This window comes from Molossus molossus, unplaced genomic scaffold (genome assembly GCF_014108415.1).
Source record: "Molossus molossus isolate mMolMol1 unplaced genomic scaffold, mMolMol1.p scaffold_m16_p_6, whole genome shotgun sequence".
In the NCBI taxonomy this organism is placed as follows: Eukaryota; Metazoa; Chordata; class Mammalia; order Chiroptera; family Molossidae; genus Molossus; species Molossus molossus.
This window is the reverse complement of record NW_023425399.1, coordinates 102,425,062-102,546,957: the sequence shown is the minus strand read 5'-3', so window position 1 is coordinate 102,546,957 and position 121,896 is coordinate 102,425,062. Positions and strand designations below refer to the sequence as shown.

At 41.9% G+C, this 121,896-nt stretch overlaps 1 protein-coding gene and 1 pseudogene across 1 annotated transcript; one reads left to right on the top strand and one right to left on the bottom strand.

The window, feature by feature from the left end:
* The first annotated feature begins 4,461 nt into the window (after positions 1 to 4,461).
* Positions 4,462 to 71,729, top strand: MBD2 (methyl-CpG binding domain protein 2). The gene is made up of 7 exons (XM_036244309.1): positions 4,462 to 5,218; positions 22,709 to 22,868; positions 36,651 to 36,788; positions 64,029 to 64,119; positions 65,368 to 65,545; positions 69,873 to 70,009; positions 71,262 to 71,729. Exons 1-6 carry the CDS (start codon positions 4,683 to 4,685, stop codon positions 69,997 to 69,999), a joined length of 1,230 nt encoding a protein of 409 aa, XP_036100202.1. The 5' UTR covers positions 4,462 to 4,682; the 3' UTR covers positions 70,000 to 70,009; positions 71,262 to 71,729.
* On the bottom strand, positions 18,924 to 19,144 carry LOC118618385 (annotated as a pseudogene).
* Positions 71,730 to 121,896: the final 50,167 nt, after the last annotated feature.

Here is a 121,896-nt window from a genome sequence, read left to right as displayed (position 1 = left end):
ACCCAGGTCTCTCTAGACTGCGAGCCGATGCTCTAACCGCTGAGCCAATCCGGCCAGGGCGAGAGTACACAATTTTTACAAAATGAATTAATTCTACTTATTCATCAGACACCTAATAACCCCTCCCATGTTCCAGGCAAGCCCAGTAATAGGCATTGGGGGTGCAATGGTGAACCTGAAGAATAGCCTTCTAGGCTGGCAGGGGAGGAAAGACGATTAAACGAGTAATTGCAATGAAGTACAGTAAGTCAGTGAGGGAAATGCCTAATGATAGTGTGGTGCAGAGCACACAGCAAGAGTGGAGGGCATGGGAGAGGTCAAGTAAGGATCCTTGGAAAAAGTGATGTGTAAAGGGAGACCCAAGGAGTAAGTGGGAATTAGCCAAAGAAAGGTGCTGGGGTGGGGGTGGAGGTGGGAACAAAGGAGCTTTTTTCCACTTAGGAAGCAGCAAATTCACCAGTGAATAAACCAGAGACAGGTAAGCAGACAAGCTCTAAACTGAGATGTGTATGAGACATTGGGAAAGCCAATTACAGCTCAAGGCATCCTGGCAAGATCATTTTCTGATTTACTCAGTTACCACTCCTCTTCCTCTTGTGGACATCAGTCATAGTCAGTCCTTATTTCTCATGGATCGTGTGTCCTAGAATCCTGGTCTTTTGCAGACAGAATTAAGGTTAAAACCCACTGTTTAGCCTGTTAAATGGTATCAAAGGGCCTTGAAACCTAAGGATCATTTTCTTTCTACTGGTAGTACTGTGTTTCGTATTTTAGGAAGTTAAATCAAATAAGCATCTCCCCATCTCTTATTCCTAAACACTTAATAGTACTAGCCACTTGCCTATGGCTAATGTAACAACTAGCAGAAAATTCAAAAAATATCAGACACTATCTTCTGAAATAATTTCCTTTGGTTCAAAATTTACCTCTCGTTTTTTCTTGCCTTTCTAGTAATTAACTCTTCTCTTCTTAGTTTGAACCATACATTGTAAGATTCTCTGTAGTCATTCCAAGTGAAAGGTAATTTTAAAATATCTTTACTTATACTGTACGTACTTGAAATCATTTGGCCTCCTGACATGCCACACTAGCAGGATTTCGTTTTAGTTGGGAATTAGGTGAACAGTAGTTGGGCCAACTCAGTAAATCATAAAACCTGCTAATTGGAGTTGGAAATGGTTTTTGGCTATGCCCTCATTCTTATGTAATGTCTTGATAAATTCTGCCCACACTGTTTTAAAAAAGTAAGTTTTTCCAATATTTAAATCCTTCTTTTATTTAGTATTATCACGCTCAAAAACTCAAATGCAGGTTATATATTTGTCAAAATATACAGATCTCAAAACCATCCCTTATCTCCCAACAGTTCTTGAGTTTGTTCTGTTTTTGTCAATAAAAATCCAAACTAACACTTATTTTTCTTGAAAACTACTCTTTCTTTAAGGGCTTGTCCTCAGCTTTACTTGGTAAACAATAAAAAGAAAAATATTTTTAAAAATAATAGTCTTCCAGGGGTGACAGTTGGTGCTTCAGTTGCTGCTTTTACACCTTGGAGGCAGGGCTCAGAGGTGGTTAATCCTCTATTGTTCGTTTAATGGACCAGATTTCAAACATAATTCTCTCTTGTTGTCTTTCACTTTTTCCCTAAGGTGAGGCCAGCAAGATTTTTTCCATTGTAAGAGAGATAAAACTGAAAAATTTCATCACAACTTGACTGAGAAAAACAAAGTTGCTATTCTTTGAGGAGTGATACAAAATACAGTTCTTCAGAATCACAAAAGTGTATTATTTGTCCAGTATTTTCAGGGAAATAAAGGGATCTATCTCCTGTATTTAGCATCTGCTCTCACTCAGTAGACCTTTTTTCTACCAAGGGCCATTTGGATATTTAAAACATCATTTTCGGGCAATACAAAATAATCAACTAAATTAGCCTGCTATATTTGGTTAAACGTTTAATTAACTCGCCCCTAACGTGATGGCTGAAACTGCTTCTCCTTGGTGAGGTGTGTGATGTTGGCTGGTATTGATTTTGCGGGCTTTATGCACCCCCCATGGGCCGGAAGTTCCCCACCCCATTTAATGTTTTCTTCTTTTAGTGGGAGAATAAATGTTTTCTTTTTCTTTTGGTACTTTGCTTTATGGTATCACAGCAGAAAAACCTAAGTGTGACCAAAAAAAATCTTTAGAAATGTCTAAATGAGATTTTTCTTAACAGAGGGAACATTGAACTAGTTCTACTGGGAATTTAGCAAATGGAATCTGGTAGTAGGAGTCAAAGTAGTTACCCTAAATTGATAGATTTATTTATTTAAACATGTTTTCATATCCGCTACATCATTTGATGTATAGCTTTGGTTGACATAGCATGGAAACGGGAACATTTCCAAAAGTATGTCTTTTTCCCATGTATTGTCTCAACTAGGATTTCTACTGAGATTTTTGCTCATGTTAACCCTTTAGTTTTATTTATTTATTTATTTATTTTTGATTAATCCTCACCCAAGGATATTTTTCCATTGATTATTTTCCTTTTTTAGATAGAGTGGATGGGAGGGAGGGAGAGAGAAACATTGACGTGAGAGAGACACATTGATTGTGTCCCAGACACATTGACTGTGACCCAGACTGAGGCCTCGAATCAAACCCACAACCCAGATCAAGCCCCAAACCCAGGCATATGCCCTTGACGGGGAATCAAATCCAAAACCCTTCAGTATGTAGACTGACACTCTAACCGCGGAGCCAAACCATCCAGGGCTACCCTTTAGTTTTTCATTTTCTAAAAAAAATGTTTTTCTTTATGATTTTAAAGAGAAAGGAAGGGAGAGGGAGAGAGAGCTAGAAACACCGATGAGAGAGAACATCGATTGGCTGCCTCCTGCATCCCCCCCAATGGGGATTGGGCCCACAACCTGGGCATGTGCCCTGACTGGGGATGAAACCAGCGACCTCTTGGTGCATGAATCAACACTCAGCCACTGAGCCACACGGGCCAGGTGCTACCCTTTAGCTTTAATCAGGTGTGACAATCAAAGCCCTTTCTCTCACAGAGTGTTTGTCATCCAAACTTTGATCTCATATTTATCTGACTTTTGCTCCTTCACTTGAGCCTTAAATGTAGGTGTTCCTTAAGATTCAGTTTTTGGTTTCTCTTCTTCTTTTTGGTTCCCTTCAATTGTCACTTTCACAAGGTGACTTTTAAATGCACATCTCCACAACTGACCTCTCTCCTGAGAATAACTTGACTATTCAGCTCTTTGCTGGACACATTTATAGATAGATAGATTTCCTGAAGTGTATTTCACATTACACACATCAAAAGAAGCATAAGGTCAGGCTCAGAGACAGTCAAGTTTGTGTGAATGAATTGGTGTTTGCACATATTACAAAGGCAGATCAAATACATTTTTTCATTATTTTATATTAATCAATGTTTTCTATACATTAAACTTGGACCCTCAACTTTTAGGTCCTAAATGTACAAAAGCTGAAGATAACTTATCGCCTATCTGATAAAATTTACATGTTTCAGCCTTCCAAACACTTCATAATATATCACCTTGGACTTCCATAGCACATTTCTATAAATGCTAAACTACAAATAGAAAATGTGCTTCTCTAAAATTTGAATCAGTTTTCTTAATCAACTTGCATTATTCTTTAAAATCACTTCTGAGTGAACGGGCAGGTGCATATATAATTCCACATACTCCTGGCCCTGGCCGGTTTGGCTCAGCGATTGGAGCGTTGGTCTGAGGACTAGAGAGTCCTGGGTTCGGTTCCAGCTAGGGCCACATACCAAAAAAAAAAAAAAAAAAAATCCACATAGACTCCTAAAAGTTTGTGACAATGGGTTAAGTTAGTCTTTCAACATAAAGGCATGTTTACCAAGTCTAAGGCTGCTGATATTTGCCAAAGGTCATTAGTTGAGGACATCCAAATTAAGAGAGGATCCTGAAATTTGATAAAGTCTAAATGAATTCAGGGATTCTGGTCTTTGTAAGAATTTAGAGATAAACCTTGTAGAACTGGAGAGAATGTTCTAAGTTATGATTTCCCTTCCTGAAGCCTTGCAAAGTTCTAGGACACAGTCCAGGCTCCTAAGGCTGGCAGCCAGACTTTGGAGGACAGTGATAGTAATCTAAAGGGACACTGCCTCCTTCAACCAAAGCACCCTGGCAAGCTTCCAGAGGGACAAGAAAGGGGTATCTATTATTCCGTTAAATGAATAATCAAGTTAGTGAATATAATATTTTGTTTGTTGTTTACTAATTGGGAAACAAACGCAGGTAAAAGCACACAGAGGGAGGTTAGTCCTTCGAAGCACACAGCATCCGCGTCACCTCTGCCATTCCTCCACAAGTGACTGTGACCCGGCCCGCCTTCCGGGACCTGCGCGCCGGGTCGGGACAGGGCCGGAAGGGCGCGGCTGGGGGCGGAGCCGGTGGGGTCGGGGGCGTGTCCTTTCGGAGGCGGAGACAAGATGGCCGCCCAGAGCGCTTGGAGGACCTAAGAGGCGGTGGCCGGGGCCACGCCCCGGGCGGGAGGGCCGCTCTGCGCGCCCGCTCTATGATGCTTGCGCGCGTCCCCCGCGCGCCGCGCTGCGGGCGGGGCGGGTCTCCGGGATTCCAAGGGCTCGGTTACGGAAGAAGCGCAGCGCCGGCTGGGGAGGGGGCTGGATGCGCGCGCACCCGGGGGGAGGCCGCTGCTGCCCGGAGCAGGAGGAGGGGGAGAGCGCGGCGGGCGGCAGCGGCGCTGGCGGCGACTCCGCCATAGAGCAGGGGGGCCAGGGCAGCGCGCTCGCCCCGTCCCCGGTGAGCGGCGTGCGCAGGGAAGGCGCTCGGGGCGGCGGCCGTGGCCGGGGGCGGTGGAAGCAGGCGGGCCGGGGCGGCGGCGTCTGTGGCCGTGGCCGTGGCCGGGGCCGTGGCCGGGGACGGGGCCGGGGACGGGGACGGGGCCGCGGCCGTCCCCCGAGTGGCGGCAGCGGCCTTGGCGGCGACGGCGTCTGCGGCGGCGGCAGCGGTGGCGGCGGCGCCCCCCGGCGGGAGCCGGTCCCTTTCCCGTCGGGGAGCGCGGGACCGGGGCCCAGGGGACCCCGGGCCACAGAGAGCGGGAAGAGGATGGACTGCCCGGCCCTCCCCCCCGGATGGAAGAAGGAGGAAGTGATCCGAAAATCTGGGCTCAGTGCCGGCAAGAGCGATGTCTACTACTTCAGGTACCGCCCTGGGAGGGGGAGGGGGGAACGGGGTCAGGTCAGGGTCAAGGGTCAAGCGCTGACCTGGGCAGAGGTAGTCTAGATGAGAGCAGGGGTGACCAAGGGAAGTGGCACAGACAGGCTAGCCTGGCAGTAGAAGGTGTCTGAGCCCTTGGGTAAGAGTTGACCCCCAGTGCAGTGACAGGAACAGTGTCTTAGTGGTGAGAGCCCAGAGCTGGGCATCTTAGGTTGAAGATGTTGGAGACAGTCGTTTGTGAAGAAAGGGTCACTCTGGCAGCGATGATTAGTCCACGGAAGGGTTAAAAGAAGGTGTAATTCATCGAAACTGTAAAACCCAGTCACTGTTGGCTCCTTTCCCAGCCTGTCCCAGACTCATCATCACAAGAGTGTTTAATCATGCACATGTGCAAGAATTAGCTACCTACAGGAACAAGGTTTCATTTACTTTGTGCATCCAGGAAAGTTTCATATAAAGTAGCCATTTGAAATGCCTGAAGTTTCTTGGAGCACTTTTGGTGTTACAGAACTTACATTCTTTTGAAAACTAAACACTGTAATGAGTTAGACTCCTAGACTAAAATTAGTCTCCCAGGGGACATTTGGCAATGTCTGGGGACATTTTTTTGTTTTTCACACCTTGGACGGGTCAGCTACTGGCATCTAATGGGTAGAGGCCAGGGATGCTGCTAAATATTCTATAATACACAGGACTGCCCCCACAAGAAAAAATTATCTGGCCCAAAATGTCACCAATGCCAAAGTTGAGAAATCTTTGTCTATGTGATTGAAGTTTTTCAGCTTAGTCTTGCAATCCTGTGGTCATGTTGTCCATGTCATTAGTTTGGGTGACCCAGTAAGATCAGGAAAGGGCCTGTAGCTGTTGATACCAGTGGAATTTTCTTACCAACATATTTACTGACATTTCTTATAAATCATCGCATTTACAGAAGAATATATAAACACATTATATTCCGTGGCTTGCAGGCTGATTGGATCATTTTTCAGGGAATATATTTGGGTGTTACAACCTAATATATTCAATCAAATATATTCAGCCATTTGACCACTGGAATAATATGAAGTATTTTCGTTCTCACCTCGAGTTGGTTAATACATTTATCCTTGGGAAAATATATATATGTGTATGTATATATGAATTGCAAAAACTCTTCAATAGATTTTAAAGGTTAAAAGTACACTGCGTATGTGAATATACATACATACATACACACACAGGAAAGTGATCATTACTGGTATAACAGGTAAATATGAATACGGCATATTCCTAATAGTTACTCAGGTATATGGATCAATAGTTTTAAAAAAAGTCTTTTTATGAGACAGCACAACATAGTATGCTTTTTACTTATTCATGCAAAATCAAAGGACATTTTGAACAGATTTGTGTCACATATGTTTAGTTCAGGACCGGAAGGAGTGTCGTCTGTTAACTACCTCCAAAGTGTTAGTTACTGTGCAGGATTGTAACACCCAGTCTTAATTTCCTTCTGAGATGTTGCATTCTGAGGCAGGAGGACACATGTAGCATGTGATATTTGTGATACTGACTTCCACTTTCAGTGATGAATGATGGAGGTCACCTTCTCATAGTAAAGGTGAACATATTATTTTTCAATCCTCAGTGTAACCATTTTGCATATTAGCATCACCATATACATCTGACCCGTTAAAAACCAGTAACTCAAAACACCCACTATATCTGTTAATAGGTGGTTTAAGCGTTAACTCTCCTGTTGGTAATGTGAACACCTGCACCAAGCTGTTCACGCTGATTCTAATAATGCTAACTCCTGAATTAGCCTGCCCCTGGGGAGACTGATTTAAAGAAATCTGTGTCTGTTAACACAGGGTATGTCCTAACACTTCCTAATTGGACTTAAGCTCATCAAGAAAGCTTTACATTTTGGTAGAATAGTGTTTTGGTTGTTTACTGAGACTGCCAAGTTCTAATGGGAAGGCGTGCCTCTGGTTGCCAGTTAAGCAGTATAATTATGCCTTCTGTCAGAACTACTGATAGTATAGTGGCAGTTCATATATTATCATCCAAAGTTTGTTTTTAAAAAGGGTGTGGTTTGATAAAGTGTTGGATCCACTAGTATAGTTTCTGAAAAAGTTTGTTGCCATTATATGAACCCATTACTTGAACAGTCATTTTCTAACTGGTCTATTTGACTGCCATTTCTAGTTTTTGGTTTCCTGCACTTGCAGATTTATGTCTTTGAAATATTATTTTCCTCTACGTAGGAACCTTCAGTAGCTATCTCATGCCTTTATTATTACTATTTTTTTAAATTAATTTATTTTTGTTACAGGTATTTCTCCTTTTCCCCCCATTGACACCCTCTCATGCCTTTTTAATTAAAAAAAAATTTTTTTTTTCTTTATTGATTTTTTAGAGACAGAGGAACGGAGAGGGAGTGAGAGACAGAAACATTGATGAGAGAGAACATTGATTGGTCGCCTCTAGCATGTGCCCCAACCGGGGATTTGGCTCACAACCTGGGCATATGCCCTGACCTGGAATTGAACCAGTGACCTCTTGGTGCATGGGTCAAGTGTCAACCACTTAGCCACACCAGCCGGGCCCTCACGCCTTTTAAAATTTGTTTATTTATTTATTGTTTTAGCAAGTCTAAAGTTGTTGGGTTCTAGACTCTTGCTTATAAACGGGGTTAAAGACCTGGGAGTCATGGTCAACTGTTATAGCTGCTGCCATAATATATCATCTGGTTGGATATTGGAAACATAATTATAAACATTTTTAACTCTCATCAAAATTATGATGCATTCGTACCTGATCATTTATTTATCTCAAAAGAAAAGACAGTGGAACTAGAGAACAATTAAAATAATCATAGGGAGCCAGGTGCATGAAGGGAGACTAAAGATTTCACGTTGATCTGGAAAGTAGAGGACTTGGACACAATATAATTGAGGTCTGTAGGATCATGAGATATATAATAAAAGTAGGCGTCTGTAGGGAAGGCAGTAGAGCACAGGAGTTAGAGGTCTGAGTTGGTCTCTAAACTCTGCACTTATCGTGGTGCAACCTTGAGCATGTCACTTACACTTCCCAGTGCTGTAGTTTGTGTCTGCCTTTGTAAAGAGGGTATGATTGTACCTGTACCTCAGTATAGGGATTCAGTTCCAGAACTAAAACCAATATGCAGAGCTCTTAAAGCTTTAAAGATACTTAAGAACCAATTAAGGAAAACAATTCAGTAACTCAAGTTTAATGGGCTCAAAATATGTAAATAGATTTAAAAATATATATAGTATATTGCCCGGCTGTGAGCATCAACCCATGCCCCAAGAGGTTGCTGGTTTGATTCCCAGTCAGGGCACATGCCCAGGTCGTGGGCCCAATCCCCAGTGGGGGGCATGCAGGAGGCAGCCATTCAGTGTTCTCTCTCATTGATGTTTCCATCTCTTTCTCCCTCTCCCTTCCTCTCATTCTAAAATTAATAAAGAAAAAAAAATTAAAGAAAAAAAGTATAGTATTGCCCTGACCAGTTTGGTTCAGTGGTTAGAGCGTCGGCCAGCAGACCAAAGAGTCAAGGGTTCGATTCAGGTCAAGGGCATGTACCTCGGTTGTGGTTTGGGCTCTGGCCCTGGGCAGAGTCGTGCGGGAGGCAACCAGTCAATGTCTCTCTCACATCGATGTTTCTCTCTCTCTCTCTCTCTCTCTCCCCCCTCCTCCCCCTCCTACTCTACCTGAAGGTAAATGGAAAAATATCCTCGGGTGAAGATTAAATAAAAGTATAGTATTGCCCTGGCTGGGTACTCAGTTAGTTAGAGCATCACCTTGATATGTCAAGGTTGCAGATTCTATCTCTGGTAAGGGCACATACAAAAAGCAACCAATAAATTAATAAATAAATGGAACAACTAATTGATGTCTCTCTCTCCCCCCCTTCCTCTCTCTCTCTCTTCCTCTCTCTCTCAAGTCAATTTAAAAAAGTAAAAACATATATAGTAAAAACATTTATTGTAAAAACAAATGTGCCCTTTGTTACTGAAGGCTAGTATGGTGCTTTAAGGCCATGAATTCTGAATTGTTGAGGATTTCAGAGTTCAACACCCTTTTTTTTGGTCTGAAAAAAATAGACTCATATAGTCTTTGTTGGAAAAAACTAGTTGAATAAACCAGGGGAGAGACCCATTGTCACAGTTATTAAATGTTAAAATCTCTGACTTTCAATAAATTGACCTTCCCATAATATTTTCTTTGGGTCATCCCTGTGTAGTTAAACCTGGTGTCCCCTGTATTACTCTCATGTTCATTTCCGCAGAATCTGTGGCTTTCTCACAGACCTGTCTTTTACCCCCTGTGCATTATGCTGACCACACAGATGCTAAATAAATGTTTACCAGTTGATATGACAGTTTAAATTTTGTAAAAGTCTTAAATGGCTTCTTAGCTGTTGCTTTATGTTACCTGTGGTGGTGTGCTAGGATGGGATAGATTGAGATATTTTACTAAGTCCATACATTTTCAGGTTTCTAATTTTTATCATTAATGTTGAGAGTATTACATAGAAGGACAGAAAGCTTTTCTCTTTTTTAATATTAGAGATACAGCTTTAAAAAAAATATTAGAGATTTAGTCTTTCACAGCAAATAAGATGCTTATCAGAGGTATAGTGAAAATGGTAGATAAGATGCTTATAGGGCACAGACACAGTAAGAAATCAACTTTCAAGTTTTACTGACTATATAGTATAGGATATAGTATAGGGTGTTGTGTACCTTAATTTTATGTGTATTCCATGTCCCAGCTTTCATAATTTTGGCAGCTGTTACTGTTATTTTGCTAAATGCTTTTTATGTGTTGTTTTATCAGATTCTTATAACCCTGTGAAGCATAGGTACAGTTATCTCCATTTTACATATGGGGAGTTAGGATAGGGAAGTTAAGGAATGTGCTCGAGGTTGTACTGCTGATTAATGCAGTTAGAATCCTGATGCAGGTGGTGTGACACCAGAACTCTTAACCACCCTGGTCCGTAGCCTCCAATGGAGACCCCCTACTTGTATTCTCAAATATTGCAACATCTCATGCCTGATCCACTTTGTAGAGTTTGGTGTGCTACTGAAATGTAATTATTTACTATTATACTTGCATTTTTGAAGTTGACAAAGGGTAAATTTTAAATCCTAATTGTCAGTGAAGCCATTGTACCAAAAGATCTAGTTCTGTAATATTGGAGGAAAAGTTATGGTAAATTACTATTAATTAAGGCAGTTTTGTTCTGGGTAACAGAAGTGATCATTTTGTTTAGAAATGTTTCCCTCCTCTCCCTCCATCTTTTTCAGATATGTTTAGCCTAGGTTAACCCTGTTATTTTTCAGATATTCAGATAGGCAACACATTCACTAAGGAATAAGCTATAGATCTTCATTTTAAAAGCATTTGCTGAAATTAGAAGAAATCATTTGTAACTTGCAGTCTATATATAGCTTGTTGAGATAGGTTTATATGGTTCCTGCAAAAAGCTCATGTGCTTCTTTCAGAATTGAGATACAGTTGAAATGTACTGTATAGACCATTTAAAAGAAAATTCCACCCTGGCCAGTTTTGCTCAGTGGTTAGAGCATCAGCCTGTGTTCCAGAGAGACTGGGTTTGGTTCCCGCTAAGGGCACGTACCTTGGTTGCAGTTTGTCCCCGGCCCTGGTTGGTCGTGCGGGTGGCAGCCACTCAATGTGTCCCTTTCACATCAATGTCTCTCTCTCTCCTTCTCTCTCCCTCCCACCCTATCTGAACAAAAAATGTAAAAATGTCCTCGGGTGAGGATAAAAAAAAATCTCTTTAGTTGGAGAAAGGAAAGAAATGCAGTATTTATTAAGCATTTATTGCATAATTGAACGATTGACTTGCTTTTTAGTCTTTTTTTCTTGATATTGCCTGATTGAAGCCTGGATCCATAAATAAAAGACAGGTCTGGCTGGTGTGGCTCAGTGGTTGAGCATCGACCCATGCACCAAGAGGTCGCTGGTTCAATTCCTGGTCAGGGCACATGCCCAGGTTGTGGGCCCAGTCCCCAGTGGGAGGCACGCTGGAGGCGGCTAGTCGATGTTCTTTCTCATTGATGTTTCTATCTCTCTCTCCCTGTCTCTCTAAAACCAATAAAGGAAGAAAAAAAAGGCAGATATGGTAGAAATATTTCTCTGATTATTCTCTGTCAGCAGTACCATTACATCTTTTTTGTGATGTGCTGGAGGAATTTTTGTTAGGGTGCAACATTGTTGTCTGTCCTACATCTTATGTGTAGAATCTGACATACTAATTCTTACCTGCCAGAACACCCACCCACAATACCTGCAGCAGAGGGAATAATAGCTCAAAAGGAACAGGTACACATACACTCAAAAAATAATCTCCAACAAAGTTGATAGATGATATTTTCAAATTGCTTTAAAAATTCTATTTGTGAGACATAGAGTCATAATTTGGTTTTAATGAATGGAACAGAGGAAGTGATATATAATTTTTAGAGTGTATAGTCAGATTAATAGAAAATTCATAACCTTTTATCCCATGTTTGAGATCTCAGACTTGTGTGATGAATTAGAAATAAGTCATCAACTCTTATTTCATGGATTTACTGTTTGGGTAGGAATATTAATAAGCTTTTCAGCTCTTGTTTATTGATCTTTTATTGCTGTTTGCCATTTCCACTAAGAAATGGCTAGGCAGATTGTAAATGAAGTTTTACTTAATTTCATCAGAACTTCAAAAAACTAAAACTTCCTAAGGAAGGAAAATAAAAGTATGGAATAGAATGAAATTTGAATAGTATCTGTGGATCTTATGATTTTGCCTTGTCTTATAGTTTAAATTCAAACTGATTTGTTTGGGAACTTGATTACATAGCTATGTATGAATATAAAAGTAGTAAATGAAATTTAAAATTAGATTTTAAAATTGAGCACTTAGCATTTGTTAGGAACAATTGTGAGTGATTTATAAATGTGAAGAAGAACATCATTCTCTCTTAAAGATTTTTGAATAATGTGTCTTGATACTTTTTCCCTTGTTCATTTTACACTGGAAGAATCCATAGATTAAGGCAAGGAAGACGGTCCTTAAAATTATTTTTAACATGTGTGCAGTGATGTATACATCGCTGTAAAAAGGCCTATCTTGGAGGCCCCTGGCCTTTTTAAGAAAAAAAAATACAATCTGTTTTGGGGGTATATTAAGCTACCTATTTATTTTTTATTATGGTAAAGTTCAGACATATGCAGAAACAAAAGTAGATAGGAAAGTGTAATGAATCCCCCATGTACTCATCAACCAGTTTTAACAATTAACAACTCCCAGCTAATACTTCCGCCAATATACATTACCCCTCCCATTTATTTTGAAATAATTCCCACACATATTTAACTTCTGACTTTTCCACAACAGTGTCCGGTTTCCAATTTAACAACAACAAAAAAAACCAATGTTTTTCCTTTTTATTGTTCATAAAGAGAATGCCTTTAAGGCAGTGATCAAGATAGGTAGAATTCTACATATTCATTCATTTTTTAAAACTTTAGTGGATCATCCTGGCTTTTTTTTTTTAACCATGACATAGAGATAATAGAACTTGCTACCAGTAATACACTGTTTGTGTGTAGTTTTTGTTACATAAATGCTAATTTATGGAATGAAAATAATTGGTACAATTTGAATTATACTTAAGGACTTTTGTACTGTTTAAAATTGTGTGGTGATTCCTTAAACATTTGCAGTCGGCTCTCGTTTATCGCGGTTAATCAGTTTCAGGCTCTACCGCGATAAATGAATTTCCACGAAGTAGGATTCTTTATTTATACAGTTGTCCCTTGCCACTTTGCGCTTCGACTGTCGCGTGTTGTGGCTTCACTTTATTTGAAAAAACCGGAAAGAGTGAAGCCGCAGCAGTGGGGGTGCAAAATGGAGAGGGACGATTGTAGGTTGAATTGAAGGAAAAGGTGGAATACTGTTACATTTTATTAGTAGCCAAATTGCAAAAAAAAATTTTTTATTGATACTTTTAAAAATAGTTCTCCCCCTTACCCCTACCCCACCTGCTAAAGAAATTCATTAAAAAAAAAAATTATTGATTTTAGAAGAAGGGAGAGAGAGAGAAATAGACATAGACTTGTTGTTCCACCCATCCATGCACTTATTGATTGATTCTTGCATGTATCCTGACCAGGACCGAGCCCACAACCTTGGCATGTGGGAACAACATGCCAACCAATCGAGCTAACTGGCCAGGGCTAAAGAAATTCTTTAATGCTCAAATTGCCCAAACTTTTCATATTTTTAAAAATAATTCTTCAGTTTTCAGAGTAAATATTCAGCTTACATACTTTAATGTTTATAATTTAAACATCACCGGAAATTTCAAACATATATACAAAAGAAGAGGGAATCATAAAAAACTACCAAGTACCCAGTTCAGCAGTACAACAGTTGTCCATCTTATTTCATCCATACCTCAGTCCATTACCCCTGACTCAGTCTTCTTTCTTTCTTTCTTTCTTTCTTTCTTTCTTTCTTTCTTTCTTTCTTTCTTTCTTTCTTTTTCTGTTAATCTTCACCTGAGGATATTTTGCCACTGATTTTTAGAGAGAGTGAAAGGGAAGGAGGGAAGAAGGGAGAGAGAGAGAGAGCAAGAAACATCCATGTGAGAGAGACACATAGATTGGTTGCCTCCCACACGACCCTGACCTGGGCTAGTCTTCATTATTTTGAAGAAAATTTGACATTATATCATTTTATTCATAAATAACAACGTTAGTATACTATTTGTGAAGATAAGATTTAAACTCGTGGAAGATTTATGACCATACAGAACTCAGTATTTCAAAACTAGGATATAAGAGATGCCAACAGACAATTTATGATTATTTGCCTGATATAGGTAGCAAGCTATATGGTTTTGTTAAGGGTTGTGGAAGAGGTACAAGGTGGATTGATATTTCTGGTCTTTTAAATTTTTTTTCTCTCTCTCTTTTTTTTTTATCCTCACCCGAGGATATTTTTCCATTTTTTGTACAGATAGAGTGGGAGGGAGAGAGAGGAAGTCGAGAGAAAGAGAGAAACATCGACGTGAAGGAACACATCGAGTGGCTGCCACCCACACGGCCATCCAGGGCCGGGGACAAACTGCAACCGAAGTACGTGCCCTTAGCGGGAACCGAACCCAGGTCTCTCCGGACCACAGGCCGACGCTCTAACCGCTGAGCCAAACTGGCCAGGGCTTTTTCTCTTTTTTGATTTCAGAGAGAGAGGAAGTGAGAGGGAGAGAGAGAGAGAAACATCGATGAGAGAGAACATCGATTGGCTGCCTCCTGCATGCCCCCCACTGGGGATTGGGCCCACAACCTGGGCATGTGTCCTAACCAGGAATCGAACCCACGATCTCTTGGTGCATGGGTTGACGCTCAACCACTGAGTCACACTGGCTGGATGGTATTTCTGGTCTTTTTGGGGTTTGGAGTGAAGTCATGCATATGGACTAGGTCAGAGACATGATTTACAAAGGGCTGAAGAGGAAAGCATTGAGCCTGTTCAAAATAGAGTGAATAAACCAATATGGTTGGAGCAAAGGTCACTGGATAAGAGGAGTGGAAAGTAGGGTTGAAAGGTGAAGAGGAAGTTAAATGGAAAAGGATCTCAAATGCAGGGCTAAGATATTTGACTCCCTTTTGTTAATGAGTTAAAGTTCATTGTGGGCTTTAATCTGATCTATGGTCATAGTGGTGTCTTAGGAACAGCAGTGTGGAGAGTTTAGAATGGAAAGAGCCTAGCAAAGAGAAAAATCAGTTAGCCTATCATGGTGATTTAGACTATGATAAAAAATGATTTAGGCAGTGGCAATTTAAAGGAAGGATGTATTCAAAGGTGATTATGAAGGATTTAGTAACTGATTAAAGGTGGAAGATGTAAGGTAAGAATAGATAAAATCTACCAGGAACAAACCATAAAGGAGGGCTCAGAATGGTTCATTTTTGGAAAGGTCTGTATTTAAATGTTGGGAAGAAAGGAGTTAAAAAGTGGGAGTGCATGTCTGTCGTGTGGTTTTGAATCAGTGGTGTATATTCTTTGAATTATTTGGTTTGGCAGTTTTCTGATTATGTGCTTTGTACCTGGAAAGCATTCCCAGACCTAATTCTTAAATACATGTGGCAGATTCCCCACACCAACAAGCAAGTCTCAGACTCCAGCAGGGTATTTGAGAATTCAACTCAGTTCTGACACTCTGTACTTGGAGATCGATTCCACAGGTTAGGGCCAGTCCCACAAGACTGCCCTGCACTTCAGGTGCCAGGCACGAGCCAGGTGGGTACCTGAGCTTCTGACCATCTATAAATCAGAGGTCCCCACAACCCCTCCTTGGATTCTGTTAATTTGCAAGAACAGTTCATAGAACTTAGACAAAACCGTTCACTCACTAGATCTCTGGTTTATTATAAAGGGTATTAAAGGGTACAAATCAATAGCTAGACGAAAAGATACATGGGGCCAAGTCCTGAAGAGCTTCTGCCCTGGAGCCTGGGGCATGTGGAAGCATTCTGATTCCCAACGTGGAAACTCGCCCAAAAAGGACCACGAATCTGTCCTTTTGGATTTATCTGAAGGCTCATTACATAACCATAATTGCATAATTGACTAAGTCATTAGCTGTTGGCAGTTGATTCAACCTCAAGCCCCTCTCCCCTCCTGGAAATCCAGGGATGGGACTGAAAATTCCTGTTCTTGAACCACATGGTTGGCTCCTGTTGGCAACCAGGCCAGTACCCTTGAGTGTAATCCAAATGTCACCTCATTAACAAAGCAAGAGGCACCATTGTTGCATTTGTCACTTAGGAAATTCAAGGGGTTTGGGAGCTGTGAGCCAGGAAAGGATGAAGACCACATGTATATGAGATGACCATTGTATGTCTTATAAATTGTAGCATCATAGTACCTAAGTCGAAAAGATAACTTTAATTACAGATTTTTAGTCTCAGCCAAAATTTGCTTTCTGAAGACAATTGCTACTTAATGTTAGAGAAGTCTTTTTCTTTCAGTACTTATTCTTGTACGTAACAGGAATGCTTTAACATTTAAGGTGGTAGAAAAAGGAAGTTGATGTTTCCTTATTCTCAAACTTTTCCAGTGCTGTAGCTTACAGTATTTTCAGCGTGGAGATTGTTATTTCTCACAAAGTGCTCTCTGATATTGTTGGAGAGTGGTACACCTCTGAACATGCCCCACCTCGCCTTGTAGTTAACCACCTGCCATCCACAATGCTCTTGACACTCATTGGCCAGTTCATAATCTTACTCCATTTCAGTTACCGCACCCCCCGCCCCCTGTTCATCCTGTTATAAGCTCGTTTGAAGAAATACTTGTGTTTGTTCAGACTCTGATGGCCTGACTAAACATGATTATCCATACCCAAGTAACATGAAGAAATACGTTCTATTCTGTTAGAGGAGTGCAGTTTCACATGCAAACAGCAGGTCTTTGTAAGAGTTAATTTGTATATCGTAGGCTGGCACAGCGTGTTCAAGTGGTCTAGCTCAGATAATTGTGATTATTGGTGAATTTATAGTGATGAAATGTGAATACCATTAAATTAAGGTGACCATAATTTAAGTATTACTGGTATCTCAGGGCATTTCTTTTACTTAAAAGCCATTTGCTGAATAAATTTTTTTTCTGATAACCTATAGCTAGAAACCTTTAAGGTAGAGTTTGGTCTAAGAAAGGCCTTAAAGAGTTTAATCAAAATGAAAGCAAGTAAAGACATGGTTCAGGTGATGAAATGTTCTTATATGAACTGGAAAAACAACTCATTTTAAAATTTTCACTCAATTATTACTTTTCTTCAGGTTACTGAGCGGGTAGAAGTTAAAGGTGAGATCACAAGTTGGTTCAGGATTGGCATATCTAGGGGGAAGTTGGTAGGGAATGTTTTTTGTGGTTGAAAGTGAAATACTAGTATTTCATTACTGGGATTAGAAGTAGTCACCCTGGACAGAGAAAATTGAAAATGACTAATATTGTTCACTAGTCAACTAGAATTTTTTTTTTTTTTTTTTAAGTAATTTCCCTAAGTTACACTTTGAAGCTTTTAGTCACTTTAAGTCCTGGTTTGTCTGAGACTGGGACCTATAGCAGCCATCTTAGAGTGCAGACACATGATAATTTTGTCAGTCTGGGTAAGACCAGAACTTAATGACACACCTTTTGTTTTTGTTCATCTCGCATTTACTGTCTCAGTCACTTCCAGGGTCATGTTGTCACTGTGCAGATGGTCTGTGTGTAATGGGCAGAATTCCTCTTACCTGTTTCCTTAGGGCCTGGTCTTTTCTATATGATTGCCTCATCTTCTGCAGATGAAGGTCCCTGCTCTTAAAATCCATTGGGGCAGCCAAGCTAGCTTTCCTTAAAGCGCCAAGCACAGCTATAACAGTTACAGAGGAGCAAATGCCTCATACCACTGTTTTGAAAGCAACAGTGTGTGTGGCCAGTACCTGTAACTATTCAATATAGATGCTTTCTTAGAAGTCCATCTTTGTGAGTGGAGGTAGGGATTTGGTATGGATTAGATCTGACTGAATACTAGTTGGTATTTCAATTTTATTTTGATATGCTAATAGTTACAACTTGATTTCCACCATTGTCCTTCATTGCTCATTTAGTTTCTCAGTAGAGTATGCCAGGCCTTTCTTATAATACATACTTTTATCTGATTTTTAAAATCACTAAACATATATCTGGTCGATTTGGCTCAGTGGTTAGAGTGTTGGCCTGCAGACCAAAGAGTTGAAGGTTTGATTCCTGATCAAGGGCACGTACCTCAGTTTTGGATTCCATCATCCCCAGTCAGGGTTGTGACGGAGGCAACCAATGAATGTCTCTCTCATATCGATGTGTCTCTCTCTCTCCTTCTCTCCATCCTTCTCTAACTAAAAAAATCAGTAGAAAAATAGTCTAGGGTGAGAATTAGAAAAATAATAATAAAATAAAATACCTTTAATTATTTAAATAAATAAAATCACTAAACATAGAAATTTTTTTATTTTTAATTTTAATTTTATTTTATTGTTGAAAGTATCATAGATGTCATCCTTTTTTCCCCATTGACCCCCTTCTTCCCCCCCCCTTCCCCAGCCTAATGTCCCTATCGATTGATTGTGCATATATGCATAGAAGTCCTTTGGTTTATCTCTTCCCACCCCTCCCACCCCCACCCTCTGAGGTTTGTTAGTCTGTTCCCTGCTTCCATGACTCTGGATCTCTTTTGGTCAACAGCTTATTTTGTTCATTAAGTTCCACAAATAAGTGAGATCATGTGGTACTTGTCTTTCTCTGGTTTATTTCTCTTAGCATAATATTCTTCAGGTCCCTCCATGTCATCTCAAAGGGTAAGAGATCTCTCTTGCTTACAGCTGCATAGTGTTCCATTGTGTAAATGTACCATCATAGGAGGTATTTTAAGCCCTTCCAAATTGCTCATCTAGAACATAAACTGTGCCATCACTTTTCATGAGTATAGCTTAAGTTTTTTTAATGCCATTCATCATTCATAGGATTTCTTGTCACTTGCCAGCAGCTAGCAGGGGTGGAAAATACACAGCCAAGCCTCCCCACAGGGAGCGGTGGGACACCCAGTAGTATTTACAGTGCTTCGCAGAGGGTAGGTCTTCATCTCATTGGCAGTAGCTGCACTTCTGAGCCTGAGCCTCCCCTCTCTGCCTTTGCACACACAGTCCTTGGTGAATTTCTTGCACTTTGCAGGACAGCAGGAGCAGCAGCTTGTCTTGCAGGTGGTTCATTTGCATTTCTCACCCTTGCAGGAGCTAGTGCAGGTGCAGGAACCACCAGTAGGTCAGGGGCAGATTTCAGGGTCCGTGTCCAGCAGAGATGACATTGGAGAGGGTGAACTGCCTTCTCCCAGCAACTGGACACTTAATTGAGTTCTTAAGTACTTAGATTTCCTTAATTTGGGGGAGTGGTATCTAAAACTGATTGATCTCTGATGAGTTTTGTTCTGTAGAGTAATGTTATAGTGAGACTCTAGTATGTAGCTACTGGAGTTCTCTAGTATGCAGTAGGTAACTGGCATTTCACATATTATCTAAGGAACTATTCATTGCAAGATTAATTTGTGAAATTCAGTCAATTGATTCTTTAAGAAATGATATTCAAATGGTCTCTAAGGTATATCCTAAGAATAATAGTGTTTATCTTTTTGGTAGAAATTGCTACCTTGATATTTTCATATTTTGGAACATTAGTCTGTGAAAACAAAGTCCACTCTGGAACTCAGCTTTTTATTACACTAATGAGATATTAGAGAGAGATCTGATTGAGAATTTTCATTTTATTTTTTTCATTTCTGAGGTATACTAAATAATTTGTCAGAATCTTTTTACCAGTAACTGGGATATCTAATTATAAGGACTATATGGCTATTTTAACTTAATTAGAATCAATTGTAGTTATATAAGTGACATAGTAGCAGAGACTACCAATTTTTCAAATTAATTTGGTCTTTCAGTAATATTTTATTTCTTAGATAGTATAATAGATTAATCATGAAACTATTTTGCAGTTAATTTTTAAAATTCCATGCTATATAACTTTTAAATAAGCATAGAATTGGGCATTTCAGTGTGTCTTCTTATGAAAACCATATTCTTTACAACTGATGGAAGTTTTTTGCATGCAGAAAGTTACTTTGTTATGTGCTACTTTATATAAATCATGTTTGAGGGTTTAAAGATTGTTTATTCAATTTGAAAGAGGAAGAGAGAGAGAGAGAGAAACATTGATGTGATGCCTCCTGCATGCCCCTTACATTGATCTGATGCCTCCTGCATGCCCCTTACCAGGGATCTAGCCTGCAACCCAGTCATGTGCCCTGACCAGGAATCGATCCAGGAACCTTTCTATGCATAGGACAACACCCAAAGAACTAAGCCACATCAACCAGAGCTGTTTGAGGGTTTTAAAAAGTGGCATTGTAATTTCTGGTTGTTTGATTCATCAAGAGAATGTATAGGAATTTTTGTAAAGAAGTAAAATGGCAGAATAGAATTATTTCTAATTAGCATTGGAGAATCACAGACAACTTTATGGAGGAGATGACATTTTAGCTGAGGATTTAATAGTTTTATGATAAGCAGGATTGCTTATGCTTGTCCTTCCATCCAATAAAGAAGACATGGCTAGAAGTCAAAGATACATGGCATATTTTGGTTACTTTGAATTTAGAATGCAGGGTACCCAAGGCTGGTAGGAAAAGGGTGTAGAAAAAAATCCAAACAGATTGAAGGGTTTTGATGTGTTATTAAGGAGGTGAAGCTGTTTTATCGACATTAAGGAGTCTGAACATTTAGAACTTGGTGCTGGATGTGTGGCTGAGGGTTGGCATTGTGCTGTACCTTCTAGTTTGAGGATTAAGTAGGTGATAGGTGGACAGTAATGCTGCAACAGAGGGCAATACAAGAAGATCAGGTTTGAGGGTGGAAGTTTGTGGTGGGCAGAAATGATTCCAGTTTTGGACAATATTGAGAGCTAAAGGCTATTTTACTTTACGATACTGAGCATATTTTGAAATCAGGATTAGAATGGGAGTTGAGGTTTGCTTATAGATAATCTTATGTCCTTCCTTCTGCTGTATTTTTGTTGTCTGCTTTGTTCTATTCTGTTGCATCTGGTTGTTATCTTCATCTGTAGGCTGAATTCTGCACTTTGAATTGTGTTTCAGGAATGCTTACGTCATGTGATTGTGGAAAAAGAATGTTGATCTGATCTGATCTTCCGTTGTCTTGAAGTTGGTGGTGGCAGAATACCAGAGTTTGTGACAAAGAGGGGGGTGTTGGTTTGGACTTGACCAGAGTGAAGTTTTGCTGTTCCAGAGGAATATTTTATTGCTTATTTTCCCAGCCTTTTCTCTTTTGTTATCCTGTTGAATTATTTTTCTTTTATAGTAGTCAGTTGGTACAAGGCTAAGTTCTAAATATAACATGTTAGCTTCTTTGAGAGGTAGTCTAGAATTCTCACAATTCCCTTCTGGATATATATCCTACTGATTTTAACAGTTAGTTTATTCTAGCATATTTGGCTCAGAAATTTAGATAAGACTTTGGGGTATTGCCACACAGGAAAAACAATTTTTTAGAACACACCAGTTTAACCTTCTGTATAATTCTAGCTCTTCTGTAATTTTCCAGCTTTGACACTATTTGTTATAGGAAGTAAATTTTTTTTATCCTCACCCGAGGACATTTTTCCATTTATCCTTAGACAGATTAGGAGGGAGGGAGGAAGGGAGGGGGAGAGAGAGAGAAAGAGAGAGAGAGAGAGAGAGAGAGAGAGAGAGAGAGAGAGAGAGAGAGAGAAACATCGATGCGAGAGAGACACATCGACTGGTTGCCTCCTGCGCGACCCGACCAGGACCAGGACAAACTGCAGCTGAGGTACGTACCCTTGGCTGGAATTGAACCCAGGTCTCAGTGGTCCATGGGCCGACACTGTAACTGCTGAGCCAAACTGGTCAGGGCTAAATTGTTCTTTTTTAAAAAAATATGTTTTTATTGATTCTTTAGAGAGAGAGAGAGAGAGAGAAACATCAATGTGAGGGAGAAGCATTGATTGGCTGCCTCCTGCACACTCCCTTCTGGGATTCGAGCCTGCAACCTGGGCATGTGCCCTGACTGGGACCGAACCAGACCTCTCAGTCCGTGTGATAACACTCAGTCCATTGAGCTACACCAGCCAGATGTAGGTAAATTGTTCTTGATATGCTTCTCCAAGGTAGGACTTTGGCTATAACAAAACTAATGTCAGCATTGTATTAACATGTTTGCATGTGTTTGCCTTAGTTTTCTTCTTTCAGTAGTTACTTTAGGGAGCATTTAAATGTTCTCGAAATTCAAAAAAAAACTTTCCCTATTGTAAATGAGTTCAAATTGGTAGCCCAGAGATACATGAATTCCAAGGGTGTGTGTGTGTGTGTGTGTGTGTGTGTGTAACAAGAGTGTTGAATTCAGAATTTGTTCTGAAGTTCTTTTTGATTACTGCTGACATATGTCTATATAATATTTATAGAAAAAAATAGCCTTTCAAAAGTCAGTTTGGAAAAAGTTGGGAAGATTGAAGACATTGGCAGGGTGTGTGTTGTGCTGTGCGTGTGGTTTGTGTTGGGATTCTGTCAGTGGTTGTTGAGTGACCAGTGGGATAAAATGTAGTAGCACCTGCTGTGTGCTCCAGTGGTGGACAGAGTGAAGTGTGACATTAGGCGGTACCTGATGTCATTTTATAATGAAGTTACCAAGTTCCTTTAAAACTTTAACATTTCTTTGAAAAAATAAACATAAAATTGTGATGTAACAATTGGGACCAGGAAGGACAGTGTGAAAAAAGGTTTATATAGAGTCTAGGGTAAATTTTGCTCTGTGTTGTACAATTAACATTATCTTTCTTCTAGTCCAAGTGGTAAGAAGTTCAGAAGCAAACCTCAGTTGGCAAGGTACCTGGGAAATACTGTTGACCTCAGCAGTTTTGACTTCAGAACTGGAAAGATGATGCCTAGTAAATTACAGAAGAACAAACAGAGACTGCGGAATGATCCTCTAAATCAGAATAAGGTTGGTTAATTTACTTATAACATCTCTGCTATTTCAAGAGCTCTCCAAAAAAATCTCACATTTTAAATATAACATTGGAATTTTGATTGTCTGAATGTCCAGTTTTGTTTTTGTTTTTCCTCTCCCTGCTAAGCATTGTGACTTATAAATCTGATTAATCTTCTGGTAGTTGGCAGTACTTCTACAAGGGGAGCCTAAGTAAATTGTGTACAGTTGAAAACAACATTTCAGTATTTTATCTCTCTAGATCAACATACATCACACTTTTGGCCCATTGGGACTATTTACAGAAGATTTCTTTGTGAATGTTAATAGTCTCTTTTTTTCCCCCTTAGAATAGTTCCTGTTGCCCAAAAAGAGGCAGCATTTCAATGTGGCATGTATTCTTACCACGTAGTTTATAGTCACCTATTCATTTTCAGGATTAGGATTTGAAAGAGGGAGAAGTTTTTATTTTGACTTGTGATCATGTTGAGGATAATGACTTTCAGGAATAATACTCTCATCCTAACACTGTGATTGTTCCATTAGCTCTTATTTTTATTGAGCTGCTTAGTTGATGGTTTGTTTTATAGGAATTTATTTTTTTTTTTTTATTATTTTTTTTTTTTTTATCCTCACCCAAGGACATTTTTCCATTTTTTGCACAGATAGAGTGGGAGGAAGAGAGAGAGAGAGGGAAACATCGATGTGAAAGGGACACGTCGAGTGGCTGCCACCCGCACGACCAACCAGGGCCGGGGACAAACTGCAACCGAGGTACATGCCCTTAGCGGGAACCGAACCTGGGTCTCTCCAGACCGCAGGCGGATGTTCTAACCGCTGAGCCAAACCGGCCAGGGCTGTTTTATAGGAATTTAAACAAGTATCATTTGAATTATAATGCTAATTTAATTGTATTAATGCACCCAGTATCTTTATAAAGACACCTTTAACTCCACCCCTCCCAAGGGCAACTAATCTTATAACCTTTTTTTTTATTCAATTTTTCTTCCTCTAAATTTCATAGATATAGGGTGTCCCCCCAAAAATGTATACACATTTGGAATAATTACAAAGGCAGTGTTCATTAAAATGCGTTTCGTTTTCAAAATGTAATAGAATTTACAATTGTGTGTTTATACGGTTTTTCGGGACACCCTGTAGATTTGCCTGTGTTGCCACCACCATTGACTCCCACTGACTGGAAATGGTGAAGGGAAAAGTAAGGGCTTTCTTTTCGGGATATGCCTGAGGGAACCTGCATACCCTCGGGAATGTGTGTTTAGTTTAGGAACCTGAGGCCGGTAATAGAGGGAAGGGCTTCGGGTCCAGGTGGGCTGGTTTGCTACCCTGGCTCTGCCGCTGACGAGCTCACACAGTCACTGCTCACAGTCACGGGCACTTCCTTAGCCTCTGCTGGCCTCAGATTTCTCTTTAAAGTGATAAAATCTTTTCCTAGCGTTGTGAGGAATACATAGGAATTTGTACAAGAACATCTAGCCAAGCACTTGACCCACGTTAGTTCCTTTTCTTTCCCCAGTGCACCTTCCTGAGCACTGAGCTCCTTAGAGAGCAGTGTTGCCTGGTGGCCAGTGTAGGAAACTTTCCGCCCCAAGCTGTTTTCCTCCTCATCTCTTTATGTTTCCTGAGAGGGATGGGGTCTCTGCTTCATCTCTCTCTTTATTCAGAAAGCTTCCTAGTTTGTTTACAATAGTTTAAGTCCAAAAATTGTTATGGAGGTTAGAATGCACTGTTTCCTCATTTATAGCATTGCTTACCTAGCAAGGGTTTCCACGGGACATTGGCAGGTAGCGTCTAGAGAGGCAGGGGGAAAGGAAGGCTGAACTTGCCTCTGTAATGCTTAACTAGAGTGTTACTTTGGATTGATAGCTAAGGTGTTAAGCAACAAGATAGTGATAGAAGTATAGGGAGCTCATGTTAGCAAAAGTTGGGACCTTGAGTGTGTATGTGCAAAGCTTGTGATTTCAGCTTAAGGAGACCTTTATTCCAGGTTTATTTTGCTTCTTAAGTATACAGAGGAAAATTAGGACTTTTACTAAAACTGCCCTTTAAAAACTCTAACCACAGTGCTGGGTATCTGTTGAAGGGGCTCAAATATTTATGAAATGATTGGAATGCTTTCAGACTACCCTGATGTTACCAGAGTCACAGTTAAGCTACACTAAGTTCATTGTGAAGATAAACTTCTTAATAGTTATGATTCACTAAAAACCGAAACCTAATTCGTCTCTCTAGTTTGTGTGCACCTTTCCGCTCTAGCCGCGCTGGCCTGCTCGTCATCCCGCACCTGGCACCTGGCACGTGCCTTCAGGATCCCGCTTGCTCTGTGCTGTGTCCTCTGCTCGGAATGCGCTTCCCCTCCCCCTCCACCTGGCGGCTTCCTTCTCATCCGGCACCGCTCCATTGTCTCCATCTCTGTGAAGCCTGCCCTGCACTCTCCAGGCCGAACAGTCCTTTCCTCCCCGGTGCTTTGCTGTTGTTTGTGGTGGTTTGTCAGCTTCGGTAGACTGTGAGCTCCACGAGGGCAGGGACCATGTCTTCTTTTCGTTGTCTTTGTGTACTACATCGTCCAAAGCCTAGCACACGGTAGGTACTTAGTACACGGTTGTTTCATGTTTATTTGATTAAATATCCATTTCATTCCAGAAGTTTATAGTGATCATTAAGGTTTATTGAATAAATTAATGTACTGTACATTTTTTGGGGGGGAGAAATGCCTCATTGTTTTCTGAAGTTTTCCATGTGTGTTTTTTGGGGCATGGTCTTATTTTGCAACTGATTTTATTTTAGTTAAGTAGTCAGAAAATGGAGTTTAGTATTTTTAAAAATAAGCTCTCTTGAAGTAACAGCAGCATGAAAAATCTCTATAAAGCAGAAAATGAGTTTGTGAATAATTAATAATAACTGTATTGTGTCTTTTAAAAAAGTACAATCAAGAGAAAGCTGAGAGATTTAAACATAACAGGAATGCAAGGTCGTGTTTTTGCTACATGGTTGTAAACTGGCTAAAGTGCTTTATTAATTGTGTTGTTTTGAGGTTTTAAAAAACTCTGTCTTCAAGGAATTAGAACTGTAACAAACAAAATAAACTTTGAAACAGGCTATTGTAGTTTATACTGACTGATTAAAAACTGATTTTAAGATATCTTCCATATCAAAGGTGAGTTTACTAGGTGAACAGTACATTCAGGTATGGTTGGAAAGCTGTCTGTTGAATATCTTTGCTACGTGGCTTTTATTTATTTTAGGATGAGTGGGTACAGCGGAGTGGAAGGTGTTGTTTGATTAATATTTACTAAGGTTTTTGCAGTGCCTCTTCTCGCTTGTCTCAGTCACAGTCTCAACCTCACTCTGCAAATGTATTCCATTCTTGTAGACATTGTACCTTATTGCTTTTCTTGCCATGATTATTTCCAGTCAGAACCTGAAGCTACCCTGTTAGGTTAATGGAAAAAAACCGAGAAGAGAGACTTGGAAGTCATCAAGCGGCTTTCTCAGAGCTTACTGGAAGGGGGAAGTTATAGAGCAATGCTGTCCAATAGTATGACCGTGTCCTAGGTATTCACCCAAATGGTCTAGCAGGTGTTTGTTTTAATTATCTTCAACAAAAGACTAAAAATAAATTCTTGTAGAGAATATATCACAGCTACAATATTTGTAGTTTGAGAAACAAGTGAGCTGCTACGATGGTGGCAGTCTGGGTGGGTATTGGATTCTATAGAAGGGATGCAGTATGGTGAATGGATTGGGAAAAGGTGAAACTGGAAGTAGAGAGAGCAGTTTGGATTGATGTAGTCTAGGGAAGTAATGATATCTTGAATTAATGCTAGAGCAGGAGTCATGGAAAGGCGTGAGACTCAATCGGGAATTACTACATATGAATACCTGATGAGTGTAGAGAAAGACTGGTGCCTGCTATCATTCTGGCTTGAGTCATTTAGGGCAGGGGTAGATAGAGAGTAGGGGAAGATGAGCAAGTTTGGGGATGGGGTGAGGAAGATTGAGTTAAAATAGTTGCATTTCTTGGACCTCTGAAAAGATCTTATGGATCCCAGGGATTCTCAGGTCACATTTTGAAAACTCCTGTCATACTGGTTTGCCATAATGACATAGCCCAACATAGAGGCAAACAGAAGAAAAGTATCTTGTCATATTGTAAACAATGAATATATGAATAAATTAGTCTTATGGAAAGGAAAAAGGAACTTCCAGAAAGGTAGTAGGGAAATCAAGAGAGTGTGATGATATAAAAGCCTAGGAAAGCCCTGGCTGGTTGCTCAGTGGTTAGAGCATCGGCCCACGGACCAGATCATCCCTGGTTCGGTTCCCGCTAAGGGCATGTACCTCGGTTGCAGTTTGTCCCCGGCCCCGGTTGGCAACCAGTCGATGTGTCTCTCGCATCGATGTCTCTCTCTCTCTCTCTCTCTCCCCCTCCCACTCTATCTGAAAATAAATGCAAAAAAAAAAAAAGCCTAGGAAAGAAGATTTTTGTTAAATGCCATAGGGAGATCAGGAAGGATAAGGACTTTGTAGTATCCATTTGATTTCCAACATAGAAGGCTAGAAAATTAAGTACATTTACAGTGATGTAAACGTATGTAAATGATGGTAGTGGACCATGGGTCTATACTGAGTAGGAACGAATGTGAAAGGACTTAAAGGAACAGTGAGAAAATCAGACAGTGGATATTGGTGGGGCTAAAAAGCTCAGAGGGCAGTGCTAAGAGCTACAAGGGTAGGGAGTGGAAATTGGAGCATTGGGTGCTCGATTGAGATATTGGAGGTGGTGTAGTTACTAGTTTGACAAGCCTGTGACTGTAAAGTTAGGTGGATGAGGAGTAGAATAGGTCAGAGGACTCAAGATGTTGGGTGAGTTATCCACATGGGTATTGAGGTCTCTAAGAAAAAACGGGAGTTGGAATGGAGGAAAGGTGAACAGAAACTCAACTCTTTGCTGAATGAAGGAGAAAGTAGAGAGGAAGGATAGAAAGTATAGTCAGATTCTGAGAGCTTCAAAGGACCTGGAGTTTTTGAAGAAGCAACAATGGAGAAATGATTTGAGAAAAAATAGGGAGAAAGGAGGAAACCTATACTCTTAGATAGGTAGTGCTAAGAGAGAGAGAGGAAGAGGAAAAGACTATAATTGTCAGTAACTTTGCCAAAAACACCATCTGTGTAGACTGAGCATTATTTCCCCTGGGATGGTTGTGTAGGGCCGGTGGTATGACTTTGAGGAAGATGCTAGTCATGTACCTGTAAGCATGACTTCATATTAAATAGTAATAGATGGGGCAAGTCTAGGGATTATTTCTCTTACATTTATAATCTTGAGGCAGATAGTGGAGATGACTCTATACATAATAATTTTGAGATGGATAGTACAGGTAGCACATGTAAGTTTAAGACAGAAAATGAGACTATTCAAGAGTAAGGGCTACATAAACACAAGACCTAATATGTAATAGACATTTTATGCATCATTTGTTTCATATCACTGAGTTTTTTTTTTTTTAAAGCACATTCTATGTGCTCAAGTGTTATTCCAGATTCTGGGGTTACAGTAGAGGAAGTTTCTGTGTTCATGGAATTATATTCTAGTGGTATGACAAACTAATAACAATTTAAGTATTAAATGCTACACAGTGAATTAAGTAAGAATTATTGAGGTTGACTGGGTAGCTATTTTAGGCCGAGTGATTGGGAAAGTCTTTGGGGGGTGATTTTTAGGCTGAAATCTGAATGACAAGGAGTCAGCTATTCAAAAACCAGAGGGGAAAGCATTTCTTGTGGAGAGAGTAGCCAGCACAGTCCCTAATGCAGCGTACATTTAGTATGTGAAGGCAGAAAGTAGGCCCTGGTGGCTGGGGTTTAGTGAGGAGTGGGTAGCAGGTGAGGTCAAGGAAGTAGACAAACCTAATTACAGGACTTGGCAAGGCAGCTTAAGGAGTGGTATGTAATGCTATTGTGGACTTTGTGTAGGGAGCAGTATGAGCACTTTGGCTCCTGTGTGCACAGTGTGTTGCAGAAGTGCAGAAGTGGAAGCCTGGAAGCCGGGGATCAGTTAAAGAGGCTGTTTGTCTAGACAGGGATGATGGTGACTTGGACAGTGCTTGTTTACTGAATGAAGAAAGGAAGAAAGGGTAAGATGTAGCAAAGGACACTAGAACTATTTAGTAGTCTCTTGTCCAAAACAAAATCTAATTTTCTCATAAGTAGAAATAGCCTTAATAAATTAAAGATGTTTATCCTTAGTAAATAAAGATAACAAGTTATTATCAGCTAACACCACTGTTCCTTTTTATTTTTGTTTATTCGAGCCAGGTATTTGGGTATTGATTGGCTAACAATTGCTAGGAAGCAAAAAATGCCAGAAGAACTTTAGCCATGTTAGCAAGTAGGCTTGCTGATGAGAATATTCTGTTCAGTATTATCGTAGGGTTATTATGTTAGTGCTTCAGTGTTTCTAAGTGTGATGGATAGATCTTTCGAGATGGTCTGGGCTTGGCATTCACGCTAATGATGATAGATTGAGGGAGGTAGTTCCCATGGCATGACTTTGTCAAGATTTATTTTGGATGCCTGCGTTTTTGTTTCACTAACTTTTACAGGTCCTGAAGAGTTACCTGACTTTGTCGACTCTAGTTCAGCAAATAATTAAACCCTACAGAAAACAGTTTGTGTGACAATTTCCACAATTCTAAAGATACGTAGTCAGCTAAGGACCAACCCAGATGTGAAGGAGATAATAAATTTCAGACAATAGATTCCTTAATTTGAGTACAGCTGCCCTAGGTATCTGGTGGAAACTCATTAGCATCCTTTGCTAACAGTCCTTTAATGACCTCATATTAACTAGATCTCCAAGAAGTTATTTTTCAAGTAGAACTCTTCAAAATGTGTTTTCAGTGATGAATTTCAGTCTTCCACCTCATTTTTTTTTTTTTTTTTTTGGTTAATCCTAACCCGAGGATATTTTTCAAATGATTTTTTTTTTTTTTTTTTTTTTAGATAGAATGGAAGGGGGAGAGAGAGAGAAAAAAATTGATGTGAGGGAGACACATCGATTGGTTGCCTCCCACATAACACTAACCAGGGCCAGGGATCAAACCCTCAACCCAGGTACATGCCCTTAACTGGGAATTGAACCCGAGACCCTTTGGTCCGAGGGCTGATGCTCTAAGCACTGAGCCAAACCAGCCAGGGCAGTCCTCCTCCGCTTCGTTAACTACAAGTATAAGTCCTTTTTAAAATGAGTTCAAATGATTGTCCACTCATTCTATTATGTTTAAAAGAAGATCCATCGATTTCCTTAAAAAATAGTTTTTAGGATATTAAGTTGATTTTCAGTACAAGATCATAGATCCCATATATATATATTTCTCTACTTTTTGCAAAAACCTATGAAGATTGTACAAACTTGTGAATATACTAAAAAGCACTTAATTGCACACTTTAAATGGTGAATTTTATGATCTGTGAATTCTGTCTCAATGGGAAACACCTGAAGAATCGTAAAAGCACTTTGCATTGTTGGTTTTGATTTTGTGGGAAGGCATTAGTAATTGGCTACTGTACATATTCTGGAGCAAAAATTACATATTTAGGATAATCCTGATTTGACCCAAAGATGCCACTCAGGCTGCCTTTATGTGAACCAGGGGAGGGTTTTTCTTTAGGGAAAGTGTGGTAGGTTAAGTTCTTAAATTTCAGTAGTATGTTCAATAACATGTTAATGCTCATCATAGAAATAGCTGCTCTTTATTCAGAATTTATGTGCCAATATGGCTATAAATTGTAAACCTTCTTTGTTAATTGTTGTCTTCCTTCTACAACCCCGGGATGTAAGTTTAGAGGCAGGGATTTTGGTGTTTTGTTAATGACTGTACACCCAGCATGCAGTGAGGACCTGACAGATAGTTGACACTCAGAATTTGCTCAGTGACTGACTAAATGAAAGCTGCATTATCATCATCAGCATTATACATGTGTTATCGCGTTGGATCTGTATAAGAATCTTATGAATTGTTATTGTTATTCTTTTTTTTTTTATCTTCACCCGAGGACATTTTTTGTTCAGATAGAGTGGGAGGGAGAGAGAGGAACAGAGAGAGAGAGAGAGAGAGAGAAACATCGATGTGAAAGGAACACATCGAGTGGCTGCCACCCGCACGACCTACCAGGGCTGGGGACAAACTGCAACCGAGGTACGCGCCCTTAGCGGGAACCGAACCCGGGTCTCTCAGGACCGCAGGCCGACGCTCTAACCGCTGAGCCAAACTGGCCAGGGCTATTGTTATTCTTATTTACAAATAGAGAAAGTGACTTTACTGCCTGGCCAGTATAGGTCAGCGGTAAGAGCGTTGCCTGCGGAACAATGAGTCCCGGGTTCGATTTCAGCCAAGGGCACGTTTCTCGGTTGTGGTTAATCCCAGGCCCTGGTTGGGGTTGTGCAGGTGGCAACCAGTCGATGTGTCTCTCTCACATCTATGTTTCTCTCTCTCTCTCTCCTGCCCTCTCTCCCTCCAGCTCTATCTGAAAATTAATGTAAAAAATATCCTTGGATGAGGATTTAAAAAAAAAAAAAAGTGACCTTAGAAAAATAAAGTCTTTGTTTCTCAAATTGGGGCATGAATATCTCTTGGGGATATGTGGCATATGCAGAGCCAGAGAATTAAAAGGATACTTGGAAGTGTCAGTTTATTAGTAGATAGAGTATGTACAATTCTGAACTGTCAGACAGTAGCTTTATTTCAAAGCCAGGCTGAGAAATGTGGTATTTTGAATATGTACTTTAAGTCCTTCCTGTTCAAACTATGCTATGCAAAGGCGTTACATGGTATAGCCATCACATGGATGGGTTTACAGGAGTTCTTTCTGTACCCTTCACTTTCATGTATATATATATTTCCATTGATCTGAGACTGTCCCTAAGGGAGGTATAGGTTCTTTTTTGCCCAGTTCCCCTTTTATAGCCAATCTTAAGTTTTACAGAAGAGCACACTTGTCCACAAGATTACCATGATACAAAACATTTCTCTCCAGTAAAGGGACAGTTTGAAATATTGGTGTTGATATGGAGAAATGAATGATTTGGTAACAGTGAAGTCTTTCTGCTCATACAATTCTTGGCTTGCAGCATTTACAGAGGACTTAGTGTACGTAGATGTCGATTAGTAAAATGTTTGATGGTGTACATTTTGTCCTGTAATTCAAAAGAAGTTCAAAAGAATTGAGTGACAGAATAAAAGTCATTCTATTTACTCATTTATGTGAACAGGCTTTCTTGGTGTTACATTAAAAAGAGAAGAAGAAGACTATAAATAGAATTGACACTAAATCGTGACTCATTCTAGCAACTAATAATACTCATGCAAGGACATGAAGTTATTTTTAAATAAAAAATTCTTTCAATAGTCTATTTATCTAACTTTTATCTCTTATGTTTAATGATTATTTGTTAAAATGTAATTTCCATTTTTGGTCAGTTATATACTAATAATTCTAATAAACTGGAACAGATTTAATTCTTTTTCTTTTTTAATCCTTACCTGAGGACATTTTTTTCATTTTTTGTTCAGATAGAATGGGAGGGAGGGAGAGGAAGAGAGAGAAACATCGATGTGAAAGGGACACATCGAGCAGCTGCCACCCACATGACCCAATCAAGGCCAGGGACAAACTGCAACTGAGATACGTGTCCTTAGCGGGAACTGAACCCGGGTCTCTCTGGACCACAGGCCGATGCTCTAACCACTTAGCAACCCGGCCAGGGCCAGATTTAATTATTTTTAACCATTAAGAACTCTGTGGTCACAAAGTTTAAAAAACAATTTCATGAGATAAATGACCAATTAAAGGTTTTCAAGTTTGTAGTAAGAAATAACTCTGGGAATGGAATTATTTGAAGAGAAAAAGGGGGGAACTAAAATATATGACTTGAATTTGTTCATGTATAAAGGCTTGGTAGTGGGTATATTTAGATTATGTTAGATATATTTTAAAGTGATGTAATAGTTTATTAAAGTGTCAGTATTTAAAATACTCTAGTAAGTGGATCCTCTGAAACTATGTACATTGAAATATAAAATATTCTTGATGTCAACTTCAAAATGTTGGTATATATATATATTTTCAAAAAAATTTTAGAGGTTAGGAATGCAAAAAATGTTTGAATACCACTGGCTTACGTGCTCTTCATCCACCTCTTGGTTCCCTTCTTTTCTGGCCTTCATCACGTTAGATCGCTGCGAGGCTGCGGCCATAGACACACTGGTTCAGGCCCTTTCAGGATCACCTGCACTGAGTTGTGATGCGAAGTGACTTCAATTTTTTTCTAGTTTTAATATTAGGACAGCTTTTGTTTTCTTCATTAATTGACATGCTTCCTCTTTTCTGACCATGATATCTGTATAATTTCATCTCTTTTCACCAGACCCCTAGAAAGTGCACAGCCATATCTGATGCTCAGTTCTAGTGTTAATCACTACTAACCTTTTCTCCTTGTCCTTGATTTTCTGTTTTTAAAAATAATTTTTACCTATTTTTTCTTTCTGAGTGTAAAAGAGCCATCTCAGATATTTATTGGAAAGAGATGAAGAAAAAGTTGAAGAAATTTTTTTTATTCTTCTCAGTACTTGGGGGGATAGAATAGACCCTCAACATTATTTGCGTTATTTGAATACTTTCAGCCTAGGATACACATTATTGTAAAATACATTCAACTTTGATTCGAGGGCTAGCCAGTATACTGCGAAAATATTATAGGTTGGAAAATTTGAGTTCTGATATTAAAAAGGTGTGTGTTTGCCAGTTTAATTTTATAATATAAGGAACTTCATCACTTTTTCTTATATTTTTAAAGGGAAAATTTCAAATATATGTGTGAATAGCTTTAATCTTGTCCCATTAAAAAAGTGTTTTATTGCTCCTAAATTTATGGCAGATTGGTAGTTCTCAAAATTCAGACAGACAACTGGGCATGAATTAACAGTGACTCTTTGGCAGTCCTGAGGAAAGAGTCGTCATAAATTTACTGTTTTTGTGACTGTTTCTGGGAAAACCAGTTAGTCCGGTTTTTCAGATTACTCTACATGATACTGTTTTGGAATACAAAATTAATTAGTAAAAAATTCTTTGTCTTCAGAGCTTTCAAGGCCAATGAAAAGGAGAAAAAAATAATAAGAAAAAAACGGACAAGAGAAAAGTAACAGCACACTCTTGAATAATCTTATTTCATGCCACTGGGGAATAATAGTCTGTCTCATTGTCAGGCAATGGAAGTTAATTGTATATTTTGAATATTTTTAGCCAGTTTTTCTAATTTTTATTTATTGAACCAAAAACATAAGTTAATGAGAAAAATATCAATCTTACCATTGTAGCACCAGTAGTTTCACGTCACGTCTCATGCTTCCTTCCAGTCTTTGTGGATTCAGAATTCATAGTTTAGAAGAGTCTGCTGCCTCCAGTCATCCTTTGTAACAATGAGAACCTTACAGGCTTGGCTATGTTTGCTCATAGGAACAGTTGCCTTAGCAGTTGCCTTAGCCTTTTTTGTCTACTGCTGCAGTCTTTGTTCCAATACTAGCAGAGTATATTGTTTTTCTATGAAAGAACAAAAACAGAGGTATTGTTTAGTGATACCTACTAATTATAAGTGATTAGTGACAGGAAAAGTTCTCCATAAGCATTTATGTGTTAAGCTTATTTAGGATTGAATATTGAGTATTTTCTTGGTTGGGTGGCTTCACTTAGGGCCTCAGAATGCTCTAGATGTCATAAATCAGTGGTATCCAAACCTGTGGTATCACAGAATTACCAGGACAGCTTTTAAAAATACATATTTCTGGGCTTCATACTTTTTAGAAATGGCATACCAAGTGGTTACTTTGCAGTCTGTTGGCCAAGTTTGTACACTTCTAAATCTAAGTTGTTTTTTTTTTTAATCCGTAAGGATAAGAAAGCTAAATACCTGAGAAATAACACTGTTAGAGTTATTTAAGATGAATATGTCTTTCAAGGTAAGCACATACACTGGCAAAAAATTTAGTGAGATAAAGGAATGACAAGCATGCCTGGTGCATACAGAGAAGAGGAATGTGTGTTTGGGGTGGGGGCAAGGGAGTGGAGACTCACATTTAATAGTGAATCGAAATAATACTGTAAAAATGTCAGATTAATTTATCGTGATGCTTGTTTTTCTAGACGTCACTAATATTCTTTAAGCGAGGTCACAAACTCAACCCCCACAGGGCTCAGACAGGTAACATAAATGTGAGTTGTTGAGAAATTCTACAAGAGGAGAACCCTCCACAGCCATCACTAGTTAATTGTGGCCTGTTGTGGCCAAATCAAATTCTGGATTGCTAGATCTTTTGAGCTTTTAAGAAACTATAGAATTCTGGATTTTATGTGGTCTCCAGATTTGTAGCTGCCGGCTTAATTTATTAAAAACTGAGCAGAACAAACACGTCTGTGGGTTAGACTTGGTTCGCCTGCCACCAATTTGCAATCTTTCAGAACCTTGTTCTCCAAATGTGGTGCCTGGAGCAGCAGCAGCACCTGAGACCTTAATAGAAATGTAGATTCCCAGGCCCCACCCCAGACATGCTGAATCGGAATCTCTGGGAGCAAGGCCCAGGGAGCTGTGTTTCAGTAAGCCCCCTGGGTGATTCTGATGAAGGCTCAAGTTTGAGAACCACTGTTTTTGAGTCTGGAAGTTGATATTACAGTTTTTTCTGGAGCTAGTTGTAAAGATAAAAGTTCACTGACTATATAGATTTATCAGGTATATTTCTATATAAAAATATCAGATGTGTATTGTTTTTGGATATATATGGCCTTTTATATTTTTTGCCATAATCACATTTTGTTCTTTTTTTTCCCTCACCTGCCCTGGCCATGCCCCACCCCTTGTTAAAGTATTTCAAATGAACTTAATAGCAATTCTGTGCCACATTTTGACTTCATTAGAACATGTCTTATATTTTACTACTGGTTCATTAAAAGTAGATAAGTTGCTTGGCTTTCTGAAACTCAATTTTAATTCTCTTCTTTAAAAGTATTAAATGTCTCATAAAAATAAGAAATATTTCCTTATTTTATTACATTTTTTGCAGTTGCGTTCTGTTTGCTAGAATTAGAACTTCCATTTCCAGTTATCTTTCTGTAAAAGGGGAAGGTTAATTTATGGGTTTTTTTGTGAGCCTGGCTTCCTAACAGCTTGCTGACCAGATTGTTTGGATTTTCATGGCCAAGTATGCCATTATTTTTCTCCATTCTTAGAAGGTAGAAATAACCGCTGCCCTGATTGTTGTCCTGAAAGCTCTCCTTCCTTTTGTGTAACCCAACTTTAAACATATTTGTTTATTTGAAAGTTCTTAGTATCTTACTAGTCAAATTCATTACGAATTTAATATAGAAAATTTTCTTGCATTTAAAAGTATATAAAAAACTTTTTGTTATGAAAAACACTTTATGTACAGGGTGGAGCAAACATAGGTTTACAATTGTGAATACATAAAACACAGAGTTTATTCTTATATTATTATTTATTAATTGTATTATTTTTTGTACCAACAACCATACACCTATGTTTGCCTTGCCCTGTATGTCTTGCATAATAAAGTATTTAAAATGTCCTTTAGAGTACTTCAGATATTGATACCGAGAAGTTTGGAATAATCTAATTTAAAGTAGTGGATATTGGGTTAATAAAAAGAATACATCTAATTACACTTATGTATACGTTTATTAATAAAAACATGCTTATATCCACAGGGTAAACCAGACCTAAATACAACATTGCCAATTAGACAAACAGCATCAATTTTCAAACAACCAGTAACCAAAGTCACAAATCATCCCAATAATAAAGTGAAATCAGACCCACAACGAATGAATGAACAGCCACGTCAGGTAAGGATCTAATTGGTTCTCCAGTCTTATTTTTCAGAAAATTCTGGTATTTCTTATTAGATATAGTTCAAGTAAACTCTGGTTAAGATGAAATATATTTGGAAAGAAAATTGTTTTATGTCCTAGGTGATTACATGAGTGCTGGAGAAGAACTAATAATTCAATATTTAGGTAAAATGTTTTAAGAAAAAAAATTAGATGTTAATAAAAAGTGAATCTAAATTAATATTATAGACTACATTTTTTTTATGCTTTTGTGTGGTAATGTACATCAGACTCGATTCTGCTAATCTTAGTTTTTTAAAGATTATCTTTCTAGGGATAGTATTTCCTAAGGGGATGAAGGATGCAGTTTGTGTTGTTTAGTTTAAAAATATTTTATTTTGAAACTATTTGTTCTGATTTCTTACTACATGAAAGCTATCCCTCCCCTTTTGAAAAACAGAATTAAATAAACTTTGTAAATATAGTATATTGTCCTGTGACTTCCATTTTTGTATAAATTGGATAAATTATTCTCTTTCTTTATTGTCTCAAGCTGTATTCCACCAGAATCTTTTCTTAGGAAAAAAGTGTTATCTGAAAGGCCTCCCTGCTGCTTAATAATGCCACATAGCCAGGGGAGGGAGACTTGACAGAACGCTTAAGCTTTCCAAGTAATCTTGCTTATTCACTCCCTAACTGTGATAAAAAAAAGTTCAGGTACTTTGTGAATTTTTAGTAGCAGTTGGGGTGAGGAAGTGGAGGGAGAAACTTCTGTGCATTTTTTTTCTCTCCTTTCTCTGCCTCCTCCCACTTACAATGAGAATCACTGACGATGACCTTGTGCTCTGGTACCCCCTTAGATGTCTCACTCCACCTTTTCATGAATTTTGTTTTTCGCTAGTCCCTCATCTCCAGACTTGATAAAGGATTTGGCCAAAACTTTCAGACAGTTGTTCTAGAAGAAGCTACATAAAGAAATTCAGTTCCCACATCCTGTGTAGTGTTTTTTCCTCTTCAGGTGAGCCAGGAAAACTGAAGATATTTGGAGCCACATTGGATCAGCATCTTGCTATAGATGTCTCAAGATTTGAAGTTCTAAACTTGCTTTACTGTTGGTCCCCAAGAGATTCAACAGGGGCCATGTAAGTGTATCACATCCAATATAAAAGATGCGTACCTGCATGTGCCTTTAGGCTCTTGTCACCGCTTAGGTTTTCTTTGAGCCATTCAGCTTTTTGTGCCAGGCTTTCCCCTTCTGTTTTACTACTGTACCCAGAGGTAGGCACCAGACCGCGCTGGTAGGTTTAGTGTGTTCATGACAACAGGGAAGGAATTCTGGCATTCTGACCTTTGCCCACCTTGATAAAGCCATTCCCTGATTGTATTCTTTTCTTACATACTCTCTAACGTCTTGAACATCTTGTCCTTTGGCTTTTTTTGTGATTTTAAAATCGTTTTCTTGTAAAGATTTTTGTTGAAAAATTTGCAAGTATGAAATTGGCTAAGACAGTTTGCGTCAAAAAGCCCAAAAGATAAAGTGGAATAACTAAAATAGTAGTTTCATGTTAGAAATCTGCATTGTCTTATTGAGGTCAGATCGCATTTAGTAGGTTTTATTCTCATCTTTTCTTTGCCAAATCATTCTCAATATAGTCTACAAACTCCAACATTTTGTTTAAAGACCATTTGAGTAGCAAATTACAGTCATTTTAACAGTAATTTGTTTTAGGCACCTAAGTTCAGTCACAGATTTTGAAAACTGCTGTAATTATGTTTACTGAGTGTTTATCTGGCCATAGAAATATTGGTATCCTAGATTTTTGAAGCTGAAGTAACCATATCAGTTGCTCTTTATTCTTTGGCATGTTGAGTAGTTTCAAGTTTTTCTTCTTTTATTACGGTTTATGAGATTATGCTCAAATGAAAAGAATGTTAAAAAGCCACATCCCTCCACCCAATCCCCTTCCTCCCAAAGAAGCATGTCATTTTAACCCAGATCTTTTGAGGGTTTTATCTGCCTTGTAGCTTGCATAGACAGGAAGTGTTAAAATTATTTAAGAGGTTACTTTTCCAAAAGTTTGGAGTGTTTTTTACTTTATCCTCATGTCACCTGACAATTTTTGCTGGATGTTTTTGATTATACTAAGACATTAGTTGTCTTTTCCCTTTTTTATCTTCAACGTAAGAATTGAGGTAATATTTGACTGCTGTTTCACTAATGGGATTTAAATTTTCAGTTTGGGCATTGGGCAAATATAGGAAAATAGGAAAGAGACAACTTTTGTATTAATGTTTTTAAAATTATGGTTTGTAATTCTAGCTCAAGTTTTTTAGTAGAGGAAAGAAGTTGATTTTAATTATATTTTGACATATACATGGTAGTGACTGCTAATCAACTATTGTTGAGGAGATAGCAAAAAATACGGAGGTCAAATAGTTCTTCCAAGTTTACTACCTTTTGCATAGCTTCATTGAACTAGATTGGTAATATAAATTGCCAAATATTCCATTTGGAGAAGTTATTTTGATCATAGAGTAAATAAATTAGACAACGAAGTTTCTTTTTTTGAGGTTTCTGTAGATATAAATGTTTTTATTCTTTAACTATATCACATTCTTTTTTTTTTTTAATCCTCACCCGAGGACATTTTTCCATTTTTTTTGTACAGATAGAGTGGGAGGGAGGGAGAGGAAGAGAGAGAGAGAGAGAGAGAGAGAAACATCGACATGAAAGGGACACATCGAGTGGCTGCCACCCGCACAACCAACCAGGGCCGGGGACAAACTGCAACCGAGGTACGCGCCCTTAGCGGGAACCGAACCCGGGTCTCTCAGGACCGCAGGCCGATGCTCTAACCGCTGAGCCAAACCGGCCAGGGCTATATCACATTCTTTTAATAAGATATTTAAGCTAGTGGTATTTTAATTTCTTTTAAAGTGTTGAATTGGCAGATCTAGAACTAGGATTAGATTTTTGATTCTAATTGAGACTTTACCTTGAGTAGGTTTGATGTGCTTAATTTAGATATGAAACAATTAATAGATATTAATAATTCTGTCTTATATAACAGATATCCTACTCCTAGGTGGTTATATGGCAGTCTAATTTGAATTCTGTAAAATATATAAATTATGAATTTCTAATGTATTTAATCCTTGAAAATGCTTTAGCTTTAAAAGTACAAATTAGAATATGTAAGTAAAAGTGCATCAAAGAGAATTCAGTAGTAATTTCTGCCTGTAGTTAAAAATATAAGGTAGAGATGGAATTTGTAAAACCTGGTTATAGTAGGATAAGTAGCCAGATGTTTCTATATATACTGTCATCGTATTTAATGAGTACCTGTCTTTTCATTAGTTTAAAAAGAAATACGAAGTGTGGTGGAGGGAACTCTTATCAGCTATAACACTATTATGCCAAACAGTAGGGTGATTGAGATCTCCTATTTGACCTGATATGTAAAATGAGGCAAATTCTTTTAAATCCAGCTGAATTGTGATTTTGCTGTTAAAGGTGCCTTTCCTAGTTTTCTTCTTTCAGTATCTGAAGAACTCACATTTCTGTTTCTTCTTTATTTCTTTGATGTTGTCATCTTTGACACTTTCTGGTCACTTACTGTTACTCTCTATTATCCTCAAATCACAGAAATTTCATCTTTGACCCATTACTTCTTCCTTTTACTTATTCGACTATAGGGTGCTGATAGGCTTTAGGTATTTTTGATAGTGTTTGAATATTAATTACATTTCTTACAGAATATTCACTCTTTTTTTTTTTTTTACCAAAAAGTAAATATTTATACCGGTAAAGTGGATTTAAATCTTCCATTTGATCCTAGATTTTTTTTCTTTTATTTTGTTTGCTAATTCTTCTTTCAGAGAATATGAAACTTTTCTTTACTCCCTTTCAGAAATCCATCTTTTTTAGGATGATTTTTTTCCCCAGCTTTATTGAGATATATTTGCCGTATAACATTGTATAAATTTAAGGTGTACAACATGATGATTTGATACACGTATCCATTGCAAAATGATTACTATAATAACTTTAGTTAACACATTCATCACCTCACATAATTATCTTTTTTTGTTGTGGTGGTGGTGGTGGTAATAGTGGTGAGACAATTGAAGATTTGTGTCAGCAACTTTCAAGTATATGATACAGTATTGATAACTATAGTCACCATGATGTACATTAGGTACCCAGAACATACTCATCTTGTAACTGAAAGTTGATACCCTTTAACCAACATCTCCCCAATTCCCCTGACAGTCACCAGTATGCTCTGTTTCTATGAGTTTGACTATTTTAGATTACACATATAAGTGAAATCATACAGTATTTGTCTTTTTCTGTTTGACTTATTTCATTTAGCTTAATGCCCTCAAGGTTCATTCATGTTGTCACAAATGGTGGGATTTCCTTCTTTTTAATGGCTGATAACAGTCCAGTATGTGTGTGTGTGTGTGTGTGCCTCTCTTTATAGCTCACATTTTCCATATCTATTTATTTGTTAATGGACATGTAGGTTCCATTTCTTGGGTTTGGTGAATAATGTTGCAGTGAGCATGAGGGTGCAGAGGAAACAGATGACTAGTTCTGTACTACTTAAAAGCATTATTCTGGGCAATGTTGGGAAGATGTCTTGTACAAAGGGTCAAATAAATAGTACAGACAAGGGCTATAGATGTTCAAGAAGGGTGAGGTTACTATGGCTAGGCGGTTTGGGGAAATCTTTAGAAAAGATGTGAGAATATGCTGAACTGTGTAGGTTGAGTGGGATTTAGAAAAGCAAATGGGAGGGAGAGGACACTCCACTTAGGGAAAGTCGTATTCAGAAAGCTGTTACGTGAGAATGGGAAGGCATGAGGAGACAAGTTGGTTGGAGATAAGTGTTTTCATGGAAAGTAGTGGGAGCTGAGAATGTTGTCAAGGGTTTCCTTAAATATCAATCTTTACGAGTTCTAAAAATGTTATTTGTTTTACTTACAAGAGAAAGAAATTTGGGATAGACAAATAAAAGAAATACTCATAATTTCTTTTTTATAATTACAGTAGCATTTTAGCATTTTTATATTTCCAATATTTTAATGCATCTTTTGAAAACATCATAATATATATGCATACTTTAAAAATTTCACCTAATATTACATTATATACATTTTATCAATGTTTTACATAATTTGCATGCATTGTTTCAACAGCTGTATATTATGCTAACATATGATTTACTTAACCATTTCCACATTGTTCTTTCCAATTTTTCATTAATATACGTAGTACTCCATTGAGTATCCTTATAAGTTCCTTCCTATGTTTTACAATGTTTTCTTGGCTAGATTCCCAGAAATATAATTAATTGACTATTTGTGATTTTTGAAACATTCTGGAAAATTGATTTCCAGTAGGTTCTATCAAATTAAAAGTTTATTGGAAAGTCATGTGCATTCCATTTTCAGGTTATTTTCTGTAGCATTGAGTATTATCAATACTTTTTCTTTTTGATAATTTAATACCATATATAAAAACATTTTATTTTAAATTTGCATGTATTTGAATACTTGTGAAGTTGAACAGACTAAAGCATTTGTACTTAGTTTTGCAAATCAGAAATGTTTAGAGGATTTTAAACAAGGGAGAAGCTTTTATATTACCCCTCTGAGCTTGAACGTATCTCCTTATTGCCTTTAGGAATTTCTTTTCCGTTTACAGTCAAACTTCTTAGAGTCAGATTTATTTACCATCTACCTACCTTACCCCTTCATTTTTATATCTCTGAAATATAGCTTTTATTCCCATTATGCCACTTGAACTGTTCTCATTAAGATTGCTGATGATCATTATTAATTAAACAAATATCAGTACTTAAACTACTTGACCTGCTTCAACATTAGGCACCATGACTACCTCTGCCTTCTGAAATACTCTCTCTTATTCTGTGACATTGTGCACACTTGGCTTACCTCCTTCCTTGTTTTTTCTTAATCCCCTTCTTAGGTTCTTTTTTCTGGGGTTTCCTAAGGAATACTGTGCTTTCTTTTCTGTATGTAAACCCTGCATGGATGATTCCAGTCATTTTCATGGCTTCCGTTATCTATAGGTTCATATTTCCAGTATAAATCTTCATTCTGAGCTTCAGTTGTCTGTAGCAGTCCGTCTCTTGGAAGCCTCAGCAGCACCTCTCATTTATTTTATTAAACTTCATCATCATTCTATCAAACCCGGCCCTTTCTTCTATGTGCTTCAAGTACTATTGTCCACCTGGCTGCCTAAGCCAGGAACCTGAGCATCATTCTTGACTCTTCCCATCCTTTAACCCAAAGATCTAATTAGCCAACAAGTCCTGCTGGCTCTCCCTCCTAAGTATCACTATTCCATCTCTGTACCAGGTAGCTAGCATTTCAGTTCATCTCTCTGCTTCTTGTCTTATTCTCTTCAATTTATTCTTCATATTTTATCCAGAAGCTCCATTTGGCATGAAGGTCTAATGATGTTACTGAAAACCTTTGGATGCTTCCTGTTAGTTTTTAGGTCAAAAAACCTATATGTGACTTATAAAGTCAAAACATCTAGCCCTGACCAGTTTGGCTCAGAGGTTAGAGCATCGACCGGAGGACTGAAGGGTCTTGGGTTCAATTCCTGGTCAAGGGCACATACCTGAGTTACAAGTTCTACCTCCTGCCCCTGTCAGGGTCATGTTGCGGGCAGCCAATCAATGTGTCTTCCTCACATCAGTGTTTCTCTCTTTTCCCCTCCCTCCCTCCCTCCTTCCCTCCCTCCCTCCCACTCTTAAAAAAAAATCAATGGAAAAATACCCTCACAAAAAACAAAATAAACAAACCTAATATTACTTACGAAGTCCTTCGTGATTCCGTTTCTATTTACCTCTCCAGCTTCACTTCCTTCTCTGGTTCTATACGTGAATCACACCTTTTACACATTTTTGTATGTGCTGTTCATCTCCCTCCTGCACCCTGCCCTTGCATTCCCTGGGCACATTTCAGACTGTTGTCTTTCCCACCTAAATTAGTTCTTCTTACTCATCCCTCAAGTCTGATTTTAGTTATCACTTTATTTGTTCAAAAAAACGTGATTCTTCTAGTCTGAACTTAGTGTTTATCCTTTTTCCCTTTTCTGATCATACCTATATTAGTTATTCATTGCGTTATCTACAGTGTTTCTATTATGTCAGTACTTAATATGTATTTGTTGAATCAATGAATTACTGAATGTTTTTGAATTCAAAAATTATTAATTGGGGCCTGAATTTGTGCCAGGCACTTTTCTAAGTATTGGGGATACCGCAGAGAACAAAATATAGTCCCTGCTCTCATGGACCTTACCTGCTGGTATTGTAGGGAGAGAGACAGACAAGTAAATACAAAAGTATGGGGAGAACATTCTAGACAGAGGTTTTACTCTGGCTATTGCATGTAGTATGAGGACTGACTTAAGACTAGGAAACCATTGAAAAACTATAGGAAGTTAGGGCATAAATAAGCTTTTTTTCATGTTGGTTATAAAACAATTGACAAAATTTATTGACTGATCAGCTATGCCTGTGAGAAGAGTCTTAGAATTTAGGTAACTAGGAGAATAATGCCATTAACAGGAATATGGGAATACTGAGGGGTAGCTCAGTATATTTTTTAAATAATAAAACATAAATACAAGTATTAGGAAATGTATGCTCTTTTTTTTCAAATCCTGGCCTGAGGATATTTTTCCATTTATCTTCAGCTAGCGTGGGGGTGGGGGGAGACATTGATTGGCCACCTCCCTCACACCCCGACCAGGATCGGAGACTGAACCACAACCAAGGTACGTGACCCTGACCAGAATCGAACCCTCGACCCTTTGGTCTGCAGGCCGACGCTGCATCTGCTGAGCCAAACTGACCAGGGTGAAGTTTATACTCTTAAAGTAATTGTGGGACAGCCAGGTAGTAAAAGATGGTGGGTTGAACCCTGGACAGAAAAATAGTTTAGAGATTTGTCAGTCTTAATGGAGTTAAGAGTTGCATTTGAAAGATAATGTGTGTTAAAAAAAAACATCATTTATTCATAGTAACTTTTAATCATCATGTATTATTCTAATCCATTTAAAATATTTCATCTATCATATGAAGAGATCTATGACATTGTTTGAAATTTAAAAATTGTGTAAGTAACATAGAACAATAGAAAAAAAGAAGACTAAAAACTTATGTTTCAAAACATCAATTTCCTACTTTTATGTCTTCCAGTCCTGTTTCCAGTAGCATTTGTTCTTGATTCTGGTTATTTCCCTTTATAATTACCTCTATATTTCTGAATAATATACTTATTATGCTATTTCTTTGTTCATTTTAGACATTATTTCTTGACTTTCCATGATGGTAGATGAGCAAGTTCTCTCCCTTGCTGTTATGCTTCCAATACAATTGTATTGCTATTTTAGTTAAAGAGGTTAAAGAGTCAAGGCTTATATTATTATGACTGCAAATATTCATGAGTAGGGCAATTAATGTCCTATTATCATTACCAGAATTGCTTTCATAATTCTTTGTTGTTGTTAATCTTAAGAATTGGATGCTAGGCCCAGCCAGTGTGTCTCAGTGGTTGAGCATCCACTCATGCACCATGAGGTCGCCAGTTTGATTCTCTATCAGGGCACATGCCCAGGTTGTGGGCTCAATCCCCAGTGGGGGGCATGCAGGAGGAGGCCAATAGATGTTCTCTCTTATCAGTGTTTCTGTCTCTCTCTCTCCCTCTCCCTTCCACTCTTTCTCCAAAATCAGTAAAGAAAAAAAAAATAATTGAATGCTAGGCTTTCTGTATAGTTTTAGTTAATGTTTTCTATGCTTTAATATTTCTGCCACATGCCCATCAATAATATTTTCCTTATGCTGAAATCCCTTAGAATTTTCCTATTACTACTTTTGTATTTTCATCTGAATAGTGTTTTTGTTTTAATTTCTGGGATATTTTCTTGATTTTAACATGTAGTCTTTTATTAAATTTTTTATTTTAGGATCATATTATTTTTAATTTCCAGCAGCTCTTCCTTGGCTTTTATATATAAAATTTTGCTGTTTTTTTGTTTTACTGATACAACCTTACTTTTACCTCTTGGAATACATTAATTATAGCGGTATTTTTTATTTGTTTGATGTTTGGTTTTTCTCTGTTTTCTGCATTTACTGTTTTGGTTTTGTTTATTTTAGGTGTTGTCTCCTTGGCTATTATGAATCTTGCTTTATTGAATATTCTAGTGCATGTTTTTAGTTTTGAGTTAATACTTAGGTGTAGAGTTGCTGGGTCATAGAGTATGCGTAGTTCAGGTTTATTCGATAATACCAAATAGTTTTCAAAGTGGTTATACAGAGATACACTTCTACCGGCCACGTACAGTGCCTTCAAATCCTGGCAACACTTGGTATTGTCAGTCTTTAAAATTTTAAACATTTCATTATGTTTTTAAGAGAATTTCATTATAATTTTAACTTGTATTTCCTTGGTAACTAGTGACATGGAGCACTGTGTATATGTTTATTGGCCATATAGATATTCTTTCTTTTGAAGTGCCTATTCAAGTCATTTATGTATTGCTCTATTAGATTGTTGGTCTTTTTTTTCTCTCCATTAAATTGTGGGAGTTCTTTATGTATTTTGAGTATGAGTCCTTTGTTGGTTATATCTCTCAAATATCTTCTCCCGGTTGATGGCTAACCTTTTTTACACTCTTAATGTCTTTTGATCAATATAAGTTCATAATTTAAAGAGTTGGGAGGTGGGATAGAGACTGGGACGGTACATGGGTGGGGGCTTCTGGGGTACTAGTAATATTCTATTTCTTTATCTGGGTAGTGGTTACACTAGTATGTTTGTTTTGTGAAACTTCAGTGAGCTATATGTTTTTGTTTTGTTTTTTTAAATAGGCTTTTGTGTATGTAATACTTCAATACTTCAACTTACAAAAAGTAAAGAAATATAATTTATCAGTGTCTTCCTTTGTGTTATTGTGACAAGTTTAAGACATTTTTTTCTGTCCATCTATGTCTTTTGCATTTATTTCCTTTTGACCTCAGCTTAGGCATGGCTGAGCACTTTCCTGCCTGGATGAGGAAATATATTCAATTATAGTCACAATTCTTGAACTGTAAGAAAGTAGGAGGTATGTTTGTTTGTTTAATTACTAACTTTGTAATCATTTATTTACATGGCTTGAGAACAGGTCATATCTGATTCAGTTGTGAGCAATAGCTCAACATCCTCTTCCTTATGTTCTACTATCTTAAAACATTAAGGATTCTCTTATATTTTTCTTCATTGCTCCAGGGCCTTGTACAAATTAAACACTCTGTAAATAAGTATAAACAGCAGATAGCTATTGTATGAGATCATAGTGTCCTTTGTCCCTCTCTGTTTGGAACTGCCGAGTTACTTTGTGCCAATAAACTTTAGTTCATCAGCATTTAAAAAAAAATTTGTTCTTATTCTAAGGTTATCATTCTTTTAAAAGCTTTGTTTTACTTTTGCATTTAGGTCTACTGTCCATCAGGAATTGACTTTGATATACGATGTAAGGTGGATTTATTTTTTCCCATGTGCATATCCATTTGACCTAGCACCATTTACTGAGAAGACCATTCTTTTCCCATTCCTCTACCTTGTCACCTCCTTCATATGTGAAATGTCAGATATCAAAGGAGAAAGTGTACCAGTCCTGTGAAAGTCAGCTTTTTCACTCTGTTCTATTCCTTTGGTTTATTTACATGTGAATTTATTTCTACCCTCTGTTCTGTTTCATCAGTCTATTTGTCTTTTTTCCCCATACCAGTCTTAATTACTATAGTTTTTTTTTTCTTTTCTTTTTTAATCCTCACCTGAGGATATATTCTCATTGATTTTCAGATAGAGTGGGAGGGAGGGAGGGAGAGAGAAAGAGACATCGATGTGAGACACATTGATTGGTTGCTTCCCGCATGACCCCAACCAGGGCCAGGGATTGAACCGCAACCAAGGTACATGTTCTTGACCAGAATTGAACCTGCAACTCTTTGGTCCTCAGGTTGATTCTCTAATCGCTGAGCAAAACGGGCCAGGGCAATTACTCCAGTTTTATAAAAAATCTTGATATCTGGTAGTTTAAGTTTTCCAGCTTTGTTTTTCTTCAAGATTATCTTGTTCAGTCTTGGTTGTTTCAATTTCCATATAAATGTTAGACTCAGCTTGTCCAGTCTTCTCCCAAACTGGCTAGGATTTATATCTATAGATCAGTTTTGGACAGTTTTAACAATATTAAGTCTTATAATTCTTTTTTTTTTTTATTCTCACCCAAGGACATTTTTCCATTTTTTGTTCAGATAAGAGTGGGAGGGAGAGAGAGGAAGAAAGAGAGAGAGAAACATCGACGTGAAAGGGACACATCGAGTGGTTACCTCCTGCACACCCCAACCAAGGCGGGAACAAACTGCAACCGAGGTACGTGCCCTTAGTGGGAACCAAACCCAGGTCTCTCTCGACTGCAGGCCAACGCCCTAACTGCTGAGCCAAACCGGACAGGGCAAGTTTTAGAATTCTTAAATTGTCTATATTTCTCCATTAATATTTTGTAATTTTCACTCTAGAGCCCTTACACATCTTTAATTTATAGATATTTGATGAGTTTTGATGTTACTCTTAAGTGATTACATTAAACATTAAAATTTTTTTTGTTTGTGTATATACAAATAAGGTGATTTTGTATAGTGAATTCAGTTATCTTCCTAATTCACTAGTTAAATAATCATTGAGTCTCTTGTCTTTATACATAAACAAACCTGTCATCTGCAAATGAATTTATTTCTTCCCTGCTGGTCCTTAAACCTTTTTATTTCTTTGACTTATTTCGCTGGTTAGGACTTTCAATACAATCTTGAATAGTTGTACTTAATGTCATTCATGATACCAGGGAATGGTTTTAGTGTTTCTTCATTAAATATAGTGGGTGCTGTAGGTTTATTTTTATAAATACTCTTTGTCGGGTAAAGGAAATTCACTTTTAAAAAATATATTTTTCTTTATTGATTTTAGAGAGAGAGGAAGGAAGAGGGAGAGAGAGAAACATTGATGAGAGAGAATATCCATTGGCCGCCTCCTGCATGGCTCCCCCTACTGGAGATTTGGCCCACAACCTGGGCATGTGCCCTGACCGGGGATCTAACTGTTGACCTCTTCGTGCATGGGTCAGCGCTCATCCACTGAGCCACACCAGCCGGGCCAGGAAATTCATTTTTATTCATAGTTTTTTACTAAGAATATTTTTCATGAATGGGTATTGAATTATATCAAATTCTTTTTCTCTACCTTGTTAAATGATAATACAGTTTTTATTCTTTGTGCTGTTAATATATAGTGCATTACAGTGATTGTTTTATGTGGTGACTTGCACAACTTAGTTTTTTGTTTGTTTTTAATGGGAAACAAACCTTGAATTCCTGGATCCAACCCATTGTGGTCATGGTGTATTATCATTGTTATCACTGTTTAGATTTGCTGTGATTTTGTTTTGGATTTTTTGCATGTATAGTTATGAGAGAGATGGACTTGGGTTTTTCTTTTCTCATAATCTTCTTCTCGAGCTTTAGTATTGCGGTTTTGCTGGCCTTGTAAAATAAACTTGGAAGTTATCTCTCTTTTAATAATCTCTAGAAGAGTTTGTGGCAGATTAGTACTTTTTTTACCTGTTTGAAAGAATTAGTTGTGAAGCCATCTCACCCTAAGTATTTTTTAAATGGGAAAGTTTGAAATTACAGATTCAATTTAGTAGGTACACAGATTAATAGTCATATTTTCTATTTTTTTCTATACCAATTTTGGGAACATCTTTTTCTAGGAATATGTGTGTTTCATAGTTTTTGAACTTGGTATAAGGTTGTTTATAATATTTGTTAGTAATATTTTTAATGTTTGTAGTCTTTGTTGTGATACTACCTTTTCTCTGGTTTTGGTAGTATCCAGATGAAAGGTGGAATGAAGTAGTGGGGAGAGATTTCTTTTTTCTTTTTCTTTGTGTTAATCCTCACCTGAGGATATTTTTTCCATTGTTTTTTTTTTTTCTTAAAAGAGAGTAGGGAAGGGAGGGAGGGAGGGTGAGAGAGAGAAGAGAGAGGGAATGAGAAACATCGATGTGATACATTGATTGGTTGCCTCCCACATGTGATCCGACCAAGGTCAGGAGCAAACCTGCAACCCTGGTACGTGTCCTTGACTGGCAATTGAACCTGTGACCCATCAGTGCATGGGCCAGTGCTACAACCACTGAGCCACACCAGCCAGGGCAGGGAGAGCTTTCTTAACAAGCTGTGAACTCAGTTTATGTATTCACTTTTCCCCATGGAAATCCAGACTCAGTTTATCTTTAAATTTGTTAAGGTAACATTTATTGTATAGAAGTTAGTTAATTATAATGGGTCATGCTTTGCCTTATTTAACACTTACCGTCTTGAGGTCTTCTTATAGTAATATTGGGACCTTTTTCTTTTTTTTTTTTTTTTTTTATCCTCACCCGAGGACTTTTTTCCATTTTTTGTACAGACAGAGTGGGAGGGAGAGAGAGGAAGAGAGAGAGAGAGAGAGAGAGAAACATCGATGTGAAAGGGACACATCGAGTGGCTGCCACCCGCACGACCAACCAGGGCTGGGGACAAACTGCAACCGAGGTACGTGCTCTTAGCGGGAACCGAACCCGGGTCTCTCGGGACCGCAGGCCGACGCTCTAACCGCTGAGCCAAACCGGCCAGGGCGGGACCTTTTTCTTAACGTTTACATTTGCTTGTTATTTCTTTTTTGGTTTTTTTTCCAGCTTTATGAGCCCCTTTATTTTTGCTTGTTTATTTATTTATTTATCCTCACCTGAGGACATTTTTCCATATTTTGTTCCAATAGAATGGGAGGGGGAGAGAGTAAGAGGGAGAGAGAGAGAGAAACATCGATGTGAAAGGGACATATCGAGTGGCTGCCACCCGCACGACCCAACCAGGGCCGGGGACAAACTGCAACCGAGGTACGCGCCCTTAGCGGGAACCGAACCCGGTCTCTCTGGACCGCAGGCTGACGCTCTAATCTCTGAGCCAAACGGCCAGGGTTGTTTGTTTATTTTTTTATCCTCACCCGAGGACATTTTTGCATTTATCTTCAGATAGAGCAGGAGGGAGAGCGGGAGAGAGAAACATCGACATGAGAGAGGCACATCGAGTGGTTGCCATCCACACGACCCCAACCGGGGCCGGTGACAGACTGCAACTGAGGTTCGTGCCTTTAGCAGGAACCAAACCTTGGACTCTGGTCGGTGGGCCGACACTCTAACCACTTAGCAAGCCGGCCAGGGTTATTTTTAATTTTTTTAATTAATTTATTTTTGTAAATTATGTTTTTTGTAAACAGATGTTTCTCCTTTTTATCCCATTGCCACCCTCCTCCCAGTCCCCACCCCCGCCCACCCCCGTCCCCAGCATTGTCGTCTATGTCCATTGGTTACGCATACATGCATATAAGTTCTGTGGTTTATCTCTTCCCGCCCCCATTCCTGACCCCCTCTTTCTGAGTTAGTCTGTACCCTACTTCTATGTCTCTGGGTCTATTTTGTTAATTAGTTTGTTTTGTTCATTATATTCCACAAATAAGTGAATCATGTGGTGTTTGTCTTTCTCCGATTGGCTTGTTTTGCTTAGGATAATACTCTCCAGGTATTATCTTAGGATAATACTCTTAGGATAATACTCTCCAGGTCCCTCTATGTCATCTCAAAGGATAAGAGGTCTGTCTTTCTTACAGCTGCATAGTACTTCCTTGTGTATATGTACCACAGCTTTTTTATCCACTCATCTACTGATGGACACTTGGGTTGTTTCCAGAGCTTAGCTATTATAAATAGTGCTGCTATGAACGTAGGGGTGCATATATTCTTAGTGATTAGCATATATTCCTAGAAGTGGAATCACTGGGTCAAATGGAAGTTCAATTTTTAATTCTTTGAGGAAACACCATATTGTTTTCCATCGTGGCTGCACCAGTCTGCATTCCCACCAGCAGTGCACTAAATGTGAATGTCATATTTTAAATAGTACATATATACTTCTATTTCTTGATTTATCAATATTAAAAGTGAAATAGTATCTATTGATGTCCTACTATTAAAAAATGAGGAATTAACTTGCATTATTGAAATTAGCTTCAAGAAAGCTTTTTTGAAGGGCATCTCTCCTGATAAACAATAATGATAATGAAAGCTATTACAGATCAAAGTTCCTGCCACTGAGTGGGTTTTGAAATCATTAATTTATTTATTCAGCAGAATATATTACAGGTGCTGTGTGAACACAAATGTTAGACATGCACCCTGTTCTCATAAAACTTTCAATATAATAAGGGGAAAAAACCCTGAACAAATAATTCCAAGTGTGTGGAAATGTGACAAACAAGTGAAATGAAGGACCAGACCTAAGTCCCTCTGTGGGCTTACTATGTTTTAATACAGAAATTGTTATTAAAATGTTCCCTTTGAGAGTAGCACATGAGAAACTTATAGGCATCATGAAGGAGAACTCTTACTCCATGGTCATCTTAGGATGATGGCACTTTGGAGGCATTTGACGAGGCTTATGTGCCCACTCGGCGTTTGTTAGCACATAGGAATTTAGACAGGCAGCCAGAGCAGATGGCGGCCCTTCCCCACCCTCCTCAACCCCTTGTGCCTTTGCTCCACTCTTCTGTCCTCCTTAGCCCCGAATGTTATCTTTTGACTTAACAGGACATCTTACTGTAGTTCACACAGCCACGTGAATCAAGTTTTTCCTTGATTTACATAATAATTTTGTCATTGTCTAGCCCCTTCTTCCCAGGCCACACTCACAAAATAAGGGGCTATTTTTCACCTCTGATGTTTGCGGGCCATGGTATTTAAGTTACGTTGGTTTCTTCTGACCAAAATTAGGCAACTCAAATATAATATGGGGTTGATTTGAAGAAGAGCAGTGTACAGACTAGACAGCAAATTCCTTCTGGTTAGGGAGCTTCATCCCTCTGTGCGGCACTTTTAGCTGTTCATGAATCAGTGCATGTGAAATGCACATCTTCTGGGTTTTGTTTTAGTCTACAAATACATGACAAGATCTTTTGGTCTTTGATTAGATTTAGCAAAAGCCTTAGGAAAGTGAATAAAATGTTCATTGAATTTGTGAAATCTTAACATTAGAAAGTATCTTGATCAATTCAATAAAATATTTATATTTTCCAAGAATTTTCTCATTTTTTTTGTTGCTGTTTTGAGAACCTTCTGAAATAGATAAGGCAGTTACTAGTATTTCTGTTTTGCTGGTGAAAATACAGAGATCAAAGAATTTACCTGAGACAGCACATCTATTTAGTGGTTGAGTCAGGAATAAAGCTCACAAACTAGTGTTCTTTCTGTTACCCTGTACCCCCTCTGCTTAGCCATAATTCATCATGCCAGCATTTGAGTGCCAACTGTGTGTCTAGTATCATGCTCTTGACAGAGATGAAGACTGTGCCGATTAAAACTCTGAAGAGTTAAAAAAATTTTAATCTCTTGAGATTTTAAAGGTGACTTTGGTCCTTCTGTTTTACAAAGTATTAACACTTTAGATACTTTAATTAACACTTCACATACTTTAATCCTCACCCAAGGATATTTTTCTATTTATCTTCAGATAGAGTGGGAGAGTAGGAGAGAGGGGGAGAGAGAGAGACATCAATGTGAGAGAGACATACCGACTGGTTGCCTCCTTCATGACCCTTACCAGGGCCGGGGACGAACCGCAACTGAGGTACGTGCCCTTGACTGGAGTCATTGGTCCATGGGCTGATACTCTACCCACTGAGCTAAACTGGCCAGGGCTGTCTTCACATACTTTAAAAGGTATTTCACATCTTAGGCATTTTAGGTATTTGTTTTCATTAGGAAAAAATGCTCATAGTCTTATTTCTTTGACCAATACTAGAAGTTTTAATTTTCAGTGTTAGAAAACGTATTTTTCTAACATAATTTTCAGTGTTAGTGAAATGTATGGCGAAGCATCATAAAAGGCAGACTTGCATGAGTCCTCTGACAGCCATGATTGAAGTACTTAAGTGGGCCAAAGTGGGCCTGAATCGGGAGTGGGATTTGGTAATTACAAGGCTCCTGTGATCTTGGGCAGTCAATGTTAATACAATAGTAGGAGAAGAGTCCAGGTTAGAAGGAAAAACAAGAATGGAATGTGAAGAATAAGATAGTTTCTCTCCTAGTGGAGGGGAAGGTAGAGGTGGTTTGAGGGAGAAGTAGTGTGAATAAGGATAGTTTTTAGGTTATCAGTGTTTGAATGTATCTGTTCCTTCAAGGGATGAAGCCCCAGGAGAGGAGGGGAGAACGGGGACATGTGAGAGGAAATGGGTGAATGGATGAGACCGGATCAGGAGGGGGCAGGAGAATGTGTACAAGAGCCGCGTGTACAGAGGGCCTTAGAAAGGTAGCAGAAGTCTCACTCCCTGGAGCCGGGAGGGAAGTGAGGAAGTTACAGTGCAGTGGTTCAGGGGGTCAGGCAGGAGGGTACGTGAAGAAGGTCAGGGCTTTGGGCCTAAGCTTCTGGTTTTATAGTCTGCTTTGGAGTCTAAAGCAGATTATTACAGGCTTCTTGACTTAGGAGCTAATATTCAGCTTATGGTATTTAAAATAAACAATAAGAGATGGGAGTTCAGATATATAGGAAGTTTAGATGAACTTTACCTAGTTTCATTATTGAAATTTCAATGTTTCTTTATTATTCATTTTTTAACAGAGATTATAATTTCAGAAGACAAGGAAAGATGTGTTTTAACACAATAAATGAGGACTGAAATAAGTGTTAGGTTTTTGTGTGGCTCAGTTTGTTGAGATGCTTTTACTCAGAAATTTTAGTTTAGAATTGGCCAGGCCCTACTGATACCTACATACGAAGCATTTACAGAAATGAACATGTTCAAGATCAACCCGTCGGTTCTATTTTGTTGCTGTGCCTATACTTGAACACCTAAAGTCATTCCGAATGGGGCTCTGCCTTTCTCAATATCAGTCACAGATTTGCATGTGCTTGTGTTCTCAGAAAGCTCATTCTAAAATCTGTACATATGGGTGCTTTCTGGTGTATGGAGTGGAATATAAAATGTCACATTTCAGTTGTTCGGAACTATATAACTTCCAACAGAAATGGTATATATAAATATATTTTTTAATCCTCACCTGAGGACTTTTTTTTGCATTTATCTCCAGACAGAGCAAGAGGGGGAGGGAGAGAGGGAGGAACAGAGGGAAACATCGACGTGAGAGAGACACATTGACTGGTTGCCACCCACACAACCCCAACTGGTGCCAGGGACAGACTGCACCCGAGGTTTGTGCCCTTAGCGGGAACCGAACCCAGGTCTCTCTGGTCCGCAGGCCGACACTCGAACTACTGAGCCAAACTGGCCAGGGCCAGAAATGATATTTTATTTTATTTATTTTTTATTCTCATCTGAGGACATTTTTGCATTTATCTTCAGATAGAGCAGGAGGGAGAGAGGGAAGAAGAGAGAGAGAAACATCAATGTGAAAGGGACACATCGACTGGTTGCCTCCTGCACAACCCCAACCTGACCAGGGACAAACTGCAACCAAGGTACATGCCCTTAGCGGGAACCGAACCAGGGACTCTCTGGTGCGTGGGACAATGCTCTAACTGCTGAACCAAACTGGCCAGGGCCAGAAATGATATTTTAAATGGTTCTAGCAAAGACTATACTTTCAGGGATCATTTCTATAGTTTGTTAAATGGTTCTAGCATCCCAGATCAGCCCACAAAAGACCACTGAATCTAAAGTGTGTCTGAATTATTAAAAATAATTACTTTGTATAGCCATGTTCCTATCAGGAAGTCATTAAATTTCAAATCGTGAGGTAAGAGATGTTTCTCCCACTTCTGCATTATCTTCCCTCTCCTTCCCCCATATGTCTTGCAGTGACAAAGAGGCGAGGCACCCAGCTCCAAGCCACTTAGGGTGGTTCCTTTAAGGCCCAGGAAGGGGAGCTGGGTCAGGGACTCTTGAAAGTGGACAGAGGACGGGTTGCAGCGATGGCATGTCCAGGGGAGGGATCTCCCTTGCATTTCAGCTGTGAGATCTGGGCCCCACCACTGGAAACCTCTGTCCTCCTCCTCTGGACCAGGGGTTCTCAGCCAGACCTGATTTTGTCCCCCACTCTCCCTCGCTCCCCCATATACTAGGGAAACTTGGCCATGTCTCGAGATAGTTTGGTTGTCACAAATGGGGTGGTGCTACTGGTACCTAGTGGGTGTAGGCCAGGAATGCTACTGAACATCCACAACAAAGACTTAGCAACCCCACATGTCAGCAGTGCTAAGATTAGAAACTCTGCTCCAGGCCATTGCTGTGGTTCAAGCCTTTTCTCCTCCTCTTGCTTCACTGTGAAACAGAAATGTAGTTTGTATTCCCTGATTCTCTTCTACCTTCTATTCTTGAAATACACTCAAAGCCCTTTTGAGGTTTTTCTAAAGGCTTTACTATCATCACAACATGGAAATAGATGGGGTAAAAATAAGAAAATTACAGTTTCAGCAAATCTTAATTAAAAGCTATCCATGTTATCCACTGGAATTTAAATATAACAAAATTCTGGTTCTTTTCTGGGCTTCATTCCACTCTTCCCCATTATGGTTTCTTCATTCCCAGGGCTCCCCTCCTTCCCTACCTGCACTGCTCACCTGGAGAGAACCTGGGCTGTGATCCTTCTCCCGATGAGGAAAGACAGGAGGGATGAAACATCCTTGGGTTGTTCTAATGAAGAGTGAAGTTTTCTTTTTCTTTCTCTCATCGAGTTTCCTTTGTATTGCATAGATCCAGCCAGAACTATATTTTGTTGCCTTCCTTCTTTGAGAAATTCACAGGATGAGCGCATATCCCAGCGCTTCCCTAAGCACTGCTGCAGCGGCACAGGGTCTCCTCCTTGCTCTGCTGTGCTGTCCTTACCTGCCGCACGCTGCCTGGGCACGCCGCTCGGTTGCCCGGAGCCCTGTGCTTCGAAGGGCTCCCTGCCTGGTCGAAGGTTCTGCTGCTGCCAACGAGAAGTTAATGCTTTCTGAACAAGGGGTCTCACATTTTCCTTTTGGACTGGGCCCTGCAAATTATGTAGCTGGTCATGCTTATCAAATTTCTTCCAACCTTGGGTCCTAGCTGAGAGGCTGTCTGGCTTGGATGAGAAGAGGGAGAAGGTGAGTTTTAAGATTCTTGTAGTAGCAAGAAAACCCAGATGAGAACCTGGGAGGGAAGGGCAGATTTATATGTATGTGATCAGTCTTCATATGTGAATGCTCACCTTTCCGAGTTGATTATTTTTTGCTTTGTTTGTATTTAATGATTTTAATCAGATGACCAAATTTTCATTACGTGCTATTGTAGGATCACATGTGTGCTAGAAGCCAGGGGTGAAGCTGCGTAGTAGCATGACACTTGCTCCCCACTGGACATGTTGAACTGAAGGAGCTTATAAAACCTGCTCGTTTCGTTTCCGTAACCCTTTGAGATGGTCTTTATTTTTCCATTACATAGGATAGGAAACTGATACCACGGCAGGTTGAGTTAGTTGTCCAACTTCATGAAGCTGATAAGTGACAATAAGGATGCAAACACGGGTCGGTCTGACTCTGAAGCCCAGTTTCATTCACTCTGCTACTCAGAAGTTAAATCTTCCCACCCGCTGAATTGACTCTCAAGTTGAGGTCATGAGTATACATACGTAGAAGGTCACTTTTTTTTCATCAGGGAACTTTTTAAAACATACACAGACACATCAATGCTTTTCAAATTAAATATAATGATGGAGGAAAATAATCCTAGCAATATTTGATCTAGATGCTTTTTCAGTGTGTTCGTGAGAAATAGATGTTAGCATATTGACCTAAAGCAGTAATCTCATAAATTTCAAAGGTCTTCAGTTATATATTCTTAGTCAGTCACTCCTTGTCTCCTGTGTTAGGAAATATCTGCTATCACTCCGTTGTTAGTGTGATGCATCTGGAAGGGTTTTCTTGGAGTAGAGGTCTCATTCTTGGATATTGACCCACCAAATAAAAATTGTGTATTCAATGTGGTTGATATTTGCAATTAATTCTAAGAAAGCAAATTTGTAGAGAATATATATATTACACCAATTCTTTAGTTTTTATTATGTGAGCTATGCCAAATTATGGTTTGATATCATCTTAAATCTCTGACAGCTTTAGTATAAATATATGACAAGCCTGGGTCTGATAATGTCGCACAAGGAGGAGGCAGGAATCAACTCCAACTGCCTACAGTTGCTGACTCGAACAGTATTACTTAGTAGGTGAACAGATTAACTTGATAGTTTTCTTGGCATTTATTGATCTTTCATCAGTCTTTGGTTTTTGTGGATAGAAAAGTCTTAAACCTGTTAATAGATGATCTGACACTGAGCCAAAAATGCACAGGCTCTTCTGGAGCTTTTCTTGTTAAGATCAGGCCTGTAGAATCGTACTGACCTGAGTCTTCATTCCAGCTGCACCACTGACTAATGGGTAAGTTACTGTAAATGGGGCATGGCACCTTCTTCAGCATGCTGCAGGACCGGTGAACTGAGTTGCTGTACATAAAGTACTTGGCACAATGCCAGGCGCAGGGGAGGGGCTCAGTGGGTAAATGGTAGCTGTTCTCATCTCCCTCCTCTTACTCCACCAAGAGAATGGGACTGGGCAGAAAGAGAACTTTGGGTAAGCTCCAATTTCTATTTACCCTGCACAGATTGGTGTGCTTTTGAATATACTTTAACCCAAGTCCTCCTGCAATGAAAAATAGAAAGGCAAAAGATCTTCCTCTAGTCCTCTGCAAGGAGAAGATAGCGTAATATGTATCTTTTTATCTTCTGTTATAATCAGGAATAAAACTCCAAGATCTCGGTGGTCAACTTAGACCAGCTCTGTGTGTGCACTACTGTTCTCTCAACTCAAACCAGCTAGTCTTTCTTCACCTGGATCCTTGGGGCTGCACCAGATTCACCTAAGACGCTGATCAAAAACCAAACAAAATAAAACTAGCCTTCTAACGTTAGACCAGAACTACTGAGGGAAGCTCTGGGGCTGAGGCCTTGTGATGTACAGTTTCAAAACTCTGATGGTTCTTCTGCGTAAAATACCAGCTTGTCCTCGCTGTCTCACCTCCTTGCCTTCGCTCAAGCTATTTTCTTGGCTTGGAGTAGTGGTTCCTCCTCTGTTGGATTCTTACACATTTTTTAAGAACTATCTCTTCCTAAAAGTCTTCCCAAATTCTCCCAAGTTGAAATTAATTTCATATCTTTATTATTTCACTTATTACAGTCTTCCTTATAGAGTTTTACTAGTTTTCCACCAAACATTAAACTCCTAAAGGGCAGCAATTACCAATTACCTTCGTAACTGGCAGAATACTTTGCGATGGGCACCAGAGGAATATTTGTTGAATTTGGATCGACCCTCTAAACTGCCCTATCTTAGTTTTCCACTAAACGGTCCTATCTGACCTCCCCAAATGAGTGCAAATCCCTTCAGAGCATGTATGATTAGGCTCAGGGCGATAGAGGACAAAACTGATAACCACGACCAGCCTGAGTTCTTGGTGCGTTAGGCTGGGATGTGTGTTTGTGTGTGGTTGTGAGGGTTGTTTGTGATCCCTCTTGTTTCCTCATCCTCTTCTTGGATATCTTCTGTCAGGCAAGTTGAACAAACCCCTTAAAGTCCCAGTTGAATCCACAGCAACGAAGGAAAGCCTACAGTTGTAGTCTGGGTAGGTTTTACTTTCAGGAAACAGATTTGATCATTCATCTCGCTAAAGAAGCACCTTTTATTTCACACCATCATTTTTGTCCTCTTGGACCCAAGACAGAGTACAGCTGTGCATCCACTGATGTCCTAGTGGTACTTATTACATCTGCACGAGAAGCAAAAGTCTAGAGATGAATTCCAGTTTCTAGTAGATGGTTTCTCCCAAGCTGTCCTGCCTCGGTCACTGATGATTTGAGCATGTTTGTGGTTTGGGATGACTTTTAATCCCATCCTGTGGTTCTCCATCAGCAGACTGGATAGGACGTTGCCTAGACCACTGGCAGTACAAAGTAATACACAGATGGGAGCTACCAACTTTTCTCATGTGTTAGAGGGTAACAAGAGAACAAGATGCTAGAGGCTACAGGACGGTCTGATTAGTGAGGGGATTAGAAAGGGGCGTAATAATTGAGAGTGTTAGCACATTTGGGGAGTCTCTCCAAAATATTAAATCCTTGCCCCTTAAAAGTATTACACTGGTCTGGCTGGTGTGGCTCAGTGGTTGAGCATCGACCCATGCACCAAGAGGTTGCCATTTGATTCCCGGTCAGGGCACATGTCCAGGTTGTGCCCAATCCCCAGTGGGGAGCATGCAGGAGGCGGCCAGTTGATGTTTTCTCTCATTGATGTTTCTATCTCTCCCCCTCTCTTCCTCTCTCTCTAAAAACCAATAAAGGAAAAAAAAAAAAAGTGTTACATGATTACTTGGCCTCACACCAGGCAGCAGGGTTAAGCTGAGGAAATCATTGGATTTGGCAAGCAAGATCAGCTTTTCAGGGGTAGGCTAAGATTTATGGCAGCAGCAGTGTTTATGGAAGTGTGGTGGAAGAGACTAGACAGCTATTGCAGAGGGGGACGCCTTACATATTTAGGGAGACCCATCTTTTCAATATTTTTGTCTTTAGGTTGATAGTGGTGCCCTGGCTGCTATGGCTGAGTTGATTGGACATTGTCCTGTGCGCTGAAAGGCTGCTGGTTTGATCCCCGGTCAGGGCACATGCCTGGGTTTCGGGCTCAGTCCCTGGTAGGGGTGTGTAGGAGGCAGCCAGTCGATGTTTCTGACATCGATGTGTCTCTCCCTTTAAAAGAATGAATAAAAATATGTTTTTAGAAAAGATTTCTAATGGTTGGGGAAGTAATGTAATAGGAACTTCATATGCCTACAATCAATCCCCTCGTAAAATACGGGACTCATAAATGAGCAGATCAGGAAATGTTACATTTAGGCAGAGAAAGAGCTCTTCCCTGCTCTGCACCCCTCCAAAGTAGTCAGGGTTATAAAATGGCCAAAGATAATGAGAAGAGGTCACTGAATTTGGTGAGAGTCAATGTAGTGAGAAGTCCTGGACAGGATGGTCTGAGGAATGGAGATAGTGCATGTTGATCATTCCTTTAGTAATTGGCTTGGGGATTGGGAGGGGAGCAGAGGGTGTTTGTATCAGCAGCTGGATAAAATTTGTGTTCATCAAAATAACAGTACAATTCCAGCACCCCAAAGAATTTCCTGTGCTGACCCTATGTGGTCAGACCCTCACTCCACCCCTAACCCCAGGCAGCCATCCCTGCAGTTGATTCTTTTTCAGAATGTCATACAAATTGAATCATATAGTATGTAAAAGACTGGCTTCTTTCACTTAGCATAATGCCTGCTTATGTAAATATTTTTACTTTTTATTTTATTTTTTGTAAGCCTACTTTTGGCACACCCTGTATGGAGGAGTAAACACGAAGGTATAAACATTATCTCAGGAAGAATATTAGGTGAGCTTATTAGCTTTGAATGGGTGGTGGAAAGGATGGAGAAGAGGGTTGTGGTGACCTTCACCAGTTAATTGTTGTCTTTTAAAACTAGCCTCCTTTCCTTCTCTGCCATTTTCCTCTTCCTTCACCTCCTTTGGGGGGTTGTGGTTGGCAAAATGCATTTACACACACATACATACATACATAAATACATATATCTGCATTTTCATGGTAGAAGCATTTCAGTTATAAAGAGTCATTCATGCATATCAGATTCAACTTCCGCTTTAGTTGAGGGCTCTCTGATGAGTGGCAATACCAGGAGTTGTAATCTAGAGCTCTGTGTTCATTTCTCAGTCCAAGGTTTATTTTGCAAAATTTTCTTTCCTCAATTTTATCATTTTCCTTTGAATTAATAGGAATTAAAAAATTATAGAAAGTAAAAAATTTAACATTTGACATTTTAGAATTGGAATTTTTAGATGTTAAATATTAATCATATCTGTACATAATTTTTGTACTTTGGTAATGTTGACTTATTTTTTACAAATTAAATTATGTATATATAAACTTTATTATAAAAATACTTGCTGATTCCTCTTAATATGTTTTCATTAGAAATTAACTGGTTTTTGTTTTCCTTGTCTTTTTCTGTGGTTGTGATATTCAAAGCTTAGATGATCTTATTCCCCTAAAGAGAAAACAAAAGTAGATAGGGTTTCTTGGGATATTTATCACATTCATCAGTTGTAGCCTTCATCTGTTTTTCACCCGTGATGATTAGTGTATTCATGTCCTCATATATGTTGACCATATACTCAGCTGATGATGTAATTTGTAGGGCGATATAAGGTCTTACTCTATACCAGCAATCTTCCAAGGAAAGTGAGACATTCTGTTGCAGGTTATTCTTGGTGCTAGCATTGAGGTTATTGTAAGTCCAACATATTGCTATCCTGCTTATAAACACAATTATTTACTGTATTTTCACATTTATCTGGGGGGGGGGCAGTGGTGGTGGTAGTTATCTGATACTTCTTGTATATCTGGAAGTCAGAATCAGAAGCCCCAAAAGTAAATTAACAAACCTGATGTTTGCTCTGTGACAGGTGCTATACATGTACTGCCTTGTTTAACCCCCACAATAGTCTTACGTGATAGTCATTGCTGCCAGAGCTTACAGAAGAGGAAGTTGAAGCTTCTGGGGCTATAGAACTTGTCCAGGTCATACATCTAGAGCTGGGGTTCAACTTGGGTTTGTGTGTCTCTCAAGATCTTCATTTTGAGTCCAATTACTCCCATATTTAGTCATTCACACAAACAATTTTTCATTACCGACTATGTGACAGGCCTCGTGGATCCAAGATTAAAGACAGATTTACAGAATCCTAAGGAATTCCTTTATCTGTTTTTGGGGGCTTCAGTAGATATGAAACAGACTAGAAGAAGATGAAGACTTGAGGACAAGACAGTTACTTTCTGTTGCGTCCATAGGGCAAGCACAGAACATAGTGGGAGCTCAGTAAATGTATGCTGAGTGGATCGGTGACGGTAGTGAGAAGCCGCAGCTAACTAGGAGAGAAAGAAGTATAGAGCAGATATCAAATCAAACAGCAGAACTGTCTTGGACCATTTAGAATTTGGATAAGCAATTGTATACTCAGTAATCTCATAGGGTATGGAGAGCCTCCACTGTGCTCACGGAGGTCCAAAGTGACGACCTGCGGCCACTGAGTGGCTAAGGTGACCCAGGCTCTGTGCACCAGGGAGGCGGTCATTCATGAATATCGCATTTGTTTTAAAATAACAAGGAAGTGTATAAAACATTTTAGAGAAGTTTCCATTAAAAAATGCTCCCCCCCACCCCAGGATACTAAAGAGCTAAATTTGAGTGTTTTGGAAAAATCACATAGATTTTTGATGATGATTAATGATGCTGGATAAAGAGGTATTTATATAACGTAATTTATTTTTTTTCCCCTGATAAAATATAACATTACATTTTCATGCCAAATAAATCTTTAAAACTTTATGTTCTTTGGAAGAACAATAATTAATTATATATAGTATATAACATAATAAATAATTATATATAGTATATAACATAATAATCTATACTATTGTAACAGGTGAGCAGGTTGCATAAAATAACTTTTTTTTTTTTTTTTTTAAATCCTCACTTGATATTTTTCCATTGATTTTTTTTTTTTTTTTAGAGAGAAAGTGGAAGGGAGGGAGGGGAGGGGGGAGAGAGAGAGAGAGAGATGTGAAATATTAATGTGAGAGAGACACATCGATTGGTTACCTCCCGCACGACCCCAATCAGGGCCAGGGATCTGAACCTGCAACCCAGGTATCTGCCCCACCTGGAATTGAACCCAAGACCCTTTGATCCACAGGTCGATGCTCTAACCACTGAGCAACCGGCCAGGGCACAAAAACAGTAGTTTTTGAGTAATATAATTGAAAGAGTTATGATGTGTTGAGGTAATTCCTGTTTGGAGTATCGTTTAGATTTTTGTAAAGAAAAATATGGAGAAATTAGGAAACTTGAAATAATTTCAATTTCATTATTCAACAGCATCGATGCGCTACTTTCTTGTTCCAAGAATATATCTATTAATGGTGATGTTTTGCTTTACAGCTTTTCTGGGAGAAGAGGCTACAAGGACTTAGTGCATCAGATGTAACAGAACAAATTATAAAAACCATGGAACTTCCCAAAGGTCTTCAAGGTATTATCTCAGTTCAGTTGATCAGTGCCCACTGTGTGCCGGCCTCTGTGTTAGAAGCTGTAGAGTCAGAAGTGACTGAGTGGGGATGGTGTGCCTTGCTGGATGCCAGGCCTCTTGGGTAAACCCAGGAGGAAACGGACACGAAATGCTTGTCTGTTGCAGGGATGCTTCAGGGCAGTATATTACCTAAGATTTTTTAATTTTCTGTGTAAAAATGTTGGCTGTAGGTTAGGTTTCTCATATAAATTAACCCATGTACTGCTTTTAGAACCGACTGCAGCTGAATGGCAGAATTTCCCAAACTTCCTGTTCATTGCAGCATCTGGCCCTGCCCCAGCACTTGTTCTTTCTTTCTCTTCCCGAAAGAACAGCTAGCAGGCCTCCCTCTGCCTCTCCCTGCACAAACTGCTGCCGCAGACAGCAGCGGGAGCCGACGCAGTGCAGTCGCTGGTGTGCCTGGCATACCATGTTGATCCAAGTTCTAGCGAAGCATCACTTTTCACATATGAGAACCTCAGCTTCTAAATCTGGATGTGTTGTGGGTTGCTTAAAAATCCTCATAGTTCATGGTTAGAATGTTGCCTCGCCTTTCTCTGTTCTCGGAAATTATTGCTTTGACTGGTTTAACAAGTTTATGAGTTTAAGCAATGCATTTAAATGTGGTCGTAGGGGCCAGTCTTCTAAAAGTAGTTAAGGTGTGCAATTTAATAAATCTGTGAATTTGGATATTTTGTTAGGTATTTGAAAAACTTAAAGCTGCAGGTACAGCATGTTTGCATTGACTTCTCCTTGGAAGCCTTGAAACAAAGAAGATAAGCATTGAGATATTGCTAGAAATTAATGTTAAAAGCTACAGGAGAAACTCTTCCAGGAATAGTTGAGGAGTACATTAATAGGAATACTTGAATGTAATACGACTTTAGAAGGGACTTAGATCATTAAAATAATTGACCTTGCTTGAAGAAATGTAGCCAACTTTTAAAAAGTTGAGAAAAATTTTTGGAAAATATTTTAAAAGTTATGTTAAAGTCTCATTGAAATGCTCAGCTATTTTGTTACTGTTTCTTTAATGTTAATTCTGTGGTGTATAATAACTATTAGGTAGATATTATATAATCCTTTGCTGCCTTGGCTTATATCCGTTTTAAACATTATGATCCCAAGTGAATCCTGGTTATTTTAGGCGACACAATGTTTGCTTAGCACATCTAGAATTTTCCTTGAACAAGTACATTTTTCTGATTGCAGGAGTTGGTCCAGGTAGTAACGATGAGACCCTTTTATCTGCTGTTGCCAGTGCTTTGCACACAAGCTCCGCACCAATCACAGGGCAAGTCTCCCCTGCTGTGGAAAAGAACCCCGCTGTTTGGCTTAACACATCTCAACCCCTCTGCAAAGCTTTCATTGTCACAGATGAAGACATTAGGTAAGGCAGTTTGACAAACTTCAGAGTTGTTTTTTACATTTGATAAATTATATACTGCTGGTTGGGTTCAGGGGCACATCTAGTAAGTGATGAATCGATTACAAAGTTATGTGTATAGATATTTACAGAGCTTTTGTGAGACCAGTGGAAGGTGATGTAGGACACTGAAAACAAACACATGCTTGAAAAATGTACAAGTGTTGTGGGTGAAGGTATCATTGCGATCATGCCCAAAGGACGGGTCAGTTGTACTCTCTACTCGTCATTTTTGTAGTGGCTTTTGCAGTTTGGGGGTCTTCTTTTCACTTGGTTGTGCCTTTTGTGTTTGCTCTCTGCATCGGGTTTGTCTGCAAAACAATCTCTCTTTCAAGCAGATCATAGCCACGCTGCTTTAAGTTCAGTTGTTTTCGAAGTTTAATTTACTTATCTTGATTATGTTTTTACCTCTCTTTAGCTCAATTTAGAACTTTACTTATCTCTGCTTCACCTTGTTTCAAGGGGAGATTTAAGTTGGCCCCAAAGAGAAAGAGACAGGAAAAGAGAGACAGACACTTACTCACTCACACTCTAAAATCCAATGAGAAGCAAATGTGAAAGGTGAAGCAAAGGGTAAAGCAATAAAACAGCCTGGACGGAGGAGAGGGCACAAGCTGCATCTACTAACGTCTTTTACGTCTGTGGCTGGGCCACGACTTAGGTTGTCAGCAGCTAATAGCGAAAGGAAAACATACAGCTCAAGTTGATAATGCCCAGAAAGTATAAGCAAAACTACTCTGGATATTAAGACCTCAGAGACATTCTCATAAGGGCTTTGTGAACTGGAATATCATTGTTTTATAAAGATAGTGTAGCCCTGGCCGGTTTGGCTCAGTGGTTGGAGCATCTGCCTGTGGACTAGAGAGTCCTGGGTTTGGTTCCCGCTAGGGGCACATACCAAAAAAAAAAAGACACGTGCCCTGGCCAGTTTGGCTCAGAGGTTAGAGCGTCAGCCTGTGGTCCAGAGAGACCCGGGTTTGGTTCCCGCTAAGGGCGCGTACCTTGGTTGCCGTTTGTCCCCAGCCCTGGTTGGTCGTGCGGGTGGCAGCCACTCGATGTGTCCCTTTCACATCGATGTTTCTCTCTCTCTCTCTTCTTCTCTCTCCCTCCTACTCTGTCTGAACAAAAAATGGAAAAATGTCCTTGGGTGAGGATTAAAAAAAAAGATAGTGTAGGATACTGTGTTTTCTTTATAAAGAGGGCAGTGTGTATATACTTCACTGTTTCTACCCTCTGGGTATAAATCAGAAAGCTTTACTGGGTATTATTCTAAGACAAAACCAGCAGATGGCACTTTTGACTCACATAATTTACAAATATGTTTTATATTTGTTTTTTTTTTTCCTAAAGTCATAAAAGTTGACGTGAGAATGTTTTTAAATGCAAGACTCTAGGCTAGGTTTATAATCAGGTTTAAACCTTTCTAGGTTTACAAAGCTGCAGAGTGGTTCAGCATTGCTTTCATTCAGATGCCTGGATTACATAGAATTGACAATGAGCATTATTTTTTAAGAAAAACAAAATGTAAAATCAAGGAGAGGAATCAACTTGCTTTTTGAATTATTCTTCCCCTTGAGGAAGGAAATTAGTCAGGAGACAAGTTGTTTTCTGTCTTGGAGTGAGTCACCAGGATCCCGCCCGGCCCTGGTGGGTGTTGGCGGAGGTCCTCTGAGTGACAGCATGGGAATGTTGAGGGCCGCACACCAGACCTTTTCACAATAGAGGGGACTATCTCCAGGCCAGGTCTGGATGATTTCCTTTTAAGGTAAACTTGTCCAACAGATTGCCATTTGATTTAATTGTCACAACAGAAATTGTTAAGCAACCACTGCTTGTTGAATTAGCACAGGTTCAAAGTAACTTGCTGCACGTGGAGGTGTTGCCCTTCCTCCAGCCGTGCAGCCAGTTCTGTGTACAGTGAGCCTTCAGTTTAAGATCTCGACGTGAAGTCTATTTTTTCAGCATCTTTGATAATATTTTCATCCATGGATATATTTGTTTTCTAATACTGAGTAACATAAACTTAGGAGCTTAAAACAACCCCCATTTATAGCTAGCTCACAGTTCCGTAAGTGCGGAGTCTGGGCCAGGCATGACTGGATTCTCTGCCCAGGTCTCACGAGGCTGAAATCAAAGTGTCTGCCGGACTGCATTTTCTTCTGGAGCTTGGGTCCCCTTTCAGGCTCTGATGGTTGCTGCAGAACCTAGTTCCTTGAGGTTGTGGACTGAGGCTCCTGTTCTCTTGTTGACTGTGGGGTGGGGATGTCCTCAGCAGTTAGGCTGAGGGCAGTTACTTGTTCCATGGTCCCTCCATGGTCCCTGTTCAGCTTCTTTCCAGAAGGGCTGGCACCTTTCAAGGGCTCTTCTTACTAGGTCAGACCCTCTATGATAATCTCTTGATTAATTCAAGGTCAGTCAATTAGTAACCTAATCATGGAGTTATATCCCCTCATACTCACGAGGTCTGCTTGCCCCTAGGGGAGGGAATCATACAAGTAGTGTACACAGGGGTGGGGCGGGCAGCTTGGGAACTGGTTAGAATTCTGCCTACCTCAGTGGGCCAGCGCTTTAACTTCAGCTTTCGTAAGTGTGGGAAGTAATTCTCAGGATGAAAGAGAGTCGTGGCACATGCTAGAGTCTAAGACACACTTCTCTCGTTAAAAGCACCATTCACTCCATTTTCTCTGTCTTCCTCATGGGGTGACTCGGGCAGTCGTGTGCATTCTCACACTGTTAGGAGTGGGAGACTGCCCCCAGCTGACCCACAGGCACTTGTCACAGAGCTCGAGCCACTGAGCCAGAGGCAAGGCTAACTGAGCAGTGAGCAACGTGCTCTTCTTGACCTCGCTGCACTACATGGAAATCTGCTGAACTCCTGTGTCTTTTAACATGACAGAGGCTATGGAGTTCAGACTAACTCAGTGACGGCCTCCCTCATTTTGAAAATCCGCTTAAAAAGTGGAGGTCTAAACCTTTCAACTCTTTGTGCTGTTTTCAGAGTTTAATAAAGCTGACATATCAGGCTGGCTACACCATTAAAAGTTTTTGTGGCTACACAATATATGTTAACTTCACTGCCGTGGAGGTAGCCGCATGAGAGAGGCGTGGGCTGGAACAGACCTGTGACTTTGCAGCCGGCTGAGCTGCGAGGGAGTGACTCCTCGGGATGTCGTGCAGCACCCTGGAGCTGCCTGCTCTCCGCTCCCGTGGGGCGGGCTGCGGCTGTCCCCTGCGTGCGGACAGAGGGAAGCCACTTCCTTTGGTTTGTTTGTTTTTCCAGTAGAGCCCTCAGTACTCCTTGTTTGTTCTTGTCTGGGCTTCTCCTCCCCCCGACGTCCATCCTCACCCCGTCCTCTGGTCTCCAGAGCGGCGGGCTCTGCGTTCCCATCAAGGCAGCCCTCCACCTGCGCCTTTCCTCCCTCCGCCTTTCCCCTTCCTCAGACCGTCCTGTGCCCTCTTCTCCCTCTTCCTGGCTCTGGAGCCTTTGCCTCTCCACGTGGCGTGAGGTGACACCCTTCGCTGGCTTGAGCTGTGGAGGAGCCCCCCTCGCCCTGTCAGGAAGCCACTCTGGAATTTGTTGGTTTTTTGGCGATAAAGTGCATACCAATAGTTCTTTTCTTGTGTTTTGTTTTCCATCTAATGGTTTGGAACCTTATTTTCTTTTATGACTTGGCATTATTCGCTCACTTTTGAGGGCTGCAGTCATCAAGACACAGACACTCGTAGCATGTTCTTGACCTCCTCAGCTCATCTCAGTTGACGACGTGCTTTTCAGTCTCTGTCCTCGCTGCAGAGGACCACGTGGTCTTAGTTCCTTCAGGATGGCCTGATGCCAGCAGGCCTGGGGACCCGGAGAGAGCTTCCCGGCTCTGCCCAGGGGCCACAGCGTGCCCCCCTGAACCCAGCTCGCCCTGACCAGCCTCCGTGGTCCTCAGACTCCACTGAACACGGCTCCTTTTCTTCTGTATGCTCCATGCTACTTCCTGTTCTAGACCCGGTTCTCGGATACTTCAAATTACCCTTTTAGGAACAACCCCAAATCATTCACATATTTGAAATTCTCGAATTGAAGAAAAGGTCACTGAAATAAACCTCCTCCTCCCAGAATTCCCTGAGACGAGGGCACTGCCCGTCCTCGTGCCGTGTGCTTCTGTGAGTGCAGAAGCAGCTGCTGCCGTGGGAGAGGAGACGTGATTTCCCAGGATCGCCCGTTCTCAGCAGAGGGGAACTGCAGCGGCAGCTTCGAGTTCCATGCCTTGCCCGGTGACCCGTGGCTCTTGATTCTCCACAGGAAACAGGAAGAGCGAGTGCAGCAAGTGCGGAAGAAGTTGGAAGAAGCCCTGATGGCGGACATCTTGTCCCGAGCGGCCGATACGGAGGGGCTGGACATTGACCTGGACAGTGGAGATGAAGCCTGAGTCTCATCAGGTGAACCAGCGCCCAGGGAGGGGCTTGGGGCTTAAGACGTTCCTTTCCTTGCTTTTTTTGGCCTTTTGTTGTCTGGCCTCAGCAGGGAACGAAGGCTTCCCCTCCCACAGGTTGTGCAGGCGCTCCGGCCGGGCCGCCCCCCGGAGGGCCACTGAGGGCCACTGAGCGCCACTGAGCGCCACTGAGAGCCACTGAGCGCCACGAGCCTTCTGTTCCCCCGCGCAGTCCCGGCCCTGCAGCCGCGCGCAGGGGACCGCGCCCCCCGTTAGTGATGGGACCCTCCAAGGCGTCCTTAGAGAAAAGGGGGGGAGAAAAACACGACTCTGCCGGGCGGGAGGAGTGGCCACAGGAGGTGCAGGTGGCTGTCATTCCACACACCAGCTTTCTGGCGTCTGTTGTCTCCCCTTTAAAATTATGGCTGCAAAGTAGGCAAAATCCCTCCCTTTTTTCTAGATTCTCTCCAGCACTGATTTGATGCAAGGAGAATGAGGACATTTCAAATTATAATAAATAACTTATCTTAAAAAAATGCAGATTTTGATGCTATCCGCATCTCGCATTCTAGTTTCATGGACTTTGTCTCACTGGGTCTATGTTCTCTTTACATGATTACACTCGGATCTCAGTGTCTCTGTGGTGTCTTGCTTCCCCACTGCTGTCCCTCTTCGTTCCTGTAGCCTTTTCTTACTTTCTGCCACTCACAGCTGATTATTTATTTCTGTCTTTACTCCAAAACTGAGGGAGAAAGGAAGAGGGGAGGGAGAGAGAGAATGAGCGGAGTTCCGGGGTGGTAGCCCTGTAATTGGCCTGAGCCCTCAGTCTGGAGATGTACCTGTCCTGACGGTCATCCTTGCGTTCAGTGCTGGGTCCTGGGGACACAGTGGTGGACACAGTCACAGTTCCGTGCTCACAGAACCGTACAGTATAGTCATAGTGAGTAAACGCGCACAGACTGTGTAATTGCCAACTGTGTTACATGCTGCGGAAGGGAAGGTGAAGGCGCTGTGAGCGCTGACGGCAGGGCTGAGGTGGGTGAAGGGTCGGCACACCTCCCTGGGAAGTGACGTTTCTTTGAGCCTGAAAGATGAGGGGATGTGTTGAGCACTTTTATGTACAACACACTATAACTAAATGCTAATCAAGGCTTTAAAAATGTGGTGCTAAGGGAAATGCAATCTTTGATTATTCTTTCAAGTTTTGCTGACTTCACCTGCGAAATCACTGAATTACTTAAGTTTGTTTTTCCTTACAGGTAGCTTTCGGCTGACGTCCCCAAGAGCAAATTCTTAGAATTGAACCAAACGTTTCCACTGGGTTTGCCTGTAAGAAAACAAAATGTACCCGAGCACATAGAGCTTTTAACAGCACTAACCAATGCCTTTTTAGATGTATTTTTGATGTATATATCTATTATTCAAGAAAATGATGTTTATTTTGAGTCCTAGGACTTAAAATTAGTCTTTTGTAATATCAAGCAGGACCCTTAAGATGAAGCTGAGCTTTGGATGCCAGGTGCAATCTACTGGAAATGTAGCACTTACAAGAAACATTTGTTGCCCCCAGTTTTAATATGAATGGATCAAGAGTACCAAATAAATTTCCCAATTAAAGATTATTGTGACTTCACTGTATATAAACAGATTTTTATACTTTATTGAAAGAGGACATCTGTACATTCTTCCATCATCACTGTAAAGACAAATAAATGATTATATTCACAGACTGATTGGGATTCTTTCTGTTAAAGAATACACGCAATAAACAGCCTTTCCTTAGCATTCCCATGCAGCTGTGATCCCTGGGCCTTAGTTTTGAAGTGGAGCTGGTAGGAAGTAGTTTATACATTTGCAGTAGGCTTCTAGTATGGTGAGAATTGTGTTTTCACCAGAATTAAGTTGTCATCTAGCATGTGTACTTCTTTTTCCCCTTGCCTGTGACTAGTACTGCTGTTCGTTCTGTAAAAATAAGTCATTTTCTTCCCTTGGGCAGGAATTAGGTACACAAGTACCCTTTGATGTTACTGGAAGCCTGTGTTTGTTGTTTTTTCTAGATCATTTTGCATTTTCGAATATCCACTAGCTTACTAAGTGAACAGGTGCAGGTCAGACCCTTTGCCACAGAGAGGCAGCTTTCTGGCAGGGTTGCTTAATGGACCAGATTCTAATACTCTGCTCATAAGTACCCGGCTACCAAAGCATTAACATTTGTTTTCTGTTAAAACTCCTAAGTGTAACTTCATTACCACTTAAATGCCTTGATATCTAATTACTAAAATTGGCATAGTTATTAATGAGTGTCACAAATCAAAACATAATTTAGTCTGATGCTAAGGAAAGGAGGCAGTGTTAAGCAAATTTAAGCACATTTGGAGAAATAGAGCAAAAGTAATATCTTTCTATAGGACAGATTTATATACTTAACCCTGAATTCTCTTTTTTTTATCCTCACCCAAGGACATTTTTCCATTTTTGGGAGGGAGAGAGAAAGAGAGAGAGAGACAGAGAGACAGACAGACATTGATGTTAAAGTTAACCCTGAATTCTTTTAAAATCAGACCCAGAAATGATGTGGTCAGGGATGTGCTCCACTCCAGGTAGGTGTCCCTTGTACATCTGATTGCCACTGCCTCCAGCTCCTTCAGGCCCGAGGAGGGCAGGAGGAGAGAACGGGAATACCTGACGGGCTAGGCTGGCCGCTGTCTCTGGACCTTATGCCAAATCGCATAATACACCCTTGTTGGCATTGCAGATTTACATGTGGCTCTGGTCTCTGGGCCTCAGGCACCAAGGCCCTGGCACAGCCCTGCTGGTGGGGAGCAGGGCACCGGCAGACTCTGGGAAGACTTGGCAGAGGCGCTGCTCTGGGCCCTCAGACGGTCCCCTTCAGGGGGCAGTGTGAAGTTCGTGTGGATTTCTTTTTAAGAACTGGTTGACTCATTAGAATGATGTCAGGTTTTTCTTAGCCTCTCCTAAGTCTGCGATTCTTCATTTGCAGTCAGGCTTGGGGTAACTTCATCTTGATGATCATTTGTCCTTTTCACAAAACAATCCAACCAAGATAAACCTGCTTTTATTAACAGCTTTTTTAAAAGCAAAAACAATGTAAACACATAGAAAACTTTGATTTCATTCTTATGTACTTTGCTCAGGTAGAGAATAGGTATGAAAGCCATTACATGGTGTCCAACTGGGGACCATCTCCTAAGTCCAGGAGTTCCCAATATCTCCACAGGATGACGCCCCAAATTAAATTCCTCATCTTACCCCACAAACCTATCCATCTTGTATTTTCTAACTCATGTCAAAGCAGATCATCAGGTCCAGGTGCTGAGGCAGAGCCCAGGCGAGGTCCCAGATGCCACTTCCCCTGCTCCCAACACCCCAACACCCTACCTGCTTGCCTAGCTCCTCCTGCTGTTAGAACTGGGGACCGCACCGCTCAATCTGCACACCTCTCCCGCCTCACACTTGCCGAGGTTCCTTTAAAAATAAACCTGTTTTCACCTGTCCCCTTGTCTTCCCATCCCCCCTTTTTCTCTGCCATAGAACCATCAGAAGGTCCTCAAAGCTAATGTGACTATCATTTCCCTGCTCAAAATCCCTCACTCACCTGTATATATGGTTTAGAATAGTTTTCAAGAGGGAACACTTCGAAGTGAAGAGAACCTGTGTTTGAACCCTGGCTTGCCATGCGTGACTTGTCAGGTCACTTAGTCTTGAGCTGGTTCCTCGCGGGAGACAGGAATGTACCTACCTCATTGAGCGGTGAGGACAACGCGACACTGTTTGCACTGTTTGGCACAGCGCCTGGCGCAGAGTGAGTGCTCCCGCCAGCACGTTGCCGTGCTGTCCCTTCTGTCCCTTCAGGGAAGCACGCTCACTCCCCCCAGGTCCCTAATACTCACTCCCTGCCCCAGCACTCTGTCTCTCCTTTGGTGAAATCTTCTGAGCCTGTATTTTATTTGTTGACATTCTGTCTGTCTGTCTGCTAGAATGTAAGCTCCACGAGAGCAAGGGGCTGCCTGTCTGGGTTCCTGTTACAGCCGCAGCGCTCAGCCCAGTGCCTGGCACACAGTCAGACCTCAGTGAACGCTGGTTGAATGAATGGAAGAAGGATCCACAGGCTCTTCATGACCCGGTCCCTGCCTGCTTGCCTCGCTCCTCCTCTCTCCCACTGCTCCTTCAGCTCAAGGACAACTGCACAACCTGCTCCTTCCAAGTGCCCCTTGGGCCTCTGTGTCTTTGCACCTGTTGTTTCCTTTGCCTGCCTGTCTCCGCGGCAAACTCCTGATCACGGTCAAGTCTCAGCTCAGTGCTACCTCCTCTGTGACCCTGTCCCAGATTTCTCTAGGCAGATTCTCGTCCTTCTTCCAAGTTCCCGCTGCACTTTGTAAATATCTCCGTGAAAGCACTTTACTGTATTGTATTGTAAGTTTTTTATTTTTTTGCATGTGTGTTTTTACTTTGAGACTGTAAGCACCGTGAAAGCAGAGATTGCATCCGTTCATCCTGATATCCCCGGAGCCTAGCACAGTGCCTGGCATGTAACGGTTTGTCAGTAAATATGTGTTGGTGGGATTTGTGAGTGAACAAAGTCTTGCAGCTGGGAAAGTTGTGAGATGTGTGGACTGTCAAGGAAAGGAATGCCCCTCGTGGCTTCCAGGGCACTATGGTACTAGAGAGCAGACCTCACAAGCATTATGTAATCCTTTGAATATAACATTACTTGTTTGCATTTTTAAAATGAGTTGAGTAGTATTGATCTTCATAAGTGATTGCAAAAGATCAAAAGCTTTGTGATCTGTCACATGCTACAAAGTCCAAAATAAATATTTGCACTATTAGTATTTCCATAGTAAATGCTATGTGAAAATGTACAGCAATAAATTTTGAAGCTTTAAAAAAGTCTGTGTAAGTCATCTTCAGTGACTTAGTCCGGGAAGGACATCTCCGGCCTGGGTTTCCCAGACACAAAGGGATTCAGACTCGGGCTTAGGGCCCCAAAGCTTTCAGAGCTGGTCCAGTGACACTGCTTTGATTTGCTGCTGTGATCGTTGCTCGGTCCTTCTGCGGGCATTTCTAGTGGACGGCAGGCCTGAAAGGGTTCTGCTCGGAATCGGGCGCAGGCCCCACCAGGCCCCTGCCAGGGTGCTCATAGAGCCCTTGGAGGAGCCTGCCTTCACTTCTGGGGTGCAGATGTGCCGCCTAGACTGCATGCACTCGCATGGCCTCGGCCAAGGCCACAGGTGGGCATGTACTTCGCAGGTCACTCACAACAGTAGATTAGCTGGAATGGCTAAGGCATCGGGAATGGGAGCAGCGGCTGTCAGTCTGGACGTCTCAAAGGGCCTGGGGTGGACTTAAAATTTTAAGTTACACACTGATTTCTGTAGAAGGGCACATGTACGTTACTTTGTGAATTATTTGGCTTTTCTGTTTTTGGCAGGTGAACACACGTTTTTACTTCCTCTCATTTATGCAGCATTTTATAATTTACAGAACAGCCCTGGCCGGTTTGGCTCAGCAGTTAGAGCGTCAGCCCGCGGACCAGAGAGTCCCGGGTTCGGTTCCCGCTAAGGGCACGTACCTCCGTTGCGGTTTGTCCCTGGCCAGGTTGGGGTCATGTGGGTGGTGACCATTGGAATGTTCTCTCTCACATCGATGTTTCTCTCTGTCTTCCTCCCTCTCTCCCTCCTGCTCTATCTGAAGATACAAGCAAAAATGTCCTCGGGTGAGGATAAAAAACAAAATTTACAGAACACCTTCCATCTATGTTGTGTGTGACTTTTGATCTACTTAGAAGCCATGTAGTAGACACATTATCATCCCCATTTAGGAGTTGAGAACTCTGAGAACCAGATGGGCCAATGTGTGAATAGTCAGAGCGTCTCCAAGGACCTCTCATGCTGAGAACGCTTTGCTAGGATAATTTATCTTTCATAAGAGGTGGGAAGAGGTGCAGTTTTCTAGTCACAAAATTTTTATCCAGGGGGTTAGCATTTTTATTTTTGTTGTAGTACTTTTAGCTTTTCCTTTTCTGTCCATTTTCCTCTTCTCCATTTCTTTCTTTAACCACTCATGAGCTTGATGCTGTGAGAAGTCCGGCAGCAAGATGCCCTGGACCACGGACCCTGGGGAAAGGGGTTTTGAAGTGGGGTGCATCTGGGGCATGTGTGAAAGCATCCATTGGGGCTAACATCTGACCTTTTAATATTTTTTTAATCTCATCTTCAGATTTTAATTTTGAGTGTTTTATTAAGCATATAATACATATATATTCTTTATAAGTAAATATCCATACATTTGGGACACATGGTTAATTATTTGAGTGCTTTTGAGACCACTACTCCAGGGCAGGGCTTCTCATCTGAGCTGCAGGGACGCCTGGAGTCATGGAATCTGCCCACTTGCTGTCATGGGCACAGTTTTGTGACAACGTGCCCTGCCCTTGGGGTGGTATCCGTGGCTTCAGTAAAATTTTTAGCAGGGAAAATATATCACAGTAACACATTTTATAAATGGTAGCAATTCTGTCCCTCAAAACAAACAAACAAAACAAACCTGGTGATTTCTTTTGGATTGGAGTCGCTTTGGGGGAAGTTACCCTGGATTTGCTGACTGCACAGTTGTGTGTGTGTTGGGGGAGGCTGAGGACCCGCTGTCAGAGTGCCCTGGTGATCACAGCGTGACTTCTACCAAAGGGCCTTGTCCCCAACAATAACTAGTTGTGTGAAAATAGAAACATTTGGAAACTGAAGGGGAAGAATACAAACAGCAACATGGTAGAATGTGCTATTTAGGACTCCAATGAATGCCTCCTTTTAAAACCTTCCTCTGTCCCTCCTCTGTCTCCCCCAGAATGCAGTCACTTAGCATAATGTAATAAATGAGAAAACCCCAACCTCATGCCTATGACTAATACTTTTAAAAACTATGATTATGGTGTATCAGAGGCTGCTGTGAGGACGATGAATTAGTCACCTAACACTTGTTCAGTGAGCCAAAACACATTCAACTTTCCTGGAACTTTAAAGTCATTCAGGGAAGAGCCACAATCTTTGTTCTTCTGATTTAAAAAAAAAAGAAGAAAAAAAAAAGAAAAAGAAATCGTCTAGGCTCTATTGCCATATTTTTTAGGACCACAGAGAGGCCAGAGGAAATTTGAGTGAGAGTTCAAGAATGGAGATCATTCAAACTACCGAAGGATATGTGGAGATGGGTACCTCAGAGGACATTCGGGAGAGAGAAACGTGACAATGAAGGACTACTCTTGCAAACATGTCCCCTTATATTCTCTTGTTAATTCAAATGTCCAAACCTAAACTTAGCCCATATAGCAAATAAAAAGGGAAACCTTGGATCTTTTCCATTTCTTTCTTTGACCGTCTGGTGTGTGGCAGAACAGAAGGCTGGCTAACCCAGTAGCCATTCCCAGGTGGGCTGGTACCACATTATGCTTCTAAGTAATGAACGCCTGACACCGAGCTCGTCAGCCGCCATCATTTGACCTTGAAGAAAAACATGAGGACGAAAAGCCAACACGTGAGAATAGTGGCTTGGAAAGCCCTCAAGAGCCCAGGTTCTCAGTGACATTGTTAAATTCTTGGACCAGACTTGATAATACCTCCCCTGTGCTGTTTGTTAAACAATAGCGACATGCACTACATAAGTGGATGGATGGATGGATGGATGGATGGATGGATGGATGGATGGATGGATGGATGGATTGCCCATGTGGGTGAAGTATCTCCAGCATGCCAAAGCATCCACCTCAAGTCACATGGTTGGTCTTTCAGGTGTCACTAGCCTCTCTGCCCCCAGACTGTTGGGTGTGATTGGCTCCAGCCTACAATCCAGTGTGACCAAGTATGGCATAGATCACCTCCCAGAAGCAGAGGACAATAGCCAGTCCTCTCTGTGGGCAAAGCCAGATTCTTTCCTACAGACTTGGTGATAAGTGTTTTAGTAGTAGATACTAACTTGGTTATCACCAGGGTCTTCAGCCAAGTTCTGATGATGATCAAAGTAATATTTAGATACTCTGGAATGAAAATACATGAAGAGCAATGAGCACTCGGTGCTGTTCCATTGAAGCCTTACTTTCAACGCTATTCTCGCTCATCTTACTTGCAGTCATTTCATAAAGTCAGCAAGAGAATCTCCGCTGCTCTTTCTTCACAAATTATACAAGATAATTACGACATAATTGTTGTCTTTTTTGTCAATCTGGAGCAAATAAATGGTGTAAGAATAAACAACAAGGCCACAATAAACAACAAAATTACAGACTGAGTAATCCCGCAAACCCTTTATCTCCTGGAAAGAAAAAGCAACAATCCCCATTAAACTTTGGCAGTAATAATTACTGCAGCAATTTACAAAGTCATAGGTCTTTCTTACCTCTAATTTAATGTTTTTAGACTTTTTAAACCCATTATTTCATGCATGTCATATGAAAGCTTCCTGGTTCTAATCTAATGACTCTAGTAAAAGGGCAGGACCTACAGTGAAGCTAGAAGCTGGAAGTCTTGACACATATTATTTGCACAATAGAGTTATCACGTCTGGGCAGGGGGCGTCCTGAGGTTCCAGCACATGAGGTGAAAATATATGTAATCAAGCCCTGGCCAGCATGGCTCAGTGGTTGGAGTATTGGCCCATGCACTGAAGGGTTGCAGGTTCAATCCCTGGGCCCAGTCCAGATCCATGCAGGAGGCACCCAATCGATGTGTCTCTCTCACATCGATGTTCCTCTCTCTCCGCCCCACTTCCACTCTCTCCAAAAATCAATTGGGAAAAATATCCTTGGGTGAGGATTAACCAATTTGAATATCAAAACGCGGAGATATCTGAGCATTTTATTTTGCCTTTCAAAAACACGCCATTCTCCAGAGGTGAATGGGAGTGGGTGGAAGTGTGGGTAGAGAAGTTCCAAGTACCCCTGCATGCCTGAAGGATTAGATGCCATTCTCAATTTTTAGAAAAACATTCATTTTAAAAATCAAATTAAATCCATGCCCTGGCCGGTTTGGCTCAGTGGTTAGAGCATTGGCCCACGGACGAGAGAGTCCTGGGTTCGGTTCCCTCTAACTTTGTTTTGTTTTTTAATTTTTTTAAATCTTTATTGTTGAATGTATTACAGATGTTTCTCATTTTCCCCCCATTGATCGCCTCCTCCCCACTCCCGCCCCCCATCTGTTGTCTGTGTCCATTGGTTATGCATATATGCATATAAGTTCTTTGGTTTATTTCTTCCCACCCCCAACACCCCTTCCCTTTGAGGTTTGTCAGTCTAGCAACCAATTTGTACTTAATCCTTTCACCTTTTTCACCCATTCCCCCAACCCCCCTCCCATCTGGCAACCAACAAAATGTTCTCTATATCTATGAGAATGTTTCTGTTCTGCTTGTTCATTTTGCTTGTAGATTCAACTGTTGATAGCTATATATTCATTGCCATTTTGTTTGTTCATATTTTTTATCTTTTTCTTCAAGAAGACCCTTCAACATTTCATATAATGGTTTGGTGGTGTTGAACTCCTTTAGCTTTTCCTTGTCTGGGAAACTTTTTATATGGCCATCAGTTCTAAATGACAGCTTTGCAGGATAGAGTAATCTTGGTTGTAGGTTCTTGCTTTCCATCACTTTGAATATGTCTTGCCACTCCCTCCTGGCCTGCAAAGTTTCTTTTGAGAAATCAGCTGACAGTCTAATGGGAAGTCCCTTGTAGGTAACTAACTGATTTTCTCTTGCAGCTTTTAAGATTCTCTCTTTGTCTTGAACCTTTTGCATTTTGATGATGATGTGTCTTGGTGTGGGCCTCTTGGTGTTCATCTTGTTTGAGATTCTCTGTGCTTCCTGGATTTGTATGTCTGTTTCCTTCACCAAGTTAGGGAAGTTTTCTGCCATTATTGTTTCAAATAGGTTTTCAATTTCTTGTTCTCTCTCTTCTACTTCTGGTACCCCCAAGATGCGAATGTTGGCACGCTTGAAGTTGTCCCAGAGGCTCCCCACACTATCATTTTTTTGGATTCTTTTTTCTTTTTGCTGTTCTGATTGGGTGTTTTTGCTTTCTTAAAGTCCAAGTCGATGGTTTGCTTCTTGGTTTTACTTACTCTACTATTGAATCTGTGTAAATTACTCTTTATTTCAGTTAATGCCTCCTTCATTTCTGACTGTGCATTCATCATTTCTGACTGGTCCTTTTTTATGCTCATGAGGCCCTCACTAAGTTCACTGAGGTTCTGACTAAGTTCATTGAGCATCTTTATAAGCAGTATTTTGAGCTCAGCATCTGTTAAGTTGCTTATCTCCATTTCGCTTAGTTCTTTTCCTAGGGTTTTGTTTTGTTCTTTCATTTGGGACCTGTTTCTTTGTCTCCTCATTTTGGCTGCCTCCCTGTTTGTTTCTGTGTATTACTTAACAAGAGGTATGGGGCTAGCTGAGACCAGATGCTGCTTGTTTGAAAGAATTTAGGAAAACCTGAAGCAGGATCCAAGACAGGCCAATCTTATGGTTAAGCAACTGGCAACAGCTTGGGTGGACCTGGAAGTTGGGTGGGGCGGGGTCTCAGGGAGTCACGAGGGCGGGGCTACCAGTGTGAGCCAGGTTGCCGGAGTCCCAGATAAGGCAGCTGCCTGCCGCCCCAGGGAAGGGCTCACCAAAGGAACAAAGGCCTCTGACTGCACGTTTATCCCGGAGAAAGCCCCCTCTCCAGCCCTCGCTCCAGTGCCAAACAGCTCAGTTCTTCCCTGTATGTCTCTGGCGCCCCTCGAGCTGTCTCCCCTCCAAGCTTAGAGGGAGAGAGTCCGATAAGTTCGTGCGCGGGCCCTTTAAGGAGCTGCCTGGGGCTCCGGCCACATCAGCCTCCCTGAGCCTCAGTTCCTGCTGGTTTTCCAGCCAGAAGTTATGGGGATTCTCTTCCTGGCACTGGAACCCTGAGCGGGGCACCTGGTGTGGGACGGGGACCCCTCAGTCCTCAGGAAGGACCTTCCCAGCCGAGGTGTCCTCCTGATTTTTATCCGCCACACGTGGGTGTGGGCCCAGACCCTCCGCCTCCGCCCTCCTACCAGTCTCCTGTGGCTGCTGCTTTAATCCCGTAGTTGTAGGACTTCCATTCAGCTCGATTTCAGGTGGTTTTGAATGATGGTTGTTCTGTAGTTTAGTTGTAACTTAGATGTGGTTGTGGGAGGACGGATACCGCGTTTACCTACCCTCCATCTGGACCAGAAGTCCGGGCATGTACCTTGGTTGAGGTTTGTCCCCGGCTCTGGTTGGGGTCGCATGGGTGGCTCTCTCACTCGATGTTTCTCTCTCTCTCTTTCTCCCTCCCGCTCTATCTGAAGATGTATGCAAAAATGTCCTTGGGTGAGGATTAAAAAAATAAAATCAAAGTCAAATTAAATTCAGTCTTTTGATATGCATGCCTATGAGTGTTGACAAATGAATAGAGGCCTTTGTCCACCATAATACTTGATAGAGAAAACTTCTATCACCACCACCCTCTTACCCTCAACCTCGTCACCCACTGATCTGTCTCCACCCCCTTATTCTTTGCCTTTTCCATAACACCATATGAATGGGATCACGCAGCGCGTAACCTAGCAAGTCTGGCTGCTTTTACTTAACATAATGCATTTTGAGAATAATAACTCATGTACCTAAAGTTCATTCTTTTATTGCTACGGATGTTTGTTTATTCATTGTTATTTATTTATCTGTGGAATGACATTATTTCACTCTGTTTTAATATCAAACATGGTGATGGAAATTGGCAGGCTGGACTGGTGTGAACACAGGAAAGAACTATCAGTTTGACCCAGTGATGTGCTTTTAGAAGATGCGGCTACTTCTAAAGCTCCGTGTGGACACACAGATGGGAAGGGGAGAGCGTACGAGGGGCATGAACCCAGGTCACTGTGATCACATTAAGGAGCTGCATTAGGAAAGGCAGATGAACGCCACCTGACCGGGCCTTCCTGGCACATCTTCCTGCTAGCACAGAGGGAAGTGACACAGATCAAACACTTCGGGGACAAAGTTACTTTGTTTCATGTCAGTCCCTTTTCATTTCCATGGAATATAAAAATGAGCTGGAGATCTTCCGGAGAACAGCTCATAATATAATAATAATGCCAGACATAGGCATTATCATTTTAGACTCACACTAATCCCACGAGAGAGAGTACTGTCCCCATTTTGTAGATGAGGAAACTGAGTCCCAGAGGACCTCCACCTCTAGGTGGGCGTCAGAACCAGGGCTTGAACTTGGGCAGCCTGGTGCCAGAGTCCACGCAGGACCCCGTCTTCAGATCTCCGTTCTGTCTGTGTGGATTAGGCCAGTTTATTCACAGGAGGAGCAGCATGGCGGCCAGGCAGTTCGAAGGGGGATGGGCTGGGTTAACATTCCAGGAGAAAATCCAGAACAGAGGAATAGCATGGCCTCTGACACAAGCAGGGAGCGTGAGGCGTGGAGGAGACCTGGGAATTAGAAAAGAGTGAGAAAGGTGAAAAAATATGACTTGGGATAGAAATACAGGGTGGGGCAAGGGTAGTTTACAGTTGTTCGTATGGAAAATAATACAGTCATAAACAATACAGGAAGGAACTGTGTCATGCACTCACAACTGCAAACCTACTTTTGCCCCACCTGTATGTAGTATACATATGCTTACAGGGAATGATAAAGAAAAATGTAAAGACAAAGCTTGTGTCAAAGTTTATAAAATTAGGGGCAAACAGTCCCACGTTGAAAGAAAGCACATGATGATATGTGGAAATACTGCTGCTTCAGCATTTTGCATCTCCCCTTAAATGGCATGCTTGTTTTCTTTACTGATTCACTTTTCCTAGCTCTTGGTTGGAGAGGCAGCTCATTACCTCCATTTTTACTGCCTGTCGAGATCGCTCAGGTTCGGGCGGACCAAACCGAGGTAATGACCCAGGCAGGGTAAATGGGAAACTTTCTGTACTCTTAGGAATAAGTCATCAATTTAATATAGTTCCTGAATGCTACATTCTTTCCAACAATAATATCAAAAAGTAGGCAAGGTAGTTTCCGAATTGTTTTTATTCAAGAAAATTTACGATGAGTATTGCCAGCTCATTCATCAATGTCCGTGAAATACTTACAATGAAATGTGCCCCGAGAAACAGGCCTGGGAGGGCAGAGTTTCTAAAAGAACTCTCTGGAGTTTCGAGCAGCGCAGTCTTTCAGGCCTGGGTCCTGCTCTGCCGGGGCGGCGTGTGGTCCTGCTCAGGCTCCATCGCAGGGCACTGTCACCCGCTCACGTTGTCCTCCCTTCCTCCCCTGTCCCGCCTCTTCTCTCTTTTTGCGAACATCTGTGTGTAACCTTCGACTCGACTGTTCGGCCCTTCGCACCCGCAGATTCAGCTAACCGTGCATGGAAAAGGGCATGTGGATCTGCGGCTGGGAATATGAAAGGACTTTTTTTGACCCGTGGTTGATTGAATCTGCGGATTCGAACCGATGCAGGGGCTTGGTCTGCTCTTTTTTGTGATTAAAAACGCCGGGGGAAAGGGCTTTCTGCAGACGCCCCAGGCCCCACTGCGGGCTCCTCGTGCGGAGGCGGGGGCTCCGCAGACGGAAGGTGCCCACAGGGAGGTGGGGACATCGGCTCAGTGCTCACGGAGCCTCTGGGCAGCTGCAGTGGGAGACTAGACAGGTTTGTGGGTTATTATGATGCTCTGTGGATCCATGAAGGAAATGCATGGGCTGCTAATGGACAAAAGATGGTGTATAAACTCCTCCTCTGTGAAAACCGTCAACCCAGCGATTTTGGCTAAGTCACCCATCAAATCAGATCACTGCCCAGTCAATCACTAGATTATCAGGAGTAAAGACAGCCAGAAATGCCAAATAATAGTGTCGAAGGCACAACTGTAATTTTCATGAAATGGGCAACTAACTGGTGTAGTCACAAACATGAGTTGTGGAATTACATTGTTTTTTACGTTTGCTGCAAATCAAGTGTCTAGTTTAGAAATCCTGCCCCCCCCCCCCCTTGTAGGTACTGTGCTCATTTTTTTTTTTTTTTATCCTCACCCGAGGACATTTTTCCATTTTTTGTACAGATAGAGTGGGAGGGAGAGAGAGGAAGAGAGAGAGAGAGGGAAACATCGATGTGAAAGGGACACATCGAGTGGCCGCCACCCGCACGACCAACCAGGGCCGGGGACAAACTGCAACTGAGGTACGTGCCCTTAGCGGGAACCGAACCCGGGTCTCTCTGGACCGCAGGCGGACGCTCTAACCGCTGAGCCAAACCGGCCAGGGCTGTACTCATTTTTAAAAAGAAAACAAATTCACTTATGTATATACAGGCTTAGAAATCTTTCTTCCACAGTTCATAGGGATAAAGGGATTGACTTGAGATGCTATTTCTCCAGCTCACACTTTTCCATGAGTTCGGCCTCTTTGCAGGTGTGTGCTCTGGAGAGGTGTGTGCTCTGGAGAGGTGTGTGCTCTGGAGAGGAGTGTGCTCTGGAGAGGTGTGTGCTCTGGAGAGGAGTGTGCTCTGGAGAGGAGTGTGCTCTGGAGAGGTGTGTGCTCTGGAGAGGAGTGTGCTCTGGAGAGGTGTGTGCTTGTGCAGATGTTAATGGTTGTCACTGCGGAGGGAAGGCGCTTTGGGGCAGCTGGCTTGTAGGTGAGGCCATTACAGCCTGATGAGGTCTCTGCTCCCAACTCTTGCCTGCTCAGCCCCAGCCAATCAGGGGATGAGGAGCCCGACACCATTCAGCTTCTCCCATTGACCGCCCTGACCTCTCCAGGGCAGTTGGCATCGCTCGGAGTATCGGTCAGTTCCTGAGCTCTGATGTATGGCCAGGGGCAAAGAAAGCCACTTGAAAACCAGAGGTGTCCTGGAAGGCCAGGGCCTCTTTAGGAAGGTCTGGGTTGCTTCAAGGATGTAAAGTGCAGCATAGGTATATAGTCAAGAATATAGTAATGACTATTTTTTTAAAAAAAGTATGGTGTCAGATAGATGCTAGACTTACCAGGGGAATCACTTCATAAATTATATAAATGCCTTATCACTATGTTGTACAGCTGAAACTAATGTAATATTGCATGTGAACTATAATTGAAAAGTAAAAAAATTTTAAAAAACCCAAAGAATTAAAAAAAAGTTTTAAATGGCAAAAAAATACCCCTCCCCCCCAATAAAAACACCCCACCATAATAAAATCAAAAGACGAATGGCAAACTGGAAAAAAAAAGTCTTTAGGTAATGTTTATAGAATGACTGAGCTATTGTTTCAGAGTGATTGCCGCCAAGGGCCCCGTGTATTCTTTCTTCGTCCCTATCTGTGTCACTGGGTGGATTCCCTGAGCACAGCTGTGGCTTGTTCACATTACAGAGCACACATCCCAGGCCCTTTGGGCTGATCGACTTGTTGCTCTGCCCTTAGTGGGGTTGATTCCTCCTGCCACCTTGGAAGGTGCCCCTGCCCAGAAATCAATCTGGCAGACAGGGAATCTCAGCTCCCGAAATGTGTCATGTGCTTATTTTCCTTCCTTGCCCCTCTATATGGGGACAGATCCCTGAGTGGCCTGTGTGCTAAAAATCAAGATTTCTGTTACCAGAAGTGTGTCATTAAGGTTTTGGGGAGAGCTTGACATCCCCTGACCCCGTGGCCGGATGCAGCTTGCCTCCCCTGAGCAGGGTTGGTGTTCAGCCCAGCATGACTCAACCTTCTCTCCTGGCTGAGTGATTTGAAGGATGTGGCAATCCAGGAGGCCCGGGGCTGCCCAGCAGGGACACAGCTTCCCACACCTTCCCTGCAGCACCGGGAGGGACGGGATTGGCTGGTGGCTGGCCCAGGGTCTCAGCAGGCACGAGGGGCAGGAGACCAAGGTGCACGCTAAAAATACAAGCGGTCGTTTCCGATCTTCCCAACGAATACTGTAGCAGGTCTAACTGGGAGCTGGGGCTGAGACAGGACACTGACAAAGTTTTCTATTACGGTCGTTTTAATTGACAGCACTTGGCGGTAGAATCCCGCTGCTCTGCTCCTTGTCCCGACTCTTCACATTCCTTTGGATTTTAAGAAAGCAAAGCAACCATATTATTCCTTATTCCGTGTATTTGTTTCCCCTGGGCCGAGAGCCTGGCCCGTTCTGAATGAAAGGCAGAAGCCCCAGGGGTCAGTGCAGCGTGGAAAATGCCCAGGCCAGGCTTCTGAGCCGATCCGAGGTTTCAGTTACACCTTTCTCCCTATTTCATCCTAATGAGGAGCGGATCGCATTACTCCCCGCGGAGACGCTCCAGCGCCAGCCCCTCGCTGGCCATTCCCCTAAATACGCGTTTAGACGTTTGCCATCGAAGGCGGCTGGGATCTGAAACGCAGGCTGGTTTCCATCATGTGGCTCCTCACCTTTCTGTCTGACCCTGGAGGCTGCCCCTCCCACGGCCCTTCCGGAGCTTCTTCACCTCATTCCAACTCCCTTTTATTCTTATTTTTATTTCCTCTTAGCGGAAGAGCCTCTGTGTGTGTGTGTGTGTGTGTGTGTGTGTGTGTGTGTGTGTGTCCTTTTATATCCGTATGTCCTTTTGGCCGTTGTCTTTCCAATGCAACAAGCGCTCATTTCTTTCATTGTGTTATCAAGGGAGAGTGAAGTCGGAGGGCAAGTGGGGGTCACGGGCGTGCTGGGAGAGAATGATGGAAGGCACAGCCACGCCGCGAGGTAGGTCTGGATGGAGAGCTTCGTGGGACTCCTGAGCACGAGGACCCTGGGAATTCCTTGAGGTCAGAGTCTCTCCTCCTTGACGTAATGTCAGCTCCCCCCGTTTACTCCTCAGTCCCGCTCATTTCTGCCCCCACTCGTCACGGAGACAGAGCTCAGTTCAGTAACAGATGTCGTCCACCCACCAGCCTCCCCCTCTCAGCTCTCAGTCCTCCATGAGTTCCCCGAGGCACCTGCCGTCGACGTTTTCTTTCCAAGGGCTTCCTTGCCGTTCTTTGGCACTGTTGTGTCTCTGGGAAGCTGCCCCCGCCTGGGCCTGGCTCCTCCTCCCCACCTAACAACCCTGTGGATCCATCCTGGCACCTGGCCTCCGCCCTGGGGGCTCCAAGAAAACACTGCCAGCTGTTCAAAGTTGACGTGATGGATGATGCCGCCTTTCCATCTGCCCCGTCGGGCCCCTTACAGACCCAGTTCCATCTGACATCCATCCTTGCTTGGATGATGTCATCCCTTCCCACCGCGCCAGTGCTCACGTGCCGAAAACACCCCAATCTCTGTCTCCAGCACAAATCTCCCCTTGACCACTAACACCGGCAGTTCTAACCTATTAGATTTTTCCATCTGCAACTCCTATGAACGCTTCTAATAGAACATGTCCAAAGCCAAGCTCGTCATCATACCTTCCCAAATCTGGGTCTCCCGTGTTCCCCAGCTTTGTTGGTGGCATAATCATCCACCCAGTAGCCCAGGTGAGAAGTGTCTCTTCCCTGATTTCAATCCTTGCCCCCGTTTCTTCCCCAACATCACCACTGCTTCCCCCCCAAACCAACCGGTAACAAAGAGTGTGTATCATGGGTGTGAAATGAGGAGAATGGATACTTATTTGGTGGGGAGGGCTTTAGCTTCTTCATACTCTCCATGAAACTCCCACTGACATCCAGCCACCCATGTGCACATACGCTCTACGTATAATGCTCTCCCTCCGCACACCCAGCTCCCACCCAGCCTCTCCTCACAGGGAAGCCGTCTCAACCCCTTACAGGAGTTTTGGAGCTCTTTGCACGGACAAGCTTTCTAAATCATAGATCTTGTCACATCATTTCCAACTAAATGAAAGTTTATTGGTTTCCCTTTGCCTGTAAGATAAAGCTCGGGCCCGGCTGGTGTGGTTCAGTGGTTGAGTGTCGGCTCTCGCACCAAGAGGTCACTGGTTCGATTCCCAGTCAGGGCATATGCCCAGGTGGTGGGCCTGATCCCCAGTGGGGGGCATGCAGGAGGGGCCAATCAATGTTTTCTCTCATCGATGTTTCTATCTCTCTCCCTTCCTTTCTCTCTCTCTCAAATTAGTAAAGAAAAAAAAAAAAAAAAGCTCCAAACTCATCATGTCATCCAAGGCTCTGTCTGGCTCTGGTCTACATTTCCTGTCATATTTATCGCCTTTCCCCCTCCACAACCAGCCACCATGCCTGGCATGATTGTCACACACTTAATTAGTTCATGTTTTCAGGACATTTTTCTTGCTATTATCTGCCAGGTGTACATTTTATTCCTAATTCTCTATTTGGTCACTCAGCTCAAATGTCACTTCTATGGAAACTTCCCCTACCCGTTTAAGCTGACCAATGAGAACTAGGTATTGTCTGCTCTATGCTCCCTGAACACATGACCTATTTTTCAATAGCATGTGTCATGCAGTCCTGATCGGGTGTCTCTCTCTGCCACCAAACTCCAGCTTCCTACAGCAAAAGGCTGTTTGTTGTTTGAGTCGACAGCACCTTGCATGGTGTGTAGCACATAGCAGATGCTCATTAATTGTTATGTGAATGAAGGAGGCAGTGGATGTGTTAAAGGAGGAAATGAGCGTCACCAATGAGAAGCTGTTACGAGTTTGCTCCAGCTAAGCCCTGGTAAGGACATTTAAGATCTAGAAGTGCAGTTCCTGGCTCCCGCCCAGCTGGACTGAGGAGCACAGGAAAGATGGTGTCCCTGGAAGGCGCTTAGAACATACTCTGGCCAGATTGTGTGTGTGTGTGTGTGTGTGTGTGTGTGTGTGTAGGAGAGGGTGGTGGGGAGTAGGGGAAGTAATTCCCCACAGAATTATGTGTTGGACAGACTATGTATAAGCAACTTAAGTCTTCGCAGCTTGCTCATTTGTCGAATAAAACCTGTTGATTTTCAAGTGTTATTTGAGTTGGGATACAGAGGAACGTGATCAAGTTCTCATAGTTGAGTTTTTCACACTCCAGCTAAGGAGGTGAGATTTTTGCAAAGGTGGGCTTGATAGGTAGGGCGATCGACATAAAAGGGGGTACGAAGACAGGTGCAAACCAGGATCGCCTCCCGCTAACCAGGACACAGGATCACACTGATGAAGACCGTCAGACGTTTAGTGTGGACTATAGATGTCATCATTTCAGAGGAGAAAGTAACCACTGTGAGGCTGAGGGTACACAGTCTCGGAGGAAGAGTGCCCTGGCACGGGCCTTGAAGGGAGAGGGGCCTGGTGTGCTGAGGGGAGGGCAGACAACGTGGAGGTGTGGAAAAGGATGTGAACGGGAGGAGAATGGCGAGGAGCAGGTGGTTTGTACAGAGGACAGAGAGTGGACCCAGTCGACTGGAGCGGGGGGTTCACTGAAGATGGTGACGAAGAAGGACCAGAACAAAATCTGGAGACTGCATGTGGGAGGTGAGAAATGGGGGGAGTGAGAATCTAGAAAAACACGAGATTGGACACTGGGTGACTGGGAGGGGGTCGGCCTCAATGAATAGAGAATAAAATAGGCGGAAGTGGTTTGGGGGAGATAATAAAGCTGGGAGAATTTTAAATAGTTTTGCTTTTTGCTTTCGACGTTAAAAGTAACACACTCGTCGTAGAGAACTTGGCTAATACAGGAACTGTGGAGGAGGGGCCAGCGCCTTGTGATTTCCATGCGTCTCATTCCTGACGTCCTACTAATTGTGAAGAAACAGATGTGAGCGCGAAGCCTGGTTTCAGTGTGCGGCATGGAAAGGTTCCCGTGAACACTGAGGGGACAAGTGTCACATGGGAGGTGATAGAGCTCAGGGAATGGAGACGGTGGACATGGGATGCAAAGCCCTGTGGACATGCTCCCCAGACATGAGCTCGCAGGGTGGGGATATGAAACGCGAGGAACAGCCGCCCTGTCCCTTGCGAGTGTGAGGTTCAGACCCCGGCAGAGCCTCTGGGGTGTGTTCTCAGTGGAGCGGGGTTGCTCCGTTCCTAACCGCACCATCCAGTTTCTCCCAGCCTCCTTCTGTTTCCGTCCTTCCTCACCTGTGTTCATTCATCGCGACCGTTCCCGTTTTATCAGCAACAGTGTTTATGTTGCATATGGGTGAGTCAAGAAGGCTGCATTCCGTGGCATCATCTAAAGGTTCCTGATTGTGCCCAAGACTAATGTAATTGTCTTTATCAGGTCACATCAGCTTGAGCTTACCAAAGTGCTGAGAATCCACCAACATGGCTCAGTGGTTGAGCGTCATCCCCAGCACCAGGAGGTGGCTGGTTCGATTCCTGTCAGGGCACATGCCTGGGTTTGGGGCTCGATTCCCAGTGGGGGGGCATGCAGGAGGCAGCCAATCGATGTTCTCGCTCATCGATGTTTCTCTCTCTCCCTTCCTCTCTCTGAAATCAATAAAACATATTAAAAAAAAAAAAAAAGGTTCTTAGCCCTGGCCAGTTTGGCTCAGCGATTAGAGCGTCGGCCTGCGGTCCTGAGAGACCCGGGTTCGGTTCCCGCTAAGGGCATGTACTTCGGTTGCAGTTTGTCCCCGGCCCTGGTAGGTCATGTGGGTGGCAGCCGCTCGATATGTCCCTTTCACATTGATGTTTCTCTCTCTCTCTCCATTCCTCTCTCTCCCTCCCACTCTATCTGAACAAAAAATGGAAAAATGTCCTCGGGTGAGGATAAAAAAAAAAAAAGGTTCTTAGAGTAGTAAATTCTCCTCTCCTGGTTCTTTCCTGTCTTCCAATTTCAGAATCTCCAGCACCAGCTATTTCTGGGAGTCTTCCGAGAGTATTTCTGTTGCTCACGAACAGGATTCTTTTAGCCACTGCAAGGCAGTCTCGTTGCCCTTCTTTTTGACAGTGCACCCTGACGTTTTCTTCCAAGGCCCTTGGTAATGCTGTTGGTTACGGTGCGGATGCTGGCGAAGCTGCTCTCAGTACCGACATCTGCTGATGCCCTTGACGTTTTGCTGTCGACCCCAAAGGGCCCTCCTGCTGTTGCCTTGTGCTAAAGCACTGGTACTGCTGGTGCCGTTTGATGTCTGGCCCCCTCGACGTGACAGTGCACGCTGTGTTCCTAGATGAAGTGAGGGGCGTGCTTTCCCCAGCTTTGTGTCACCCCTGCTCTTGATTCCAAGGCTCCCGAAATAACACTGAAATAGATCTTGCAGTTTCTATTAGTCGCCCTCGGCTTTCTAAGACCCTAACGTAGTGCCCGAGGGCAGTCTGCGTGGAGGGTACCTGCAGTCCTCAACACCATCTCTTCCCTCCGAGGCTCAGCCCGGCCATGTGACCGAGTATCTGGGTCTGTGGTCTTCCTCAGCATCAGCTCTCACCCAGGGCTTCCTCCTGTCTCAGGTAACCATGTCTCTGCAGAGCCTCCTGACTGCCCTGAAAGACATCCGACGTGTCCTAGCATCGAGTCAGGATGGCAGCACACTCTTCTGCCAGTGAATAAAGATAGCCCTTCCCGCCCGCCGGTTCGGCTCAGCAGTTACAGCAAACCAAACAAGGGCATGTGCCTCGGTTGCAGTTCAGTCCCCGGCCCTGGTTGGGGTCTTTCTGGAGTCAAGCAATTGATGTGTCTCTCTCACATCTCTCTCTCTCTCTCTCTCTCTCTCTCTCTCTCTCTCTCTCTCTCTCTCTCTCTCTCTCTCCTCTCCCACCCTCCCTCCCACTCTATCTGGAGATAAATGGAAAAATATCATCAGGTGAGGATTTAAATACATAAATAAATAAAGAGAGCCCTTCTAGTTGCGGACACATTTCTGGCGCAGGAAGCAGAGCTGCAAGGCCGGAACGCTAGCCCTGTTTTCCACCAGGGGGCAGCCGCGTCCCGTCTACTGCAACACAGCAGGCTGTTTCACAGGAAAGAAGGCCACATTCATTAAGGAAAAAAGTAACATAAAAATGAAGTTCCTGCATCTTTCTCTGTATATCTTAATATTTACAGACATCTACACGGTGTGTTAGTTTATTAATATTGATCTCTAACCTCAGTGACTATGTACTTGGAGTGGCTTTACTTCTCAGTGGTTTTATGGACATGGAAAGGGTATTTAGCTATAGAAATAGTCTTATGTTAGCCCAGGTTTCCTTTGAAGCATAAAACATACACCACACAGGAAATGTTTAAGACTTGAATAAAAGTAGACTTAATTGGTGTGTCATGACGTTTTGTAAGAATTTTTTTTTTCCTTTTATTTTATCCTCACCTGAGAACAAAAGTTCAGATAGAGTGGGAGAGAGAGAGAGGAAGAGAGAGAGAGAGAGAGAGAGAAACATCGACATGAAAGGGACACATCGAGTGGCTGCCACCCGCACGACCAACCAGGGCCGGGGACAAACTGCAACCGAGGTACGCACCCTTAGCGGGAACCGAACCTGGGTCTCTCTGGACCACAGGCCGACGCTCCAACTGCTGAGCCAAACCGGCCAGGGCCATTTTGTAAGAATTTTTGAGTCGCATCCTACGTTTGCCTAACATAGCTTTGAAAGAACACTTCTGATATATTGATTTATTTCTCCTTCAAGGTTTTTGATTTTCAGTTTGGAGAAGAGCTGTCTGTAGTTTCGGAAGGATAATATATTTGGTTTCAAGCATCTTTTTTTTTTTCCAATTCACTTTTACTGCACAGGAAGTTAATCCTGGTGAAGGTTGTGGCTGGTTTGTGGTAAGAGGGATTTCTCTAAACCATGTAGAAATGGAAGCCCTAGAATGTGAATGTGAGGTACGTCTTCTGATGGGCTGAATTTTCTTTGGCTCTTGGGAAAACCAAGTTGTAGGGATTTCCCTGTGGTCCAGTTAAAGGGAAGCTCTCTACACGCCTTCATTTGAGCCAGAGATTTTACAAAGTTGCTGCAATGGCATATCTACAATTTCTCAGTAAATATGCTTCTAAAAAGATAGTCTCATAGTTGGTTTCAAAGTTGATATAGTGTTGAGAGCCCAAAGGTGTTCTGGGGCTAATGTACTCCCTTTGCCTTAGTTCAAAGGAAAAACTTGACATATTCAGCATTACTGTTCCAAAGACACCTCGGGACAGGGACCTTGCCAGGGTCGTTCTGTTGAAGGAGTGGGCACGGGGTGGCTCGGTGGAGTGATACTGCCTGAGACGAAGTCACACCCCTTCGATCATTTCCATATGTCCTGTCCTTTCATTGCAGCTATGAGATGCTGAACACGTTCTGGTAGTTGACACCCTGCTGGAGAAAGAGCTCCCCCACCCCCGCGAAAGTGAGGATGGGGATGTGCTGTAGAAGAAAACTTGGGGCACAGGAAATGTCCCAGCGATTTCCCTTTTCCTCTTGGAGACCTCAGAGACATTTTGCCTGGATGTTCAAGTTGCTGATACACGACATCGTACAACATAGGATTCTAGCCATCTGTTTTAGAAGCTTAGCTTAGCTCCAGAGTATGGTTCATGGACCAGCAGCTCGGGCATCACCTGGCCACTTGTTAGAAATGCAGGACCACTGTGCCTCACCACGGACCTCCTGAGGCCGAATCTGCATTTTAATAAAATCCAGGGGGCTCCTGTGTGCATTATCGTCTGAGAAGATCTTGGCTTAGACCTGTTTTCCTTCCTCCCTCCCTCCCTCCCTCCCTTCCTCCCTTCCTCCCTTCCTCCCTTCCTCCCTTCCTCCCTTCCTCCCTTCCTCCCTTCCTCCCTCCCTCCCTCCCTCCCTCCCTCCCCTCCCTCCCTCCCTTCCTTCCTTCCTTCCTTCCTTCCTTCCTTCCTTCCTTCCTTCCTTCCTTCCTTCCTTCCTCCCTTCCTCCCTTCCTCCCTTCCTCCCTTCCTCCCTTCCTTCCTTCCTCCCTCCATTCCTCCCTCCCTCTCTTTCTTGCTTTACCACAAAGTTTTTTCTAGATTTGTTAGAAAAAGGGCTTTCCTCCTGTTCTATTTCCTGGGATACTGGTCTACCTGGTGCCAGTTGTTCAAACCGAGAAGAGCCGTCGGACTTGAGGCCGGATGGGCGGAGACGCACCACGCGGGCCTGCCGCGCCCCCCGACGCTGACTCTCAGCACAAAACAGAAGGTGCAGTTTGCCTTGCGCGGGGCCAGCCGGACAGAACTCCGAGGTCCCCGACGGAACCGAGGACATGATTATTCACACGATAAAAGAGTCGGCTTCATACGGAAATTTACTAAAACATGTCTTTACATTGCCCTGGGGTACAGCTGAAACAGAGCCTGACTCAGATGTCGGTTCGCACCCCACTGTTGCGGCACCCGGGGCACACCCGCAGCCCTTTCTGGAAGAACTCGTCCGCCCTCCTCCTTTCTTTTTCTTCCCATTTCATTCTAATTTTCCTAAGTTTGCAAAATAGAATGACTTTTCTTCCTATTTATCTACCAACCCATAAACCCTATGGAGCCGAGGACGTTACTGAGCCTCAATCAGCAGAGGGGGCGCCTGCAGGTGAGCCCGCAGAACGGCCCTCCTTAGCCGGGTGAGCAGCACCGGGGCGCTCTGCTTGCTCTGAGCTCGAAGTCCGCTCTGGCAGCAGAGCGCGGCCACGGGAAAGCGACCCACTCTGCGGACCCTGAGCAGCAGCCTGGAAGTCGCGCTCGGCCCCGAAGCACTACCTTGCACGGGTGGAGTGCACCGCCCTGGCCGCCGGCTCCTCCGTGTTCCCGCCGCCTTGCTCAGGCCTCTGTGACGGGCTCTGCCTGCATCTGCGCTCTGGCGGCTCCTCCTAGGCGTTTTTGGAGGGCAGAAATTTTATTTTTTCCCATCGTTGTGTATCCAGAGCCTAGCACGGGATATTATTTCACACAAGCTTGTTGATGAAAACGTAGGACTCTAAGCTGTAATTACTGATACCTTCAGGAAGGAGCAGGAATTTGACGTCGGAGCAGAGCACCTATGAAAGGGGGCGAAACACTGACCTAGTCTCTGTTTTTCATAGTGGCAGCAATATCGTGGTTCGTTTACAATATCAGGTAGAACTTGGCTTGCAAATTGTGGCTATATTTGAATATGAGAAACTGTGAAGCATTGGAGCACTGAAAACAAGAAGAACATGGGGAGGAGAGAGGGAGGAGGGGGAGGAGGAGCAGGAGGGGAAGGAGAAGGAAAGTCAGAGCTAAAAATGGAGCCCCCGTTGGATAGAAATATGGGCACCCAGGTGCTTCACATGTAACATTAAATACTTACTTTCCCCTGAATTGTGGAAGCAAATCAGTATTTCTCTTTAAAAATACCATACCCAATATACCATAGGACTTCAAAAATAGTTGGTGTCAAGAGGAACTTGAAAGGACAGAATACAGGAGGCGATAAGATATAATGGAGATAGCCCGGCAGGTGTGGCCCAGTGGTTGAGCATTGACCCATGTGCCAAGTGATTGCCAGTTCGATTTCCGGTCAGGACACATGCCCAGGGTGTGGGCCCGATCCCCAGTGGGAAGCATGTAGGAAGCAGCCAATCAATGTTCTGGTTCATCGATGTTTCTCTCTCTCTCTCCCTCTCTCTTCTTCTCTCTCTCAAATCGATAAAGAAAAAAAGAAAAAGAAATAAAGGTATAATAGGAGTAAATTGTTGAAGATAATTGAGCTGGCATAAGCCAGGAGGAAACACTCGAGTTCTCATGACTGGATAGGACAGAAAGTTAAGGCTTCTTCATTGGTGATTCTTGGAATTACGTGACACAGTCCCCTTTCCCCCCCTGAGAAGTGGTCGACACTTGGAGATGTGAAACTTGTGGGAACATTCACTGTACTTGTCTGCTTTTTCTTTTAATTTTAAAATCTTACAGCCGTTTAACTGAGCATTCCGAAGTGGCACTAAATATACACTCGAGTGATCCCAGAATGTCAGTCTCCTTCTCTCTCGGTGATGCCTGGCTGGTTTTGGAGAGGATGGCGTTAGCCTGAGACCTTGGAGGGAAGGGCAGCTTCTGAGCCCGGGGCCTGGGTCCTCAGCATTTTCTCACCCTGGGGCTTCACAAACCCTTGGGCTTCTGCACAATGCGGTGCATCTAGGGACTGGTTTTATTGTTCACGTGGCTGACGGAGGTACGACCGAAATTGTTATGCGATGCAGCAGGGGCAGCTGACAAGTGATAAAACAGTGGCCTCCAATCTTTTCCAGGCTGTTCTAATGCTCTGAGCACTCTCTTGGAGGAGATAGGAAGCAACGCTATTGATTTTTGCTCCATTTGGGGTAGGTTAGGCTTTAGTCGTATTGACAGATGCTTGTCCCCCAGGAACTTGATGGGAGGAATAAATACATCTCTGGGTCAGACAGGCCCTTTCTCCAGAGGGTTCTAACTAGGAGTGAACATGGAAAGATTCTTCAGACTTATGTTTTATACTACAAAGAATTACCACCAGTTAGTTGAGAATGGTGGTTGTGATTATTTCTTTTTGCATGAAATGATTTATAATCTTTGGGATTGGTCAGTAACTCCGGGTCATCAATCCCAGTTATCCAAAGATCAGAACCTCTTGCTACTGGCTAAAGGAATCGGAAGAATGTGCCTGTTGATGAGTCTAAGCCCCTCAGCATCTACCAGCCAGGCTAGAATTATTACATTAGTCTCTAATTGTTGGTTTCAATGTTCGGATTGTTTCCAGCCAGGAAGCTGCTTGCAGTGCATGGTGTACTTCTTGGAAATATTTATAAAAGGGAAATCAAGCTTTAGCATATTGGAGAAAGCATATAGCCAGGACTGGCCCAAGACAAAGCCAAGAGGAATGCAAAATTTAACTTGAGCACAGTGGGTGTTCCCTTTGGTGTTCATTTCCCTCTTCTGTATTCCCTATTTGGCCTGGGAATGCCTACTGTTTTTTTTTTTAACTCCTTACTCGAGGATGTTTTCCATTTTTGTTCATATAGAGTGGGAGGGGGAGAGAGAGAGAAACATCGACATGAGAGAGACATATCGACTGGTTGCCTCCCGCACGACCCTGACCAGGGCTGGGGATGAACCGCAACCGAGGTAAGTGCCCTTGACTGTAATTGAACCTGAGACTCATTGGTCCACGGGCCAATGCTCTAACCGCTGAGCAAAACCGGCCAGGGCATGCCTACTGCCTTTTAACCTTAATGAAAAATTATTGACATCTTTCCACATCAATAAAATATTCATCAACAATAAAATACAGTAAAATTTTATCCAACAATAGCATTTATTCATTAATAAAAAAATTCATCAACAATTTTAATGGCTACTTATTATCCCATTATGTATATGTTTTTAACCCAACCCTAACTGATGAGCATTTTGTTAACTCCAATTTTCTGCTCTTCTTTATAACACTTAGGTAGGCATCTTCAGACATACGACTTTGTATCTTTATTAAATGTTTTAAAGGATAAATTTCCTTTGAGTGGCATTACTGAGTCAAAGTGTATGTCCATCCTGACATTGGTTTATGTTACCAAACTGCTTTCCCGAAGGTGTCAATTATGTAGCCATGGAAAGTACATCAGAGTTCCTTTTCTTCCACACCTAGCCTGTACTGGTCTCTAGAATGTCTTTCATCTATTGAAAAGATGAAGAATAATTTCTATGACATCTAAGCATTCCATAGTTTTAGCTCTTGCATTTAAGTCTTTGACCTATTTTGAGTTAATTTTCATATGTGGTGTGATGAAGGGACCCGATTTCATTCCTTGGGGTGTGAATATCCCTTGTCCCAGCATTATTTGTTGAAACGACTGTTCTTTTCCCGTTGAGGTATCTGCGCACCCTTGTGGAAAAGTAATTGATTACAACTGCATGGGTTTATTTCTGGTCACTCAATCTTATAACATTGATATATCCATCTACTTTATGCCACTGTCTGGAAACTGTAGCTTTGTAGTAACGTTGAAATTGGAAAATATAAGTACTCCAACTTTGTTCTTTTTCAAGATTGTTTTGGCTGCTCTTTTTATGATTTGATTGACTCTTTTAATTTTTTAAATGTCCTATAAATGCCAATAGCTAATTATTTATTTAAGTATTTTTTTCTTTATTGATTTTAGAGAGAGAGGTAAGGAGAGAGAGAGAGAAACATTGATGAGAGAACATCTATTGGCTGCCTCCTGCATGCCCCCACTGGGAATCAGGCCCACAACCTGGGCATGTGCCCTGACCGGGAATTGAACCAGTAGCCTCTTGGTGCGTGGGTCAATGCTCAACCACTGAGCCACACCGGCCGGGCTGAGCATTGCACTATGTTTAATGAGAAAATGAGATCCTGGTAGCAAACAGCTGAATTAAAAACAAGCATGTAAAAGGTGGATGTTGGTAAGTCAGGACTTGCCTTTATTGGAGCTGTTCAGGGCCTAATAAATGATTTATGCAAGGTCATTCTGTCATATTAACCCAACCGCTCTGTGAGCCCACAAACCAGGTGTAGGATGGACACCAAGGTGGATGGTTCTTCCTTGGGACATAACATATACTCAGAGGACTGGGCCATTCCCGTCACTCAAGCCAGTACCATGCGATTGTATAAAATCTATGCTACGTTCTCCCTTACATGCATTTGAAATGCATCTGTTTCTTTGTATGATACATATATTTGGAACACCTCCGGAGGAAGAAATCTTTCAAGAAAAATGACAGCCCGGGAAGTTGCCTTAGGGAAAAAAACAAACAAAAATAAAAGTTGCATTTGAAATACCCGTCAGCGCGTGTTTTCCTACGTGCCACTTATTGTTTTAGAGAATTGTCTTCAGAAAATGAGCATAAATGTTTTCTGCAGGCTCAGAGTTCAACTGAAGTAGCTTGAAGTTCCTTGCACAATGATTTGCAAGAGATTTAAAGAAGAAAAACAAAAACATAAACAAAGAAAACCCATGTCCCTTTTCCGTCTCTACCCACTTTTTCCAGTACACAGCTTAATTGAAAATGCTACATTTTTTTTTTTTTTTTATGACTCAAATCCCTTGAGATAATTTTGTGCAATTTAAAGGCTGTTAGGATCACATTGTTATTATTTATAACAAGCTCTCATTGGTTGGCTGGTAGGGTCATTACTGCAGCTCCAGTAATCTTTCTCAGGAAAAAAATATCTAAGCTCTGCTGACAAGAAAATTAGGTCATAAAGGAGAAAATGGAACAGTATGGTTTATTTTGTAAGCAGTACCTATTTAAGAGAGACATTTTTTTAATAGGAATTTTACAGCACTTCCGGCTACATTCCCTCCTGTCATGTTTATTGAGAAGCTCACAAAGGCAACAGATTAAACACCTTCGGGTTTTGCCTCAGGCTCCATGTCTGTCTGGCATAGATCTCAGCAAAGGTCAATGTTACTATTTTGCGTGGAGTTTTGTTTAAGGCAAAGACTGGGCAGTTATTGAAAATGCATCTTTAAACAAGTCGTATAGGCAGAAATGTGCTATTTTAAAAGGTGAAAATGAGGTGTAATTTGGTGTTTGAACAAAATCAGTTGGTGCGGTGCCAGGAACACTGAGCGAGGAGTGGGAACTGCTGCTTTCTAAGTGTAGTTTTGCCATTAACGGGCTGTGTGTCTGGGGCAAGTTGTTGTGCTTCTCTGGGCTTCAGTATACCTGCGTGAAATGAGGGCATTGGGCTGCAGCACTGGCTTTTAAATATTTCTCATTACAACTCACAGTAAGAAATACATTTTACATTATAGCCCAGTATGCACATACACACGTATGAATAGGTGGGTAAATAGAAATAGAAACTTGTGAAAACATTACGACTGTTGCTGTATCTCATGCTCTGGTATTTTCTAATCCATTCCATTCCACTGTATCCCATTTAGAGGACAATGCTGGTTGAGATACTGAATGGATTTAACTCGTGGGGGTTTAAGGTCTTTTTCAGGTGGAAACTCTCTGAAGCAGAGTAATGAGAGACCACGGAATTGCTCTTAAGAAAACACCACTTCTCTGTGCATAAAGAGCCCTTTTCTTTCATGAGACTTGTCAGCATATTTGAAATAATCCACCAGAGTTTTCCAGATGAGACATGATTCTTCTGCATTTTAGGTGTACTAGCTCCTGGAATCCTGTGTTAGTGGCTGGCTTATGGGCCGCCAGGCCAGCTTTGGGTGAAATCGTGGAGTAGGTGACATTTGTTTGCGAATCTTCCCCCTCTTCCTTTGCAAACCTCCGCTCCAGGTTTCTGCTTCATTCTAGAAGGTCCAGCAGCCACGGTCACTCGGTCACTCGGTCACTCGACAGGTGGGCTTGAGCCAGCTTGACCTCGGGGAGCCAGGTAAATCCTCAGCTTGTGTACACCAGAGGATTTTAGTAGAACAGAGACCAAAATTCGTTTTGAATGCTTGAGGACAAACTTGTCTGAAAACAAGAATCGAGTTCTGCAGGCCAGTCTCATTCCCTCTATTGAAGTCTTTCTGACGATTAGTCTTTACTGCTCTCTCTCTTTTTTAAAAATTGTTTTTATTAATTTGTTTTTGTTACAGATGTTTCTCCTTTTCCCCACATTGACACCCTCCTCCCCTTTCCCCCCGCCCCATCCCCAGCTTTGTTGTCTATGTCCGTCATTCATGCATACATGCATATAAGTTCTGTGGTTTATCTCTTCCCCCTCAACACCCCCTCTTCTGAGGTTTGTCAGTCTGTACCCCACCTCTATGTCTCTGGGTCAGTTTTGTTCATCAGTTTGTTTAGTTCATTATATTCCACAAATAAGTGAGATCATGTGATAGTTGTCTTTCTCTGCTTGGCTTGTTTCACTTAGCGTAATACTCTACAGGTCCTTCCATGCCATCTTAAAGGATAAGAGATCTTTCTTTCTTACAGCTGCATAGTACTCCATTGTGTACATGTACCACAGCCTTTTAATCCACTCATCTGCTGATGGACACTTGGGCTGTTTCCAGATCTTAGCTATTGTAAATAGTGCTGCTATGAACATAGGAGTACATATATTTTTTCTGATTGGTTTTTTAGGCTTCTTAGGGTATATTCCTAGAAGTGGGATCATGGGTCAAATGGCAGTTCAATTTTTAACTTTTTGAGGCAACACCATATTGTTTTCCATAGTGGCTGCACCAGTCTGCATTCCCACCAGCAGTGTACTAGAGTCCCCTTTTCTCCACACCCTCGCCAACACTTGTTTTTCAATGATTTGTTGATGGTGGCCATTCTGACAGGTGTGAGGTGATACCTTATAGTTGTTTTAATTTGCATCTTTCTGATGATTAGTGATGTTGAGCATTTTTTCATATGTCTCTTGGCCATTTGTATGTCCTGTTTGGTGAGGTGTCTATTTAGGTCCTCTGCCCATTTTTTAATTGGGTTCTTTATCTTTTGTTGAGTTGTATGAGTACACTATATATTTTGGAAATTAACTCCTTATCTGATGCATCATTAGCAATTATGGTCTCCCATATAGTGGGTTGCCTTTCCATTTTGATGGTTGTTTCTTTTGCTGTGCAGAAGCTTTTTAGTTTGATGTAGTCCTATGTGTTTGTTCATGGATTGGAAGAATCAACATCATTAAAATGTTTATACTACCCAAATCAATCTATAGATTCAATGCAATCACCATCAAAATACCAACAGCCCTGGCCGGTTTGGCTCAGCGGTTAGAGCGTCGGCCTGCGGTCTGGAGAGACCCAGGTTCGATTCCCGCTGAGGGCACGTACCTCGGTTGCAGTTTGTCCCCGGCCCTGGTTGGGTTGTGTGGGTGGCGGCCACTCAATGTGTCCCTTTCACATCGATGTTTCTGCCTCTCTCTCTCTCTCTCTCCTTCTGTCCCTCCCACTCTATCTGAACAAGAACAACAAAAATACCAACAACATATTTCACAGAACTAGAACAAACACTCCAAAAGTTTACATGAAACCAAAAAAGACTCCGAATAGCCATAGCAATCTTGAAAAAAAGGAACAAAGTGGGAGGGATCAGAATACCAGATATCAGGTTATACTACAAAGTCACTCTAATCAAAACAGCCTGGTACTGGCACAAGAACAGGCATATAGACCAATGGAACAGGACAGAGAACCCAGAAGTGGACCCAAGACATTGTGCTCAATTAATATTTGACAAAGGTAGCAAGAGCATACAGTGGAGTCAAGACAATCTCTTCAATAAATGGTGTTGGGAAAATTGGACAGCTACATGCAAAAAAAATGAAGCTAGACCATCAGCTTACACCATACACAAAAATAAACTCAAAATGGATAAAAGACTTAACTGTAACTCATGAATCCATACAAATTCTAAAAGAAAATGTAGGCAACAAAATTTCAGACATCACACGCAGCAGAATTTTCACTGATACAACACCTAAGGCAAAAGAAACAAAGTCTTTACTGCTCTCTTATTTTCCTGAATTCTTGGAGCTATTGAAATCAATATCCATGTTTCTCAGAGTCCAGGAGAGATAATGGGTTTGTCACGATCAAAGCATCCAATGAGATTGAGACGTGATGGCACGTCCTCAGGTTTATTTACTCCTGATGAGCATTGCGGATCTCTGCTAAGGGGATCTGGTCTGCAATATTTCCCATACTTACCTGACCATGGATCCTGTCACAGTCTCTTCTAGACTGCAAGCCCAGCGAGGGCAGGGAGCTTACTGGTTTTCTTCAACAAAGCCCCCAGCACCTGATACATATTCACAATTGTCTGTGAACTGAACTTCATTGATGGTAAACTATTTGGCTCTATTAAGATGTCGTTAAAAAGAATGAATCAATCTGAAGGCAGTTGTCTGTGCCAAAACAGGACAAATGGAGTCTCTCTCTCTCTCTTTTTTATTTTAATCTTTATTGTTGAGAATTGAGTCATAACAGCACACACTGGCAATGTCTAGCTGGAAGTAGTTTTAGCCTTCGAGTATTTCCAGTCCCCAGGGCAGGGCTACCTTCCTCTCGGAAGTTTAATGGAGAAGACTCTGGATTCTGAGTGTTGATGCTTCCGCTGCACGAGGTGGATGTGCTAAGCCAGGCTGGACCGCTAAATACTGAGGTCATATAATGCTAATTTTTTTCTGTTCAGGTTTGGTGCTCACTGAACCTCATTTGATTCCCACTTAGGCCTACATGAAGAGTTGGTGGGATAATCATGTAGCACAAGTATTTACTGTCCATTTGATAACATTTTTTTTCTTGCAAATGAGTTCTTGACTATTTTAGTGTCTAACCTCAGGCTTATGTTTGGTTTTAGCTATTCTGAGTCTTTCTTCCAGGGCCTGGGGAGTGACCCTGGACACTGATGGAAACTATGTACTGTTTCCTCAGCAAGGAAGCTCAGTTCCTACCAATGTCTCCAAGGTGACATCCATGCCAAACCAATTCAGGATCTTCCAGAATCATTCATACCAGACACATTTATATACCTTTGTTCCCCCAAGTGTGTACCCTGCACCTCCTCATTGTCATCTCCTGGGGGTTTCTTGGAGATGCTTTGGAAGAGAACATAAAATATGTGATTTTTTCTGATGGGAAAACGTACCCTCGAGTTTGCAGTGTTCTCCATCATGAGTCTCTGCAGACTGGCGACCTAAGTACTAAAAGGTCAAGGTCTCTGTCCCTGTGCACTCAGTACACAGAGCTGGAGCATCTGATCTTCTAGATATAAACCTGCCTTTCCTGCGTCCCTTTACGCTGATCCTGCTCCCCTGGTTAGTAGTTTAAGAAAAGGTATTAATGGCTGAGAATGGTCTACTGGATGCTCGCATCTAAATAATTGCACTGTGAACAATCTCCTTCTTTATTGTCAATCAAAGGAGTAACTCAGATCGTGGTGTTTGACTTGTGGTTCAGGGCTTGGGGACAAGGTCTGGAAGAGTCCTGGCAAAGGCTGTTAAATCAGCCAGGTACAAGGCTGGCCCTGTCTGGGAATTTCATGGACAATAGCATTTCAAGATTCACAGTGAAATTGTGGTATCTAATTAGTTTAACTCTCTTACTATCACATGGATGACCCATATAGGAATTTTTTAAAAGTCAGCATATCGACTTCTCTGCTTAGGCTCTGACAGGAACAGTGGAATGCATCATTGTTGGAAGTAAGGACTGTGTCATAATTACAATAATAATTGTAACAAGGCTTAATTTGCATAGCAAATTACAAGCTGACAGATTATGTAGATATACATTGTATATTTGCATTGTTTATGTATGTGAACATATATAAACAGTTTATATATATAGTCACATTTAATCCATTTATTAAATAGGTATTATTTTATTTTACAAGTGAGCAAATCAATGCTCATTTAATGTGACTCACCCATCTACATGCATCTAGGATGTGCAAGAGTTGGGTGTATCATTTTAAATTAAACCTCTGGCTGATGTTGCTGCCCAAGTATGAACTACTACTTTTTTTCTTAATTTTTGGAAAATATTTTGGTGATATGCAACATATATAACTAAAGTGTTCACATAATGAGTTTTCACAAAGTGACCACAGCCATGACTCCAGCACCAAGATCATGTCCAGTTCTTCAATGTATATATTTTAAAAGGCAATATTTGGAGCGTATACATATTTTAGCGGAACGTACATGTTATTTGAGATGATTTTAATCGATTCTGTCTGATGAGTTCTTTTGTTCTCCCCTGACGAGTCGAGAAGGAGGGAGATGAATGCACTTCTGTCAAAGGGAAGTTATGCTTGATTTGGAGCTCTGTTTGAACAGGTCAATTAATCAGATCGTGGTGGTAAAATATTGCCACTTTCAGGAATCATTGCAGGTGGCATTAAATTATAGAGTCTAGTCTTGATGTTTATGAATAACTCATAATAAATAAATAGACTTAGCATTTCTACAGAGTGACTAATAGAGTTTGATTTATTCCTGTGGGCTGATTTAATGTGTTCAATCAGCTGCCAGGAATGGGTGCCGGGGAAGATCTGCCAGCAAATGAAGTCGAGAGGAAGCAGCTCTGTGAGGGGGGACAGGGTACTGCTCCGAAGGGACACAAGACCCAGACCTTTTACGGAGACCACTTGGGTCTCACCAACTTGGAGAATGTCCTCATCTGCTGGACAGTTTGCTTTAACAACTAGGCAGTTTGGTTTTCTAGCACATCTGGAGAGCTACCTTTATGGTTTAAGAGACACAGTAGGCTGTAGCCCAGTGCCTCAGTTTCCACGTCAGTGAAATGGGGATGATGATCACACATGCCTCACAGATGTGAGGATCGGAAGGATTAAATGAGAGAATACATGTAAAGCATTTAGAATTGTCCCTGTTGCATAGTAAGCATCCAATCAGTATCAGCTACTAGAGACAGGTGATGTATAAGGAGAGCACATGGCTGCCCATATGGTGTCCGAGGAGCTCCAAGAGAGGTCCATCTACACAAAGACTTTCTGATGACCCTCACCACCCATAAGAATTTCCTCTTGGTTTTGTTCACTGTTAGGGCAACACCTCAGAGGGCAAAGAGGTCAGACTAACACACTGCCAACTGCTCAGTCTCTTCTATTATGTTGACTCCTTCTTCCTGGGCCTTCTTCCTCTTCTGTAACTTTGTAACAGCTGCCGAGGTGGACTGGCTATTTGTAGTCCATACACTTATCTGCCCCTCAGCTCTGTACACCTGGATCCAATCGTCTAGCAGGTGGTCTCCAGAATATGCCACAGGCACCTTTTTCTGGACAAACCTGACTTCACTGCCTCTCTCCTTTCATCTGCATTAATTCATCAGTTAATTAAATGACTCATTCTTCATGAACATATTAATTGCCGGCACTACGCTCGGTGCTGGGAATACAGCGAGGCCTCTGTGCCTTTCTCTCCCGACAAGGACACAGCACGTTGGTTCAGGCTCCGCCCTGCTCCAGCAGGCCTCCCTCTTAACTCATTACATCTGCAGTGAAGCTCTTGCCAGATAAGCTCACATTCTGAGGTACTGGGGGTTAGGACTTGGACATATCTTTTTGGGTGGCACAGGGATTCAACCTATAACAGTTACGTTCCTACTGTTCAGAGATAACCATTGGCAACACTTTATCATATATTTTCTTGCAATCTTTTAAAAAATGCAAATGTATACACTTAAGCTGTTTTTTTTTTTAAATAAAGGAAACAATTTTGGTTTCTTTTTTTTTTTTTTTAACCTCACCCATTTTTTATTCAGATAGAGTGGGAGGGAGAGAGAGGAAGAGAGAGAGAAACATCGATGCGAAAGAGACACATCGAGTGGCTGCCACCCACACAACCAACCAGGGCCGGGGACAAACTGCAACCGAGGTACATGCCCTTAGCGGGAACCGAACCCGGGTCTCTCTGACCACAGGCTGACGCTCTAACTGCTGAGCCAAACCGGCCAGGACACACTTAAGCAGTTTTAACCGAACTGAGATGATACTGTATATGCTGTTTCGTAAGCCTGCTTTTTTTTTTTAGTTAATGATCTAAGATGATTAACTCTTATTATCTGATTTTTTTTGGTCTCACATTGCAACTCTTGCTTTCGGGCTTATTTACTGTAATTTTTTAGCCCTTATATCCAACATGTGACCCTGTAATGCTTTTTTGAATTGCTAAGCATATTTTCTGATTATTAAGGAAACTTGCTGGGTTCCCTGTGGGGATAAGAAAGATAAAAGAAACCGATTTCAAGGCTCCATTTTATTATGCATAATCCACGCAAGCATGTCTTCTGGATGTTTCTGCTCTAATTGGCATCCCGAAATCGAAGGCCGGGCCGAGTTCCCACTGTCCACCCCAGTGGAGGACAGCGGAGGTCAAGTGAGATCCTCTTCGAATCTCTCTGATTGGATTCAACGAGCTGTGTGCCTAATGAAAGCTTCATCTGAAGCCTCATTTGTTCGGAGGAACTTTTTCACAGTCTTTCCTTCCGCTGCCTAACTTTGCAAGGAAAACTTTGCAAGGGAAGGAGTCCCTGCTTACGTGTAGGCTTTGATTGTGTACAACCTAGATAATTGTGTAAGTGAACTAAAATGAAGTAAGACACATTAGAAAAGAGAGGGTGCGATTTAATCTTTCCATCCCTTTCTCTTCTTTCCCCCCTTTTGCAGTTGACCCTGATGCTTTCCAGAAATAGGGCCATGTTTGCTGCCTGAAAAACAAACAAACAAACAAACATAATATTTGTGATGGCAGCAGCGACCGAATGGGAGCAGTCCACATGGGCTAATGGAAGTTGATCCCCCCATGGTCAGCTGTGTAAGCCCTCTGAGACAGGGGTTTGGTTCTGAATGTTTTGCAGACAGAAAGTGGCAGTCACCATGCGGGAGGATTTGTGAGCTATGAGGAATACATTTGCTGCCCAAACGTATTCTTTTCCTGCTGAACCAATAAGATGCCTGCAGTTATGACACCGTGCGCTTCTTGGGTTGATGTCACCGAAGGACAAGTTGAATGAGCTTGGCCTTCAGTCGCGGAATAACTGGGTGAGCCTGGAACATCGGGGTGAGGTCATCCAGAACAGGGCACAGGAGTGTTAAGTTTTGTTGGGGATGGAGACCAAGGGTGTGCAGGTGTTAACTGCAGAGGCTGCAGAGGAATGGGTGTTGCGAGGAAGCAGGAGTGAGGGGCTCGGAATGGGAGTGAGAGGGAAGATGTGGTCAAGAGAGCAGATGTGATACTTCTGAAGACAATGTCAGTCTACGTGGGTCCCACTCTGAGCTCTGCCACTTACAGTGGGAAACTCACAGTGATCAAGTCCGAGTCTCAGACCCTCCATCTGCCAAGTAGGGGTACTAGCAGAACCCATCTAAATGCATTGATGTTAAGATTCAATAAAATAATAAATGTAACATGCTTAACACAGCTTGGAACATATAAGTGCCCAATAAATAATTAGCACTATTATTACTAATGTTAACATCTTAGGAGAAACGAGTTGGACACTGGCCTAGGAATGTTGTAAGTGAAAGTGGCGACTTTTTATTAGCATTGTAACGTTTAATTCTCACAATACTAGACTCCCCTTTAGAGATGAGGAAGCTGAAGCTTACAAAGATGAAGTAATTTGGCCAACTTTGGGTAGCTAGTAAATACCAGGATTTGGACTTGAAACGAAACCCTTCCTAGACTCACTAATGAGGAGAGGACGTGACACCTCAACCTGCAGGGTGAGCTCCCTAGCTGCAGGGCCAAGAGGGGAATTGGACACAAGTGACCGAATGAGCGAGGACCCTTCAGGAAAGAACTTGTAAGAGAGGGGGGAGAGCAGGATAGGAAGGGGAATGGCCCCCGGTGAGGAGGTGGTTTCAGGGGAAGTCTAGTCTTGGCATGGGCCATGTGGGAGAGAGGGTCAAGACCATCAAGTCACACACCCTCTTTGAGGGAACTGGGCTGACCTTATGTGCTCAGCAGATCAGCCAGGCTCTGGCTTTGCACACGTCTCCCCTCCTGGGTAAGGGGGCTCCTACTTGCGGGTGATTACCCAGAGAAGGGGCACTGTGCACCCTTCCTTTCCAATACTCCCGGCAGCTGGAATGGGTAACGCCCCGCACAGATGAGCTGGGTGGGGTGCCAACAAAACACAGCACCAGGAAAGGCAGGTGGCTGAGCTCCAAGCAGCGTCAGTCTGGGAGAAATGTTACCTGAGGTCACCTGCCGAAAACTATTCTTACATGGAATCAGGTCCTAATGTATTGATATCCATTGATTCCAACAGTCAAGACAAGGTATGATGAAAGACTAATATGTGAAGGTATTTCTCAATCACAGAATTGTGGCCCTGGCCGGCTTGGCTCAGTGTTTGGAGCACCGTGGACCAAAGAGTCGCGGGTTCCATTCCAGTCAAGGGCACGGACCTTGGTTGTGGTTTGTCCGGCCCTGGTTGGGTTCAGACGAAACCAATCAATGTGTCTCTCTCACATCTCTCTGTCTCTCCCTCCCTCCCTCCCTCTCTATCTGAAGACAGATGGAAAAATATCCTCGGGTGAGGATTTAAAAAATAGAAATAAATAAATAAAATAAATCACAAAATTGTGAAAAATCTGGTGAGGCCAGATGAGTGAGGGCTGAGACCCAGGCTGACCTTCACCCCAGTTTACAGGCACTGGTCTCAGTCATGAGGAAACGTGACTGTGGGAAATGACGGAGGCCCCATAACGGGGCTCCCAGCATACACTGCAGGGCAGGGCGGAGTCACCGAATAAAAGACAGACCAACGTCTCAACTGACAAGTGTCGATCTAACCTGAGAATAGTTCCGGTTGTATGTCTGCAATACACTCACTGGCCGAGTCTCTTTACCCTGAGGAATAAGGGTTTCCCACCAGTAAAAGGGGGCTGTCCCCTCCAACCCTGAAACTTGATGCCATGTTGTTGGCACTCAGGCCAGACACCACTGAAGTGTGCTTTCACCCAGATTAGATGTGACACTCCTGTATCCTTTACCAGTGATGAATGATGGGCTTACAGCTGATCTATCCTTTGTTTTCACTTTGAAAAATCAATGCAAAGCTCTGAAAAATTGGTTTTAAATAGTACTTGCAGATCACACGCTTTGGTAGAGATGGATGGTCACGGCATGGACACATTCTAGGTCAGAAAGTGAGAGAGCCTATGCGGTCAGCTGGTCCATTGTCCAGGGGGCAGGCCCAGCCATTACTATTCCAGACAGGCAAGAATTACCTCCCCCAAAAGTGTCCCTGGAGAGCCACCTAATGGGGCTCTTGCTGATTCAAAGCAAAAGGGGGACCCCAAGTGGTGACTACTGGTCTAGCAACACAGTCCTGGAAGCAGTGATGTGGTACCTTAGTGGACATCCAGTAGCTATGCTGACTTTTAGGATCTCGGGTGCTGCTTTGCTAATTTAACATTTAAAATTTTTTTTTTTAATTCTCATTCAAGGATATTTTTACATTTATCTTCAGACAGAGTGGAAGGGAGAGGGAGAGAGAAACAGAGAAATATCAATGTGAGACACATCGACTGGTTGCCACCTGCACAACCCCAACCGGGGCCAGGGACAAACTGCAACCAAGGTACGTGCCCTTGGCTGGACTCGAACTCGGGTCTCTTTGGTCCGCAAGCCGACGCTCTAACCGCTGAACCAAACTGGCCAGGGCAACATTTTACTTTTAAGGGGACAGTATCCCTCTGTTTCTGTAGTCACGGTATTTTTTTTTCCTACTTCTTTGTCCACCTGCCTCCGATTGGCCCATGGAAATTGAAAAGTAGCACCCTGTCCAAATGATGTGCTAATACTGTCCAGGTGTCTTCTCTCCTCCTCCTCACGTGGACCGGGCTGGGCTCTGAAGGACTTGAAAAGGGGAGAGAGAGCATGATCACCAGTTGAACACTCTCCCCCCTCCCTCTGCTGCGTGTCTTGCTCCTCATAGAGATGGCAGAAGGAAATAGAATTTTAAAAAAAGTGTCACGGGGCAGGGCTTGCAATCTTTTGTCAGTGTCGATGCTCAATACTCTGTCTGTGGCAGATGTCCAAGTGCTGACTCACTCGGGGCAAACGTGTAGTTCTTTGGAGAATTTGGTGGCATTTTGTTGAGATTGGCTGAGGGTTGTCCTTTGCTGTGCGTGGTCAGCACATTTAGCCCCTACAGCTGGTGGTCTACTCCGTAGACTCTTTCTGTGAGGTCTCTTTCCTGATGACCAGTCCCCTTGGGTGGAGTATTGACATATTTGCTCAGGCCTATTGCCATCAGAGGTGTCCACTCTGCCCATGGGACACTCTTGTCCTGCTCTACCTTAGGAGTGCTGGTTGCTTTGTAGCTGACTTGTCCCTACCCTGCCACCTAAAATGCAGGGCATATCAACCAGTCTATTCTCCAACCGGGGAACCAGGGCCAGAGTCTCTTCCTTTTTTTAAATTGATTTTAGAAAGAGAGAGGGAGATACATCCATCTGTTGCCTCCTGTACGTGCCCCTACTAGGGATGGAACCCACAACTTAGGTATGTGCCCCAACCTGGGATCGAACCTGTGATCTTCAGGTGCCTGGGACTATGCTCCAACCAACCCAGCCACACTGGCCTCATTGAAAGTCCTTGTTGCCCCTTCCCTGGCGCTGACGCTTTTCCCAAAGCCAGTGATTCCTGACCAGGAGTTTCGGTGAACTGGGGGCGGGCAGGCCAAGCTCAAGCGGTACAATCCCAGCGAGCAGCTGCAAGGAACCAAAGGACGGAGAGGAGAGCAAAGTGTCCTGTTGCCAGTGGTGAGACACAGTGTCTTCGCTGTGTGGGGACAGTCTTGATGAACGCTCCTGCTGAGTCCTGCCCTGCAGTTCCCGGGGCCAGCCTTCCTGTACTTCTCAGTGATCCATTACTGTTGGTAATCCATGGCCGCAGTAATGAGCAAGACGTAATGGCCTGTGTCGGCAAAGGCACGGCTGGTGACTGGTCCACTTAAGTTTTCTCAGTTCAATGCAATGGTGTTCGGATCACTTGAGAAGCTTCAATGTTGCTTAGAAAGATAAATCGTAACATCTTCTTGGCTTTGTACATGTAAAACCATACCAGACAGCCCATTTCTCAGGCACATTTTAATCATTTGCCAAGCATATAAAGTTCCGAGTGATCCTTAGCTTCCAGGTAAAAAAAAAAAAAAATTGATGTGTTAGGTTTACCATTGTTTCTATGAATCCTCATGAAGAGTTTTACAAAATAGATAAAGTATTTTCATCCAACATTAGTATTCAATGGCTTGCTCCAAATATTGATGAAAGAATAGCTATGGAGCATCTTTTTTTTTTTTTAATGTAGAGCTTATGATTAGAATTTATATAAAATGTCATTATTTCTCAAACTTATTAGTAAATCAGCCTTTACCTTTCTTTTAAATGATTTTCTTTAAAGTCTAAGTTGACAAAAATAAAAGCAAGCAAACAAACAGAAAACAATGGAGTCAGATACCAGTGTTTTGCCCTGGCCGGTTTGGCTCAGCGGTTAGAGCGTCGGCCTGTGGTCCGGAGAGACCCGGGTTCGGTTCCCGCTAAGGGCACGTACCTCGGTTGCAGTTTGTCCCCGGCCCTGGTTGGGTCGTGCGGGTGGCAACCGCTTGATGTGTCCCTTTCACGTCGATGTTTCTCTCTCTCTCTCTCTCCCTCCCACTCTATCTGAACAAAAAATGGAAAAATGTCCTTGGGTGAGGATTAAAAAAAAAAAAAAAAAAAAAATACTAGTGTTTCAAATGGGCTCTGCATGTAGCCTTTCTGAGCCCCAGTTTCCTGGTCTATGAAATGGGGTGGTGATCTGGCTCAGAGCACAGCGCTGAGGGTGGTGGGGAGACGCAGCGTCAGAACCATGCAGAGCCATGCTCGCCCCCATGCTCGCCCCCCCAGTGGGTCATCGCGGGCTCTGGCGGCTGAGCGCCTGCACCCCGGCTGCGCTTCGCCCTCCTGCAGCTGTGCTTCTGACGGTGACTGCGGCTCACCCAGCACAGGGCTGCGCTCCGTCCCTCGCCTTCCAGCTGAGCCAAGGCCCGCCTGGTGCTGCCAAAGGGGATGTGCACAGAGGCTTGAGAAGCTGGGCTGTGCTTCCATGGCCTGTCCTGGTTGTCGGCCCCGCCCCGGGCCACCCCCACGAGGAGTGCTGGAGGATGATACCCCAGGAGGGTCACCAGTCAGCCAACAGGAGACCATCCTGAGAGCCGGACTGCACATGACTGCCTGGCGTAGCCATCAGCTCACATCACCGAGCGGCACACACTCGTGAGGGTGGAGCCCTTAGAAGGGGACCCGAGAGCTCCCCCCGCTTGCTGTCGGAAAGGACAGACTGAGAGGTCAGCAGTCTGCAGCCCCGAGGGTCCTCGCCACAGTCCAACCACGTTAGGAACCCGAACGCAGGCTTCCAGCCTCTAGAAGTGTGAGGATACTTGGCTCATGGTATCAGCGGTGCTTTGCTATAGCAGATCGCGCCGAGACCACGGGCAGAGGCAGCACTGCAGCGAGACTAACGCAGGGTCGAAGTGGAGCACACTCAGGAGGAGGCACGATGCTCGCTGTGGCTGAAGTCTAGGGTTTAGGGCTTTAGGGCTAATGTGTAGCAAGAATATGTAGCAAGGACCAGGACTGGAGAGGGAGATGGAAATCAACTTAGCTCAGGAACAGAGGGTGTGTTTTGTAGAGAAATGGAGCCTTTACAAGGTTGAAGGAAGGGACTGAGGTGATGACCAGAATTCTGCGACTCTGACACCAGCCTGGAGGGTGGGCTACTCCTGGGAGGGGGTGAGGCATGTCACCAGCCCAGGAGTGAGGCAGTAAGGGTCTGAACCAGGACAGGGGATGGGAATGAAGAAGACGCGCTGAATGGGAGAGCGTCTGTGAAGGCAGAAGCAACGGGAATTAGCTTTTTAAAAATTCTCACCCAAAGACATTTTTCCATTTTTGTTCAGATACAATGTGAGGGAGGGAGGGGGGGGAGAGAGAGAGAGAAAGAGAGAGAGAGAGAGACATCAACATGAAAGGGACACATCGGGTGGCTGCCTCCCACACGACCCCAGCCAGGGCGGGGGACAAACTGCAACCAAGTTACATGTCCTTAGCGGAACCGAACCTGGGTCTCTCTGGATCGCGGTCTGACTCTCTAACTGCTGAGTCAAACCGGCCAGGGCAGGAATTAGCTTTTTATGGCACCATGATGGGGAAGGAGGAAGAACATGTATATGACTCCCATGTTTCTTTATGGATAATCGGCTAGAAAATTTTTTTGAGACTGGGGACTCAGGGAAGAGGGGGAATATTTAGGGGATAGGGAAATTTCAGCATGTATTAAATTCCATGAAAGTGTTAAATGTCACCAGCTTAACAACATCACCACCAGAAAGGAGTATTCCCAGCTGGGATGCTGGTCCGGTGATTATACTCATATCTGCATTTTTTATTCCTTAGTATATGCTGTGATGTGAAATTTATAGAAATGTGACCTACAGACATATGAGCACAAGAAAGAGGGCAGGATCTAAAGGTGAATCAAAGAAATATTTAAGTCAATTGCATCTGTGACCAATGTGTTAACATCTCTATTTATGCATCATCTTCCTAGACAGTGATTTGTGTTGTTGCTCAGTGCACAGAGATGTATGTTTGGGTAAGGCTATAATATTTTTTGAAGAAAGTTGCTATATTACATGTCATAATAAACCCTTATTTTGGCAAGCAGAATGAACGAATTTGTCTACATGATTAGGAGAAAAATCTAGCAAATCATCAAGATACACAGGCGTTGGCAACATGGGCATTTTGGGTTGTTTTTTAGAAACATATTTATGTTTCCTCAAAGGGAAAGAAAAATCTAAATGATTGCATTGCCAAGAAAAGGGGAGGTTAGGTGCTTTCTCTGCCTACAGTGAAAATTACTTCATCTGTACGCAGCATGTTTCATGTTTTGCTGCAAAGCTAAACTGTTAATTAGAGGGAAATGTGTGAAAGAAAAATGTCTTCCACATTATGATTCACAGTTGGGAAGGATAAGCATTTAAATGTTAAAGCCAATAATATCATTACTGTCCTATCTGAAAAATAAATCCAGGTATGAAGAGATCAGTCCATGATTAAATAAATTAAATTTGCAACAGGGTCCTACTTAAAACTCACACCTGTGAAATGTCAAGGTCACACACCAACCCCTTTCTGTCACTTAAAGTGGTTTTCAATACAGTCTGATTAAGAATAAGACCATCTAGCTTGGAATGAACTGGAGGTTGGCATTTTTATTCATATCAATTTTATATTTTTTAAAATTTAAACTTACAGGTAGTTTGCAAAGAACTCTGGTACGCCACTCACTAAAATTCTCAACTGTTGCCATTTTTGCTACATTTGCTTTATCATCTTGGCTCTCTTTCTGTGATACATATGTATATTAGTACTATCTTTTTCCTTGAACCATTTGAGAGTGCCTGTGTATTTCTTACAAACAAAGATTGTCCCCTCTAACCACAGTACAGCCATCAAAATCAGACATCACACTGATACATTGCTCTTATTTAATCCACCAAACCCACTCTAAATTTTTCCAGTTGTCCTAATAATTTCCAAGATCCAATCCATGTTTATACATTGCATTTAACTATACTGTCTCTTATGTCTTATTTTGGAAGAGCTCCTCAGTCTTTTATCTATTATGGTTCTGACTTTTTTGGAAGTTATGGATCAAATGCATCGGAGGATGGTCTTCATTTGGATTTATTTGATATTTCCTCATGAGCGCGATTATGCATTTTTGGCAGAAATACTTTAGATATGATGTTGTATTCGACCCCATTTCCGGAGACACAAAATCTCACATTTCTGGTGACTTAAACTTTAACATTTGGTTAGGATGGTGTCTTCCAGGTTTCTTTACTGCAAAGTTAAGTATTTTGTATTTGTTAATTAAAAAGTAAGTGATAATAGATTTTATTCTGCTACGAGGTAGAATTATATCATAGATTCCTATTTTATTCAATGCGTTATAAGTGTTATTATCATTATTTATTTTGATGCTTAAATTGTCCCAGACGTGGCTAGCGGGAGCTCCTTCAAGCAGGTTTCTGGGTCCTTTTGACAATCCCCATATTTCTTAAAGCATTTCTTTACTTTCTTTCATAAAAAGATGTTCCAGGTGTATTGTATACCTTCCTCCCTGAACACTGGAATGAGCCATTTCTTCAAGGTGTCCTGTTTTTTTTTTGGTGGAAAATGGTCTTTAAAAACCGGGATATGGGTGCTACACATGCTTATTGCTACTGGGGTGTCACTCCGTTTTACTCTCTCAGTGGGTAGAGGTTGGAATACATGTATATGCATACACATACGTGTGTGTGTATATGTGTATGTATTCATTTGGTGGTTTTCAAAGTGTCCCTAGGGCAGCAGCCCCAGCATCATCTAGGAGCTTGTTAGAAGAGTAAATTATCAGGCCCCAATACAGACCTACTGATTCACATTTTGGGGGTAGGGCCCCCCACTGTGTTTTAACAAGCCCCACCCCCCAAGATAATACTGATGGTGTACCTTAAGTTTAAAAACTACTGATACACTGATAAATTATGTGTATGTGTGTGTGTGCTTGCATGTGTGTGTGGTACATGATCAGTGGATCAGTTTTTAAACTTAAGCATGCATCAGACTATGTGTGTATGTATGTATCTATATTTCTGTATCTTTTTATGTATGTTTAAAACTGTGAGTTTGCTTTGATACCTCCAATACCAATCCAACACCAGTGGGTTTTATCTACACTATTCTTTCCCATATTTACAACTCCCTTCTTTGACAATGGGAAACTTTATTCCCAGTATTCTCAACATATTCACTTGTTTGATCAGTTTCCCTGCAGGTAAACAAACTCAAGACCCTGGTAGGGTAATCATCTTCCCTGGCTGCCTTCTTCCCTTGGCCCCAAACTCTGAGAACCATCTTCAAATATTAGAGAAAGGGAAGGAGGAAGCTGTATTCATTTGTAAGATGATGAAACTCTATGAGAATCTCTTTTTTTCTTTAATTTCCACCCAAGGGTATTTTTCCATTTATCTTCAGATAGAGTAGAGGGAGGGAGGAAGGGAGGGAGGGGGGGGAGAGAGAGAGAGAGAGAGAGAGAGAGAGAGAAACATTGATGTGAGTGAAACACTGGTTGCCTCCCACATGACCCCAACCAGGGCCGGGGACCGAATCGCAACCCAGGTAGATGCCTTTGACCAGAATTGAACCCACGACTCTTTGGCCCATGAGCCAATGTTCCAACTGCTGAGCCAAACTGGCCAGGACATGAGAATCACTTTTAATCAATGTATATGATGCCAATATTAGTTGATTGATATTAATTGGACGTTCACTCTTGATTATTAATGGATAAATATCAGTAAGTTGCTCCATTTTTAGTTGGGCAGTGTTATTTCCTCTAGGTTCAGTATCATTTTCAATCATTCATTCCCCCTTTCCTCATATCTATTATTATTATTATTATTATTTAATCCTCACCCAAGGATATTTTTTCATTTTTGTTCCGATATAGTGGGAGGGAGAGAGAGGAAGAGAGAGAGATACATCGGCGTGAGAGAGACACATTAACTGGTTGCCTCTTGAATGACCCCAATCAGGGCTGGGGATGAACTACAACTGAGGTACGTGCCCTTGACCGGAATCGAACCCGAGACTCATTGGTCCATGGGCCGACGCTCTAACTGCTGAGACAAACTAGACAGGGCCATAGCCATTATTTTTATTATCAGTTTGTTGTTCTCGCTAAATTGAAACGTGTGGACAGCAGTCAGTTTTGTCTATAATCTTTCTTCTGTGAGCAGAGATCCGCTGTGTCAGCGGTCTGCTCTTGCAACTTGCCCTCTCTTCTGGGCTCAGTTCTCCTGCACGGATAGAACTTGGTGCAGGTATTGCCATTTTGTGTATTCATTAAAAAAAATGATTGAGACTGTACCATAACCTTCATTTGGGAAAAGTTGAGCCTGAGATGCTTTTGAGATGCTCAAATGTAGGTGTCCAGTTGGCTATTGGGAGTGTTTTTGGGGTGGAGAAATGAAATAGTGAACCATCTGCATGCATGTAGGTGGTCAACAACGCCATACACTTGAATGAGATCACCGAAGCGAAAATCTAGAGTGAGAAGAGAGAGCCTGGAACAGGCCCTAAGGAAACCCGATATTTTATGGTCAGGGAGGGGACGCTGAGTCTGAAAAGACGGTGGAAAAGGATGGTCAGAGTGTTAGGAGAAAAACTGGTGAAGTGTGCGTCATATTAATCAAAGAAGAGTGTTTGAGGAAGGAGAAAGTATAGTGATGCTTGTGGGCGAAGGCAATCATATGTGGTTATATGGTCTTTGTACAAGGTGTTTCCATGGAGCCATGGGGCTGGAAGGAGCCAGAAGGAGTGAGTGGGAGATGAAAAAAGAGAGACAGCAAATAATAATTATTTTGAGGGCTTGGCTTTGAAGAGGAATTGAAAAGATAAGAACTGGGGTGGGGGTGGGGTACAGAGGGAGGAACAATAGTCCAATGGGAGATCATTGAAAGTGTTTCAAAGTTATTGGGGAAAACTCTGGGGAGGAAGAGGTTGAATATATAAAGGAGCAACTAGATTATAATCTAGAGTTCCTGTGAAAGTGGGGTCCACGTAGAGTTAGGAGTGGAATTAAATTGGAGCAGGAGGGAGGGCCGGGAAAAGAATGAAAAATGAGGGCAGATGTGGCCGACTTTTATGTTTGTTGCTGGGACAATTAGTGCATGCTTGCTGGGTGGCTTCTAGTTTCTCTGAAAAGAGCAGGCAAATCACACGCTGAAAATAAAGGGAGAGATTGAAGAGGTACAGTTCAGAGATTTGAAGAGAGCAAAGAAATTTTGAAATGGGTCCATGAAATGCAGCATCCTGGGACTGATGGGCAGAGTTGTGGTTGCTTTGAGTTGGGTGATTATGAATCGATTCCCCTTGTTGTAGAACTTGCTCGGCAGCGTTCAGGTGCTTGGGTCTAGGTGTGGATAAAGGGGGTACTCGTGTTCACCCAGGGTTGGAGTTTTGCTAGATGAAGGCAATAAAATGACAGAAATTTTAGGGTCACCTCAAGGATATTATCAAAGTAATGTACCATCTGATCTAAGCTAACTAAGTGGAGAAAAGATAGAGGGCTATGGATTGGGGGAAGGCCGCGGGAGCAATGCTCTGGAGAGTGAAGGAGGAGGAGCTATGTGAGGAAGAGATGAGGTTACAGAGTCGTATATCTGAGTTAGTGATTTTGGAGGTGGGACTGTTTTGGATATAATTATGCAAATGAGTGGCTGAAGACCAATGCGGGAGGAGATCACTGGGGACCAAGAGCTTGAGTAACAAATAAGCCATGGGGCCTTCCATATTGACAATGAAATCACCTAGGATGATGGTGGGCATGAGTGAAACACTTTCGCAAGGTATCAAAGTGTTCAGTGAATGAGGAAGAATGGCTATGGTTCTCCATTTTAAGATGCACAGATTTTATTTCACATTTTTTGTGTTTGTTAGGTATAGATGCAGCTTTTAGTTGTTGATGGGTTTATTTACTTATTGTGGTCATTTTTGTTGCTCTCTCCCTCTTCCTCCCAAACATTTACTTAAAAGACTCATGAAGCTTATAACATTGGCTTCTCTAAATTGATGAAGTGTGATATACAGTATATAGTATATGTGTTATACATATATAATATATATCATAAAGAGATTGGCTTCTCTAAATTGAGGAGATGTGAGACATGTAGTATACAGTATGCAATCTGTAATCTATAATCTGTAATCTATAATATCAAGTTATACATATATTATTTTACCATAAATTAAATAGTTAAATCATATCACGCTCTTAGTACTTCATTTGGCAAATAATCAGTATTTGGTAAATGGCAACTATTTTGATTTTTGTATTAGAAATTTCATTGCTATCCATAACAAATAATAATAAATATAACAAAATAATAATATAATATATATATAATATATATTATTTTGTGTGGCTTAATAACTAATGAAACAAACTTCTTTTGCAAGCTATGTTTCTAGAGACATCTGTTTAATCACACAAGATCCTTGAAATGGCTGTTTGGGATTCTTATTGTCTCTTTGATTTTGTTTAAATCAGTTGCCGGACTAGAGAGTTACTGTGTTAACGTAATACTTCACAGTATTTAATTAATAAAGAAACTTTAAAAAAAATCCCTTCCTTTAAATATTATCTGTGAAATACAATGGCTGAGAATTCAACCTTAGGTGTCAGGAAATTCAGATTTACAATCCTTGCTTCCTACCAGCCTGAGCTTCTCCTGAATTTATGCTTTACTTTGGCAATCATTCACAATTACCTGCTGAGGATATATGGTGTCTCTATGTACAACGTGCATATATTTCTAAAGCCACCTACATAAGTGACAAAATACTCGAGTTCCAGGTGTTGTTGGGGCTATTGTCTAATGCCGAATTTCTTGACTCATTTGCACTTTGCTTTTCATCAATAACTTTGCATTAATATAGGGTTTTGTGCAGGAAGCTTCTTAGGTCATTTTTATTAGTTGCGGAACAGGAGTAGCGCTATAAATAGTGTAGTGTTTGGAGGACAATAACTTAGGCAGACTCAGCCTCCTCAAAAACAAATCTTACTTGCAAACTATCTCGGACACGACTTTGGTCCCTATGTTTATCCATATTTTTCTTCATAAATAAGAAGCCTCGTTAGGGTTCTAAATGTATATGGGGCTAAACTCTAATTTGAGCCAAACCATGAGAAATTCTGGGGTTTTATTTTCAAACTTAATATTTTATACCAGATTGTTTAGAATTTAAGATGTCCCAGTTTTCAAATTTGTTTTCAAATTTCAAATGAAGGGTGTGGTCAGAGCCAGTGTCCAGTGCTCCAGGGCAGCCTCTTGGAGGTTAACGTGCCTCCATTGGTAGGTGTGGTCAGCAGTCGGCAAGCTTATGAAGCAGGTGAAACTTGTCTTATTGGTTATTTCAGGCTCTGGATTCGGAGTTGTTTTCCAGTCTTATGGCTCTGTGCTCACTCTACCATTTTTTCCCCATCAAAACTATCAAGAATGGATCCATATTTAAATTCCACTATGGCTTGTTTCTCAACATGCGGTCCACGACAATCTACATTAGAGTTATTTGAGAGGCTTGTTAAAAGTATGGATTGTATGGATTCCCACCCTGGCTGGTTTTGCTCAGTGGTTAGAGTGTCAGCCTGTGGACCAATGAGTCATAGGTTCAATTCTGGCCAATGGCATGCACGTACCTCGGTTGTGGTTCGTCTCTGGTCCTGGTCGGGGTCGTGTAGGAGGCAACCAGTTGGTGTGTCTCTCTCACATTGATGTTTCTCTCTCTCTACCTTTCTCTCCTTCCCACTCTATCTGAAGATAAATAGAAAAAATATCCTTGGGTGAGAATTTAAAAAAAAAGGACCCCCAGTATTATTACTCCATCAGGATATTTGGAGATAGAGCTTGAAAATTTTTATGTGATCAGATTTCCCAGGTAAATATTAGATATGACAAATTTTGAAATCACTAATTCAAAAAATATCTCCCTAAAGAAATTTTTGCCTTTTAATAGGGATTTCTTAAGTTGAAGAATATAACTGCAGTCATGCGATTTTAGGCACTTTAGTGTTGCTGGCTTTTTTCCGGTACCCTGGAAATCAGACCATGGTAGATGGCATGGCCATTCTGGATAGAGTCCAGGGGGAAATTTAGCCAGCCTTGCTCAAATAATCAGCTGTTATAAATAACAGGAAGATGAATTAATTGACTATTTCCTTAGAAATCTGATATCATATTCAAAGTGATTTTCCAAGTTAGATGTTAGAAAATAGCATTTTCTTATTTTCCTAAAGAGAGGAGAAAACATCACAATAGGATGAATTCACTTGGATGCTGAGATGAACTTCTGTATCTTTTTGAAACCCAAATTTCATCTTTAAAGTAATTATCAGGAAAATTTTATTAAAACTCACTGACTTGAAATACCGAGAAAGGCATGTCAATGATAACTTTTAGGGAACTCACATTATTCTGATAAATCCCTAAATGAACTCAAACCACTTTATGACTTTATGGAGGATTGATGTTGACTTAGAGACATGCTTTCTGAGAAATTTATAGAATTTCTATTTCCTGGGAACTTCAAGGAAGGAAATAGAAATTCTGTAAATTCCCTAGAAAACAATTCCAGGTTCTGGTGTCTCTAAGACAGGATCCATCAAACACTGGTGAATTAGATCAGATGTTAGCATCTCACAGAGATCACAGCACAATGGCACATAGCTAGGGAACCGGATTTCATCTCTCTGTGAACGTGTTTAGAATGAGCTGCACAAAACCTTTAAAAAGGCACATTTTTTGGGAGCCATTTCCTGGATCCCTGAATGGAAAGATGGTGTTCTCTCTGCTAGCATGACCCAGCCGACAGAAGACTGCTTTCCTCTTCTCGGCTGGACATGTAATATCAAAACCAAAACTGTCTGTGGCAGGATTTGGGGCTTTGAGGGGAAGGAGAATGATAAGAGGAGTGACAAAAATGGGGGAAAGAGGTTAGAAAGATGAGTTTGTACACAGTTTTGCCTCCGGCTGGCCCTGTTGCCATCTGTC

Excerpts from the sequence above, each read along its gene's own strand:
- MBD2 (XM_036244309.1), top strand. The coding sequence starts at position 4,683 with ATGCGCGCGCACCCGGGGGGAGGCCGCTGCTGCCCGGAGCAGGAGGAG. Across the intron at positions 22,869-36,650 it reads ATCCTCTAAATCAGAATAAG|GGTAAACCAGACCTAAATAC; the intron begins GTTGGTTAATTT and ends TTATATCCACAG. Across the intron at positions 64,120-65,367 it reads ACTTCCCAAAGGTCTTCAAG|GAGTTGGTCCAGGTAGTAAC; the intron begins GTATTATCTCAG and ends TTCTGATTGCAG.